The sequence below is a fragment of the Pimephales promelas genome, chromosome 2 (assembly GCF_988280905.1).
Source record: "Pimephales promelas chromosome 2, fPimPro1.hap1.1, whole genome shotgun sequence".
Lineage (NCBI taxonomy): Eukaryota > Metazoa > Chordata > Actinopteri > Cypriniformes > Leuciscidae > Pimephales > Pimephales promelas.
This window is the reverse complement of record NC_142770.1, coordinates 11,203,029-11,346,518: the sequence shown is the minus strand read 5'-3', so window position 1 is coordinate 11,346,518 and position 143,490 is coordinate 11,203,029. Positions and strand designations below refer to the sequence as shown.

The 143,490-nt window shown below is 37.6% G+C and overlaps 6 protein-coding genes, 2 long non-coding RNA genes and 1 other non-coding gene across 20 annotated transcripts; 5 read left to right on the top strand and 4 right to left on the bottom strand.

The window, feature by feature from the left end:
* Positions 1 to 3,239: 3,239 nt before the first annotated feature.
* On the bottom strand, positions 3,240 to 12,812 carry hapln4 (hyaluronan and proteoglycan link protein 4). The gene is made up of 5 exons (XM_039682942.2): positions 12,684 to 12,812; positions 12,099 to 12,207; positions 6,329 to 6,691; positions 5,941 to 6,243; positions 3,240 to 5,070 (listed from the first exon to the last, which is right to left on the bottom strand). Exons 1-5 carry the CDS (start codon positions 12,690 to 12,692, stop codon positions 4,715 to 4,717), a joined length of 1,140 nt encoding a protein of 379 aa, XP_039538876.2. The 5' UTR covers positions 12,693 to 12,812; the 3' UTR covers positions 3,240 to 4,714.
* Positions 8,816 to 9,964, bottom strand: LOC120477498 (uncharacterized). The gene is made up of 2 exons (XR_005622406.2): positions 9,502 to 9,964; positions 8,816 to 8,984 (listed from the first exon to the last, which is right to left on the bottom strand). It is a non-coding gene; the product is annotated as an uncharacterized LOC120477498 (long non-coding RNA).
* On the top strand, positions 12,744 to 24,493 carry LOC120486793 (uncharacterized). Of its 4 annotated transcripts, XR_016169737.1 has the most exons (4): positions 12,925 to 13,016; positions 21,328 to 21,464; positions 23,909 to 24,018; positions 24,375 to 24,493. It is a non-coding gene; the product is annotated as an uncharacterized LOC120486793 (long non-coding RNA). The 4 variants fall into 4 exon arrangements; XR_016169739.1 differs by lacking the exons at positions 12,925 to 13,016; positions 21,328 to 21,464 and adding an exon at positions 12,744 to 12,831; XR_005624287.2 differs by lacking the exons at positions 12,925 to 13,016; positions 21,328 to 21,464 and adding an exon at positions 12,774 to 12,862.
* trnaa-agc (transfer RNA alanine (anticodon AGC)) lies at positions 21,646 to 21,718 on the top strand. Its single transcript has one exon. It is a non-coding gene; the product is annotated as a tRNA-Ala (tRNA).
* Positions 24,015 to 37,227, bottom strand: tm6sf2b (transmembrane 6 superfamily member 2b). 2 transcript variants are annotated; one of them, XM_039682944.2, is made up of 11 exons: positions 36,732 to 37,222; positions 35,993 to 36,114; positions 33,713 to 33,816; positions 30,394 to 30,491; positions 30,204 to 30,307; positions 29,254 to 29,336; positions 29,050 to 29,174; positions 28,856 to 28,957; positions 28,685 to 28,777; positions 26,333 to 26,452; positions 24,015 to 24,558 (listed from the first exon to the last, which is right to left on the bottom strand). In XM_039682944.2, the coding sequence occupies exons 2-11, from the start codon at positions 36,076 to 36,078 to the stop codon at positions 24,349 to 24,351; spliced, it is 1,125 nt and encodes a 374-aa protein (XP_039538878.1). In that variant the 5' UTR covers positions 36,079 to 36,114; positions 36,732 to 37,222; the 3' UTR covers positions 24,015 to 24,348. The 2 variants fall into 2 exon arrangements, with proteins under 2 accessions (XP_039538878.1, XP_088991164.1); XM_089135038.1 differs by lacking the exon at positions 24,015 to 24,558 and adding an exon at positions 25,330 to 26,217 and having other exon boundaries at positions 36,732 to 37,227.
* Positions 37,228 to 41,188: 3,961 nt separating this feature from the next.
* sbno2b (strawberry notch homolog 2b) lies at positions 41,189 to 88,450 on the top strand. 2 transcript variants are annotated; one of them, XM_039682237.2, is made up of 32 exons: positions 41,189 to 41,358; positions 50,159 to 50,341; positions 51,323 to 51,393; positions 57,326 to 57,443; positions 73,328 to 73,474; positions 73,688 to 73,771; positions 73,871 to 73,970; positions 74,061 to 74,221; positions 75,079 to 75,212; positions 75,297 to 75,387; positions 75,486 to 75,629; positions 76,229 to 76,346; positions 76,428 to 76,533; positions 76,614 to 76,767; positions 77,615 to 77,791; positions 77,880 to 77,977; positions 78,228 to 78,310; positions 78,389 to 78,574; positions 78,660 to 78,781; positions 78,892 to 79,023; positions 79,109 to 79,244; positions 79,354 to 79,466; positions 80,426 to 80,497; positions 80,594 to 80,702; positions 80,792 to 80,863; positions 80,945 to 81,088; positions 81,174 to 81,268; positions 82,430 to 82,522; positions 82,719 to 82,850; positions 83,005 to 83,081; positions 83,168 to 83,358; positions 85,334 to 88,450. In XM_039682237.2, the coding sequence occupies exons 2-32, from the start codon at positions 50,240 to 50,242 to the stop codon at positions 86,125 to 86,127; spliced, it is 4,356 nt and encodes a 1,451-aa protein (XP_039538171.2). In that variant the 5' UTR covers positions 41,189 to 41,358; positions 50,159 to 50,239; the 3' UTR covers positions 86,128 to 88,450. The 2 variants fall into 2 exon arrangements, with proteins under 2 accessions (XP_039538171.2, XP_088991152.1); XM_089135026.1 differs by lacking the exons at positions 41,189 to 41,358; positions 50,159 to 50,341; positions 51,323 to 51,393; positions 57,326 to 57,443 and adding an exon at positions 66,095 to 66,376.
* Positions 88,451 to 89,248: 798 nt separating this feature from the next.
* tjp3 (tight junction protein 3) lies at positions 89,249 to 111,823 on the top strand. 4 transcript variants are annotated; one of them, XM_039682592.2, is made up of 31 exons: positions 89,249 to 89,405; positions 95,119 to 95,175; positions 96,004 to 96,128; positions 96,298 to 96,400; positions 96,496 to 96,763; positions 96,839 to 96,942; positions 97,021 to 97,210; positions 97,285 to 97,354; positions 97,436 to 97,524; positions 97,647 to 97,728; positions 98,644 to 98,735; positions 98,868 to 98,952; positions 99,464 to 99,567; positions 99,649 to 99,733; positions 100,467 to 100,543; positions 101,643 to 101,730; positions 101,845 to 101,924; positions 102,029 to 102,101; positions 102,273 to 102,337; positions 102,428 to 102,491; positions 106,521 to 106,677; positions 106,762 to 106,870; positions 106,995 to 107,214; positions 107,870 to 108,069; positions 108,185 to 108,280; positions 108,370 to 108,446; positions 108,537 to 108,747; positions 108,840 to 108,940; positions 109,180 to 109,710; positions 111,158 to 111,204; positions 111,301 to 111,823. In XM_039682592.2, the coding sequence occupies exons 2-31, from the start codon at positions 95,128 to 95,130 to the stop codon at positions 111,452 to 111,454; spliced, it is 3,795 nt and encodes a 1,264-aa protein (XP_039538526.2). In that variant the 5' UTR covers positions 89,249 to 89,405; positions 95,119 to 95,127; the 3' UTR covers positions 111,455 to 111,823. The 4 variants fall into 4 exon arrangements, with proteins under 4 accessions (XP_039538526.2, XP_039538523.2, XP_039538527.2 ...); XM_039682589.2 differs by lacking the exon at positions 89,249 to 89,405 and adding an exon at positions 92,171 to 92,542; XM_039682593.2 differs by lacking the exon at positions 89,249 to 89,405 and adding an exon at positions 93,658 to 95,015.
* An 835-nt stretch (positions 111,824 to 112,658) lies between these two features.
* On the top strand, positions 112,659 to 129,702 carry arhgap45b (Rho GTPase activating protein 45b). Of its 4 annotated transcripts, none has more exons than XM_039682416.2 (23): positions 112,659 to 113,082; positions 114,430 to 114,826; positions 118,641 to 118,784; positions 119,311 to 119,395; positions 120,670 to 120,742; positions 120,921 to 120,981; positions 122,324 to 122,458; positions 122,619 to 122,680; positions 122,763 to 122,873; positions 123,968 to 124,048; positions 124,158 to 124,325; positions 124,405 to 124,542; positions 125,565 to 125,755; positions 125,842 to 125,963; positions 126,159 to 126,257; positions 126,461 to 126,562; positions 126,645 to 126,808; positions 126,891 to 127,079; positions 127,160 to 127,297; positions 127,627 to 127,865; positions 127,983 to 128,220; positions 128,353 to 128,446; positions 129,130 to 129,702. In XM_039682416.2, the coding sequence occupies exons 1-23, from the start codon at positions 112,831 to 112,833 to the stop codon at positions 129,444 to 129,446; spliced, it is 3,600 nt and encodes a 1,199-aa protein (XP_039538350.2). In that variant the 5' UTR covers positions 112,659 to 112,830; the 3' UTR covers positions 129,447 to 129,702. The 4 variants fall into 4 exon arrangements, with proteins under 4 accessions (XP_039538350.2, XP_039538349.2, XP_088991146.1 ...); XM_039682415.2 differs by having other exon boundaries at positions 129,127 to 129,702; XM_089135020.1 differs by lacking the exon at positions 112,659 to 113,082 and adding an exon at positions 113,092 to 113,600.
* Positions 129,703 to 130,924: 1,222 nt separating this feature from the next.
* Positions 130,925 to 131,893, bottom strand: LOC120486407 (DNA-directed RNA polymerases I, II, and III subunit RPABC1). Its single transcript, XM_039682419.2, has 4 exons — positions 131,652 to 131,893; positions 131,500 to 131,558; positions 131,287 to 131,365; positions 130,925 to 131,201 (listed from the first exon to the last, which is right to left on the bottom strand). Exons 1-4 carry the CDS (start codon positions 131,718 to 131,720, stop codon positions 131,136 to 131,138), a joined length of 273 nt encoding a protein of 90 aa, XP_039538353.2. The 5' UTR covers positions 131,721 to 131,893; the 3' UTR covers positions 130,925 to 131,135.
* Between the last annotated feature and the right edge of the window lie 11,597 nt (positions 131,894 to 143,490).

The window sequence follows — 143,490 nt, the reverse complement described above, 5'->3', positions numbered from 1 at the left end:
TGCTCGAGTCCATATGGACGGCCGCTATAGGGCTAGATGCACATGCCCAGTGTACATTTGTTGTGGGTCTATGTTGGAGCTTAGCGCGTCTTCAGTATGACAGGATTTTCACACATTGGTGACTTAGGGGATAGTCTATCAAAGTCCTCTCACTCCAATTGGGAAGCTCCGTGTGCTCCAGGGAAAAGCTCAACCTTCATGGCTTGGAAGGGCCACCTCTTAGAGTTTTATAAAACAGGTTATTGGTTTTAATTGCTCTGGTTGTTAGGTCCAACTCCTGACTCATCCCAGATTGACACAGTCCAGTTGCGTTCCAATTTGCACTCTTATCAATGCTAAAAGACAAGATGGTGATTTATCACAATACAACATGTTCTTGGATCTTTTGTTCTGGACCCTAACTCTTAACCATTAACTTCCCCTTAAAACCAGATGCATTTTTAACAATGTTAAGGCTTTTTTTAGCTCTAAAACAAACAACCTACACTGTAAAAATGAATATGCTTTATCTAATAAATATAACTGTGGCAACAGATTACGAGCAACATTATTAATTAAACGGAATTATAATTAATCAAATTATTGCTTAAAAGTTAACCATTTAAAATGAGTAAAGTTTACACCAAGAAATGTAACAAAAATATCTCACTAACAAACAGACGTAAAAGATTAATGAAGAGCTCTTTATTTTATATTGCCAACATTGAAGACACCTGATGTTAACAAACATAATCACTGAAGGAGAAAACCATAATTTAAAAAATAAAATAAAATAAAACAAACACCGATCACCATAATGGTGACTTCAGTTTATTTTATTTATTTTTTACTCATTTTAAATGGTTAACTTTTAATTAATTTGATTAATTGTTACTCAATTCTAATTTGTTAAATTTAATTAATAACATTGCTTGTAATCTTTTGCCACATTTTTTTTTTTTGATTAGATAAAGCATATTCATTTTTACAGTGTAAACCTAAAATCTGTTGATATTAATGTTGTCTATGCACTGTGAACACAAATGTTGGCAAAAAAACCCAAAAAGATAATCAGTTACATCAAACATTTTGAGTTAAGAAATTCAAAGTGTAAGTAGGAAGAACTGGTAGATTTTTTATTTTGTACTTTTAATAATCTTGACTTATTTTGAGTAAGGTAATACATACATTTAGCTTGAAATGATCATGTAATCTCAACTTAATTTTTTTAGTAGTGGAAACTTGGCAAGCTTTAATTCAGTAAATGCTAACTTGCTAATCGGTAACTGCTCAAGCGCCGGAAGTGATCTCTTCGGAAGTGAAGCATACGTAATTTTTTTCTTTTACGACGGTTTAAATAGCCCAGATATGAGCAAATTAGTTCGATTTTAATTAGCCGTCTTACTTAAAATCTTTTTTGTTTAAACAATGAGTGACACACGCGAGAGATCACTTCCGGGGGTTCCCGGCGCCGCTTGCGCATACCAAAGCGCCCTCGCCCTCATATCACTTGGACTTGGATGTGGTTACATTTCTCACACAAACCGCTCGTTTCGTGTCTTATGCCATCAGTGTGTACTTACATTTACGAGTCATTAAATCATGTTTAATTTGGACTTCTCTGTGCATGCTCTTTGAGGTGGACCCCATAGACCTCCATTATATGACTGACAGACAAGAACGGTTTGACCTAAAAATATCAAAATTGAAACTACTGCGGAAACAAAGACACCTACATCTTGGATGCCTTTGAGGTAAGCTAAAACATATCAAAAATTAATTTCAATTAATTTCAAAGTGAACTATTCCTTTAAAGTCGCTAACTTGCTAATTGGTAAAAATGTGTTTCATTTACCTTCAATCCAATTAATTATTTTGAGCATTAGGGTTTACATTGTGTCCTAAGTGTCGTTCGCACGGTATGCATAATGGGAAACCTATAACCTAATAAATTGCATTTTGATATCACATCTATATTCAGTACTTGTAAATTATTCTGTTGTAACTTTTAAGTGGTAGCTGCATTTTTTTTTTTTTTTTGCTATTCTTTCCAGTTTGTAAAAATCGTGCCTCTTTGTTTCCTACTTGGGTCATGTTTAAGATCATATTCAAGAACACACTGTGAATAAATGCTCTAAACGGTTGCATTAACCTTCTGCCCCTTCTTTTCCACTTCAGTCTGAGTTCTCTCAACACAAAGCAGCGAGGGAAAGCAGCATGCTTGCTCTTGATCTGTACCTGCGGCCGCTTCCGATCACAACTGAATCATAATCTCATTTCTTACCCGCCGAAATGAGCTAATCAGTGTTACAACCATGTTTAATTTTCACTTTGTTTTATCCTTTCAGCAGGTAAGAAATGAGATTCTGATTCAGTTCTGTTTGCCCAAGAGGACGTGCTCAGTTGTTAATGGTCAATTAATTTTGACTTCTTCATGTTGAGGGAAGATTAAAAGGATCCAATGACAGTCATGCAACCATTTGAGCAGACACATTAAATTGTATTTTTCCTGGTAAGAGAGTAACAACGAACGGCTTTTTAGAAATACATTTACTAAAAAAATGTATTCATTATTTTGTGTGTGTTTCTAAGAAATAATACAGCTCCTTACATTTTGGTGCACTGTAAAAAAAAGATAGATTGATGGTTTAACTTAAAAAGTAAATACCCTGGTTGCCTTAAAAATACGAGTTAATCACCAGAAACTTAAGATATTATGTTATCTGAACCACATTAGTTAAGTTGATTTGACAAAAGACAAAAATGTTGTGATAACAAATCATAAGATATTTTTTTACAGTAAGAATTAACTTTCTGGATTGTTTAAAATGTTTAAATTCATATATTCAAACATGCTACAGGATGCCAAATGCAACCAGAAATACTAATGGATGCTATCAGAGTAAACAGCCTAATTTCAGCAAAAAATTACTGTAGCTTTTTTATTTAATTCATGAGGACTCATTATAGCGGTTACTATGGAAATGTAACGACCACTTATGTTATTCTGGCAAAGCAGCAAACATTTTTTCAAGTGTTTTTGCAGACTGTAGACACAAAGAGCGGCATCACCGGGTGCTTGTGTCCAAGACAAACCAAAATAGCAATGTGCAATTTGCTAGAGCCATATTCAGCCATCGTCATGGTTACCAGCGACATCAGGTTTTTCTTCCCTTTTTGTGTCAGAGGTCAAGCTTTTGTGTTCACAAGCAATTCTGTGCCCAGTATCCACAGTATTTAGAGAATTGAGAGGCAACGCAAACAGATAAATAACTTTAATCTCAAATGCTTCATCATTGACAATATTGTGCAATACTGAACAAACAGCGCAATTGTCAACCACTAAGAGGTAGTACAGCAGCTTATATAAGACTGTCGTTCACAATATTTTAGCTTTATTTGTGTAACAAACGTCTTAAAATGTCATGCTTAATTCTATTATTGCTTGCAAGGTCATTCAAATTGTATCAAAATTAGTGATATGTGCATAGTAATTGGCAAAGCTAATCAGTTGTGCTACTTGCTTAGGTGGTAACAACTGTGAAAGTTAATTTTAATAAGCAAGCTAAGCTCAGCCAAGCTAGCCAGGTCATGCTAGCATCTGATGCAAGTTTTGTCCACTTTCTCATCATCAGGTCAGTAAGAGCTATCGTATGAAAGCTTGTTTCCGCCACAGAACATTAAAAAAAATATATAGACAACATTTCATCTCATAATTCTGACTTTTTTCTCTCAGTTGCGAGATATAAACTCACATTTGCGAGAAAGTCAGAATTGCAAGATATAAACTCACAAATTGCGTGAAATAGTCAGAATTGTGAAACTCGCAATTGTAAGGAAGTCAGAATTGTGAGATATAAACTCGTAAATTGTGAGAAATAATCAGAATTGTGCGATATAAACTTGTGAATTGCGAGAAATAATCAGAATTGTGAGATATAAACTCGCAATAGCGAGGAAGTCAGAATTGTGCAATATAAAATCGTGAATTGCGAGAAATAGTCAGAATTTTTAGATATAAACTGAAACTCACAATTGCTTGGAAGTCAGAATTGTGAGATATAAACTCGTGAATTGCAAAGAAATAATCAGAATTGTGAGATATAAACTCACAATAGCGAGGAAGTCAGAATTGTGCGATACAAACTTGTGAATTGCGAGAAATAATCAGAATTGTGAGATATAAACTCGTGAATTGCGAGAAAAAATCAGAATTGTGAGATATAAATTTGTGAATTGCGAGAAATAATCAGAATTGTGAGATATAAACTCGCAATAGCGAGGAAGTCAGAATTGTGAGATATAAACTCATGAATTGCAAGAAATAAAGTCAGAATTGCGAGATATAAAGTCACAATTCAGCGGTAGAAACAAGCTTCCAGAGTATTGCTAATGTGCTACACTCATTATAAGGCTAAATTAGCACTCCTGCTTTCTTAGTGCTCATTGAAGTTGCTTTTGTCTTCCCTGGGAAACAGCAGAAAATAAAACAAATTGAAAACCTCAAGGCTAAGTTCTGTTTTCTCAGCATGCAGGGTATACTGTGAAACATTTAGGCTAATACACTGTGCCATAAATATCCCTAGTGATGTCTCTGATTTGATTGACACCTAATTTCAAATGAGTAAAATTATATAAGCTTGAATATGCCCCGAGTTCAGCGCTAGCCTAGTTGCCTAGTAGTAACCTAGCAGGTGTGCAAAAATGATGCTATTGTAACTAATGTTTTGCACTTTCAGATACTTCTGGTGCTGTTAGCTGGTTTGGATGTGGTTTCTTTCGGAGCCTGTGTTGACTGGACATCAGGGTTCCTGCGGAAGCAGTAGGCTCCGTAGAGGCGGAACTTCTTATCAGGGAAACCCAGGTTTCGGACACCGGGTTCTGGGCCACCGCAGCGGGCCCGAGGATTGACTATGGGGTAACGAATGCTGCCATCTTCCACCCATCCTGCCTCACAACGGTCCAAGAGCTGGATCTTCCAAGCGGCATATAGTTGTCCAACTTTGGCTATCACTGCGTCATCACGTTGACATGCCTTTACCGCCTCAAGGTAGTTCAGCTTCTTAAAACGTTTGAGAAAGTAAACACGTCCTGCAACAGAAACACAATTTTATGAAAGACATCAGAAGCTGTGAGGAGTTCACCATAAATGTCTGAAATGCTGAAGAAACATGAAATCCTATAATTACTAGAAGACATTTCACTTCAGATGAATTTACATCTACCTTTACCATGATGAAAAAATAATGCCTTTTTTGTTCAGGCCTGGCTGGGTAAGAAAATGAGGAAAGAGGACACAGAAAGAAAGAAAGATTTCAGAATGCCACCTGTTTTTTCAGGAGTCATTCATTGATTTCTTTTTGTTTATGTGACTGCTGACTGTTAGGGCAGCACATCGTCTTATATTTCCCAGTGGGTCATTCGGTAAATTCCAGCAGCTGGTCAGTGTAGGGGTATTATTGAAAATTGCCCTAGCTATAAATATTTCCAGACAAACTGTCCTCTCTAATAGCCCACTTGGGGATGAAAAGAAAAGCCTTTGGCTCTCAATGACTTGACTGCAATTGGGTTTGAAGAACTAAGCAAGTCTTGTGTACCCACTGGATCATACAGCACTTAGTAACAAATGGTCTGAACCTGGGCCAAAAAAAATCAGTTTTCTTCCTGAAGACAAAATCAATTCAACTTTCAACTGTGCAAACGCCTATTATTCCCACATGGCCACAAAGTGACTTTGCACCCATTTAATCATAGTTTCCCTGAAATTTGATTTGATTTGGCCAATTTTCCACAAACTGATCCATTGCTCAGTTAAGACTCCTTCATTTATATCTCTAGCACCATTTGTTGGACACGTATCAAACAGAAGGCAGTAAAAGGAGAAGCAGGAGGACCTTCTCAACAGAAACCTGGTCCAACAGCCTTAGGCTGGAAGAGATTGCTGAGAAGGCAAACACTCACCGTTGAGGTTCGAGGTAAAGCAAAAGGCATCAAAGAGTTCGTCATCTTTGTGCCTGTAGCCGTAGTTGCGGACACCGGGAGGGCTGTCCTTACGGCCACATTGGTCTCGAGGATGGGAGATGGGGTACTGGACCGAGCCATCTTCTAACCAGCCGGCATTACACCAGTCCAAGCCCTCAAGCCAAGCCTTGTGTAGTTGTGCATGAGAGGCCAAAATAGCATCTTGCTTTCGGCACACATCCTCAGCCTGGTGGTAGTTGAGCTTGTACCGTCCGGATGGAGGATAGTATGGGAACACCACACCTTATAAAAAAAAGAAGTTCACAGAAATATGACACTTTATTCAATCTTAGTTGCTACAATAAAAACACCTGGCCAACTCCCTGACCTTCAAGGTCTAGATTGACAAATCCTGTGTCGTCCTCCATGTCATTGGTGACCTCGCACTCATAGCGGCCATAGTCTTGCAAGGTGATGTTATGAATTATAACTGAAGCGTCTCCTGGTCCTGCCCTCTCCAGAGACGCACGGCCACGGTAAGACCCAAATGCCTTCTGTTGTCGCCCCAGTGCAACAAACACATCTTCAAACTGGAAAGAATCAGAAATCTTCGTCCATTTGATGCGAATGCGGTAAGGGTCGACGTTCTCTGGTTCATGGTGGAAACGGCAGGGAAGGGTGATAGTCCCACCGCGATGGGTGATCACCTTACCTGGAGCAGTTTGTACTATCACTGCCCCAGTATCATCCTCTAAAGAAAAAGAGAGAGAATTGAAGGAATCACTATTCTGTGTGTTTCTGGGTTTTAAACCCTTGACTTTATACAGGGTTCCCGCGGGTCCTTAAAAAGTCTTAAATTAGATATTTAAAATTTAAGGCCATTAAAAGTCTTATAAAGTCTTATTTTTAGGTATGAAATGTCTTAAATTTTAGATGACACTTCGACTTAGTCATATCTTAATGTTTTCCAAATTAAAACCATCTAATTTGCGTACGTATTCATTTTTATCTATCTTTGTGGATTTGCTTGTTCACGTGACAATTCGCGTCACATTCGCGGTAGAATAACGTCCGTCACCTGCACGCGAGAGAGGAGAGGAGGAGAGAAGAAAGTTGGCAAATGTCAGTTAAGTCCTAAGTTAATTCTTTATGTGCGTAGAGGTGTGCGATGTGTATTGTCTGTTATGATATTCTATTGTTTTAACGATGGACGAGGCACTGTGATTGTGAGCTGACATGTGACATCGCATTTGTCTCTCGTTTTTTCACTGCGTGATGTGTGCAGTTATAGGCATAGACATGTATTTATTATGTCTATGGTTATAGGTATGTCCCCAAATTAGTTTTTGCCTTATATTTGTATCATGTTATTATATTAGAATATCACATAAGAGTGTCGTTTTCCCGTGCACAAGTGTGATATTTATGTTATACAATAGTTCAATTAAAAATAAATTGACATTGTGAGTTCGTTTTTAGACATAACATTATCAAAGTTTGTTTTCCCTTTATTTCGCCGACTAGAATATCAAAATGAAACCGTAGCAGAGTCTCAATGCAACAGACAGCGATGATTTCTTAAAGGAAATCCGCGTTTTGAACGAGTCATTTTAACGATTCAATCACTTACTTCTTTCCCGTTTGAACAAATCGGTTTAATGAATCGCTGCGTTCCAAACCGCATACTCAATGAGTAGGTACTTAATTTCAATAAGTACTCACTCATCGAGCGCTAAAAGAGTAGGTACTTTATAGCCAAATCTCGTTGAGTATGAATGCGAACCGGACATCTGCCATGTTGACGTTATCATGTGACCTTCTACGCGTTATCAGAAGCGCAACACCTTCATGCAATAAAAAAAAATATGAACGATACGTTTAATTAATCTACCTATAAATATCTTGATATTGATGAAACTTGCTCATTTTGTTGTGGTATTGTTGAAGAAACAGCTGCCTATTTATTTTGTGAATACATTTAGGGTTGATTTCAGTTGTTATATTTTAAACCCTACTAATGTGAACAACAGTGTTATTCTAACGATATTTTTTTTTATTAAGAAACCCCAAAATCATCATCTCTTGATTATGTTGTTAATTTCTTTATTTTATACCCAAAAAGTTTCTCCTCTTTTTCTTCATGAATTTACCTCGTTTCATCCCTCAGATATAACAACAACTTTTTTTATGTATTATAAAGAACTATAATGAAGATATTTAGCCTTTTTTATTGTTCTTATTTCCTGTGTATAAATATAATTTTATGTCATATTATGATGTACACAAACCAATGATCTTTATATTTTCTGTTTTGTCACTATGATTGTTACATAAACTATATATCTTTCCATGATCTTGCATATAATAAGTTTAAATTATATGAGCGACAGGTGCTCTAAGACTTCATAACATCAGTAACTTCACAGCACAACCTAGAACAGCGTTTGTAATGTGTGCACAAAGGAGACGGGCAGCTGCTAGAAGATCTCTTTTGGAGAAAACTGTTGATTTTATACTCAAAAAATGTAAGTATCACTGCTTAAAAAATTAATATTACCTCAGAATGAATTTCATTGTTAGCCCACCCCAAAACTTAAACAAAATAATAATATTAAATGCTGACCAATACTTGTATAACTTTTTATATACTAAAAATATAATTTAATAAAACAAGCAAAATGTAATTTGTTTTGTAATATGACAGTAATGCATGAATTCATTTATATTGCTAAATGCAGTGAAACATCTCAATTGTCAGTCAATCGATGAATTAATGCATAAATTAATTACATTTTATATACTGACAACAATAAGAAACATGAATAAATGAGTAAAAGAACAAATAAAAGTAACCATCACAATAAACAAATGCATATACAAGTCAACACATGAAACAGCTTTATTCAAACTACAAGCATGTATTTACAGGCACTGAACCCCAAACCCTACTGCCGACTCAACACAGCGGTTCCCATTCATTGATGACAGCATTCAGCATCATGAGCCTCTCTCCACCGGATAAACAGACGCGTGTTCTCCTGTCCCTGTAACATACAGACAAGAGCTCAACACTGCATTTACATGCTGAGGTTGATGTGTTAACTCACTTTTAATCCAACTTAAATGTTCCTCAATATATCAACACCAATAAGGGACAAATTAAATATATATCATGTTTAGTTACTTTATAGATGTTTTTATTGACAGCACATAATTTGTCTAATGTAAGCAGTGTTGACAACAGAATTATCCTACATAATAGCACACACATGTATTTTTCATGTTGGGATGTGCTCACCTGCAATACTTATACAATATTTTCCTTCCTGATGTAAATAGACATTTTAAATAAGCGTATTTAAGATGTATGGTTATGTAAATACACGTTGGAAACGTAACTTTACGGTTACTGGAGCTCCCCTGTTAGCTATACATAATAAAACATGTGTTTACAGCAAAATCACAACTATACTATACTGTCTAACTCCTTTAGACGTTCAACAGTTAAAACGTTTACTCTATAGTAGTTTAACACATACGATTTAAACCGTATTTACTCACATTTGAAAACCCCCGCGTCGCTTATCTCCGCGATGTTGATATTGACGTATCCTCTCTTCTTCTTCTTCTTCTTCTTTTGTGATTTTTATTGGCAGTTTGCAAGCTATGTGCATTGACGTATCCTCTCGCGTGGCCTCCTGGGATAGATGAGTATCATGAGTAGCCGTGGAAAAGCACTCAAAAATCTGGGCGGAAGCAGTAAGCCATCCGGGAACTTCTCGCCTACTCTTTTTATGAAAACTGATGTTTGGAACGTACTGCTTCCTTCACGTACTGTTTTCGCCTACTATATAGTAGGAAAGTAGGCATATTGGAACGCACTTAAGTCCGAATCTCGCGACAATTACTACGTCACCCAGGTAATTCTCGCCTACTCTTTTGGATTCATTCATACTTTTTTGCTCGCCTACTCTTTTTCCCATACTAAATAGTAGGGAAGTATGCGGTTTGGAACGCAGCCAATGACTCCCTCATCTCGCTTATTAAGACAGCGATTTACCGCCGCCTACTGGCGGTTTTAGTTTCATATTAAAAGTAAAACGTTAAAATTAGAAATCATTTCACATTTAAATATTGAATATTGATTAAAAAAAACCTTATAGCTTGATTTATGCAATTGTAAATGGAGATATTAATGCCACTTGCTGCTTCTGCGTCACCTCTGCACTGCAAAGATGGATTTTTTGATTGAATGATTTAATTTGACTGCTAACAGTGGTACTGTATAATTATTGTGTAATTAAATATTATTGTATAAATAAGTGTATAATTACTGTATATACGTGATGCACGTGATGCATTACTCTAAATAAGTTTAGAAAAAAAATCTCCATAAATAGGTAAAAATGCCCCTGGAAATCAATTTAAGGTGGCAAATATTGCACATTAATTAATCATTTCTGTCACTGCTGTGAACTGACCACTGCATAGAATATGAAAAATATAAATATCTCCGTGAGTCTGCTCTCAACAACCGGCCATGGCACCAGCACAAAAACACAATCAGTAAAATATCAACTAATTATTGTTAATAATAATTAGTTGATATTTTACTGATTGTGTTTTTGTTTTGTGTTTATCAACAAAACGTTGAAAATATCGAGATATATTTTTGTCAGTATCGCACACCCCTAATGTATGGTATTAATTTTGATTTCTTCAGGTCTTAAAAAGCCTTAAATTTTACTTTAAAAAGTGTGCAGGAACCCTGTTATAGTTCCTAGATTCTGCAGTCATATTTGTGTATGTATATATTACAGGTGAATTCAGGTAAATTGGGCCACGTTTTGACAGTCATTGTGGCTCAATTTACCTGGTTTCTTCTGAATTTTTCTGAAAGGTTTCCATACTTTGTCACAGGTTTGGGTGAAAAGGCACCTGATTGTGAAACTTGGCATTGTAATGCAGTTTGTGTGCAAATAGGGTAATTTTCTTTTCAGATATAACCACATCTATCAGTATTTTTGTGGTGTGTCCCTTTCGATTCAGAGAACTCAACTGACGTGCCAAATAAGTCTAAAGTCTGCATTGTGCAGTTGCATATATAGCCCACCTGCTGAGCACCTTGCTTTTACCTAATAAGCAACAGGAACATCTGACCCAACGAAGACATTTGAATAACTCGAAAACGACACTGAAAATGCATTTCCCACAGAATCCATTGCTTTTGTCTGAAGGCCGTTCAAAGGTACTTGAAGCATTGTTGCACTTGAAGCATAGTTGGGTTTGAAAGTGACGAGTGCTCCTCCAAGCCACCAAATCTTAAAAGTGTGAACCATAGCTATCAAACACCTTTTCTGATAGCTATCCAAGATCTTGGACAGACCTCAAGGGCCGTAATAAGCCTTGACATCTGCTCATTTAAACTGTCAGCTGGATACCTGGCAATCTGAAATGTTTGTTACCAAAGCACCTTTTGAGAGCAGGGTTGCCAAACATGTCCAATCATTAATTCAGCCAGAGACAGATAAAGAACCAGTATTTCATTTGGAAAAAAAGGGTTCTAAACTCAAAGCAATGTCACTGTAACCACAGACTTTTTGAAAGTAATTTGCAGCTGCCAAGTAAATGACAAGGCCATGCTGTGAGAGGACAGCTAGTGCAACAGCTATTGGCAATTAAAGACTGTTTTCCCTTGCTTATATAAAAATGAATACCAAATGAAGAAAAGAGACCTAGAGGACCTGAACCTGATCATGCGGTATGTTTGCTTGCATTAGCAGCGTCATCCCTGTAATATAAATATGCAAAGAGTATCGGATGTTGCATTTGCTTGTATTTGCCCTACTTGAGCCTGGGTTTGTAAGAGATTTTCTTTTAATACATCTGGTGGTGATATATTATACACATAAGATGACTCTTGTGGGTGGAGTGGTCTCTAGGTCAAAATTTACATGAATTGCTCTACATATCAAAGCGCTTAAACAATAATGGTATTTATTTGTTGGTTGGTTGCATATTTACCATGGTGGCAGGCAGCAGAATGCAAGTAGGTGGTTGTCAGTAGGTACCATAACCTTGTTCTGACTGCATTCTCATGTTTGCATTACTTACATTGTGATCTGACACCAAAGTGGCACAGAAGACATTGTACTTACCCATTACATGAACCACTCTCCTCCGTCCTTTCTCTATGTCGGCTGGGTAGGTAGTCACAAAGGGTGAAAGGAACAACAGTGCGCAGGTAATGGTTTCCAGGCACAAGGTCTTTTTTTCAAAGAAGAAAAAACACAGAGTGGGAACAACCAGGCTTTATTTTTATTGTGCACAAATTAGTTTGGTTTTCAAACCTTTAAGGTTGTTTACACTGACATTTTGACGAAACAGAATCTGCATATTCAAACAGTGTAGTCAATTTCGGAAGGTTTGTAAATGTAGGCCTACCTACAAAAAATTAGATTTTTGTTCTGATCTTTACAAAGCCAAGAAGTATTTGTTAACACATGGGGGCCTTTATTACGTATTTATTTAAGTAACATGATCCAAACCACACATACACACACTACTACTACTACTGCAGCACTGACACCAGCCCAAACACATTATATACGACACAGCGGAATCGTAGCCTACATATCATCCTCAAGTCCCCTTACAGCATCTTTGAGCATCCCCTACCGCAATGCACTGCGCATTATCAAGGTGACAGAGGTAAAACCCACACACATGTGATCTGAACTCACCATCATCATGAGAAGACGCGTTTTATGTAGAGATGGGGTAAAGTTCTTCTTGCTCCAGTTGACTGAGGTGCGTTAGTGCAGCTGTCCCGATCCTGACTCGGTTTCACTGCAGATGTCGGTCGTGTCTCCTCATCACGCGCTGCTGACGGTATCAGCAGTGGAAGACTTTCTCATTTACAGTACGCAGAAAGAAAAGCTTAGCTTAGTGCTGATGTAATGGTTTAATGATAAAGAGTTTCCTCTTTTTTTCCTCAGGCTGTAGCGCTACTATAAAGTTCTATTTGTAAGTTATAGTTTTCTCTGTTGCGTATGTTGCGGACCTAGTTTATTTAAGTCAAGTCAAGTCAAGTCACATTTATTTATATAGCGCTTTTCACAATACAGATTGTATCAAAGCAGCTTCACAGTGATAACATGTAAGTAGCACAACACAGATCAACAACATTGCTAAACACTAAATAACCCCAACTGAGCAAGCTCAAAGCAAGCCAAAAGCAAGGCGACAGTGGCAAGGAACCAAACTCCATCAGATTGGATGGAGAAAAAACCTTGGGAGAACCCAGGCTCAGTCGGGGGCCAGTTCTCCTCTGGCTTACATTCATATTGTTTAAATATAAATATTAAATATAAATATTGTTTATGAATCAAACGGCGCCATAACATATCGCAGGCGTTGAGTCGTCTCATCACAGGCGTTGAGTCGTCTCATCACAGGCGTTGGGGCATCCGAAATCCCCGTGAGAGGCTGGACACAAAACTGGACCTGACGAACGCCATTTTTCTCGGGACAAGCGTCCCGAGATAACAGCAGAAAGGCAGATGGGAAATAATTAGCATAGCTGATGTTCATAATAATTTCCGTTATAACTCACAAACTCTCCGTAACCCGAACTCTCCGCAACCCAACCATACGCGCCGACCCGTTTGTCTAAGAGGCTGTCGAGCCCCACTGGTGCGTTAAGCAGTTTCAGTGGCAAACGGTTCCGTATGGCATAACAGAGGAGTAGAAGGTAAGCATTATGTGAATGCTTGACTAAAGAGATGCGTCTTTAATCTAGTTTTAAACTGTGTCAGCGAGTCAGAGGCTCGGACCGTATCGGGAAGGCCATTCCAGAGTTTTGGAGCTAAATGCGAGAACGCCCTCCCTCCTTTACTGGACTTCGATATCCTAGGAATGACCAGAAGCCTTGAATTTAGTGATCTTAAGGAACGCGGTGGATTGTAGGGCGAAAGAAGGTCCGTTAAGTACATAGGTGCTAAACCATTTAGGGCTTTATAGGTCAGTAGTAGTATTTTGTAGTTGATGCGGAACTTAATAGGTAACCAGTGTAGAGATGATAAAATCTGTGTTATATGATCATATTTTCTTGACCTAGTAAGAACTCTAGCAGCTGCATTTTGTACTAACTGTAGCTTGTTTATTGAGGATGCAGGACAACCGGCTAATAAAGCATTACAGTAATCTAGTCTCGAGGTCATGAATGCGTGAACTAATTTTTCTGCATCAGAAATAGATAGCATGTTACGTAGCTTAGCAATGTTTCTAAGGTGGAAAAAGGCTGTTCTTGTAACATATGAAATATGATTTTCGAACGACAAGTTGCGGTCTAGTATAACACCCAGGTCTTTTACTGTTGTGGATAAAGTAACAGGACATCCGTCTATATTAAAGTTGTATTGTGAGAGGTTTTGTGAGTAGTTTTTTGGACCAATAAGTAATACCTCCGTTTTATCTGAATTTAATAGCAGGAAATTACGCGTCATCCAGCATTTTATATCTTTGAGACACTCTGTCATTTTAGATGAGTTAGTGTTTTCATCTGGTCGTGATGAAATATATAATTGAGTGTCGTCAGCGTAACAGTGGAAATTAATTCCATGTTTTCTTATAATATTACCAAGTGGCAGCATATATATTGAGAATAGCAGAGGGCCTAAAACTGATCCTTGCGGTACTCCATAGTCTACTGACGTTATCTTTGATTTTTTTCCATTTAAACAATCAATCAATCAATCATTTATTTATAGAGCACATTTAAAACACAACCGAGGTTGACCAAAGTGCTTTACAAGGAATAAAAGAGACACAGATATAAAACTGCAATAGAAACTTAAAAACTAAATGAGACAAGAAGGCACTAAAAAAAAATAATAATAAAATAAATACATAAAAAAAAAAAAATAATAATAATAATAATAAAAAAAAAAAAAAACAGGAAGACAGATTACAGGGTGTTAAAAGCCAGGGTGAATAGATGAGTCTTGAGTTGAGATTTAAAAGTACAGATAGATGGAGCTTGCCTAATTGCAGGAGGAAGGCTATTCCACAGCTTCGGCCCAGCAGCAGCAAAAGCACGCTCACCACGTTTTTTGAGTTTAACTTTAGGGACTGTAAGATGGCCAAGGTCAGAGGATCTCAGATTTCTAGAAGGAGTGTACGGAGTCAGAAGATCAGTTAAATATTGAGGAGCCAAGTTATTCTGAGTTTTATAGACAAATAATAAAATTTTAAACTCAATCCTATACTTTACTGGGAGCCAGTGCAAAGACATTAAGATAGGTGTTATGTGGTCAAACTTTCGCTTCCCCTCAAGTAGTCTAGCGGCAGCATTTTGGACCAACTGTAGACGCGAGATGGAAGCCTGAGAAATACCATAATATAGAGAATTACAGTAATCAAGCCTCGATGTAATAAATGCATGAACAGCTGTTTCCAAATTTCTCCTGGATAAGACGGGTTTCACTTTACTGAGAAGGCGAAGTTGATAAAAACATGATTTGACAACCGAGGAGATCTGTTTATCAAAGTTTAAACTGGAGTCAAAAAGGAAGCCCAAATTTCTGGCACACTTTGTGTTATAAGGGGAGAGACAACCCTGGTCAAAATCGAAAACACAGTTTTCTTTGGGGCCGAAAATAATAAACTCCGATTTATTTTCATTTAAGTTTAAGAAATTACTTGAAAGCCATGACTTCAGTTCATTTAGACAATCTAGCAGCGGCTGAAGAGTATATTTGTTGTTACGTTGCAAGGGCAGGTAGAGCTGTGTATCATCGGCATATAGATGAAAAGAAACACCATGTTTTTTAAAAATAGCAGCCACAGGGAGCAGATACAAAGAAAACAACACAGGCCCAAGGATTGAACCCTGAGGAACACCACAACCAAGGTGCTTGTTAGTGGATGAGTAATGTCCCAAGTGAACAGTAAAACATCTATCTGACAGGTAAGAGTGAAACCACTGTAAAACAGAACCGCGAAGTCCTACACAAGACTCCAAGCGTGACAGAAGAATGTTGTGGTCGACTAAATCAAAAGCAGCACTTAGGTCTAGCAGGACCAAAGCCATTTGTTTTCCTGAATCAGTGGTGAGATAAATATCATTTAAGACTCTTAAAAGAGCAGATTCAGTGCTATGTAGTGCTTTAAAACCTGATTGATAAACTTCATTGATAGAATTCTTCAACATGAAAGACTGTAATTGAGCCAATACAACTTTCTCCATAATCTTTGAAATAAAAGGAAGATTTGAAATGGGTCGAAAACTGGAAAGAGATGAAGGTTCAAGATTAGTTTTTTTGATATATGGTGTTATCGCAGCATGTTTAAGGCGGACTGGAACAGTGCCCATATATAAGCATTTATTAATGACTGATAATAGACCTGGACCAATTGCATCCATTGTTTGTTTGATGAAATGTGAAGGAACAATATCATGTGGACATGAAGTGGGCTTAAGGCAGTCCACAATTTCCTTACAGGAGTGCAAGTTGAGTGGCTCAAACTCAGACCATGTGGAGGAGTATAACGGAATCTCTAACAGTGTGTATCCAGTCTGAGCCATTTGAGATCTAATATCCAAAACCTTGTTTGTGAAAAAGTTTCCAAAACTTTCACAAAGCGAGACAGAAGGCTCAGGGAAAAAAGTAACAGGTGGATTTAGAACAGAGTCAATAGTGGAGAAGAGGACACGAGAGTTATGCTTATTTTTCTTAATCAGATCAGAGAGATATTTACACTTAGCAGCTTTGGCTGCCCTCTGAAACGTAAAAAGTGAATCTCTCATAATTTCATAAGAGACCTGTAATTTGTCCTTTTTCCACTTGCGCTCGGCCTGTCGGCAGGCCTGTCTGAGAGAGCGCACTGATTCATTAAGCCAAGGAATTGGTACTGATTTACGAAATTTAAGCTTTAATGGAGCAATACTGTTCAAGATAGAAGCACAAGTAGAGTTAAAATAACTGAGATGTTCGTCCGCATCCAAGTTATGTAGAGTAGATTCTGTTTCCGAAGAGTTCCATACCTCGCCAAATGCTACCTTGAACTCCTCACTGGAACGTGTTGTAAAGTTACGAGACATACGCCCCATGGATTGATTGTTTAGAGTTTGACCAGAATATGGAACAGAGAAAAGTACAGGCATATGATCAGAAAAATTGGCATTGCTAATAGTGATATCTGAAACAGATAGTCCATGGGTTAAAATCAAGTCCAGAGTATGACCTTGTTGATGCGTAGGGCCAGTTACCCACTGAACAAGGTCAAAAGACTCAATAAGATTTAAAAACTCCCTGGACAAAGTTAAAGTTGTACAACAGACATGAATATTAAAATCACCAATCAGTAGTATTTTATCATGAGCAATAACAATATCCCCCAGAAATGCAGCAAATTCATTAATAAATTCTGAATTATGTTTAGGAGGACGATATAACAAAGCAACAGTGACAGGGTTAGCTAGTAGTATTTGAAAGAGTTGCACCTCAAAGCTGTTATATGAGTCTGTGGATAAGGATCGGCACGGAAAAGTGTTTTTGAAGACAGTCGCGAGCCCCCCGCCGCGGCCAGATGAGCGCGGGGTATTTAGAAAGTTACAATCCTGTGGTAAAAGTTCAGCAAGCGAGCTTGATTCGCCAGGTTTAATCCATGTCTCAGTGACACAAAGGAAGTCCAGAGCTTGTGCAGTAAAAAGGTCGTTTAAAATGAAAGTTTTGTTTATCAGCGACCGTGTGTTGATAAGGGCCATCTTCAGTGCAGATGAGTCACTTACCGCTTGCGTTGCTCGGCACAGTGGTCGAAGGTAGCGGAGATTAGATCCGTCACGGTGGAGACGATGTTTCGTCCTCTGAAGACGCGTGGAACTAATAACAGGGATAATCGCGCGAGGCTGCTGGAGCTGAGCCTCGGAAAAACGCCATCCTGCAACGTGTCCATGGACCTGGCCTCCCAACGAGTAGAATTGGCACCTTGCACTATTCTCCCGAGCCGATACAGCTCTTTGATGAACAGCGAAGCCTCCCCGTTTGCCGCGCCTCCTCCGGCGCTTTTTTCTAGGTAAGTCAGTAGGACACCTATACAGGTGTACTGGAAGGTTGGTCGGAAATGGCAATGGGAACGCTCTATATCCAGACAAACAGACAAAATGAGAACGGTCCGATAAGTACGATCTAAACCAGCTTAATGCCTGTCCCTGGACACCGGTGAAGTTTTGTAGTCGATCCAAGAGTATTATATGATCTATAGTGTCGAACGCAGCGCTAAGATCAAGTAGGACTAGTATTGAGATACAGCCTTGGTCAGAAGCTAAAAGTAAATCATTTGTAATTTTAACTAGCGCAGTTTCTGTACTATGATGCGGTCTGAATCCTGACTGGAATTTTTCATAGATATCATTTTCTTGCAAAAAAGAGCACAATTGAGCGGACACTACTTTTTCAAGTATTTTGGACATAAATGGAAGATTTGAAATGGGTCTGTAATTTGCCAAGTTATTTGGATCTAATTGCGGTTTCTTAATGAGCGGTTTTATTACAGCCAGCTTGTATATTTTTGGGACATGACCTAAAGATAAAGACGAGTTAATAATATTGAGGAGAGGCTCTTCCACTACAGGTAATAGTTCTTTCAGTAGTTTAGTGGGTATTGGATCTAATAAACAAGTTGTTGGTTTAGATGCAATGATAAGTTTATTTAGCTCCTCCTGTCCTATCGTTGTAAAGCGGTTTAGTTGTTCTAGAGGGGCCATAATTGAAGCTGAATCATAAGACACCATAGCGGATTGTACATTTATAATTTTGTTTCGGATGCTTTCTATTTTCGCATTGAAGTAATTCATAAAATCATTACTACTAAACTGTAAAGGTATATTTTGCTCTGGTGATGTCTGTTTATTTGTTAGCCTAGCCACGGTGTTAAATAAAAACCTTGGATTATTTTGGTTATTTTCGATTAGTTTGCGGAGATGCTCAGCCCTGGCTGTTTTTAGTGTCTTTTTATAACGTGACATACTGTCTTTCCACGCGATTCTAAAGACCTCTAAATTAGTTTGTTTCCATTTACGCTCTAAGTTGCGAGTTTCTCTCTTGATAGCATGCGTAGCACTGTTGTACCACGGTGCTTTAATTTTCTCTCGAACCTTTTTTAATTTAATTGGCGCAACAATATCTAATGTACTAGTAAGAATGGTGCTTAAACTGCTAGTCATTTCCTCTAATTCATCTGTTTGTTTGGGTTCACTTAGCAGCTTAGATAGATCAGGTAAGCTATTTGAAAATCCATCTATAGTGGTTGGAAGGATTGTTCTGCCTGGTCTATAACGTGGCGCAACATGACATATTTCAGCAGTACGTATTATGCAAGTCACCATGTAATGATCAGTGACATCATCGCTTTGCGGTATAATATCTATATCAGTTGGATCGGTTCCATATGATATAATTAAATCTAGTGTATGATTTAGACGATGAGTGGGACCACTGACGTTTTGTTTGACCCCAAAGGAGTTTAATAAATCTGTAAACGCAGCCCCTAAAGCATCATTTGTATTATCTACGTGTATGTTAAAATCTCCAGCAATTATTGCTTTATCGACATTTACCAATAGATCCGAGAGAAAGTCTGCGAACTCTTTTAGGAATTCAGCATATGGCCCTGGAGGTCTATATACAGTAGCCAGGGCTAGAGATAATATAGATTTCCTTTTTACATCTAAGAGCGTAACATTTAGCACAAGTACTTCAAATGAATTAAACCTGTGACCTGTTTTCTGAGTAATATTAAAAATATCTTTATAGATTGTTGCAACACCGCCGCCACGACCGATCAGACGAGGCTCATGTTTATAACAGTATCCTGGCGGAGTAGATTCGTTTAGACCGAAATACTCATTTGGTTTAAGCCAGGTTTCAGTAAGGCACAGAACATCGAAGTTATTGTCTGTGACCATTTCATTTACGATAACCGCCTTAGGTGTGAGCGATCTAATGTTTAGGAGACCTAGCTTTAGAAATTGTTTTTGTTGACTGATATTTAGATTTTCTGGTTTAATTACAATAAGATTTTTGCTAGATCCTACACTAGATTTATTGTTTGGCTTCACTAAACGAGGAATAGACACAGTTTCTATATAATGTTCCACACTATGCTTATTAGTTAAGTTTGGACCGCAAAGGCTGTAATTTGGACTTTTACTCATTAGTCATCTGGTGCGTAATGTCTTGGAAATGTTGTCCGACAGCACAGCCGCTCCGATTCGGCTGGGATGGAGACCATCTGTGCTGTACAGCCTCGGTCTTTCCCAAAACAGATCCCAGTTATTTACAAAGTGCAGCCCCTGTTCATTACACAATGACATTAACCATTCATTTAATGCAAAAAGTCTACTGAACCTTTCATGTCCTTGTCTGTACGTGGGAAGCGGTCCAGACACGATGATCGCTGCTTTAGGCGCTGTGCTGCGTACCGTCTCGATCAGGCTCCTGTAGTCCTTCTTCAGAACCTCCGTCTGCCGCAGCCTGATGTCGTTCGCTCCCGCGTGCAGCACAACAGCTCCGACGCGCTCGTCCCCGTTCAGGATCTCGGGAACCTGTGCAGCAACATCAAGAACACGAGCACCAGGAAAGCAGTGAGTGCGCACTTTACCTTTATCCGAATTAGCGCGGACATGGCGGACTATGGATGTGCCGATGATCACGGCGTCATCGCGTTCCGGCTCGCGAAGAGGGGAGAAGCGGTTCCGGGTGGAGATCTCGAAGACCGGGAGGGGCGGAGAGGCAGCTCTGGTCCTGGCTCGAGTCTTCCGCTGTGTGATCCATGGTCCATGTTGTTTCGGTGCCGGAGTGAATGAAGCCTTAGATGATCGCATCTTCCTCGGCAGAGTAACGTACGGCGTAGATGAACTCGGAGTCAAAGAGTGATTTGATTTGTTAGCGTCGGCGCGTGATGCTTCAAGCGTTGAGCGCCGATCCAGCAGCTCGGCTTGCTTCACCAGCAGACCGCGGATCTGTTTCTCGACGTATTCCAGCTCCTGCTTCACCGTGAAGAGCTCGAATGTGTCTTCATCTGCACTCAAAGGTAATGTTAGACACGCATCTGATATGTTCGCCATTATAACGGATGATCAGTAAATTAGTAGTGATACTACAACTATCACTACTAATTTAGGATTGAAATGTCGGAAATAACCAGGATTCAGTGAAACGGGTGTAAAATGAGACGATCAAATAGGCGAGAGGGCACGCGTGGAATGCTAGCGGGCTAAAGGCTAGTAGCCAGGATTTAGGGAGGTTGGATATAAGTAGCGATATCAAAGCAATCCAATTGTTTTTTATAAGGAATACTATCGAGGATTAGATTACAAATTAGTCGCAAACTCTGTGCTTTTTAGCTTTATTCGACAGGTTTATATAGTAATTTAGTCGTGGATATTTAACGTTAACCTCGAATCCCACGACAACCTAAACTTATTTTTTAAACATTCACGGACCTTTTCCATGCAATTTGTGAGTATGTTTTGAGTTTGGGTCTGGTAAATGGCCCATATTTTATTAAGAAGATTTGTTAAAATAACGTCGTATTTTATTCTCGACTATAATGAATAAATAAAGTTATGTTTTATACATGCGTTAGAGATCAAGAGAGGTTGATGGTAAATACTTCCAGAATTGAAGGGGTTAACCGGAAGGGGAATTAGCTCAGATGGTAGAGCGCTCGCTTAGCATGCGAGAGGTAGCGGGATCGATGCCCGCATTCTCCAATGTTTTCTTTTTTTCTAGTCGGAGAGTTAAAATGATAATGTTTATTTTAGTAGTCAGTATCTGTCAGCAATATCCATGTTGCAGAACTGAAGTAATGCACTATATATGTGTGTGTCTATTTAATTTTTTGAACAATTTGTTGGCCTAATGATTAATCGATTAACAATAGGCTATGTGTAGCATGCAGCTTGTAATGCTACATAGACATATGACTAGACCTCACCTTGGATACGACAGTTCATTGGAACGAATGCGTCAATAGAGCCGCCATCTTGAAACAGGGGAGCCCCTCCACTTTAATGCATCAGCGTCAATGTAGTAGACAGGTCTAACGCAAATAAAATCACCATAAATCATCATGAATGCGATTTTTCTTGTTTTTTTTTTTTTTGGTTTGTTCCAAAGGTCAGACATGTATTTATCATTGATTCCAGAAAGATGTTTTTATTATTATTATTTTTAAAAAACATTCTTCCTAGTTCAGATTTCATCCGTGAACATCATACGCTGCACAAAAGTCCGCCACCATCAATGAATTCGAAGTAAAGGCAGAGATAGCAGTGTTACCTAGCTACTTCCTATGACAAGACCCCTGTTCCAAGATGGCGGCGGTTTTAAAGCATGCTTAGAACCCCCAGGTGAGGTCTAGTGTATATAGGTGTGTTCCATTCGACAGGGTCCCTACGCAGTGTTCCAATATTATGAAGCTGCAGACTCGGAGCCTGCATCTACAGTCCCCCACCGAGAGTCCCGCATTCTCAGACCCCTCATTTTTCGAACACAGCGCCTCCTGCTGTTCAAAAGATCGAATAACACCCGCACACAGAGTACAGTGCACGCTTATCCAAATGCAATTAAAAACAATAGGATGCAATATTACGGTCTTCAAATAAATTATCCAATAAATATTTGCGTTCCCTGCTTAATGCAGGTGCCAAAAAACTCATTGTTACTGATGGAAGGGATACAATTACAGATTGAACTATCTTCTGAAAAATAGTCTATGTGATATTTTATTGCTACAATGTTTGGTTTTTTTATATATATATATTTTTTATTCAAAATTAAAGAAAAAGAAAGAAAAAAATCAAATTCATGTTGCACTGCTCTGACTGTAAGTGTCCCTTGAGATGTTTTTGAACTTTGGACAACATTGTGGGTTTGAGATATATGGGGGCACAAAATGGGCAGTAAAAATAACTGCAGCATTTATGACATATAAAAAAGTCCGAGGTTAAAGGCTAACGTTAGCTATCAAAATATTTTCGGGGTAAAGAGGGCGAAAAAACATAACGGCTCAAATCTTGTTACAAACTACCTTTACAAATATTAAATGGACTATTCTTATTGTATCGATTAGCTAAATTAGTTTTATTAAAAAATAAATCAAACGAGCTATTACGATTCTCTAAATAAAATTGAAGACAGCCTACTCACGTTTTGGCTTAAGTTCTGTTTATCTGATACAATTTGATAGGAGGCGCTGACTCGAAAAACGAGGGGTCTGAGAATGCGGGACTCTGGGTGCAGGGGGACTGTAGATGCAGGTCTCCGAGTCTGCAGCTTCATACTACTCCAGTGTTCACTGCTCCCTACTCCTTGAACACGGTATATCAGTTGAAGTGGACTTTACTGACTTCCTGTGAAGTGATGTATCGATGTTCCCTTATTCCCTATGCCGTTTGCAGTGCCCTTCGAACTGAACATCTTTGTTCCCTTCGAATTGAAATCTCACTTAAGATGGCGAAATACCCTGTGAAGTCCACTTCGCAGTCTACTTACGGTCCAATGGAACGCTCCTTATGTCTATGGTGATGCTATTGATAGCTTGACTTCTTTATTTAAATTTAATTTATTAATTACAATATTTTGATCGACCAAAACAACAGTTTGATATTTTTGTATGTTATATATTGACTGAATGATTTACTCTGGCAGGTTCCAGTGTGACAATATGACTTACAGTTTTATATGATCGATGAACTGTATCTTGTTTTCCTGTCCAACAGTAAAAGTGTTTATTCATTTTTATAGCCACTGGAGCCACTTTTATAGCCACTTTATTATTCATGGAGTCTCCCTATGTTATACACTACATTAAGACTTCCACTACTACGTCAACATTGAAATGATCGGCTAGGTTAGTTTCTCTTGTGTAGCTTGACAGACTTCTGTTCTAATTCCACTAGGACTGATTGGATCTCACTCACTCACAGTGCTGTTTGTGTGTGCAAGCAGAAATGTTGTGCACTGCTCCTTATCAGCATGAAAAAGCCGCTGAGCAAGGGTTACTTTTAAGGTTAGTAGTTGTAGAACTCAACCCTGCTGATGTAATCATGTACATACAACGTATCCAGAAGAAGGATGGTTTATAGGATAATTGTTTATTAGCTATGAGACCAGCCAATTACTCATGAAAGGAGTTATGATATTTGTGTGGAAGGGGAACAGAAAGCTAGAACTAGGAAAATGCACTGGAAAGGCATCAGATTTTTATAACAGAGAAGAGAATTATCTGTTTTGACATGTATGTTTTTTTTAAAGGAATAGTTCACCTGTGAGTAAATGATGACAGAACTTCCATATTTGTGTGAACTATCCCTTTAAAGTTGAGGTTTTCTCTGTGGGTTTAACTTGATTTCTTCTCACTGTTAGTTTGGCCCACAGGTGCAATGGAGAGGAAGTAGTCCGGCTCGCGTTTGCAGCGCAGGGCGAGCAGAAGAGGACCGACTGCATACAGCAGGTTGAGGAGGAGGACTGGCACCAGGGCCGTGGTGGGAATCCTGTACATTTCTGCAGTGCGTGAGTGCAGAGACGCTCCGATATGAGACCACTGGCACTGCGGTAAACAGAAGCACAAAGCAATCCGGTCGGATTCACAAAGCAATCTTATGAATGGAATGTTTCTTAACTGCTGTTTAATAGGCTCTATGCACGGCGGTATTTCCGTTGAAGGTTTAAGGATGCTCGATAACTTCTGCCAATCGTAGACTCCAATGCAATACTGAGAATTTATATTTAATTTTATACTCCATGGTTATACTAAAGAAACATTAGTCACAAAAACAGACACCCCTCGTTGTGTTTATGCTTCTTTTTAAAATTATATTAAATAAACATAACTATATATAAAATTACATCTAAACGTATGAAAGTTTCGTTTCAAAGACGGGAGGACGTATATTTTGAAGACTCTGCCATAATCCCGTTTTCCTCTGCTTTAATCTCCCCAACCGAAAACTGAAGAGCATCCGTGTGTCAAATGTGGAACTTATGCATGCATATAGCTCATTAAAAGTATTCCCAAAAGAATTTATTAAAAATATTTTTTTTCTCAAGATTGTTCTTAAGAAGAATTTGAGTTCCTGAAAAGGATTTTTTTTAAAACCATTCTAAAAAAAAACATTCTTTCAAACTTAGAATTTATTTTATAGGGACACTCCACCGTTTTTGAAATAGGGCATATTCACAGTGTCCCCTACATTAAATTAGTTTGGCAAAAGCATTTTTTTCAAAATGTATGTATTGTCTTAGTTTGGCAGCTCCGACGCTAGCTTAGCTTAGCATAATGAATGGAATCCTATGTTGCCAAGTAGCATGTCATGAGTAAAAGTGATAAAAATAACTAAAAAACAAAACCTAATTACTTCCTGTGGCCTGTGTATTCACAACGAGTACAAATATCATTTCAAATTTAGACTAGGCGATTAGATAGGCAGATATTGATCAGGGACTATTTAGGGTGAATCACAGGCGAAAGCACTGCTACTTGGGCGCAGTCATATCACGCAACACCTGAAATACCCCAACTTCTGTCAAATTAGCGGCGTGAATATTAACAGGCTATTTTTACGACAGTAGACGTAGTGAATGGTAATTGCCATGGGGGATTTTTTGCGGGACTAAGAGGGGGACTTGACCACAAGAAGTAATCAGGTTTTTTTTTTTTACTCGCGACATGCTACTTGGCAACATAGGATTCCATTCATTATGCTAAGCTAAGCTAGCATCGGCGCTGCCAAACTAAGACAATGCAAAAAATGCTTTTGCCAAACTATTTTAATATAGGGGACGTTGTTAATAAGCCCTATTTGGGCTTATTAACAATGTCCAGCACATCCTAGCATTGTTGGCTGCCAGATCCAGCACATTCTAGCATTGTTGGCTGCAATGTTCTGAACAGCCAAACACCACTTTTAAAATGCTAGAATCTAGTTTTATATTGCACTTTTGTAAAGTTTAATGATGTGAATTAAAGGACCTTGCCATGTATTTGTAGAAGTTTCTGCCTATGGGTAGATGAACAGACGGCAATGACATCCTCTCAGTTCATTAGTATGTAGAGCTGGAGATCTACAGTGAAACTCCTTGAGTCCCATTCTGGAGGTCTTTGATTAGGAATGCTGACTGCTCAGACCTCATACTGGGAGTTAAAGCAATGCTGGATGAGCTTGTTCAGACCAGGCCTTTGATCGTGGCTCTGTTTGATGGTCCCCTTCTATAACATCAGCATATAGTAGATGAAAATCTCTAGATTCACCCAGACACTATATGGAGGAAGTTTGCAGATGCTTTCTTGCTTTCTCCTTTTGGAGACGTTTCCCATGTCTTACCTGTAAAATGGCACCTGCTAAATACACCGTCCAATCGAGCATCCAAGTGCAGCCAGGTGTGCACAGCCCATATGCAAATGAAGCTAGCATCGGGAGCGCATGGAAGAGGAGCAGCAACATCTGGAGCAGAAAAGACATCATGCAACAAGTATTATTTGAGTCTGAGTGTCAACACTACATGCCTTGCCTTTACACGCCAGTGCTTTGATGGCAAATTAATGCGGTCCAGCTCAAGTCCCAAGGGCACCAGCGCTGCCGCAGCAATGCACTCCCGCTGAATACAGATCAGTCCGACTGCACTGAGTTCACGCCATCATTCCTACTTATTGAGGCTTAAAAACACAAACAAGGAAGCATACCCACGATTAGACCCTAAACAAAGCCTGTTTGTGTTGCATAGCACGTGGTGACTTTCGATGGAGTTATAACAAGCTGTGAAAGTCATGGAATCTAGACATAGCCTACCTTTAGAGAATTTATTGCTATTGCTTGACTTTAAATAGGGACTTGGACCACTAGAAAATGTTTATTAAAATAAAACAAATATTTAGAACAAAAAAATTTGCTAATTTTATATTTAAGTTTTATATTAAGTTATGAATAAAACTTTTTGATGCATTTAAGTTATATTAAAAAATGTATTTATAAACAAAATAAGCACTTTATTTTCTGTATATAAATAAACAACAAATTTCTTGATTAAACTAAGTTTTTATATTTATATTTTGAATATTAATTTATAATACATTATATTAAGAAAAGTATGTGCATTAGTTCTAGTTTTATTTGTAGTGCTTACTTTATATTTTTAATGTAAGCTAATAAAATAAAGATATGCAATTAAGATAAATTATTTTTTTAAATAAATTATTATATAATTTAAATAAAATTATAAATTATTATTTATTAATTATTTTTCAAATAAATTATATAATTATTTATCTATAACTTAAAATAAATACAGTATAAAGTAGAAGTTAAGGCAACATGAATAATAATTAATAAAATAGAAAGTAAATTTTAACCCTCTGTTGCTCTTCATAATTAAAAACTAATGTTTTTTGAATACTTCATCGGACCTTGGTAAAAATTTTGGGACAATGTCACACACACAAAAAAATCATGGACATGGTTTAAAATGGTCCTGAAAAGAATAGTCAGACGTGTGATCCTCATGGTCAAAAATGACCCCATTAGAAATGGTGGACATTTTTAATACCTGAACAAAATCTTATTGAAAGCTCATTGTTTGCGATATCAAGCTAATATCAAGATATTTGGAACATAACTTGTTTAGATTAATGGCTCTAATTTTCTTGCAGTTTTATAGTAAAACGTGTTTTTGAAAATATATTTTTCAAATAAAAATATTTTTATTTGCATTTTTCAAAACAATAAACAAAAAAAATTCAATTCAGCAATAATTTTCCAAATGTCATCTTTAAAAAAGAGATTATAAATACAGTATAAATATAATTTAGAACCATAAAATCCCCTAAAAATACAAAATATTAAATAAAAAAAAAACATTAACTAAAATAGTACATTGATTTCATAGGGGGAAAAAAATTGTCATTTTTGACCGCCATGTGAAGAAGTTAAAATAATAAAAAGGGAATATTTCTAGTAATTATATATATAACAATATTTTTTTACTTATTAATTATAATACTATATAAAAAAATACATATTTTTATCTTTATATAATTTTATATAACACGATTGTCTTCCTTTATGAGTTGGATCAATTTGAGTGAAGATAACAGTAAGAGGAGTTTACCATGCCCAATGTCTATAAATATTCTCAGCGACGCTCTTCCATCCCTGAGAGCAGAGGTATTATGCGATTGAAGCAGGTCTCTGTCCCCTGAACAAACATGCGTGTTGGAGTCCCTCCGTTCCTTATCAAACACATTACCACGCATGTCACACTCCCTCCGACACGTTTGAGTTGATGGAGGGGCTCAGCCAGGACTCATGGGTGGGATTAGCTTATCAAGTTCTCACAGCACATCTTCTGCCTGATCGATGGGTCACCATTGTGCCCCGGCTCCAGCTAGAACAAGGACTTTTGATAACCTATTGACCGAGCTAAAACCTAAATCTAAACAAAAACATATGCACAATACCGTGGTCGGTTGACACAGGAGGGATATTCTTGGACAACCTAAGGTGACAATAAGCCACCCACCTTATTGAGTGCTAATGATGAGTAATACCTTTCTAGAAGGTGCCGTACAGTCATTTGGAGGAGATTAATGCTATAAAGCTAAGTGTATCACGAAGCAAAGTATGCCTTAAGCAGATCTGCCTGAATGTGATTTCTTTCTGAATATGTGAATGTGTGCTCACCATAACTTTGGGGAAGCCCACGGGATCCTTCAGATAAGGTTCATATTCTGTGACATATCTGTTGAGGATTTCCAACGGGCAATCAAGAACTGCCTGTATAGATAAAGATAGGAGTTTCAGATTCTGACTGAATTTTTGAACATACCAAGCGTATGATTACCACAAACTTACCAGTCCTCTAAAGACAGTGAATCCCATGGCAGCCACTAGATAAACCACAAAGAGCAGGTCCAGGGGACGCCATATTAAGGCTTTTTTCTGCTCACGTTCAGCCTGAGAGATACAAGCACCATTGTTCAACTGTTATGGATTGTGGAAAATATTAACTATTGACCAAGGTTGGTTCAGCGGTGTCTGGTTTTCACCTTGGATGCACCCACAAGAGGCATATCCCTTGGCCTGGAGAACAGGGACACTGCTCCCCATATGGGCACCAACAGAAAAGGCATGTTGAGCCAGAAGGCAGGGCGGATCTCTGAGCCATATTTACCTGCAAATAAAATGTACTTGAGAAGCTTCTTATATAATGCTTACCAGGAATTTTTGATCTTTTATTTATTTTGACTCACCAACTACGATTCCAGGTACAAACACAATCATGTTGCCGCACAGTGATCCAGCCCAAAAAAGGCCCAAAGTGCGATATTGTTGCCTGTGACAATAGGACACATTCATTTAGGTTTATAAAACGGTTAGTCAATACGGTTGGTCAATAGCTGTTTTATTCACAATAAAACCCTACTGTTGTATCCAACACACAACACAGCCTCATGAAAATGCGTATCTATACCACGAATGTCATTTTTCATGGCATTTATATGGCAAAAATGGTTTTTGCGTGCATATACGCACTAAAAAACCCTGGGGTAGGTTTAGGGGGGAGGGGGTGGGGAGTTCGTGCGTATTATACAGCAAAAAGTGCGTATCTTATTCACGCGAAAAACGTGTACCATATACACACAAAAACTGTTTTTCACGTATAAATGGCACGAGAAATGACATTCGTGCTATAGATACGAACTTTCATGAGATCGGGCTCGTTGTATCACGCTACACAACACCGCTAGCAACCACTCTTAGCAACATAAACATATGTTTGTTCTCATTGATATGTTAATTGAAGCTTGTATTGTGAGAGATTGAGTAAGCGAGTGTACCTGCCTTTACAGTAGATATAGCATTTACCTTCAGGTCAGTCCGATATTCATAGTAAAAAATTCGTTTAAATGTTCGCTGCTATGCATCATTCTTTTAACAGTTAAAGGAATACATTTAAAAGAAAATAAATTTTTATTTATGTGGTAACCGTTTTATAAAAGCAATAAGGTACTCGATATTCTAGTGCTGTATTGTGAATAAGTCACGTGACTTATTTACGAAAAAGCACTAGCCCGCCCTCGCGTACCAATCTTGCTTGCATATCAACCTCCTTTTAAACACCACTGCATGTACTTTCATGACATGTTTGATCTTGCCAGATAGCGTCATCACCTTACTTCTAAAGAACTCAATTTCAAACCTGTTTGACATGCGGTGTACCAGTATCAGGTAGATGATGAAGTGCACTATACCATCCCAATAGCACATCATGATAGCATAGGGTGTACCAAGATACGGCTCCCCCTGGAGAATCAGCAAAACCATTGTCAGACAGGTAGGTTTAGACCGGGTAATCGAAATCAACTCGGCTTTCTCCTCACAATACTGACCGTTTTCTGGTAGAACTCCATGAATCCTGATGCGAAGCCATCGTATTCTAGAGCGCTCGTGAGGTCAATGACACACGTGAAGGAAAACTCTGCAAAAACTGAACAAAAAAAAAATTATTGGTTTTTGGTTAATTGCAACATTTTAGTCTACGTATAGAGCTTGAAGTAGAACTTGTCTACCGTCATCGACGAAATTTTGACTATGGCCACTGGAATACTCTTTTCTGATTGGTCATTCGCAGATGGCCCTCTGGAGTACTCTATTCTGACTGGCCAATTGCGGATGGCCCTCTGAAATACTCTATTCTGACTGGCCAATCGCGGATGGCCCTCTGAAATACTCTATTTTGACTGGCCAATCGCAGATGGCCCTCTGGAATACTCTATTCTGACTGGCCAATCGCGGATTGCCCTCTGGAATACTCTATTCTGACTGGTCAATCGCGGCTGGCCCTCTGGAATACTCTATTCTGATTGGTCAATCGCGGATGGCCCTCTGAAATACTCTATTTTGACTGGCCAATCGCGGATGGCCCTCTGGAATACTCTATTCTGATTGGTCAATCGCGGATGTCCCGCTGGAATACTCTATTCTGATTGGTCAATCACAGATGGCCCTCTGGAATACTCTATTCTGATTGGTCAATCACGGATGGCCCTCTGGAATACTCTATTCTGATTGGTCAATCAAAGATGGCCCTCTGGAATACTCTATTCTGATTGGTCAATCACAGATGGCCCTCTGGAAAACTATTCTGATTGGTCAATCACAGATGGCCCTCTGGAATACTCTATTCTGATTGGTCAATCACGGATGGCCCTCTGGAATACTCTATTCTGATTGGTCAATCATGACATCCAGTGTTCCCCACTTCTAGTAAGTAATAATAGAAGAACCTTTTCTTTCTCAGAAAGTAACAAACTGCTCTCAGCTATAACAAAGATCATTTTCAATCACTTTTGTTACATTTGAATGGCAGGCTTTACAAGAAAAAATGCATCTCCCCCAGTGGGATTATGAGCTGGGCTTCATTGGCACTTTCGAATCGCTGAATTGAAATGTTTTCGTCCTTAACTCTAAGCCTTCTGTGATGTGCATTGGGGGGAAAAACTCACCAATAAGATGTTGCAGCGCTCAACTGCCCTATCAAGAGTTAACTAGCCTACCTTTATTCTTGCACTCTTTATTAACAGGATTTCACTCTTACTGACTATTGATTTCAGGCAAGGTGGGGGAGGATAATGATATCTACCAGTCGAGGTGTGAACAAGAGTCTTTTTTTTTCAGGTTTAAAGTGCAGATGTGCCAAAAGGGCACTTTGCGGAGACAGAGAATACCCCATGCGGCATTTCCTAAGCATCTGGGTGACAAATAATGAGTGGCAAGGGACATGAAGAAAGAAAATCCAAAGCATGGAGGGAAAAATAATGACTGTAAATGTCACCACTGAAATCTCAGACACTGGATTTAAAGGAATATTTCATTTAGACATTAAAATTCTGTCATCATTTACTTTAACCTCACGTTGTTCCAAATCCGTATCCTAGGGAACAGAAATATATTCTAAAGCACAATCCACGTGACATGAGTGAACGCAGCTATTTAAAAAAAATTCTGACGAAAATATGTTCCATGAACGATGTATAAAGTTTTTGTTTTGAGAACATTATAAGAGATCACTTTGAACAAACATTTTTATTAATCTTACTGGTATACATTTGTTTGGAAGAACCTTGCCAGAAAATGTTCAACACGATAGAAGCTTAGTGGAATGTTCATATTGCTCTTTTTCATAAAATAAGAGAATGACAAAAAGCACAAAATGTGGTTAAATAACAGCTTTTTCATGTTTACGTTAACCATTCCTTGAATAATCTTCTTTTCCGAGCGAAGCTCTCAGAAATATGGAATTTGTTGCTTCATTGTGAAGGAAACTGAGGGTGTAAAAGTAAAGACAGGTGTGTTATTGTAACACAAATACTTTTCTTGTATCCAATTTCATGGTTGGATTGCCAGACTAGATATTGTCCACTGCCATTCTTCTAGCGTGCACGAGTATCTGAGTGACAGCTTCGTAGATATGACTGCTCAAAGAGAAGTGTTGCATTGCCGTCTGCCGAGCACAGATTCACAGTCTGATATTGAGTCCCTCTCCGTCTTTCTTGCTTTCCCTTTTCTCCCCAAGCCCTTTAAATCCATAGGGGTCTTGGTTTAGTTTACTTGCATTAGGTGTGATAATGGAAATATCTTCTCTTTCATCACGACAGGGGTGGAATGACATGTGCCAGAAGACATTGTCACCTTTCAGTCACTAATCCATGATAACACCACTATCTTTTTGTGCATTACATTGCAAAATCTGACAATTTTCTGAGGGGGAGATTGAGTTTGTGTTTATTTATTTGGGGGGTTTTCACATTTCATTTGCCCACAGGAAACTGCAGTGGACATATATATGAGAATTTAAACATTTGAGGGGAATCCTACTAAGTGTTTTATGTATTGTGTTTACAATTAAATTATATTTTCATTCTTAGTTTGACAAATAGTTTGAGTGGATGGGTATTTTTTTCTTTTTAAATGTGATATTTACCTCAGGTTTCTCCTTTGAAAAAAACTAGGGATGCACGATATATCGGCCACATTATCGGTATCGGCCGATATATGATCATTTTCAATGTTATTGTTATCGGCCCAACAAGAACATTCAGCCGATATATAAAAGCCGATAAATAATCAAATATTTCCTTCAGCTGAGGCACTTTAGATGCGCACTGTTCAACATGATGCTTTTAAATTGCTTGAAACACGATTGAAATCACTTAAAGAAAGGAAAATCCAGTTAAAGTGCAAAATGTGCAGCGCAAGTCTACACAACATTAAAAATAAGAACATCATAATTGTGTTTGTATCTTGACTTTTAATGAGGAGACTTTTTTATAATCAGACTCTCAAAAATTAGATTATTTAGATTTATCGGCCAATATATTGGTTATCGGCTTTCAAATATAAAGGATTATCGGTTATCGGTATCGGCCAAAATTGTCATATCGGTGCATCCCAAAAAAAAAAAAACGTTATTCGTGGCTAAATTTACTACGGAGTTTAAATTGCTTCCGCATTCAATATAGTAAAAACAAGTAATTGATCCAGATGTATGGGACATTGCTACCACAGGAACAGGAAGGTGACGTGATCATATTTTTTGATCATCATATAAATAAACATCATATGTTTATTATTTTGAGGGTCAGAATAAAATATGGAATGCGTATTTGGCATATTTCAAAAGTCAATAGATCAAATCAGAGCTCATACCATAGAACAACGGATCTTTAGGGGGATTGTAGCGAGTAGCAAGGTAGACCATGAAGAACACGGCCACAAGAACAGCCACCCCGATTTCCAGAATAACCACTGGCCTGCAAATACAAAACATTATGAACATGAGTTAACATAAAATCAATTAACTTTCTGTGATTGACAAAATAGTCAACTAAAATGTAAACGCGCTCATATATGGACAGAGGAAGCTGAGAGCGTGACAATTAACTTAAGTAGTTCTCAAAAGTTCTCTGGGGGCGAAATCTTAGTGATTTCTCTTCTGTAAAATTGCCGTACACCGACAAGTGTTTTAAAAGTAGGCTATACAGAGGAAAAGATAGCAAGACAGACAAAAAGCGACGGGATCAAAAAGAAGCAAGGCGAGAGAGAGAGAACACTACACTTACACTGTTTTATCATTGATTTTTGTTGTCGGTAGGCTATGTGCAGTAACTTGCCATTTTGTGACATTTCGAGCAATTTTTTTTGCTCAAAATGACACAAAACGACCCAGCGCGATTGTCTATAAGTATTGAGGTCTTTGCATTCACATGATGCTTAACATCTGACATGATGTAATATTAATTATTTAGATGATTTAAGTAAAGCACATGCCTACTAAAATTAGATATTGTTTGAAATGTAACACAAAGGCAAAGGAAATCGATATTAATCAACTTAAAGATTTCTAATTAAAGCTACTGATAAATATGTTTAGGTTTTTACTTGGTAAATTTAGGCTACTAGCATTTTCTAAGTGAAAAAAGTTAGCTATAGCTTTAGCTATCCTACTCCATTTTTTTTCAATGTATCAACACTAATTACGTGATTACACAATATATGATACATTTCAGTAAGTTGTACTGGTTCTTTCAACATAATATCTTATGTTAATTCATGTTTAGGCTATTTTGTACTGTAACTAGTATCGATTCACCCGCGCGCTTGCATTTACCTTGCGCTACACAGTGAACTGTCACGCTACATTAAGAGCGCCAAAAACGATATTATTGTTTGAATCAGGTAATAATACTTACAAAATGAGCAGGTTGAGACTTAATATCATTTAGAAAGTAGCCTGCTCTGTCTTGTCTGTCAGCGTATTGTCCATGTCCTCTTTGTTCAATGTTTTTTTCATTCATTTTTCCCTTTAATTCTATTATTAGAATTTGGACTATTTCTATTATTCTATACTATATATGATCATTGTAGTATTAATAAAAAAATATTAAATATTTCATCAAGAATTATATCTTGAAGAACACCACCATTCTTTAAAGACTACATGTCTTGTCCACAATTAGCCTAACATATTCGACCATTCTCTTTCCTGTCTTCAGTAAGTCAGCAGAGAATGGTTTGGCAGAATTGTAATTATTCCAACACCCAGAGCACCAAATGAGATGGGCATGTGATAGTCGCCCTATCCAGCCTTTACTGAGACACTTACTGAGCTATTCAGACATAGAAAACGCCTTGTATTGTCCACGTATCCATATGAGAGTCAATGCAGCCTCTAACGGAGACTGTCGTTGTTGTTAATCATTGTAAATGAACGGTATAGAAATGACATACAGTGAAATACCAGTGAATTTCCATGACCTTTTCATAATTTGATTAGCCTAAACCGTTCAACTGCGAATCGGAATCAGTTCAGCTGACTCAAAAAAATAATGATTCTGCTTATCGGAATCAGTAATTGGTGACCTTCAGTAGCCTTTAAGATAGCAGAAACTCCAAATGAAATTGTGGCGAATTATAATATCTTAGGCTTTAGTTTAAAATTTAAATAGGCTTCTTTTTGTGATGTGTTAAGACAGCTTGGAGAGAGATGTGCACACAAATGTCTTCGTTTGCCAAGCGGATAGTAATTTTCTTGGCCTGTGCTGTTCTGTCGGGATATAATTTATACAATAAAAACGATTATTATTATAATAAAGCTACTGTTTTTTATATAATTTAAGTCAGTAGCTTGAGTCTAGAACAAATCAGTTACCACATATCCTTTCACTGCCCTCAAGTGGAAGAAATAAAGAAAAAGACACATTCGAGTAATAATTTTTGATGAGCATGCTTAATAAATTCTATCACCAGTCTACAAATTCTCTAGTAAAAGATCTATGATGTACAGACTGCTATAAAATATGGCATTAGGTAAAATGCATTTAATGTGACCAAAGTTGTTATTATAATGATTTGCACTATGTGCTTTTCAAACAAAGCCTTTGTTAAGAATGTATTATTATATGATTCTGTTAACCTTGCAATACTCACTCTTGAAATGCTGGAACATTGTTCATAGTGTAAAGGACACCAAGAGCCGTCAGGGAAAAGAGAAAAACGCATATCTCCTGTGCCATAACGTCTGCTTTGAAATCAGTTATTCAGGTCCACAGCTGAGGATCAACAAGTTGTTAAAGTCAGACATGTTAAAAAAATATTAGCATTCAGTTCTGTCTGTTACATCAGAATCTACACTTGAAAGTCTTCGGGGACTTTGCAAGTCAATAGATATTCTGCAGGTCTCTTGTGTTAGTCTAAAATAAACATCTACTTACCAAGGACACCCTCTCCAGAAAATGTGCATAACCCAATTTACAATGGCCCTGTGTGGGAATTGTAGGAGAATAATCGAGCCAAACAAAGGCGCTTTTGGAAATGTAATTTGATTTTGTCATACATTTACATAATCGTGTTTACTTTTGGTCTAATTTGTCAAATGCTTGTGTGCCAAAAAAGGAAAGCTCTGCCAAAGCTGTGGCAGCCAAAGAGGCTTTTGTTGGTCTGTAAGCTAAAGAATGTGAACTAGACTAAGGAGATTTCTAAAATGATTTGATAGATAAAAGTATTTTTTGGAGATACTAAATTATTATGGGACCTATAATTATTTTTAAAAGAAGAATTTTTTGGAGTTGACATTAATTTATCTTTGTACCCACTAGCCACTGTTAAGCGCTTGTTAAAGGAGTATTTCACTTTTTTTTTTAAAAAAAATTGCTGATAATTTACTTACCCCCATGTCATCCAAGATGTCCATGTCATTCTTTCTTCAGTCGAAAAGAAATTAAGGTTTTTGATGAAAACACTCCAGGGTTTTCTCCATGTAATGGACTTCAATGGGAACCAAACGGTTCACGGTCCAAAAGACAGTTTCAGTGCAAACTGTTCAAAGGGCTTTAAACGATTCCAGACGATGAATAAGTGTCTTATCAAGCGAAACGATCGCTCATTTAAAAAAAAAAAAAAAAGTTTAAGTTTTATAAGCTCATATGACTCTCCTATTCAAACTCAACGATGAACGAATCTTTTCCAGAGTCAACTCTTTCATTTCGTTCGTTGAATAAACCAAATGACACACAAAAAAAGATTCGTTCATTTTGATGAACGAGTTTGAAACACAACCGGTCGAGTCTTGAAGCAGACGGGCTACAGCAGAAGACGACACACCAGTGTCTTGCCTGTTTGTCTGACGATGACTCAATTTCTGCTGCGACATTCAGATGGTAGAGTCAGAATTTGCCGTAAACAACATGAAAACATGAACCCATCCTGTCTTGTATCAGCCTGAACCAGGCTGCTGCTGGTGGTTTAATGATATTTTCTTGGCACACTTTGGGCCTCAAAAAAGGGTCCAACCCAGTGCTAGCAAGGTGTACCTAATATACTGGTTGGTGAGTGTATGCAATTCAGTACTGCAATATACTATACTGTAATCTACTGGAATTATCTTTATATTGCAAAACAAAACTGTGGAGATAAGTCATAACTGCTCCTTCGATACACCATATTTCCACCAGGTTGCACTGTAACTAAAGATATGCCAAACGCATTCAATTTACAGTATATGGTCTCTCTGCACATACATATAATACACTTTTTTGCAGAAAATGTAGATTAAGAGGCTAAACATTATTTAAAGGAGTAGTTCACTTTAAAAAAAAAAAAAAACGTTTCCTGATAATTTACTCACATCCATGTCATCTAAGATGTCCATGTCTTTCTTTCTTCAGTCAAAAATAAATTAAGGTTTTTGATGAAAACATTCCAGGATTTTCGCCATATAATGGACTTCAATGGGAACCAAACTGTTCAAGGTCCAAATGAGAGTTTCAGTGCAGCTTCAAAGGGCTTAAAAGACACCAGACGATGAATAAGGGTCTTATCTGACTCTTCGAGTCATGACTCGAAAAAAGATTTGTTCATTTTGATGAACGAGTTTGAACAGGAGAGTCACGAACGCTCATCACAGAACACAGCAAGGTGAGTATTTGTGCTAATAAAACTTAAAGTTTTTTATTTATTTTTTTAAATGACTGATCGTTTCGCTTGATAAGACTAGATTCATCTGGACTAAAGCCATACTTAATGAACAGGAAAGACAAAATAGATATGAGACGCTTAAAAAAACTGTTATTTATATAGCTATAGACACAAACAGTGGAATGGGAAAGTGATTTTTATTTTAACTAAATATTCAGCAACTTACACCACAAATTCTTTTCAAAGTTTTTCAGGGCTTTTCACATCCATGAAACTTAAAGTCAACTTTTGTCTTCAAGTTTCCTTCTAGACCAGTGACGAACGTTCATGAATGATTAGTGTGTCTGTCATGTGAAAATTAAAGAAAGACTCAACATTAGCCTAATGTTTCTTTAAATTTACTTTTGAATGCATTGTAATGATTTCCTAATTAAGAATAAGATCAAAGATTTTGTATGATTATGTCCTGAAATAAATGACATGTTCAATAGATTAGCTCACTACTTTGCTAAACAAGTCTGAAAGTTCATGTCAGTAAAATGATCCAATCTAAGCATCACAACTGAGACAAGTGAAGTTAAACTCATATAAAGAGAGTATTGCAACCATCCACGTTCTCATTTCAGAAAATACCTTTCTTGTTAATCTCTCTCTCTGGTTGTTATTTGACAATTGCCCTTCATGTCGGGTTGGTCTGTTAGATGGCCTGATCTCTTAGTAGTGCAGAATGTTTCTATTTGCTTTTTGACACATCATGAGAGATATACATTATAAAAATATTATTTGCAGCCAAACATTTTCTCTTGCACTACTAGAATATAAGCATGACTTTTTCTGAGAAGCCAACATTCCAAACAATACTTCCTTTTCAGTTAACTGATTGTGTAAATGAGGCCGGAGGCAATCACAGCAAGGTGCAACTGGCAACGCACAAAATACTTTCAGTTACACTTCAGCATTATGCAAAGTTCTCTCCTTGTCTGTGAAAAAGAGGTGTCATTGTATCACATTATGAGAAATTATTAGCCTAAGTAAAAAAAGGTTAACTCAGAACTATTGGGACATTTCTACCAGTCCTTTCAATGATAGTTTCCCAATTTACATGAATTTTCCTAGATATTTTTTAAACTCTGCATGGTGTTAGAAATGCATGTAAAATAATACCCGGTGGCCGAGAGAGCTTAACGCGCTGCAAGTGAAGAAAGCACACCCCAAATTAAAGGGATACTTCAGGATTTAGCATTAAGCTTTGTATTAGTAGAAAACCTGAAGTATTTTTGAATTACCATGCTTTCCACCCTCAAATCCCCCTGAGACAAGATCTTTTATTAGGAAGATAATAGATAATAGCTAATAGCTTGTTCTGTGGAGACAGCTGAGTAGTAGGGGTTACCATCCTCTTTTTCTCGGACATGTCCGGCCAACCGGTGCGGTCTCACAGCGTTCTCCCGCGGCCCTAGCCTCGTCCTGCTCGCCACAGCACGTTTATATCAAACGTTGGCACGTTTCTATCGATTTTATTTTATTTTTTATTTTTTTTATTCCTCTTACTTTTCTCTCATTTTTTATTGTATTTGTGTTAGTTTTGATTTGTTGTTTATTATGTTGTAAAGCACTTTGGTTCACCTATCGGTTGATGTAAGGTGCTATATAAATAAAGCACATTTACATTTACAGTAAACATAATGAATGGCGACTGTTGAACGCAAAAGCCGAATCCCGGACATTTTGGGCGATCTCTAAACACATTTTCGGGCAGACTCATCACGTAGTTTAACTACTGCGCTCTGTTACCGGTTGGCATGGTCTCCTTGGGCAGCATAGCAAGTGCGTTCTGGGAATTGTTGTCTTTCATTCACATTAGCCAAAAAGACATTTTCTGGCTTTTCGTGGTCTAGAAAGCTCCGAATTCAAAAATAATTTCACATTTCTTCTACATGTGACTTTGATTGTGAATTTATCATCGTGTTCTGGAACAGGATTCCTGAAGTTAAACTGTCTTATGGTTGGCTTTGACATTGGCTGTCATGAGGCCATTATAACTGTGTCATGAATACGTTTCTTGACCTCAACTACAGTGGTACTAATTGAATTTGTCATTAAAAAGTTGTAATGGCTTCATGACAGCCAATGTCAAAACCAACCACCTGACAGTTTAATGTACTGTTAACCAATAAAGCTATGGTGGTTTCGTAAGTTTGATAATTAATCTGCTATGTCATGTTTATGACATTGTGTTGTCTTAGTAATGTCAAGTTGTCATGACAAAGACACTAATGACAGGTAATGATGTATTGGTTTTATGTCAGGGTATCATAACAAAGCCATCTCAAACAATGTCATATTTGCATTAAAAATGTCATAACTGAGCGAATGACACTTAATGACAGTTGTCATAAACATGCATAAAACTTCCATCATATTCATAACATGTCATGTCATGATTATGAAGGTGTCATGTTAGTCTTATGCACACCCCTTCAAGTAAAGTGTTTTAAGAATAGAATAGAATAGAATAGAATAGAATAGAATAGAATAGAATAGAATAGAATAGAATAGAATAGAATAGAATAGAATAGAATCTTGACCATAATCCAAGTTTTGGAGACACTGTCATCCTGACATTCCATCCAACCCGTATCGTTATTCGTCATATCTTTGTAATATTCTTCGCCTGTCTACTTTTTTGTTGTTTTTGTTTTTTGGATGCTGTTCATTTTATGATTGTCTTGTTTTTTTTCTTTCTTCTATTTTGACCCTGAGTCTGTCATAAAGTGGATATGATTTGATATGATGATATGAAACCAAAAAAATATATATACGAGACAAAAAATATATAATTTAGCTATGTATCCACCAGGGCGCGCAACAGACGAAGAGATGAGACCATAGGCTACTGTAAAAGGATGAGACCTAACACAGTAAAACACACTCTCAAACATGTTTTAAACAACATGCAATTATATAGAATGTTTCTTCGAGACCATCTAACTACAAAACACGGATATTTTATTATTTTTACGTCATCTGTCTGAATAATACCTCTTCCAGAGAAAGACGCGACGCAAACGCTACAGTAGAACGCTCGCTTCATAATCCACCAATCATTTTTCGCGGCATCGAACACGTCGTCTTTGATTGGCCATCGGATTGGGCGTTGACGTTCGAGTCAGACGCGTCGCGTTCACCACACACTAGTTGTTGGGTTGACTTGGTTGACTTTGCGTGCGTCCAGTCAGACGTGTCAGAAAGATCAGCAGCCAGCCGCGGAAGTATCGGCTTTCAGTTCGACATGGCTTCAAGTGTGACGAGCTGAGGAAAAAATCATCACAAAAACTGGGCTATTCTCTTTTTCACCACTCCCAAGGCGTCAAACGAGGGTAAAGACCTAGAAAATATATTCAAGAGCTGTTTTTATTCAAGTAATCTAGTTCCTGACAGAGTTACAGAGTTGTTTGTTTGCCGGTGACCAATATGTCCTGCGCACGCGCAGTGTGTGGGGCTAACGCAGTCAGATTGTCAGTTACGAAAACTTCAAATTAATTCAAGTTTTGTGACTATTATTTTTCTATGTTGTGATATTTTGTGTATTTGTGTTTTTATAATGGTGTTAGATCGAATAGTTGGTTAGTTTTAATGTCGGAAGTGCTGTTATAAAGACCCATTGCGTCGAGAAAAGTTTTGTGAGTTTTAGCGTAACTTACAGTGTAAAAAAGGTAACATTAAATAACTTAACGTTACCTATTAGATAGGTTTTGAACGAGTCAAATAACTGTTTGTTTTTTTGTTGACTGCTAATTTCGACTCTTTACTGTCAAGTTTCTGAGGAGTTCAGAGGACTTCAGGAGAACTTTCTGTTTTCACGTCAGTAACGTGAACAGTTTCTTCTCTGTCTTTGCTTAACGTTAAAGGTGAATGTTGTCAGTAACCGTAACGTTATGTTGAATGGGTTACTGATGCACTACATAATAAATGTGACAGTTCTAAGTTAATGGTTGAAATAGGTTTATTAATAAGGGATGAGTGATATTGAAACCAAGAGTTGTAAACCCCTCAGGCTAGAGCTGGGCTTGTCTGAACTCATATTATAACCTGTAAATATATCATAACCTATTGTGTTTAGTTTAAAATCCAATTGATTTTTCCCAGGCCACTAATAAATCATTGGTATATTGTTTTGTTTCATAATTGTCCTATAGAATTGACTGTAACTCTTTCACTTCTCTGATTGTTAGCCATTCCTGGGAATTTATAATATTTCCACAGAATTGCTCTGATGCAAACTAACCCTTCCATGGAAAAGTTTTGGCTTTGGTGGACCTCCGTTCTCAGTAAAACCTTTTGGAGAAGTGAGTTATGATAGTTATGCCTTTCTTTATTCTCGTAATATTAGCCTTGTTGGTCAGATATGACAATGGTGTACACAGTGGATTGTGTAACTGAAGTCACGCAAACCTTCCTCTTCTTTCTTTGCCAGCAGAGTGTAGAGAAGCTCAATTAGAAGTCTCTTGTTCTTCAACAAATGACGCAAGCTGACATCACTTGGTCTAGACGGTAACAGGAAGGAAAAACAAAAGCATTTATTGCCATGTTTTGTTTTGGGAAGACAGAATATATTATATAAAAAGATAAGACATATATGGAAACTGAAACTGAAGCCTTTATGGATCATTTAGATTTTTTTTTATAATGACATTTTAATGTTGTTTAAACTCCTGGATCAGTGTCAAATAAGGAATTTAAGTATATATATATATATATATATATATATATGAAGAGTTCAGATGCAAAAGCCTCTAAATGCCATTTGAAATTTTCTTCTTTAATGAAGATTTTTATCAAACTTGTATATTTAAGTTCAGTAATTTCACTTAAATAACAATTAATAGGTAATTATCATTGCCATTTAAGTGAAATTACTGAACTTAAGTATACAAGTTTGATAAAAAATCATCATTAAAGAAGAACATTTCAAATGGCATTTAGAGGCTTTTGCATCTGAACTCTTCATATATATATATATATATATATATATATTGTAATTTAAGTGCATTATATGTGTTTAAACTTTTTGTAAACTCGTAAAAATTTAAGTAAAAGATGTGTTTGGTAAAATTAAAATATATTAAATTAAAAATATGTTGCCAACTAAACTCTAAAAAAAACTAAAAATAACATTAAATTTACTTATGTGGAACTATTTCACTTTAGTAATTTCTCTTTTTTATTGCTTGGGTAATTTTTTTTTACCTAAATTATTTCTGCAAGATTAGATGACTATTACATGAAACAGAAATTATTAATATTATTTTATTTATAAAAAGAAGAAGATACATGTCATCCAGCATAATGAATTATTACCCAATAAATCAAATTTTTCATTTTATTAAAAAAAGTTGCTCTCTTCCTGTGACAGTGGCATCTAAATGTAAACAATGAATGTAAATGTAAAAATGAAGGCAAAAACTACATTTTTATTCATTAAATAATTACAGTTTTTTCAACCATAAATAACATATTATTCATCAATATGTGACAGTTTAAAGCACTTTAGTTCAAGATAACGGCATTTATTGTCTGTTCCTTTGTTAGTTTTAGCTCAAAGTTGTCCATGTAATTCAAAGAGCCAGTTCGCACAAAGCTCTGTTGTGTAGTACAGGGAGGGTACAAAGCTCTCTAGCAGTGATTTAACTCAAGATAGTAGTCTGGAACACAGGCTATGAACCCTCCCTACTTCCGTTTTGTTATGTCTTGGACGAGTGGTTTCCCTTGGTCGGACACTATTGAATGGTTCATGTATTATTAGTGAAGAAGTACCATGCTGGGTCAAGTCCAACAGGTTACACAAACAGTGGTTGATGTTTATTTCACAAGCCTTTATTTGAGTATTAGCCTATAGCTAGACTGTTCGTGCATGTTCTCCCCGTGTCAGTGTGGGTTTCCTCCGGGTGCTCCGGTTTCCCCCCACACAGTCCAAAGACATGCAGGTTAGCTGGATTGGAAATGCCAAATTGGCTGTAGGAGTGTGTGTGAGTGCTGGGTTGCATCAGGAAGGGCATCCGGTGTAAAACTTGCCAAATCCAATGTGTGTGTGCGGATGATTCCAATGAAGCAGATCCTGGAAATGAGGGGAACCAATGCTGTAGTCAAGTCACTGTTATTGGCCTAGCGCTTTTTACAACTGTTTACAACTTTTTACAGACTGTTTTAAAGCAGCTTTACATAGATAACAGGAAAATAATTCAAAAGAAAAAACAACATTTTTTAAAGAAAATAGCATCATAGTCCAGTTTAAGCTTAAGTTGAGTTAAAAAGTTATTAATTTAGTTCATATATATATATATATATATATATATATATAAAGCTCTGGAGTTGCTAGGAAGATGATTTAGTTTAAGATTTTTCGTACATTCAGAATTTTTTGTAATAATTTTAGTCTTAAATAGCTTTACATAGATAACAGGAAAATAATGCAAAAAAACAACAACATTTTTTAAAGAAAATAGTGACATAGTCCAGCTTAAGTAAGTTGATTTTATTAATTTAGTTCATGTATATATATATATATATATATATATATATATGTATATATAAAAATAGGCTATTTTATTCCAGGTTTATTTCAATTTACAGGACTGTTTTTAATAATTTAGAGAGAGAGAGTATACTAATATATATATATATATATATAAATAACTAATACTAATATATATATTTATAATAGGATAAAAATATGCTATTTTATTCCAGGTTTATTTCAATTTAAAGGACTTTTTTTTTAATAATTTTAGTCTTAAATAACGATCATAACCCTGCTGCATCCTGGTTTGTTTCAAAACCCCTGCTGTAGAATGCAATTGAAGCGCGGGTGACCGTTCCTTTACCGCGCGCTGATTGTGCGTATGGAATGTGCATTCAAGGAATGTTTCACTCTGATAGTGAAAAGAGCACATGCACCACATCAGGACGTCTTCATGGTCTTCAATCGTAACATCTGCCGCCGATTACCGATCTCATTGTGGTCCTGCAAAGTCAGTCCTGGCGTAATATGCTGGACTTCAGAAGGAGTGCTGTGTCACGGCCACGGGAAACCTGTCCAAATGCTAATGTTTAAGACATTTCAATTTTCAAGAGTAAAAAAGAAGCAGCGTTTACACAGATCCACGGACCACCACGCCAATTGGATTTCATTCGGATCGTAAGGGTGGGGTGGTTTAAATCTTTTGTAATCCATTTAATTATGACATGTAAGATTCATCAATCAGAATTATTTAATTTTGATTGAAATAAAAAGTGCCCATGACATTTAAACATAGCTAATTTCGTTAATGCTGTTGTTTGTAAGTGGAAGGGATTTTTATTGAGAAAGGTTGTGAATTGTTCTGTGGTCAGAAAGACGAGCCTTAAAATCTTGTGGTGGTTTGTCCACCCCCAGATTTCCCATAACTAGCCGCTCAATCAGTTTCTCTGTGAAGAAACCCTTGCTTTCCTGTATAAGATCATTGCGTTTTCTTCTTAAACAAATAGCTTGAGAATGAAGTCAGTGGTGTTTTTAGCTATCCGTCCCTGAATTAAACATCTTTATTAGGTTTCCTTGGGTCTCTTTGTACAGTGTATGTAATATTATGTAATGCTTTTTTCCTTCGAATGCAAATTAGGGCTGTTCTTGGTTTTGACGGCACCCCAGGAACGTGCATGTGGCTTGTTTTGCTGGGCGCAGCCTACTCTCTGTCATTAAGTCAGATCAGCAGAAGAGTGCGGTTCAGTGTTGGTTTCGTGACCCCGGGCAGAAATGAAGGCCCTCGGTTGACCGGAGTTGCTCGGGTTTGGAGGGAATTGAAGAGGCGTCACCCTCTGCAACTGGGTCAGAGTTGTCCTGGAAGAGGGCGGCAACTGAAGTTCCAGTAAGACAGATCGGATAGATCTGATCAGTGTTTATAATTCAAATCGCTATAACAGTTTATGTCTCGAGTTTCCATGACCGTTTTTAATGGCGCATGATGCCATAAACATTTAACAGCCTGAGAACATCTAAACTAAACATTAGAGGGACCTTTTTTAGTTTTAGCTTCACTAATATTGGAAGATTTACTCCAATTTGCTCTCATTTTCAACCCCACTTTACTTCTTACTTTCAATCATATACATATGTATTATTTAGCTTAATGTTGCCTGTACTGAACAAAATGAATCATTGAGTCTTTTTGGAAAAAGGCTTTCTAAAGCCACCAGCTACGCATATCCCTTTTAACGTGGTTTAGCTTTGAATAGTCTCCATTGATCGTAGGTTCTGAATGACATCGGTAAACCTCTGAGATGGCTCTCTCCTTCAATGAAATGAAAGCCCGGTATGACTCACAATGACTTCATTAAGTTCATCCTGCTGATGCTTGATAATACTGAATGTCCCACCCAGCTAGACAATATTGCCTGTAATCGTGATTATACAAAGATATAGGCTTGGTAGACTTACGAAATACACCCTAAGTAGTGTAGTTTTCTTTTGAATGAGTCATTTTGAGTATTATGTCTGCATGGTTGCCATTTACCTCCAGCTGTTTAGAACTCAATCTTTAACATATAGCCACTGTGACTTTTGATCAAATTAATGCATCCTTCCTGAATAGCAATAGTAATTTAAAAGTTGACCCTGAACGGTGGTGTATATCAGTGCTATGTTTTGTGTGCGAGGGCACTAGCAAAGTAACTTTTTCCCCTCTTGAATATTTAATCTTTTAATCAATGTGTCTGGCGTTGTCATTGCAAACACGTTTGGACGCACTTAGCATGCTTAGTTTGTTTCTCTAATTGCATTAGCTTCGACCATCCGTTTCCAAACAAGTGTCAGCATGATTTTCCTCTATCTCCCGGGATCGTCTGCCCTCGCAAGCTCGGCTTTCCCAGCCTGTCATTCGAAACCCGTTGAAGTCTCTGTGGCCAGATAACACACTTGTTTGGCTCTTCCTAGCGTAGTCGCCTGACGAGACCTTTACCCAGAGATGAAGGACTGAGATAGACGGAGAGCAAACGAGGACACAGCGATACATTTCGGCTTTGGCAACGGACCACGTAAAGCAAACAGAAGATGAAAACTGTTTGCTGACCACCTCTAAATCGGTGTTAAATCACAATCTCTCCTTACTTGATAATATGCGTGCACTGTTACAGAATGAGACGAGTTCCTCCCTTAGAACATAAGAGGTTCATTGATCCAGAACATTGGGAACCCTGATAAAAGTGTGAAAGCTCACAAGGATGAGCGACAGATTACCTGGATAACTTCCACGTGCTCCCGCTCACCGTGACGCATCAGAATGTGAGCGGTGGCCTTAACTAACTCTTGAGGGAAACATGGGAAACCCCTGATGGTGATCCATGCCATGCCGCAAGCCTCATGACTTTTTTTTCCCGTTACAATATGCACGTTTCCTTTTCTTCCCATTCCCTGAAAGACAAGAGATCCCATTGCGAAAGATCAGAGAAGATTAGTGGACATCCATCAGGTTTCGTGCCGCAGGCATCCTGCTGTGGAAACAGTCTCTTGCGCTGAGGTCACGGAATAATCTCCTTAGCTTTCGCAATTCACACCATCTGCAAGCCTCCGATGTGATTATAAGACGGGCACTTTTTGTCCAGATCTGAAATCGGTTGGTTTTGAAAGCCAAACCGAAGGATTTGTCTTTCTTGTTTGAAGGAATTCCCCCTCCTTGTCACCACCAGTGCTGATTTTCATCCTATTTTTAGTGTTTCCTCCTAAGTAATGAATCCTTTTATTGAAATATATAAAACGTTTAGAATGCCACGTCAGTTGCAACGCAGCAATTCTTATTCAATTCATACTTTGCACGCGACGTCACAAGTACTGGCTGGCGGGCAAGAACGTCATTCTCTAGCAACGAAACCCAATAAACTAATCAAGGATCTTGCTTGCCAGGACGAATTTGGTGTGAGTGACAGAGTTTTAACAGTTGGTAGACACAATTTCTGATAAAGTGATGCTTTTTCTTGCTGTTTCATTCGGATATTGTTATCATGAATCTTCTATTGTGACAATACTCATTAAAATCGAAGAAAAAGATGGTTTTAAAGTGGAAAAAGTTGCCATTTTGAGGTGTAAACGACATGCCAGATTGGATGCACTGTGTTAATCGTGTAATGTTAACATAAATGTGCTTACACTTTCACCAGTAGGTGGCGAGAACGCGATCATCTGTACCAAGGATAGAAATTCAAATTAGCACCAGCTAGCAGCCAAATGCTGGTGATTTTGTGTTGTGACTGGTAAACTTGCTTCACCTACCAGCCACTGTGGCGGGTAAATAAAAGTAGCATGCTATTTCACTCGGACACTTTTAGAGAAGGCACGTCTTGAGACTTTACCCAATGGATTAAATGGCTTAAGTTGTAGATCTTGAAGTAGGCCTATTAATTTTCACATGCAGTTATGGATGTAGATGGATCTCTCGTTCCGAGTATGTTAATCTTTTTTTGATATCTAATTTTAACATTCGGTGACATATGGTCTAAATAGCAAGGCTGCAATTCCCCTGGTTGGCCACTGTTTGTCGCCATTTTGTCAGTATTTGTTGCCCGCCAGGTATCCATGGTAGTCACATGACTGCACATGACTACTAACTGTCACCCCCCCCCCATATATATATAACAACAAATACTAGATTATATATGTTTTATTGTGAACTTTAAGCTAACAAATCAAAGTTTGAATGATTAAAAGTGTGGTTGTTGCTTTTTGTTACTAAGGTGAAACATTTTTTTGATGCGTACTCTTGTCATATATTGCTCCATTACTCTTGCAAATCATCAACAAATATGTATTCTTGAGTCTTAGACCTTTCCAACAACGATATATAGTTTGCCATGATTAGATTAGGATTTAGTAGAAAAATATACTAGTAAACTTAAACTTCCCGTTAGCGGAACGGTGGCAGTTAAGGGGTTAAACCGGTCCTATTTTTAAAATGGTTCTTTAAGAGTACTTTTTCACTAATTTACTTTTTAATACTAACTTCTCGGTTTTTTACACTATTCATAATGCTTTATTTTATACATTTGAAACAAATTACAAATGATCTTTTTTTGAAAATGGTGAGCATGCATCAAGAAACATAATGTTAGGTTTCAATTGGAGTTTAGGCTTCCTTCTCTTTCAATACAACTTCCCAGTTTGTTTCCTTCAATAGACCTTTTATGGGTTTCTTTATTAGTTTTCTGGAATGTTACATCAAATAAAACCAGTGTACGTTTCGTTCCTATAAAAATATATTTTCTTGGTGCTTTCTCATCTTTCCCCTTGCCTTCCAGTAAAGATAATGGTGTTTTACTGGAAGAGGACATCAACTCAATAGTAATCAGTATTGATTGTCCTTTGTGGCAGGGGGTTAGATAGATGGACACCTCCTCTTACTGGGATGCATTGACTGCCCAGGCAAAATATGGATGCAACCTCTGAGATTGTGGAGTGTTTTTATAGACAACATGAAATCAAAATAATCTTGTTTACTTCCTTAATAGATGTCCCCGGTCTTATTGTGCATGATTTATCAGTGCACGTTGCTGTAGAGAAAAACAGTATCTTTAAAATACTTTAAAAACAGTAATGATTTTTATCATTTATCTCGGTTATCAGCCATACAGTAACATGCAAATAACTGTTCACTGGCATGCGATCTCCTTCCTAACGAGAAACACAAGTTGTTTTGTGCTTCAGGCTTCTGAGACTTTCCTTTGCATTTCAGTTGTTGTCCTTTCATACCAAGATGTTTGTTTTGTTCTCTTAATTTGAACTGCTCCATGTCTCAATTTTGTATCTTCACAATGAATTCTATTCAAAAATGATCCTTTTGTAAGAGCAGCCACACAAGTCTCAGGTCGCATACTCAATGAAAGCCTTCATCAATGAAAGCCTTCACAAAGGCTTTCGTGTGAACCTTTATGCTAATTTAGTTGACGATAATGGATCTATTCACACAGTGTTTAAAGAGCAGGAATGGATTATTTTAAAGGTGTATTTCACCTATTTGTGTCATTGGAGTCTTTCTTCCTGCTTGAGGGTATTTCTCACAGAGCTTTTACGCTGACAGCATAAATGATTCATTATGCTCTCCCACTTGATTTTCCACCATTATGGACGTGCCGTGTCTCCTTTGTTTGTGTGCTCAGGTCATGGTGTGAAGACATTGACCGGATCACTCAGGTTTATACAGTGTGGCCTTCGGCCTTCATGTACGAGACTGCAGTCTGATGCCATCGCTCTCAATTCCGCCTGCTATGGACGGGCACAGCTTCTCGCATTCGGATGGACCTCAGCTGGATGGCAGGGGGTTCGTCCTGCCACCCCCTATGGTAACTCAGATTAGCTCTCTTTCATTTAGCATCATGTCTAAGTGTGTGAAAGTGGTCGCACCAATCAAAAACGTGACCTAGGTTCGAACCTGCAACCTTTTGGTTAGCAGCCTAGATCGTTAACCACAACACCCTCTTGGTATAGGATCAGCACATTTTTTGTGGCAAGACAAAACGCTAAGCTACTGTACCTAGCAAATACTCATAATCATAATGTTCATCACTAGTTTCATTTTTCAAAAACTCAGGTTATTCATTCTGATATCTGGCAAAACCTCAAGAATTTGGTGTATGTGGGTGACACTCAAAATGACGTCTTTGTGGTCGCAGAGTTATTTTAACAGTTGGTAGACACAATTTCTGATAAAGTGATGCTTTTTCGTGCCGTTTCATTCAAATACTGTTATCTTGAATCTTGTATTGTGACAAGACTCATTAAAAGTCGAAGAAAAAGATGGTTTTAAAGTGGAAAAAGGAACTGTGAGGTAAATATTTGGTCAGTGTTGGAGTGCAGTGATGTCATCACGAGTGTAAATATTTTATTTGTATTTATTTTTTTGCAAACGAAGGGGATTTCCTGTGGACTCACATTTTCGAATTAAACAGAATTGGACTTTTGGTTCTCAATGGTTTAATGGTTATGATTTTCATATTAGTTTCTGTTTTATTTTCAGTGTTCCTCTTTAGTTTAGTTTTCACTTGTAGATTGTTAGTTTTAGTTGTATGTGTGGTTTTCCTGTAAATGTCCTTTAAAAATAGCTTACGTATTTACAGGTAAACAGGAATGTTTTATTAGAATTTTACTATAACATACATTAGTATAACATTTCTATATCAGCCATTTGTTTGTTATCAGCCATAACATCATAGTTTTACCTACTTTTTTTTAGCTTATCGTAAAGTCCAAAACTAATACTGGTACTGCACTCTTACCTAACAAGTAAACTTTCGTCTCTAAACTTTTCACTTCCTCTATTTCAGAGCCACGTGTTTGCTAACAACCATTGGAGCTTCTCCCCCCAGTTGCCCTGTCCTGTGCAATCTGAACACCAGTAAGTACCCAGACTTCTGTCTAAGGATGTTTGACTAGGAGTGTTTTCCAAACCTGGAGGAAACCTAAAAGTGAACATGAAACCAAAACTTGACTTTCTTAACACGTGCTCCTGGTGTTATTGTGCACATTATTCCAGAGAAAACATTTTTGTCTTCGTACTTTTGCCAAATTTATTTTACTATCCAATCAATCCCTCACATATCATCCCAACCTACATTTGTATTTTGTTTCACTCCGACATGCACACTTTACTTTATGAAAGTGAGTTGCCAATGATATTTGGTGTTGACTTTAAGGAAAGCGTGTTGCCATTGTATCATGTTTGCCATTTCCACAGGGGAAGACCTTTTGCAAGTTGACACTGTGGCTTTCTGACTTATTTGGCGTTAAAGAACTGTATTGTATTCGTAAGCTTGATACATATGTCAATTCACATCTACATGACCCGATAAGACGCAAGCGAAAACATCCCTGAACTTGACATGACATATGATAGGAACTTTATCACCTGGCTTGGTCTGTAACTTTAGTTGACGTGGTGAAGCCCTTGGCACTCCATTATGACTTCTCCTAGAAATCTGCTTTGTTGCCTCGGATTGCCTAGTTAAATGTCAACTTTAAAGGGATAGTTCACCCAAAATGAAAATCAAGTTGTCATTTAGTTTTCAAAACGGTTTGACTTTCTTTCATTGTTTCTGGGGAACACAAAAGAATATATTTTAAAAATGTTTCTTTATTTCATGTTTATTTAAACATTTTTGCTACTTGATTCTATCGAAATGTCTGACAAACAGCTCAAAGAATGTATGCAATTCGCCACATGGGAATTGTTGCTATGCCTGATCATTTCATGATCCAGTGCCATCAGAGGTCACGTGAACGGAGACTGGGAAGTCCTCTCTCTGTATTTATAGTACACAGTAGCGATTTGTTGACGAAATATGGCACAGGGAAAAGAGAGAGACAAGAATTATGTGTGCAAAGGTCAATGTGTTTGAAAACGTCGAAATAAGGGTCTCGGTTTTAGAAAGAATAAGTTTGTGGTTGATGCTAGCGTCAGTGCTACATCCTGTCCACCCACTCCTTGGTGGAAAAACAACTTGATGCATTCACAGAATTTCATCGCTAGCAATGTGAGAACCTTTAATGCTGCTTTGGCTTTTTTTCTTGCTTTTTTTATCATCAGCTTTTGTAAACAGAATAGGAAAATACCAAACTTCATGGTTATTAGTTTATGCTTCATATTACATTCTTCCAGAGCAAGACACCAGATACTAGTTTCCCCAATTTAATGAGTCATTGTCAATCAGATGACTCAAACCGCTTGGTGTTTTTGTTCAGACAACATTGTTATTATATTATATTTTTTAAATTGAAGCAAATATATGAAGAGTTCAGATGCAAAAGCCTCTAAATGCCATTTGAAATTTTCTTCTTTAATGATGATTTTTATCAAACTTGTATATTTTATTTCATTAATTTCACTTAAATAACAATTAATAGGTAATTATCATTGCCATTTAAGTGAAATTACTGAACTTAAATATACAATGTTGATAAAAATCATCATTAAAGAAGAAAATTTCAAATGGCATTTAGAGGCTTTTGCATCTGAACTCTTCATATTATTATTTTTATTGCTGTAATAATAATCTGATGCATTTTAACAATTTAATATATTTTAATGTTGTGTTGTATAATATTAATATTGTGTGTGTGTGTGTGTGTGTGTGTTTGAATGCATATATATATCAGGGGCGTAGCCAGAATTTTATTTTTGGGGGGTCTCGTCTTTAAATGAGGGGGCAACATTATTCATATATCAAGTTGATCTTTCCGTGCTTTTAAAAAAAAGTGTAATATTGTACTTTGAGTTTGAGCGCCTGCCATTGTCACGGCATATTAACTCTCACGCAAAGATGAAGATGACAGCGTACGTTACGCGCAACACGTTATATAAACAAATCAAGTTTAAAAATAATACGCATTTTACCGCGCAGCATTTTGATTGGTCAATCTATCAATCCTAATAAAACAACTTTTTTTTTTTTTTAAGCAATCAGAAATCTGAGGGGACCGGACATGTAAATGAGGGGGCCTAGGCCCACCCAGGCCCCCTCGTGGCTACGCCACTGATATATATATAGAGAGAGAGAGAGAGAGAGAGAAAGGGGTGTAACGAGACCGTTTGATATGAGGCTTTTGGTTCGGTATGCGTTACAAACCGAACGATTCATTGGACCATTTTTCCTGCCGATACAACCTTTGTTCAGTCGCGCTGGCGCGACCACCACGACGTTGCCTAACATGTCAGTGAAAGGCGAGCCAATCTTGATCAAGCGACACTGTTACTACACAGCGCTAAAGCCCCGTTCACACTACAAGCGACTAAGCGACACATTACCATTCATTTCAATGGGTTGCGGGCAACCTCCGGCGACAGTGAGCTGTGGGGCGTGTCCAGCGACGCAACAAAGTTGAGATCTGTTTAACTTTATGCAAATACAGAGTAGAGCCAGACCGATATATCGGCAGACGGATATTAGGCATTTTCCAAACTATCGGTGTCGGCAGTTATAATGGCCGATAAATTAATATTTCAAAAATAAAATAAAAACGGACGAAACACGCTTGAACCATGTCATGTTAAAATTCATAAATAACTACAAATAACTAATGTGAGGGAAATCTGTTAATGTTGTGTTGCGCGTTTCTGAAAAAAATAAAAATAAATATCGGCGGATATATCGTAATATCGGATTTTAAAACCCAAAAATATTTCTATCGGTATCGGCCTTCAAAATCCTTTATCGGTCGGGCTCTAATGCAGAGCGACTTTTGAGAGCGACAACCAATAGGAGTGAAGTCAGTGGAGCGCGTCACTCTTCAGTGCTGAGTCTGACCGAGGCAAGTTGAACGAGAAGATCATTTTAGCAGTCAGAAACTGTCCTATAATTTATGATATATCTCCGTGTACATACAGTGGTGTTCACCGTACTGACTTCGTGACTGAGTGGTTTCGGGAACTGGTATTTGCCCGTTTGCTGCAGTTAAATTGCCGCGATGGCAAAGAGCACTCACTGTTTCTCGTTCATCTTTAATATTATGCATTTTATGTACTGATTCCATTTATATTTAGACTTTTCCTTCCAAAATATTTGTTTGTAGCGTCAATAAAACTTATTTGTTGCCTAACATAGAGTATGTCACTCACAAACATTACTAGGCAAATAATAGTAATGGTAATAATAAATAATAATTAAAATTGGATCAGTGATAATCATCCAGACGAGTAGGAATCTCGCTGTTACAGTCTCAAATAATACTTCTGGTGCCATGTTTAATTTAACACAATGATGAAAAGCTTTGATGGATGGTTTTACAGTCTGTTCAACATTGTACGTGGTTGTTGAATAGTCAGTCTATGAAGGTGTATACACACTCTGTGTGAAAGCATTCAAATAATCAGACCAAAAAGACTATATACTTTATTAGCTTCTATTTACTAGCCTGAAAATGATTTTACAGTCCATTTTCCTCCAGCGTTTGCTGCAGATACAAGTGATTTTTCTCAGAGGGATATGATTACACAAGACAGAGACGGGGCATTATGGGATGGTTCAGTGTTCCAGAGGTTAGTGCCGAGTGAATTGTATTGTGTTGATGGAATGTGCCTGAATCGATGTGCCAAGCTTGCGGTGCAATATTATAAGAAGGGGATTTCCATATAACCTCTGAGTCTGAGGACCATTATATATTTGACCGTTTTATTTGAGGAACACAAATGCGCTAAACTGCAAATTCGCTGGTTTTGTAATTAAAATGAATTATAATATTTAATGGTGTTAAAGTGTCGCATAGTGAGTGACCAAGGTAGTTTTTAAGATTTCAAACTTGAAGACTTGTAGTTCGGTTCACTTGGTTCATTTGGTCTAAACCAAAAAATAAAAGCCTACAAAAGATGGTGTTTTGACGTGCTGAGAACTCGTGAAGAGCTTTTAAGATGTGTAAAGGAGTCGAAACAGCAGCTGGAACGAACCCCTCCGTCACACACATTAATGAAGATCTACTGTGAGGAGACGTGGTTCTGACGCCTATACCGAACTGTGATGGGCAGAATCGTGAATATGATGAGAATAGACAGGTATGCTTGAACATTGTGTCCTTTTCAGGGACGCATCTTCTGACATCATGTCCTGATTTTGGTTCATTTAGATGCCTTTGGTCCTTGTAGCATTCGTATTTCAGTCAAACCGCACCAGAGTTCGTTCGGAAGCGGGCCGAGACATCTTTTCAGCGGTTTGGATGGCAGTGTTCACACTTATTCAGATAAACCGCACTAACAAAGCAATTACACCAGGTTTCATTTTATTCGAACCAAACATGCCAAGTGTGAACACCCTAAGAATCTTTTATCAAAATGCAACAACTATTTTATATTGAAACTATTTCTTTGTATTTTTTAATGTAGCCAAGTCAGTATGAGCAATCAAATCCATAACAAATCAAATCAAATACATAACAAAACTACAATAATAGTATCAGAATTTTTCGTCCATTTCAGTTGGATACATTTTGCCAGATTTTCTTGGTTCAGTATGATGCATACACCATTCAAAATTTGGGGTCGGTAAGATGTTTTAAAATGTTTTTGAAAGTAGTCCCTTCTACTTTTAAAAGTAAAACAATATTTGATCAAAAATGCAGTAAAAATCGTAATATTGTTATTTAAAATAGCTGTTTTCTATTTGAATATATTTTAATGTAATTAATTCCTGAGATGATTCTCAGCATCATCACTGAAGTCCTTAGTGTCACATGATCCTTCAGAAATCATTCTTATATGCTTATTATTATCAATGTTGAAAACAGTTGGGCTGCTTCATATTTTAGTGAAAAACGTGATTCATTTATTTCTCTGATTTTTCTTTGATTTATAGAAAGTTCAAATGAAACAGCATTTCTTTTATATAGAAATCTTTTGTAACATTATAAAAGTATTTACTGACAAAAAACGGACCCTAAACTTTTGAATACTGTATATGTATATTATTCATAAAATGGGGGGTAATATTTATTTTTATAATTTAATATCATTCAAAAATCAAAATAATAATTTTATAATCAGCACAAAATTATATTAATAATAATAAATACATTTTTTCCTGTTAAATCATTATTTATTTATTTTGCATCATAATGCCTCTTTTACATTTTTCCAAAATCCCATACCATTCTGTGTATTTAGACATTTTGAATCCCAGATGTTGGAAGTTGTCTCGTGCCACTGCGTGTGTGTGTGTGTGTGTTTGTGTTTTGTCATAATTCATCTTACATCAACTCAATTAAGTGCAAAGGTTTCTGTTCCCTGATCGAGTCACATATACTCAATGGCAGCTCACATGTATAATCTTAATTAGCAACGCTACAAAATTATCCACCTCGGAATAAAGCTTCCTGAAATGTAATGTGGTGATTTCCGAAAAAGTGAGAGACAGAGAACTGAAAGTGAATGTCACATGACGTGCATGACTCATAAGGTATATAATGAATGAATGTCACATGATTGGAGGCTTTCAGTAAAGACTCTTTAATTACTCTGATATTTAAAGCCTATACACATATACACATTTGTGAACTTAACTTTAACTTTAAACACGTAGTTCACCCAAATTGAAAATGTAGTCATCATTTACTTATTTTTACTTATATAATGTGTAATTTAGATCGACTTGTTTATAAGGCGCACAAGTCATTACTCATTATGTGTATGTATTTTTTTGTCACGTTGCTGTCACTGGGATGTGACTGTTTGATTTCATGACACAAAAAACTGTGAATTTCCCCCTTCCTTTTTTTTGTTTACTCTGCTCGTGATCCATCACGAAACTGTCCTAATGCAGCTCTTCCATTTATTTTGTCTTTCTCAGGCAGCACCTTTTCAACGGTCCATCAGACATGCACACGGATTTGTTTCTCAACGGCTTCAGCGACTTCGACTTCGACTTCCCCACCCTGGATCTCTCTCGGAACGGAGACCTCTCTCAGGTAAGGCCCTGCTGTTCGGGACGTTGGCGTATCTCAAAGGCTTCGATCCTCTTTGTGTTGCATTCACAACTGATGAAATGGCGTCTAGACGGGGTGAAGACTCTGTTTGACACAAAGACTGAGCGGATTTTGTTACGTGCCTATTTGAGAATTAAATATCTGGAGTATCTTGTCTTTTTTGTGCCTGAGTGGATTAGACTGGCAAAAACGGGTTTTGTTTTGCTACTAAAAAAGTTTTTTAGCTTCTGTAAAACATTCATGATTATGATGATTGCCATAATCAAGCATATCTATTTTGGTTAAACTTTAGATCACAATTTTTTCACATAAAAAAGAAAACTAGTCTTTTTAACAGTTGATTTCCTTTAAAAGCAAAATGGATTACATGAAATGGATTTTTATTTATTTTAATATGTTCCTTGAGGTTAACTTATAATTTATATATTGAGGTTATATTATAATTGATATATATGACGCATGTCAGCCGTTGAGCTACTGAACCCCAGTGGGCGGGGCCTATGGTGCGATAATGTGATGTGTAACTATTCGTGCTAAACATTCTTGCTCTAAAGCAGGCATATTCAAATGTATTTACTAGCGGTGTGACGAGAAACTTATCTCACGAGATGAGACACGAGATTGGGTTCACGCGAACCAGGCGAGATTTTTGCACAATATTTTATAGAAATCCTCAATGACAAAATTTATGACTGGAAAAATAGTCTGCAGGTGCATTTTGAAATGTTTTAACTAATAATCTTGTAATGAATGTCATTTCAGTTTGAATTTGAGTCTGAATTATCAAATGCATTGAAAGACAACAATATACAAGTAAACAACTGTAAAAGGTTTTCTACAAACTCAACTGACTGGCTTTTCTCCTGTATGATTTCACATAAGTCTTTTCAAACCTTACTGTACATGAATTATGATCTTCTGATTGAGGCTTTATATGATTAAATCACATATATATTTAAATATTACTTATTTTTGAAACACTGTTCTTTGGATTATTAGACTCTTGACACTTAATTTTTTTCAAGAAATTGAACATGGAAATAAAAACAATATTAAAGGGATAGTTCACCCAAAAATGAAAATTCTGTCAGTTATTACTCACCCTCATGTTGTTCCAACCTCATAAGACTTTCGTTCATCTTCAGAACACAAATTAAGATATTTTTTGATGAAATCTGAGAGCTGGATCACTCCTCCATAGGCTTCTATGGGATTGAAACTTGCCAGCAACAAAAAGTTGTTAAAGACATTGTTTGTCCGAGTGAATACAGTGGCTCAACCTTAAGTTCATCAAGCGACGGGAATACTGTTTTGTCACACACATCACACACTTGACCAGCGTCGGCCAATAGTGAGCCTACGTGTGACGTCCAAAACAGAAGCGCTGCGCTGTTACACCACGTGAACTCACTCGAGGCCCACAGAAAAGGACATGAATAGTTGAATAAAGTCGTTATTTTGTTCGTTTTTTGAGCACAAAAAGTATTCTCGCAATTGTGATGATTCTCTGTCAACTAATCAACGTTCTGCAGTAAGTCTAGCTCCACCCTTTACTACTGTGCTAGGGCCCCAAAAAAGTTGTACAGTACAGTTTTGTATTTTGGTACCATTCACAACTTCCGGCAATCAAAACAGAAATAATTGCGTACCGTATTGTACCGCATCGTACCACTCTGTGGAAACAAGCCGTTATATGTCAAAAGATCAAGGCAAATTTGATTTCTCATGCCATGACCCCTTGAAACGTATAGTTTTTTGGACAGACGAAAAAAATATATGATAAATGCAATATAAAATGCAACTAACCATATTAACAAAATAAATAAACTTATACTGTAAGTGTGTCCCATTGCACTCTATGGTACTTTGTCACAAATTCATCCATCACTTGTGGTTGCATGACATCCCCGTGTTTTGTAATAATTGCAATATTTGTTTTGCTGGATCTCCTCTAAAGAACCATGTTTTAAAAGTACAAGAGTGTAGAATGAGAAACCTTAACCCCAAATAAGTTTCAGCAAAAAGGAGCTCTTCATGTAAATATTTTTCTAAGTATAAAACAGGTTTTTGAACAGGTTTTCCCCGTCTGCCATTGTTCCCCGTCTGCTATGCTTCATACTTCCACTTTCATTTCTATAAAAGGTGCCTCCCAAACAGCACCATAAGTCTGTTAAAATGCACATGATAAATTTCACTGGTGTCATACCTTATTGCCATGACATTTGGACCTTAGTCCTGTCACCCATAAGTGGAACATAATGGTAATCAAATCTGGGTCCACCCCTTGATAAGTTTTCTGGCAGCGCTGTAATCACTTCGCGCTTTGACACTGCAGCAGAATTGCTCAAGCAGTGGTTTCAGGTTCCCGCCTCGCCGTAGCTAAGTTTACTTGAGTGTTTGTAACAGGAACATTACCTCAGCGACTAAATAGATAGAACCTATTTCAGTCTCAATGGGTTTCAATGGGGGTGGAGACAAAATAAAGTTATATTAAGGCATATCGTCATCTGTTTAAGAAAAAACACTCAAATGAAGAATTCAGACTGAATGAAAAAAAAAATCAATAAAAAATATATACATTTTTACTAGTTTATTTTGACTATATTTTAATCATATATATCAAGTTGAAAGTCATTTAAAATCATTTGAATAATTTCTTTGAACAAATAATTAGGTCAATATAAATCATCCACCCACCCGCACCAATAGTTTTCTCTGATTTGGATATCCACACCTGATATCTTATGTGTTACACATGATAAGACCTTAAACAGTGGGTTCGGCGATGCTAGAGAGCTGATGTGCGCATCTCTAATGGAAAAATACATTGAGGAATGCTGCTTTTATTTATTTAAAACAAAATTTCATTTTCTTACAGTCACAAAAAGCCATTGCATATTACCCAGCACTCGATTCATCCCCATTAACCGTGATCCGTGCATCACTAAATGGAAACTTGCATCCGTGCATCTATAAAAAAATATTGTTGGTTTAACTTAAAAAAGTAAGTAACCTGGTTGCCTTCAAATTTTAAGTTCATTGAACTGGAAAAAGTGAGTTAATACAATGAAGGAGATTGATTTAATCATCAGAAACTCAAAATAATAAGTTATCTGGATTAAATAAGTTATTGAAGTTGATTTGACTAAAGAAAAAATGTTGTGATAACAAATCTTGAAAATATATATATCTATATATATGTAGTGTAAATTGCTTTAAATAAATAAAAAAGGTTAATTTTTATCTTACTGTCCCTCCTCCAAGCTTCTCAATGTCTTAATGATTAATTTGTAACAAACTGTTAAAAAAAAATCTTAAATAAATCCAAATACCCGAATTTAATGATTTTGTGTGTTTAATCAGTAATACTAATGTCATAAAAATAAAAAGCACATTTTTTTAGTGTCAAATGAAATCAACCGTCTGCCCTGGCTAACGTCAGGGTTTCGGTCTAGTTCAGTTCATTCGAACATGTCTGGGTGATTCAGACTCAAGAATGGTGGATGGTGAGTAAGACCTCCTCTGTTGTGGTTAGTGCCATGCTATCCTTCAACAGATCACAGTCATGTTGCCCAACTGCTGCTATGAGACTCTCCATCACACTGACATTAGGAAAATAGACCTCATGAGGTCATGATAATAGAGCGCGGAGCACAGTGAGCTTCTCCAGAGGAGTACAGCCTAATATCCCCACATTGTGTGTGCATATCTAGTTCGGCAGACTCCATCTGTAAATAAACTTTCAAAAGCTGTGAGCTTGTTCAGAATGTAGTTCCTCATCATGTGAAGCTCTCTCAGGATTTCCTCTTTTTGTTTAGACACGAGTTGTTGTTTACAGGATGTACGACAGTACAATCAAAATAAAGACAGAGCACAAATCTTCTAGCTTCCCACCCACAGCTTGGTGATTTAAGATGCACAGGTTTGGTTAGTGATGATGGGTTTTCCAATAACTGAGGTGTGAGGTTGACTAGTTTATCCATCTATTTATTTATTACTCTCTCTCTCTCTCTCTCTCTCTATATATATATATATATATATATATATATATAAATATTTATACACACATGTATATGTACTGTATATATAGTCACACATACATAAATATTATATATGCATACATACATGCAAATTATTTTCTCACTGGCAATAATATTTAATTATTTTTATTAGTATTAGTAATAGTTGTATTATTAATATTATTTATCAAATTTATATATAAATATATATATGATACATTATAGATATAACTGATTAATGATGATAAATACTAGAGCCCGACCGATAAAGGATTTTGAAAGCCGATACCGATACAAATATTTGTTGGTTTTAAAATCCGATATTCCGATATATCGGCCGATATATACATTTTTTTTTTCAGAAACGTGCAACAAAACATTAACAGATTTCAAGCAATGTATGTCTCGTGACCAATTCACCATGACTCTGGCTGGATCAGCAGATTGCAGGATGTGTGGCGTGTTTTACACGATTGTTGCCAACAGGGACGGTGTAGAGTGCCTTCTGGTGGACAAACTATACAACTGCAACACTCATGACATGGTTGAAGCATGTTTCGTCCGTTTTTATTTTATTTTTGAAATATTAATTTATTGGCCATTATAACTGCCGATACCGATAGTTTGGAAAATACCTAATATCGGCCGATAATATCGGCCTGCCGATAAATCGGTCTGGCTCTAATAAATACAGAAAAAATAAATTGATAATAATAGTATGATTTATTGTTAATTTATCAATGTATAAGTTCTATATTTTATATTTTAAGTTGGATGTATGCTGCATCATGTTTTGTAGTGTTTTTCTTCAGCGTTGTGATATTTGTACATATCGGATATTTATCGTCTAATAAGATTTAATTAGCCGGGACAAAGGATGTTTCTATGTATTTGAAGTTATGGGTTTGTTGGCATTAATTTACGCTGTTCCATGTTTCTTTTGAATTTGTTAATATTTAAAGCACATTGACATTAGGTACATTATGTGAATGATCACGCAGCAATTTCGCATGAACTCTTTCTTTTTTTCTCTTCTTTCTGTTGGTCGTCACCTGTCACGTGTACTATAGTCATGCACCTGCCCTGAGCTTGTTGATAAGTGTGCTACTGAACCCATCCTAATGCATGAAGAGACTGTGGCTAAATTACAAAGTGCACTGATTCTGTACATGCATGCACCTGCATTTATAAATAATAAGTAATTTAGTCATGAATGCAGGTGCTTATTACAGTGATTATTACTTCTGTTATTTGTTTTTTGCACAGCTCTGCATTTCGCTCCTAATTGGCTAAAAAGTTTCTTTTGAAGGAGAAAGGCGAGCTAACGTACCTCTGTTTCTCGAGGGGAAGCATTCCTCTTGTTTTTATCTTTGATGGACATGTAAGAAGTCACAGTGTTTTACAAACTGAAGGAAAAGAGATCTTACCTGAACACTACTACACAAGAGAATGTGAAACCACAGGCCGACCACAAAGCTCACAGACCTACATGCATTTGCGTACTCCTGTCACTGGCACGTTTTGTAGGGCATGCATCATCATCATTGTCGTCGTCTCTGGAAGTGTCTTTTGAAAGCCTTTTTTTCTCACGAACTACTTAAAGCATTTGAACACAGATTCATTTTTGTTTGAGGAGGTGGATTTCGGAGGAAACGTACAGTCGTTAATTTAGCCTACACCATTTAGACTTAAATGGAATTGTTTTCCCTATATACGTCTTCCAAGGAAGGATGATTTATCTGTTTGGTATCTTCTTCACTGTATCGCTTTCATTTAGTATCAAGCACAATTTAATGCATGTCCCCAGCCTTGCATTGGTTGCTGTGTAAAAAAGCATACATTTTACAAAATAAAAATAATATATTTTTCTAAACATAAATTATTATAATTTTTTTTTAAATATTACAGTTATATGTGTGTTTGTGTGTGTGTGTGGGGGGGGGGTTATATGTTCTATATTTTTTTAATTTTATCATTTAATTTAATAAAATTATTTGTTTATATATATATATATATATGTATGTATCAGAATATTGAAATGCGTTCTAATTAGTAACACTATAAATTTACTTGTTTTAGGTGTACCATAAAGCTTAAATGATAAAATGTAAGTAATACATGTAACTCTCAGTCACGTATTTATTTGCCAAACAATGGTCATTTTCTTCAAATTTGCCACTCACTTAGCCTCGAAATCCAGACCCAAATCTGAAAGACTAAAGGTCCGGCATTAAGTAATGAAAATCGTCCAACTTGTAGATTAGACTCTTGCCGCATCCGGTCTGCAAAACGGAAAAAAAAAAAAACTTTCTTGCAAAGGAACGGTTCAAACAACTGGTGTTCATCCATAGCCATCTTGTAATGTTTAATTATGACTTCGACGTCACAGTGCTGTCGTCATCTGTTTAGCTCGCCTCTGGCCGCCTATATCAGATACACTAATGTGATTGGTGCAGCTCGGCTACAAGGGCATAGGTAATGAGCATCATTACTCAATGGCAGTGTGACTCGCTGAGCAAATTCAAATTGTGCTCTCGCGAGAACTCTGCATTTCCATGGACCACCTTATAATGGGTACCACTCACTTATAGTTCCGGGTAAGGGGATCCAAAAAACAAATAAAATGTAAACAAAAATATCTTCTTGTGTGTTATATTTTTTACATAATATACTTTTTTATATTATATAAAAAAGTAAGTGTTAAAGAAACTGAAACTTAAATCAAATGTTATAAAATGTGTGCAATGTAAAAGTGTAAACTTGTTTACAATGTAAATTGTTCTAATCAAGGCAAAATTTGAGATAGATCAACATCTGTAATAAGTAGTGGTTTAATGGTTCACAAAGTTCACAGTTCAATTTGATACGACACAGTGGTGACACGGTTCGGTTGGTCATTTTTCAATCCTGTATAAAGCCCGCCTTCACAATTTGATTGGTCCGAACAGCTTTGGTTCTGGCATACTTGTCCCAGACCAAACTTCCCATCCTCAAATGTTGTGGGCAGGCCAGCTGTTCGGTCATTTTTGACAGAAAAAAGCTTAAATAAAAGATAAAAATAAATAATTTCGATTACCATTTCGATTTTTACTTAATCGAAATGGTACAAAACTTGGTAAAGGTTTTGACACAAAAAAAGCATGAACATGATTTAAAAAGGTTAAATGGTCCTGAAAAAAAAAAATATATATATATATATATTATATATACATATTATTTAAATGTTAAAGTTAATAATTTTATTTAATTAAATGATACAATTAAAAAATATAGAACATATACCACACACACACACACACACACACACATATATATATATATATATATATATATATATATATATATATATAACTACAGTCCTCGCAAAAATAATCTAGTGGAAACGTTTGGTGCCCAAAATCTTACTGAAAGCTCATTCTTTGAGATATCAAACTCGAATTTGGAACACAACTTGTTTAGATTTATTTTTCTTACAGTTTTAGAGTAAAACATGTTTTTGAAAATATATATCTCATTATATATCTCATAGACAAATTTTAAATAGTATTTGTGCATTTTTCATAACAATAAACTTATTAAAACGTTTGACTACCACACGAACAGCACCAAAGGGTTATTGTAATTATATTTTTCATTCATTTTGTTTCATAACAAAATATTTGTATTTGTTAAATATGTGAAGGTTTCTAGAGTTTTGTGTTCGGTTTTGCTTTTGGAGCATCGTTCTATCCACAGTAATTTGTTAGTTCATAATATCTAATACTCTAACATTATAATATTACGGTACACGATTTTTGTGAAGTTTAAAAACGCAAGTTCATACTGTCAAATAATGGCACATCTTTCTCATACCTCCCCCCAATGGAAGGATTTTAACTGTATTGAAAGTTAATTATCAGTGAGTCATGTTTACTGATATTTCCGTAGTACTGGTTCCGTGTCTATTCACAATAATGACACCACATCAAGGCGCCGTTCTGTCGTCAGGGTTACCAGTCACTGGCTGCTTTCCACAAGACATCGATTTCTGTTACGAGCCATAGCGGGACTCCAAACTGATTAGGCCCGCTCAGATGGCCTGATGTTTTTTTTTTTTTTGTGTGTGTGTGTTCCCGTAAGAAACCCAAGCAGGTGTTTATTTCAGTCTGATGCGTTTTGGGAAACCAGCCAATTGGATATGAGTTAATTTAGCATCTATGGTGCGTTTAAAACCAGTCCTAAAAATATGACTTTGTTAACCGGTCCGCCTTGACGCGAAACGTATCGGCCTGATTGTTTTCCATTCATAAGTGATGAACACAAAAGGGCACAGCCTGAAATAAATGCGCTCAGCTGGGAGCCACTAAACATAATAATCATTAAATAATGATCTGCCAGCGTTAAACAGATCCAGTGCAGCCGCCACAGCGCTCTGGAGAACCGTAGCGCTGCACTGTTTACACTACGAATGCGGTTGAGTTACACCATGTACTGTAAAGAGGGCCTGACTGCCAGTAACTCTAGTCACTTACCAACAAAAGCATCATTTCCTGAAAGCTCCTCCCCTCCCCTCCCCCTCGCTCAGCTCCCCTCCCCTCTCAACCACCTTTAGCATTGAGGAACTAAACCACAATCAATATGAGTAAACCTCCATGCACATACCTGTCACTCCTCTTTTACTAGGAAGGGCACAGGGGTCTCCAGAGCCTTAATATACCTGTTGTGCCGGCAAGAGAGTTGTTTTTCTTTCCGCCCATCTGACTTTGGGAATGTTGCAGCTGTGAGCGTGCCGGTTCTTTCTCCAGCACATGGAAAGGATCAGTTGTTTCCAGAAGGTGAATGATAGTGACTGGACTCATGTCACTCATGCAGTTTTGGACTAAGTTTTACGCACAGCTGGGACGTCCTCCACCCAAGGTAGAGCACGTAAATGTCTTCAGTGTGATCACTTTTATCAGAAATATATGATGTTGCAGGGTGAGAAAGTCAGGTTTTGGTGCCTGAGGAAAGACGTTAGCTAGCGCTCTACTTTCTTCCCTCAAATAATTTCTTTGAAAAGATTAGAAAATGATTTCCTCGTCACTTTTGTTTTGTGTGAACATCTGAAGATCTACGACCTGTCGCTGGGCTGTAAACTATAAACTGACATCGTTTATCAATAAACTGACAAGTATTAATCAATAACAATTTATGTTTTCCAGCCATGCCAATATATGTATCTATATAATGCATTTTTCTCAGTAACATACCTTTTTATTATTCACTTTTATTAGTATATTTTTACAGATTTATTTTGCGATTTTCTTTGTTTTAATTGTATAATTACATTTGTATAACCTAATCTTATATATATATAATTAGTTTATTATATTATATATAATTCATAATAATCATAATATCTAAAATTTATTTTAAACAAATATTTTTTCTTAAATAATTTCTTTCTATCCTTATAATATTATGTATTTTTATATAAATAATGTATAATTCATATTTTTACAGATAAATGTTAGATTTTCTAGATCTTTTGCATTCAATTTAGTATTTAGAGCATCATTCTGATTACAATGATAACACTACGCATGTCAAACATGGTTTCCAGTAAGAGGTGGACGCAGGTGATTTCTTGGATTTGGCTGTATTATTGCTCTTTCTTTTTTTTTTTTTGCATTAGTTTTTGCACTAGTTTTGAAATTTCAAAAGCATTAATGATTGCGTCAATCTCAGGAAGTAGACGAACCACAGCAAAAGATTTTGAAATCTGACATGATTTTTGCACTTTTTTTTTTTTTGTAGTGCACACAGATCTCTCAGTTGTCGAATCAATCTTAGATGAGAATCTCCTGTGTTGCATTAATTTTAACTGGAGGCCACTTCCCTTAATTCTGGTCATCATGAATTGTCTGATATCGAAGCGGTTTGGAGCTGTATTTTGGGCCTGTGGCAGGGCGACACTCATGTTTTACGGGAACAGTGTGATGTAAAATGCTGTTAAGGCACATTGAGCCTTTGCTTCCCAAACCGACGATCTGCAGGGCTGCATGACATAAACCACATCTTCCTTTTGTACACTCTTCCTTCTTTTTTTTGTTTTTGTTTGTTTCATTACGTTGTTCTTTATCTTGTCATTCGTCTATTTCGTTTGAACGTTCATTTTTCGTTTGTTCGTCCAATCTTTTGGTTGTTTGTCCGCTCTCTCATTTATTGGTTTGTCTTTCTTTCTCTCTCCCTCTATTTCCTTTCCTTCTTTCTCATTCGCCATTGTATTTGTTCGTTCTTTTCAATTCAATTCAAATTTATTTTTATACCGCTTTTCGCAATACATATTGTTTCAAATCAGCTTTACAGAAAGTGCATTACAGAAAAGTGCATGGAAAATACTATACTTTTAGTTAATCGTGTAATAATCTTTTTTTCTTTCTTTAGGCCATTTGCCCTTTCTTATTTCTGTTTACCTGGTATTTCTTTCCGTTTGCATGCTTTTTTTTTTTTTGCGGTCATTGATCTTCTTTCTTTCTTTAATTTTCTCCTTTCTATTTCCTTGATATTTATCTCCCTCCTAACTAAATGAAACAAATAGGACATAAAACGCATCAGGAAGCTAGATGTGAAAATCTGGCAGTGACGCTTTAGGCTCGTCTGCAGCTTTCCCGTCAGTGCTTGTTGGGAAGGTTCAGTAAGTGTCATGCTGTGGTGTAACCTGACACATTGTCGTAATAATGAGGCTTTATTACACTATGGGAGTGTCAGGAGATTTTTCTGTGTATTTTTCTTCCTCTTGTACACACAAGCTTTAATCATCTTACACAAGAGTGCGGCCACCAGCTTGTCTTGCAGGTGCATCTTTTTCCTTATATTTCATACAGGAAACATTTGCGCAGGCTTACTGTAAATGATGCATTTCTGGTGGTCCCCACAGTCGAGCGCTGCCAGCTCATCTCTACCGGGTTTGTCTATATTTCCCCCTTGGCAATGATTTTCAAAGCTCTTCTACTGTAAATCACTGTCTGACAGGTTATTTTTTGTCGCTTTTGTGTCATTTCCAGCTTTTGCTTGTTAAATGTTTATGCTGACGATGCATGATGGTGCCTGCCGAGTGGAAAAAAGGCTTTAGGAAACTACTATCTTTGCCCAGCTCGCCCCAACCCAAATAGACAATTCAGCATGCTTCAAAGAAGTCTTGGTTTTACAGAGCACTGCATCCAAAAACCAAACCGAACTGAAATTGTTCATTTTGAAGCGTTGCAGGATGTTTCTTCAGGTTAGGTTAGCCTACCCTGTGGACGAAAACCGTCGAAAAGGATTTTCCTCAATATAAGTTCCTCCTTTGCGACAACATTGTGTTCCTGTAAGTGCAGAAGTTGGTCATGAAGTACCATCAGAATATGACTGACGGAATATTAATTTCTAAATTAAATTAAACGTTTAATACACTGCAACCACGTCGGTCCTTAATACGCTTACATTCACACACAGTTTGGCTATTTACAGGAGTGACACTGGATTCTGTAACCAAACTCACACCTGTAAATTTCAGAAAACCTTTGCTGTGTGAACGGAACCGGACTGGACAACTAGTTGCCCATCACGTCACGCAGTGCAAGAGAATCTGTTGCGAGTTTCCATGTGTGGTTTCGGTAACGTATCTAAAGGTTTCTAGTCACTGTCCTCCACCGGAGCGGCTCCCGTCAGTTTTGTGTTGTACTTGTGGATTTGACGCATAAACTCGTCAAAAGTGTTAACATTTTTCATGTTACTTTGGTCACTGTAGCTGATGTGGTTCCTGGTAAGAGAATACAGGCTTGTCGGCTGTTGCGCATTCGTTACAGTGTGAACGGGACATTTCATACCTGTAAGTAAATGCGGTTCTGTGACCGTAACCTATAATTGATTGACTATGAAGTATTTAACAACAAAAGCCTCATTTAAGTGGTCACTGGCTGTTAGACCGCACTGCTTTGCATAATGCAAATGCCATCATAAGGATAAAACAGTAAATGTGTTTTCCTTCATGGAAATGTTTTACGACATGGCATTACTGATCAAGGTTTAATGTGCAAATACTCGACTTAAAGGAGTAGTTCACTTTTAAAAAAAAATTTGCTGATAATTTACTCACCCCCATGTCATCCAAGATGTCCACGTCTTTCTTTCTTCAGTCGAAAAGAAATTAAGGTTTTTGATGAAAACATTCCAGGATTTTTCTCCGTCCAAAAGACACTTTCAGTGCAGCTTCAAAGGGCTTTAAACGATTTCAGACGATGAATAAGTGTCTTATCAAGCAAAACGATCGCTCATTTAAAAAAAGGTTTAAGTTTTATAAGCTCAAATCCATGCCTTGCTCTGTTCTGTGATGCGCGTTTGTGACTCTCTTGTCCGAATTCGTTTATCAAAATGAACGAATCTTTTTCCGAGTCAATTCGTTCCTTTGTTCGTTGAATGATCCAAATGACGTTGAATGAACCAAAAGATTCGTTCGTTTTGTCACGAACATGCATCACAGAACAGAGCAAGGCGACCATTTGAGCTTATAAATCTTAAACTTTGTTTCTCTTTTTTTAAATGACCGATCGTTTCGGTTGATAAGACACTTATTTATCGTCTGAAATCGTTTAAAGCCCTTTGAAGCTGCACTGAAAGTGTCTTTTGGACCTTGAACCGTTTGTTCTGTGATGCATGTTCGTGACAAAACGAACGAATCTTTTGGTTCATTCAACGTCATTTGGATCATTCAACGAACAAAGGAACGAATTGACTCGGAAAAAGATTCGTTCATTTTGATAAACGAATTCGGACAAGAGAGTCACAAACGCGCATCACAGAACAGAGCAAGGCGTGGATTTGAGCTTATAAAACTTAAACCTTTTTTTAAATGAGCGATCGTTTTGCTTGATAAGACACTTATTCGTCGTCTGAAATCGTTTAAAGCCCTTTGAAGCTGCACTGAAGTGCATTATATGGAGAAAAATTCTGGAATGTTTTCATCAAAAACCTTAATTTCTTTTCGACTGAAGAAAGAAAGACCTGGACATCTTGGATGACATGGGGGTGAGTAAATTATCAGCAAAAGTTTTTTTTTAAAGTGAACTACTCCTTTAAGCATGCAAAAATTTGTTGTTGATTACTTGAACTACCGATTAGTTGTTACAGCTCTACATATAAGTATAATGAAATATCAAAGAAGCCACAGAACATGATGGATTTCACTGGGACAATGAAAGTGCCTCAAACCTTAAGGGTTGAACTCTTACTGTTTATGCTGTTTTACCTCGTGATCATGCGAAGGACTCGATTTAGTCTGGCAAACATCCATCCTCTCGCTCAGAAACAAAAGATGGTCTTATTCAGCTGATGCCTCAGAGTTCATGTAAGGCCACTCAGTGGTGGGTGGAATAAATGCCACCATCTACATATTCCGTGTGAACGTTACTTTTAAATCGGTCTTAACACAGTTATTTAATGAGTCGTTTAATGAGTTTTTCTCATTACTTGGTTTCCTTCTCATTTATTAGTTTCAGCGTTTTAGTTTTTGCTGTTCGTTTTAAGCAGATACATTCAATGCCACTCCGTCATCCTGAAGCGGGGAATCCCTGTTTGCTGGCTCAGCAGTGGAGAAAAGGAGTGGAGAGAGGAGGAGGTGGCCTGGCCTTCCAGGAAGTCTCGCCTTGTTCCTTGTGGTTGCCTGAGAATGTACAAAGTCAAATTCGGCTGTTGCCAGTTGCTATGTAATATCAAAAGTCATTTCCCTTAGAGAATTGCAGAACAGTTTCATGTTTTTTGTTTTTTTTTCACAAAGTTATGTTTTTTCAGAAAGTTATCTTCTGGCATCTCTTTGCTCCGTTTGGCAGTGCTCTGCAAACGTGTCCTCAAAAGATCAAAGGAAGCATAAAATACGTTACAACATGATTGTGATAGCAAATGACGACCCCAGCTGTTTGATCAGTTTAAGTGGGCAGGTTGTGACCTCAGGTTTCAGAATCCCCCCAGCTTTCTGAAGTGCCGTCACTACTGAATTGAGCATTTCCTGGGTTTTCAGTGGAGTAGAGATGATCTAGATCACGTCCCTGGTGGAATGTTGCCTTTCTATATATGGGCATAAACGTGTTTTTGTCCGTTGTCAAGTCATTCTGTCATCCAAGCATCCTTCCTATCACAATGAAATCAACGAGCAACATAATTTGAATGCGGAAAGATGACTTAGCCACTGCCTGGAGACTGAAACACTGTTGCTTAAACAGTCAACTTATTATGATGTGAACTTACTGAAAGCTGATTAACACTGTTACTGTAAATGCAACATTTTGTTGTTTGAATATATATATTTTTGTTAAATATTAATGAATGAGATCATAGGGAAAAAAAGAAACGACGCATGTTGGTTTAGTTTTCCACTCTCAGTTTCATTTCACTGCTTTTAATCTATGTTTATTATCTCCATAATCAAGTATAGAGGAAGTACAATGACTTTGAATTCATCGCTTCTGACAGAACTTCTGAAAGAGCGTGTAATCAAGCTCAGATGTTCTCACGAAACTGCCATGACCCAACTAACATCACAAACAACATGCGCACCTTCCATATTGCACCAAAGTCACGTTTCCCAGAATCTCGGTAATGCCCCATGAACACTAGCAGCGATTTTAATGCACTTGAGTGCACAGGTATCTAATGGTAGTGTGAATAAAAAGCATTGTGATAATCTGTAAGACTATTTCAGGTCAATCCTTTACTATTTTACTTGAATGTGTCTACTTCAGTCTGACTCACAACATTTAGAAATGGTTCCCATTAATGAAACGGATCGAATACCACGGCTCCTGGCCACCCTCCAGTTCTTAGTTGTTTACCATTTGCTGGTTTTCCTCGAACAGTGAAGGGTTCTTGGAAAGTCTTGGCTGTATGGAGAGGCCCCTTTAGATCCCTCACACATTCCACTAGCGTGTAACACCAATTTTACTACAAAAGCCTGTGATTATCTGAGTGCATTGTCCTTTAAACCAAATCCAGATTATAATGCTCATGCTGTAGTGTTGCCTGTGAAGTACCATCTCTGCACTTCATCTGCTTAATTTACTGTGTTAATTAGATTGTGGGTTCAGTGGTTTAGGTACTGTGACATTTCCCAGCCATCTTTAACCTTGATCTGAAGTATTTGGTTCTTTATAGATAATTTGTGCATTTTAAACTCCATAATTTGTTTTGAATGTCCTGCAGTCTCCACCACATTCAGACCTAGCATTAAAGGAGTAGTTCACTTTAAAAAAAAACTTTTGCTGATAATTTACTCACCCCCATGTCATCCAAGATGTCCATGTCTTTCTTTCTTTAGTCGAAAAGAAATTAAGGTTTTTGATGAAAACATTCTAGGATTTTTCTCCATATAATGGACTTCAATGGGAACCAAACGATTCAAGGTCCAAAAAGAGTTTCAATGCAGCTTCAAAGGGCTTTAAACGACACCAGACGATGAATAAGGGGCTTATCTAGCGAAACGATCGGTCATTTAAAAAATAAATGAAAAAATTGCACAAATGCTCGCCTTGCTCTGTTCTGTGATGAGCGTTCGTGACTCTCCTGTTTGAAATCGTTCATAAAAATGAACAAAACTTTTTTCAAGTCATGACTCGAAGGGTCCTAGATAAGACCCTTATTCTTCATCTGGTGTCGTTTAAAGCCCTTTGAAACTGCACTGAAACTCTCATTTGGTCCTTGAACCGTTTGGTTCCCAATGAAGTCCATTATATGGAGAAAGTCCTAATATGCTAATGCTAATATGACCGCACCCTTAGTTTCCATGAAATCTTTTGCATTACATGATGTTGGCAATTAAACTGATTGGTAAATTGTTCCTGTTTTCCTTTCTATCAGGACCTCTCTTGTCTAGATGATCTACCAATCTTCTCCCCTACGACCGACTCGTTATCCGTATACACCAATAACGATATCCTCAGGACCGATGTGACACCCAATGTACCCACAATATGGGACATCAAAACATCAGCATCAGTCCAAGAGGTAAGGCTAATTCCTGACCGCAAATGCTCATGTTAAACGTAACTGACTTTACCAGTGTTTTCTGGCATTTGTGTGGAATTACTATTATTAGCATAGTAGCAGAAACCACACCTATGAGGGACACACCAACAAACTGAACCTTTGTTCCCACTCTTATAGTAAAGCATGTGATCTTTTTGTTGACTTTAACTTGTTTCTCTTGTTCCTCATCAGGTGAATTCTAACAGGTTTCAAGGTTTAAACTCTTTGGACGACATCACTGCTATCATCAATACACCACCCATAGGAGGTTATCAGGTAACTCTCAATCAACAGTTCAGTCAAACAGCAAAGTATGTCTTTGTTTCTCTTTCTTTTTTTCCTTTTCTATTTTAATCTTATTACATGTTTACACAGAGACCCCAACCACAGCCAGAAGAGGAAGAGGAAGTCGAGGTGGAGGAGGCTGAAGAGCTGGGTCATGTTGACACCTATGCAGACTACAGGCCCTCAAAATGTAAGAGTTGTTTTTTTGCACATATTTCTTGGCTTTTAATTTCATACTAGAAGATTCATAACGTTTTTGCTCTCTGTTTCACTGCCTCAGCAAAGATAGGAAAATCCCACCCAGACCGAGTGGTCGAAACCAACACTTTATCTAGCGTACCTCCTCCAGATATCACCTACACCCTGTCCATCCCAGAGACCACCATAAATGACGGCCTGCTCTCTGCTTTGCAGCTGGAAGCCATTATCTATGCCTGCCAGGTACCCCTAAACTAACTTTGCCTTTCTTTTCCCATAAGATGCACAACAGTGCCTTTCTTTATAACAACAAATTGAAAGAATATAACGGATTGCAGGGTTTACCGCAGAAAATGTATTAGTTAAAGGGGAAATGAAACAGTCAATCAAGTTTTCATGATTTACAAGATTGATTTCCACTATAATCAACAATTATATAAGAATCATGACAAATGTAAACATTTATATATATATCTTTCGCCACCAGGGCGCCGCCATTGTGCAGTATTCTATCATGTGACGTCACAGGGTTGGTTGGCTTTAGTTTAACAGTCTCTGGGCAGTGAATATCCCGACATCAAACTGTTTACACTAGTGTTTTGACCGCGAACGACTAATGTTAGGTACAGTCATGAGAGAAAAAGTCGACGTCTAATGTTATATGTTGACAAACTGCACATAGAAACATTGTTCACGATGTCTGCCATCATATTCCCGTCTCGTCAACACCATGTGCATGTAAAAGCACATTGTGTTGACATGGTTTGAGACTGTTTACAAAACACTCTTTTTTAACTGGTCAAATCCCAATTTCCCAACCTTATCCATCATTCAAAAATGTTATGACCAAAATGATTTACTATGAACTACCCCCTTAGACTTTTAATTAATGCGAAATATAATGCGTTTAATATTCATCAAATATGAATAATTTGGAATTAAATTGATACACAATCAGGTGAATGTTCTTATTATTCTTTTAATTTTAAATTAGCCATCGTAAAATCAGCTTCAGACTCTTTGTCTGCAAATATTTTTTACTTTCTCATCATACTTGGAACAAACAGGCCACTAATATAATCTTCTTTATGACACTACAGCAACATGAAGTGATTCTGCAGAACAACCAGCGGGCCGGCTTCCTCATCGGGGACGGCGCCGGAGTGGGCAAAGGTCGCACAGTGGCTGGCATCATTTTAGAAAACTACTTAAAGGGAAGAAAGAAAGCACTATGGTAAGCCATCTCCACACCATCGACTCTCCCACATCGAACACAGACTCTGGATCAGTTGCCTCATCCTTCTCATCTCTCCTCCAGGTTCAGCGTCTCCAATGACCTGAAATATGACGCAGAGAGAGATCTCCAAGACATCAATGCACCCAATATACAAGTGCATGCCTTGAATAAGGTCATTATTACTGCTTGGCTCAATATGGCAGCCTTGTTAATGGAGATTTTCCTCATAGCTCTGCTCGATGTGCCTAACTGTAACTGTTTTCCGTACAGATAAAGTATGGAGACACAGCTACCTCAGAAGGGGTCCTGTTTGCGACCTACTCAGCACTGATTGGGGAGAGTCAGGCAGGCGGCCAACACCGAACGCGTCTAAAGCAGATCCTAGACTGGTGTGAGCCGGATTTTGATGGAGTTGTATCCTTTACCCGCTATGGAGTTATGAGCATAACATAGATTTTGTGTGCAAGGATTTATAACTTTCTGTTGCCCTTACCCCTTAAAAAAAAAGAATATTATACATTTTCACTCTAAAATATGATACTTATTAAAATATAAATATTAATTACAATTTTATCTAAAAATAAAATACTTATAATATTAAAATATACATATTAATATATTTTACAATATTTTTATATATTATTACATAATTTTCAAAATGTTTTAGAAAATCATTCTATCGATATCATTCAATTTAATTCAGTAATTCTTTCTTTGTACTTTAACTTTTTATAGTAATATTGTTTTAAATTAGCCGTAGTAGTGTATTTTATTTATTTAAAATAAATATACTAATAACAAATATATATTATTTTTATGTTTATTTATAGTATAATGTAATATTGCGTTAAACCATTTTTATTTCTTACTCTTAAAATACATTTTGTAGAATTGTTTTATTTTCTTATAACTTCAAAAGTTATCCATGTTTTTTATAAACAATCCTCTGTAAAAAAAAAAAAAATGAAGGTGAACATAAAGTTGGCTTTACCCTTGACAACAGCGACCCATAGATTATTTTTGATGAATGCCACAAAGCCAAAAATGCAACGTCCACAAAGATGGGGAAGGCCGTGCTGGATCTCCAGAACAATCTGCCGTTGGCCAGAGTGGTGTACGCCAGTGCCACAGGTGAGTCTCTGCACTGCAGAACACTTGCAGTACCACACATTATGCCAGAGGCTTAAAGTGAAGGACTCTTGTGTTTCTCAGGTGCCTCAGAGCCAAAGAACATGATCTACATGAGCCGTCTGGGAATCTGGGGAGAGGGAACCCCCTTCAGGACCTTTGATGACTTCCTCCACACCATAGAGAAGAGGTTTGTATTGGACAACAAACTTGTGATTATGAAAACTAATATATTTGTATACGAAATCTGAATGTACTCTTCATTTATAGGGGTGTGGGGGCCATGGAAATTGTTGCAATGGATATGAAGGTCAGCGGGATGTACATTGCACGCCAACTCAGCTTCTCGGGAGTTTCATTCCACATAGAAGAGATCAGCTTGGATGATGATTTCAAACTTGTGTACAACAAAGCTGCTAAACTTGTGAGTTCCATTTTTTTCTTTAGTGAATAGAAAGTTTAAATTAATAGCATTTATTTGAAATAGAAATATTTTGTAACATTGTCTTAACACTCACTTTTTATCAATATAATGCATCCTTGCTAAATAAAATTATTAATTTCTTTAAAAAAAACATACTGAACCCAAACTTGTGAATGGTAGTGTACATGTAAATAACTATTTGAATATGGGCATGGGTTGAATACATCTTTAATTCATTCGATAGAAAACACTGAAAAACAACAAAACAGTCTCTAATGAAAAAGTTATTAAGCAAAACCAAAACATTATCCTGGCTGCACTTTTCAGTACAATGAAAGTGAATAGGTACTAAAGCTGTTAAGCCCCCAAACAACAACATTTTACCACAAAGCTATCAAAAAGGTTAGAAGCTATATTCCAAAACTTCTGAAGCCATCCAAAACCATTATTAAACTGAAAATGTATCCATTACTGATAATCTTCCCATGAAATGACAAAGCTACAGCAGAGGGCAAGATTTTCAATAACATTGGCTACATTTCAGTCTGTTTATTCGACAAATCTATCGAATGGCTTCAGAAGTCATTGAATACAGTGGAATTGTAATATGAACCACTATTGCATACTTTAATAGTGCATTTTTTTTTTTAAATATTGGAGCTTGATACCTCCAGTCCCCATTCACTTGGCCAGGATATATCGATGAGTGAGAGTAAATGATGACTTAATTGTCATTTTTGCGTGAACCCTTACCTTTAAATGTAGTACAGCAAATCAAGTACCTGAACTAGTCTGTAAAATGGGACATTACGCTGTGTATGCATATCTGACACAATCTCCTCTGCAGTGGGCGGAAGCTTTGGCTGTGTTCATGCAGGCCGCCGACGAGCTCTGCATGAGCTCCACGAAGTCCCTGTGGGGTCAGTTTTGGTCATCCCATCAGCGTTTCTTTAAATACCTCTGCATTGCCGCCAAGGTGCGCTGCTTGGTGGAACTGGCCAAAAAGGAGTTAAAAGCAGGAAAGGTCAGTCACATTAGAGAGCCCGAACTCTTCCCAGTGACACATTACTTGTTGCAATATGCATTTTACACTCTTTCTTTCTTCTCTCTAGTGCGTTGTGATTGGTCTACAGTCAACAGGTGAGGCTCGAACCAGAGAAGTCCTTGATGAAAACGACGGACGCTTGGACAGATTTGTGTCTGCTGCCGAGTAAGTGAAACCTTTCATAAATATATAGCCACCTTATGACTACTTCTTTCCAGAGTAGTTTCTCTTGCAGTTTCATAATGATAGAAAGGGTTCTCAATATTTGCATTGCTGTGGTCATCTCACAGTCCATGTATCATTCTGAAACCTATGTGTAAGTGTTATTTGATAAGAACCACTTCCTTAAGCCAATGCCAATTCCACAAAAACTCTTTTTCTGCCTTAACACGATTATGTGTTTGTGGTTTCTCAGGGGGGTGTTTCAGTCTCTAGTCCTCAAACACTTTCCATCAGAGAAGCAGAGGAGAGAAAAAGGAGCGGTGAACAAGAGGAAACGTGAGTTGTGTCGCACACTAGTAAAGTCGTCCATACATTGCCCCGCCTTTCATGGTTTGATTGAACGTTCTCCCGCAGGTAAGCCACGGGGCCGACAGCCAAAGCAACCCCGTCACGGCACTGATGTAGTTGGAGTTATCAACATCAGCGATGACAGCAGCACCGAGTCTGACGCCTTGGACAGTGACTCCAACTCCTCACCTGACTCGGTCCAAGACAACAGTGATGATGTCATTTTTGTCGATCAAACTAGCTATCAAATGGGTATGTTTAATTGGTATTTTATTGTGCGACTTATAATATCTCCATTTATCCTGATGAGGTTTTTTTTGCTCTATTTCGTCTTTAGCACGCTTAGAGGAAATGAAAAAAGCACTTCTCAACAAGATCGCTGAGCTGGGTAAAGAACTACCACTCAACACACTGGATGAGCTCATCGATAAATTTGGAGGTCCAGAAAAAGTATCAGAGGTTATTATTTATGTATTTTATCTAGTGGTCCAAGGATTGTTATACCTCAAAAACAAACAAAAAAACAAGGTTGTGTTAAAGCGCTAAACATGCTTTGTGTATACGCCCAGATGACGGGACGTAAAGGCCGAGTTGTGCGTCGGTCTGACGGCACTGTCCAATACGAGTCCCGCGCTGAGCAGGGCCACACCATTGACCAAATCAACATCAAAGAGAAAGATCGCTTCATGAATGGAGAGAAGGTGAGAGCAAGTCTTGACAAGGAAATCTGCTAACTTTAGGCTCCTTTTGTGCATTCAGTAAAATGTTTCGCCTAATTCCCTTCAGGTGGTAGCCATAATATCAGAAGCGGCCAGTTCAGGGATCTCACTTCAGGCTGACAGAAGAGTGAAGAACCAGCGTCGAAGGGTTCACATGACCCTGGAGCTGCCTTGGAGTGCAGACAGAGCCATCCAGCAGTTTGGTGAGTAGCATTAAATCATGCCTACCAACCTCTGACCTTGTCATCAAAGCTGTCTTCCCATGAAGAGTGCAGCTGTACCACTAACTGACAAGCCTTTGTTGTTCTTCAGGTCGCACTCATCGTTCCAACCAGGTCACGGCTCCAGAGTATATCTTCCTTATCTCTGAACTGGCGGGCGAGCGACGATTTGCGTCCATTGTGGCAAAGAGGCTGGAAAGCCTGGTGCGTCCCTGACATGCAAACTCCTACTCTTTTCTGACTGCAAATGGTTCATACACACTGTTTAACATGTGGTGAATTATGGGCCATTTATGTCTTGTGGTTATAATGGAGTGATATTGGAATGAGAGATATTCCAACTAGGGATGTCCCCAAAGCCTAAATTGAGCATGGAAAATGAGTAACGCATTCTATGGCGCCCCAAAAGGGACATGGCTAGGCTTGCTGCAGTAGTTTGTTACATTACAGATATATCGGCCAGCATATCGGTATCGGCCGATATATGTTCATTTTTTAATTTTATCGTTATCGGCCTGGTAAGAAAATGTGGCCGATATGGTTCGGTACAACATGTGCAGCTCAAATCTGTCATATCGTCTAAACAACACTATAATGAGAACATCATTATAATCGTGCGCTTGGGACATGGATTTAATTGTGAGACTTTTGTTTTTGTAATCAGGCTCTCAAAATTAGATAAAAATTTATCGGCCGATATATCGGCTATCGGCTTTCAAATATAAAGAATTATCGGTTATCGTATCGGCCAAAATTACAGTACAGTACAGTACATCAGATTTCACTTATCATATGAAGATAGTAAGGAGGGATGACTGCTACTCCCTATATACAGAGTATGTGTGATTGAAAATTCGAGCGAGCGTGAATTTAATTTTCGTTAATTCCAGCTCCCTGATATCCGCAAATTATATACAAAAGTAATTACCCAACTATTCAATCGCGAGAGAAAACGAAAGCATTGAAATACATTTGTTCCACCATCTCGTATTTCTTCCCATCACTATGTCTATTGGGGCTCTGTAGAATGTGTCATTTATTTTCCAAACATAGTAATCGGCTTTGGGCACACACGAAAAAGGTTGAAACATTTTAACATGATAAAACATTCAAATTTCTCCTCTGGTGCTGACATTTCTAATCTTTGTGTTTGCTTTTCACAGGGAGCTCTGACTCATGGTGACAGAAGGGCCACAGAGTCTAGAGACCTGAGCAAATACAACTTTGAAAATAAAGTGAGTAACTGTTTGAAATAGAACAGTGACACTGTTTAGAAAATACTCAAATAAGTTATGAACAAACCCGTGGTCTGTTTTGGCTTTTCTTCACAGTATGGCACCAAAGCTCTAGATAAGATTACCAAAACCATCCTTGGTCAGATCGAAAGCAAGGTACCCCCTCCAAAGGACTATCCTGGTGGCGACGCCATGTTCTTCAGAGGTAAATGAGCTCTATTTTTGCATCTCTTAAGATGTGGATCAGCTAGAACATTGATCTCACCAAAATCCACCAATGCCTCCTCATCTTAGACATGAAGCACGGTATGGTGGACGTAGGCATGCTCTGCAGTCAATCACGTTTTGGCATCAACACTGAAAAAGGTGAGGTTTCCACATATAAGAGTCATATCGTACATTTCATCCACGTATTTGCCCTGACCATGTGACGATGCTTCATTTCAGACTGCAATATCACCAAGTTCCTCAACCGAATACTGGGCCTGGAGGTACACAAACAGAACTCCCTCTTCCAGTATTTCACTGACAATTTCGACTACTTGATCGAAAAGGACAAGAAAGAGGGCAAATATGATATGGGAATACTGGGTAAGCAGCACTTCTTCTGGTGGTCTGTTACTTTTAAGTTACATTGATCTGCTTAGGTGACAACCAAGTATCTGCTTTCTCTCAGATCTGGCTCCAGGTAATGATCAGATCTATGAGGAGACACAGGAGAAGTTTCTGACCGCGGGAAATCCTCAAGATGGTCAAGTTATCCTCTATAAGGTCCGTCTTTTTTAAGAAGTGTGCATGAAAGTTGAAGACACACCAAGTTGAACTGATTCTCTAATGTTAAAGTTATTGCAAACCAGCTTTTTAACGGCTGAGAGCTCAGAAAACATGCCTAAGGCACAGGAGTTTCATGCGTGACACACTATCACTTTCACCAAGAGCAATATTTATTTTTGACGGCTTGCGCAATGGGGACTAGTTTCCCAGCCGTTAAGTACTTCCTTAAAGGGTTAGTTCACCCAAAAATGAAAATTCTGTCAGTATTTACTCACCCTCATGTTGTTCCAACCCCGTAAGACCTTCGTTCATCTTCGGAACACAAATTAAAATATTTAAGATATTAAGATCGCTCCTGCATACAGTCCATAGGCTTCTTGAGGGACTGGCTCTTGCTGTCCCCGAAAAGTCATTAAAGACATCGTTAAAATAGTCCAAGTGACTACAGGGGCTCAATCTTAAGTTTATCAAACGACGAGAACACTTTCGTGCGCAAAAAAACAACAAAAATAACGACTTTATTTCAACTATTCGTTTATTTCTCCCTCTGCGCGAGTCAGGTTACTAGTTTAATAGCGTAAGCTTCTGTTATTGTACGTCACACGCATCACACACACATGACCAGCGTCGGCCAATAGTGAGCCTACGTGTGACGTAGCTCTACGCAATCACACTACGTTAACTGACTACTGGCGCATGGAGAAGGAAGTGAATAGTTGAAATAAAGTCGTTATTTTTGTTGTTGTTTTTTGCGCACAAAAGTGTTCTCGTCGTTTGATAAACTTAAGATTGAGCCCCTGTAGTCACTTGGACTATTTTAACGACGTCTTTAATGACTTTTCGGGGACAGCAAGAGCCAGTCCCTCAAGAAGCCTATGGACTGTATGCAGGAGCGATCTTAATATCTTAAATATCTTAGTTTGTGTTGCGAAGATGAACGAAGGTCTTACGGGGTTGGAACAACATGAGGGTGAGTAAATACTGACAGAATTTTCTTTTTTGGGTGAACTAACCCTTTAAGCGAGAATAAACCACACTGTGTGAACTTTCTGTTTGGCATAGATTTTGGATCCAAGCATAGCCAGAAGATGTTGGACACCTGTCCAACCATTGTGGACAAGTTTGACAAACATTATCTCTGTTTGTTTTGTTGCGCAGATAAGTGTAGATAGAGGAATGCCATGGATGGAGGCTCTCCAGAAGATCCAAAATCTCAGCAACCCGGATGAAGGTTTCTACTTATCCCATAAAGTGAGTATTTAGGTATAGAGGCAAAAAAAAAAACCCTCTTCTTTCCAAATTTGCATGTAGTTTCCTTTTAGTAACACAGGAAAGATGGTTTCTTGGAAGAACCTTCCTGTTCAAGGGTGACGGAGGGTTCATGTGTAATTAGCGTTCTTCCTTAGATGTCTGATGTTGAACATGTTGGTGCCTGTCTCTTTTGCAGTTAAGAGGTAACTACCCATGCGTGCTGCTAGCTGTGCAGGGCCGGGAGCACAACATGATCATCTACAAACCAAACATTGGCAAGCAGGCCCAAATGGAAAGCCTTGATAAACTAAAACAAAAATACAACAAGGTGTGTTCAACCTCTTCACTGTACATGTAAAAAATAATAGGAAAAAGAGAAAGTGACACCCGTAGAACTGCTGTGAAAAACCTCTCTGCTGCCATCTAGCGAGCATTATGGGTTTACGACACCGTCTGAGTGATGTTTTCTACCCTTGCTTCAGGTCACTCCAGAGGAGGCACAGGATAGCTGGGAAAACCAGTTCACTTTCTCCTTCAGGAAATGTAGCCATGCTAACTGGTGAGAAAAGAGACTGCCCCAGCTTCTGACTTGGTACAAGCCAAACTGAGCTCAGAGAATCTAATGTTTATGCATAATTTATGCAGGAACGGGAGATGCAAGAAGATAGACGAGGGTCAGGAGTGCTTAATGGGCACTAGGTTGCGTCAGTACCACATGTTGTGCGGTGCTCTTCTCCGTGTGTGGAAGCGTGTGTCTGATGTGGTCGCTGATGTCACCAGCACCAGCATTCTACAAATTGTTCGCCTCAAGACCAAAGACAGCAACAAACAAGTTGGTGAGTTAACCTGTTGACTCTTCTTGAGGATTTAGCAGAGCCCCTTTCACACAGCGCGTTGATCCCAGGAAATTGCCAGAACGCCTTCTGTGTGAACGCAAACACGAGCCGGGATTGATACCGGTGTCGGGTTGGGGACCTAGTAACATTGCCAGAATCAGTCCCGGAACGCGCTGTGTGAACAAAAGCCAGGACCAATGCCGTAAGGGGTGTGTCATAGTGATGACCATAGACATAATAAATACATAGACGCCCTATTGGCCGCTTTGGAACGTTGCTGCGATACGTCAACGGGTCCGCCATTTTACGGAGGTCAAGATTGCACTGTAATTAAATGCAAGTAAACGGGTGAGCTGCGTTTTTTCAGGATAAAAACATTCTTGGATAAGAATGGTGAGATCCCTGTACTGAGATATTTAAGTTTGCTCATTGTGGAAAAAGCATTTTAATGTGATTGACCAGATTTTAGCAATAACATTGATAACTGATGGATCCTTTATGATAATACATATGTTGTGGTACAACTGGGCATACAGTGCAATGCAAATAGTAATTATAACATGAAGTGAGAAGTAATAGTAAATAGTTTAGTCGATAAAATAAACAAATAGTATACAGCAAATAAAATGGTAATGAATACTAGTATAATTATATATAAATATTGATAGTAGTATAGTTTATTAATAATACTATAATAATAGCAATAGAATAAGACATTTCAACTACAGAATATACACACACAAAAAATAAGTTAAATAGTGACATATATTTAATATTTAGCTCTTTTTGTTAAATTTCCGTTTTATAGATCAGTAATAGGCTAGCCATTATAACAGAAGTAGCTTCAGTCAAACATACAGCAGGATACAATGTTAAAAAAGCCTAATTATAAAGTTATGAAACTTTACTTTGCCCTCAGCCAAAACTATTTACCAGGGAACCATTTATAGATTAATGAGTCCAAAGATAAACACAAATTATACGAATTATATCTCGTGTTTAACCTCTAGACTAGAGACATCCGAGCCAGCGGCAACCGTCAGAAGCACTGGCCGAGGGACGGCTGTTCCAGGCGGGGTAGACGAGCGCTGGGCGCAGCTTACAACTCCGAAAACTTCAGATCAAATTTTTTAAATAGGCGCTATCTTTCTAAACAAACCACATATTTGAGCTTTAAACAACTACATTGTTGACTGAAAAACTATTAAAACTACATTTCGTGACACTATAACAGTAGTATTTAACCTCTAAACGTTACTATTACTAATTAAATCATGACCAAATACAACCAAAAACAAACGTTCAGTCTTGCTTGTGAAAGGCACTTCCTCGAAAGCTGTTTTCAGTTGTGTGGCGATTTGTACAGCCCCAAGCAGCGCACAAAAAACAGTCATTTTTCTCAATTCCCGGTATGAGAGGTATGGGAAAGTTGCTCTCCCCAATATGGCGGCACCGTTGACGTGCGCTCCAGCGGCCAATAGGGCGTATATGTATTTATTATGTCTATGGTGATGACGCTCGTGCCATCGGGCGACTTTGTTGCTCTTAGAAGAAAGTTAGTGTTCGTCATCAACAAAGAAAGGACGAACAAATGTCTGAAAACTGGTACGAAGCAGAGACCAGGAGCTTGTTCGTTCACCAGCTTTGTGGAACGGTATGCGCGTGTACATGTTTTCGACGCATCCGTTACACGTCTCATCCTGACGTCATGTGTCTTTCCAGGATGTGTGTGAACGCACTCACAGATCCCGGCAAATCACTGGCAGTGTGAATGAACCGAAATCAAACAATCCCAGGACAAATGCTGGGTCACATTATCCGTGTATTTTCGCGAATCTCTGTGTGAAAGGGGCTTGACTAGCAGATTGTGATGCTCTGGACTGATAATCAAAAGGTTGTAGGTTCTGACCCTGCTAGGACACCATTCCAATCGTTCAAAGGAAGTCGGCAACTCATTGTACTCTCTTTCACCTAGGTATAAAAATCCCAGAGACCTGCGTGTCAAAGGTGCGTCAGGAGTTGCTGAGGATGGATGCCGAGGTGAAGCGGCGACGCCAAGAGAAGGAGCAGAAAGCGCAAGAGCAGCGTCAGGCTGAGGAACAGCAGAGACTGTTGGTGCAGCGTCAGCATCAAGAGTTCTTGTTAAACTTCTTCCCCCCGTCTTTGCAAGCTCCCACCCTTAACAACTCCTTCACGCCGTTTCCCTCCCTAAAAACCCCCTTGGACGAAATCCTGGACCTGTCAGTTCACAGTACCTCTCCCTCCTCCCAAGTTAGCTCTCAAACTGGACTGAGTGTAGACAACCTCACTGGGCCGCCCGACCCTTCAGTGGATGACTTTAACATTGAAGCATTTATTCAGGAGCAGCAGCGTCAACAACCACAGCAGGAGAGTCAGTCCACTCAGGAAAGAAGCACAACACGGGACACCGACCTGCTAGACATGATTCTGTCCTTGAACTCAATTGTGACCACCCCTAGCCAAAATGACCCTGCCTCTTCCACCTCAGATGCACCTTTATCGGTACCCATGGTCTTGCCAAGTTCCTTCTCTTCTTCAATGTCGCAATTCACTCCAACGCCGATCACACCGTCCTCATCTTCTCCTTCTTTGCCGCAAGTCTCGCTCCCCCCTACAGACATGCTCCCGTTACCGAACAGCCACCGCAGCTCTGAAGCCAATATAAACGCACGGGAGGTTTTGAACAGCATGCTGCAAAGTGGAACAGAACAACGCTACTCCGTCATTCAGTACCAACAACCAGAGTGAGACGCTTCTTCTGGGAGTCTCCTGTAAACGCACACACTCAGGGCTGTAGTCTGACCACTGGCGGCGCCATGCTCCACCACTGGCCCCGGATCCACAAGCATGAAATTCTGCTTCACAAGATGGGGGACGTCCGGTGTTTGCTCTGTTCTCTAGTGTACGATCCCTACACATTTTGTCTGGCCAGAACGAGCCGAAACCGCATGCCAGATCTTCAGGATAGTTTTCGAGGTGGTCATCCCATCCCAGAATTAATTTACCAAAAATTGTTCAAGTCAGAAAATTACTTGAGGTTTGTATCGTACCACAGGATATTTTGCTTAAGTTCCTTAAGATTTTGCCTATGCGGGAATAAAAAGATATTTAAGGCACCCGTTTGGTTCATCACAGGATGAACCCTCTGGAGAACCTCAATATATATTTGAAATGCCTCAAAGATGTTCTTTTACAAAGGGGTCAACTGTCGTTCCTCATGGAGCATTCTTGACTCTTCATGTAAGAGGGTTCTTCGAAGGGTTCTGTGGCCAAAGATTCCAGCTGAAGTACAAACCTCACATACGCAAGACGTACCACGAAGTTTGCTCTCGGCAAGGGGCTTAAGCTTTGTTTTGCTTTGGACAATCATCAGCTTTACGTTTCCGTGATGAACTTTTGTTTTGACGAAACACTTTTCCTGAGGAGCAAGAGAACAGGCTACTGTCGAAATGTGCCTTTGGAACACACAGTGGAATGTAGACATAAACGTGTACTCCTGTACTGTCATGTGCAGATGTTTGTGATGTATTTATTGCCTTTATTTATCAGGCCTTGAAACAGTGTGCTAGTAGGAGAGCGTTACTACCTACAGATCACTCACCTGTGCAGCTGTCTCTATTGTCCTCAAAAAGAACAGTCTGTCCTGCTGTCCCCTGTGTAACGCAAAATGGTAACAATCTATTCGCCGAGTGATTGGTTGATCCCAAAAGGGCTTTAGTCACACACAATCTTTTGTATGATCCAGTGTGGAAACAAAAAGATCAGACTTCAGAGTCAAGAGTACAGTCAAGAAAGGGCAATACAACTTTTATCTAGTTAAATTGAAGCCCTTTATTTAATAAGTTAATTAATTAAAAAAAGATTATGTTTTAAATCTTTGTAACGCCTATAAGAATTACTTGATTATTTGTGTTTAATTTTAAAGGGACATGTTTTATATTGTTTTTATTTTGTTTTAATGATACTATGATATTTGTAATTGTGCAGACAGAAGACAATCTGGCAAAATTTTGTTAAAGTTTGCTCTGCTGCACTGGATGGTTGTTTATCTTTATACAAATTATACATTCTTAAATATTTTCACTGCGAAATTGAACTGAAACCCAAATATTAACTTCATAGCTCTCTACGGTGTTAAAACCACTCCATATTTTCCCAATGAACTTCATGGACAATTAGTTAAAAGATATATGTCTTTAAATCAGAAAATTTTCCAAATGTCTGTCTGCGTAAAATTCTTGTTTGTAAAAATCCTGTCAGTGACACAGATCAAATATTATTTATTTATTCTTTACTGCTTATTCTCTGCACAAATTTATTATTTTATTCTTTTCATCAAGGGAAATTCTTTCAGCCACATTTGCACTTGAAACTTTTTGTGTGAAATTATTCATAGTTTCTCTCATCCAAATAGTTGTTACACACTCAGCGTTCAATTGACATTATATTGAATTAAATTAATTGTTTCATAATATTTCGTAATCCTTACAAGTGATCCACATAGTCTGTTTTCTCAGTGCCAATGAGAAAGATGAACACAGGACCTAGATTTCTGTTTTACGTTCTAATAAAGCGTCTTATGCAACAAAGCACTATATGATGAGGCCATGAAAGTGGGACAAAGTTAAATTTAACCCTTTGTTACTGATTCGAAATTTGACTCGTTCTGTGTATGATTTGCACTAAAACAGCATAAATGAGTGTGTGTGATCCAGTTCTGCCAAGTTTGTTTGCTCTTGGCCCTTCATGGGACTGTTCAATACTGTAAACATCTCACATTATTGGCTTCGCTTTTATATCAATATGACATTTACGTAATTTATTGCTATGGGAAAAAAACATGCTACTGACTGTATGTATCTTGAACCGTTTTATTCCTGTGTTCTTATTGGTTATGGTTTTGTCATTTTCTATAGGCCTATTTATAATTGATATCCAATTGTATATATTGTAAAAACAAAATGTGCCTTTTGACTGTTTCTTAAAGAAATTGTTTTCTACATGTACCTAAAGAGGAACATATACAGTTCAACTTTATTAACAAAGCAAAAAAATAAAATGTTCAGATTCCTTTTTGTGTTTTTGGTTATTTAAAATGGATATATTGTGTTATTTTTGTGAACTGAAATATTTGCCAATATTAACATTTTAGTTCTGCTAATTGTAAAAGAATTAAAAAAAAATACCTCTTTTTACAAATTTTAAATCTTTTTTTAACATTCGTGTTGCATTAGTCTTGACGTTTAGTGGTTTTACCTTTTTTAATTGTAATTTATTTTAATATAAACTTTCCCTTTGAAAGTTTACTGGGGCCCCCTAGTGGTCACTGGTTGAGAACAATATTGATCTAAGGTTATTCAAGGTTGCCTATTTCAAAGGATACCATTGTATTACCATTGCAGTATCATGGTTTTACCAAAGTACCAATGTAAAAAATAAATAACACTTTAAAACCATCCATTATACCATTTGTAAGTGTATATGGAATGTCATAATTATAATTTCAGTCAGCTGTGTGATTCTAATACCGCGCGTTACCCACTGGAGGCGCTATAACGAAGGAGAAAAAAAGCACAAAAAATTATAACAAATATTTTCTCAGAGAAAAAACAGGCTAAGCACATATAAGCAAGAAAAAATCTAAATTAAAAAATCCTAGCAAACGGGTATTATGGTAGGTATACGAACGAATAAGCTCTTATTTTAAAACGTCATCATGGAATTTGACTCAATATATTATATTGTGCCACTCTTGTATATATTCGACAACCAATGATTGGGAGGAAATGGGAAAAATAAGACCAATGCCACTGTAGTGTGTGGTTGTACTACTTGATGACGAAACTGCCCAACCCACATGTATTAAGCTCCTCCCCTTGTCTACAGGTATGATCAGGTGCTGTATAGATACAAGGGAATATAACGAAACCTTATTTAAAAACTGCAGGTACCAGGCCTTGTGAGGCCCCCAATACGGAATTAACTAAGAATTTTAGTGTTCGTTTTTAAAGGGGACGCATTATAAGGTAGGCTACGTGAGTAAAGTGTTTTCTTCCTGTTCTGCTTTGTTGTGTTTATCGATTGTTTGCATTGGTCTGAGACTGATTCATGTTTCACGTTTTGCTGAAATGTAAGCTGTTTAACTGGAAGTTACGTCGAAACGGTGAATAATTGGCGATTCTGAGTTTATTATAAATGTTATTTTTGGCTACATGTTTCTGTTCTGCTCCAATAGATAATAACTTATGCTATTTGGTTTTCGTAATATGTTGCCTGATTGTTTTTGCTAACAGACACTTTTGAACATGCTTCTACAATTTTGCTATTTTCTTTAGAAACTCAATTTTGTTTTTAGAAAACGACATCAAACTTGTTGACAGCTAAAGATGAATGCTCATTTATCTCGTATGTGTCTAATTCATATGGGAACCGTTGTTAGTTGTTATTAAGTTGATTCATAAACATAGTCCTCAATTCTGAACTTTATCCTGAAAATGTGTGATGTCCTATTCGTTCGAATCGTTCTTTTGAATCGGATCTTTTTATGAATTAACCCACTGAGTCACAAAACCTTTCGGAGCGACTCGTACGCGTAGCAAAACATTACTAAATCAATAAAGATTCTCGAGTCAACAGCTGACTGAACAGAACAAAGAACCGTCCGTCTTTATCCGACTCGTAATTAACCAAGAGCCAGTCAGGGACCTCACATGAGTAAGATTTTTTGTTAAATTGAACGAAGGATATGATTAATCGGCCGAAAACTAAAGACTAGCGATAAGTTTACATCATACCCGTGCGTTTGAAATGAAGTGGTTCTTCTGTTCGAAAGAACCGATTCGTGAGATCAATTGCAACAGTCAGCCTCATCTGGATTAACTGGTTCTGTCACTCATTTGAGTCAATACGTTCTTTGTAGTTTCGCTGTGGTTTCGAGAAACAGCGTTCCTATATATCCACATTTCTCTTCAGTGATGTTATGTGAGTCAAGGATTGGCTACTAGTTTTGAAAAGCCCCTTTGGGCTGTTTTTGTGTGTTTTGTAGAAGGCCCATAAATTCCCATAAACTGGATTCAATCCTTGCCAGTTATTAAGCTCCGAAACTAAGGTGTGTTGATGTCTTCAGTTTTTAGGCCCAGCTAACAAAAAATGTTTTGCTAATATTCCTTTCTATTAAGTCTGGACATTAAAAACGTTTTTACAATTATAGCTTTTTTGTTGTTGGTTATGCAAATATTAGAGAAAACGTTAAGTAGTACATTTGTCATTTTGCAAACACTATGTGAACGTATAGCTGGATGTGTAGAGAAACAAATTACTTGTTCTTTGTTTCATAATGTTCTCTGTTATGAAGCAGAACAACAAATGTAAACCGTTGTGAAGAACTGGGCTGGACCACCAGAAACCCATGGTCTCCTATTGTGAAGGCGTTACTGTTTGAGGCGACACACCTTTACACAACACCATCTGACATTTGTGCATTACTCCTACACTTCCTGTCAAGAGTGTTGGCCTGAGGGTGTGAAATGATTCCAGTAATTTTGTTACTTCCTAAATTTATATTTGGTGTGTAACCACAGAGATGAAGTCCACCTCTTTTATGTGGGAATTCCAACTGTATTCTTCTAAATTTTGTTTTATTGTTGCTAAGATGTGAGAGTGGTTTTAGCACGTTGCTATGTGGTTGCTATGATGATCTGGGATGTTTCTCTTGTGATATTGTAGCCTCTAGATATGGTTCGGATCTCACCTTCAATGCAAGTCTGGGATTTTGTCATATCGACAAAAATCTGGTGTGACTAAGGTTTAGAGAAATGTGTTTTTTTGTACCTCATGTTATGTACTTGGCGGTTTTCCGGAACCAACATGAATATAAAGAGTACATTTCAAAGAATTTGGATGTATAGTTTTTTCTTTATTGTGGACTGTGTTGTTGTTATTGTAAAACTAGTTTACAAAAAAATAGTTTTTTAATGTTGGAAAAAGTTAAACATTCTTTAGCAGGCACTTCCGCTTAGTTCACGAAAGCTTGGGACTGCTTTAAGCAATATGTTATGGAATATCATATCCAGTTTAGGCTACTTTATTTGACTATTTCTAAAATTTAAGTAGGGCTGTCAAACGATTAATCGCGATTAATCACATTCAAAAAAAAAAGTTTGTGTTTACATAGCCTAATATATGTGGGCGCACTGTATATAAATACACAAACAGATATTTTCATGTATATACTGTATATAGATTTATATATAATTTAAATTATATATAAATATTTTATATATAAATAATATTTTTTTCTTAAATATACATGCATGTGTATATGCAAAATAATTATACACAGTGCACCCACATATATTATGTAAACACAAACTTTTATTTTGGATGTGATTAATCATGATTAATCGTTTGACAGCCCTAATTAAACCTAATAAAATTACCGTACATGACAAAATTACTAAAATTAAAATGAAAACTGAAAATAAAAGCTAATTCAATAGTATAAATACTATAATAATAGTATATAAATAATAGTGAAATGGGCATTTCTATACTGCACGTTAATACTGTTTAATACTTGCCGTTTGTCTTCATGTTCAAGGCCAATATATGCAGAAACATTCTCTGGGCCAGTGTGCATATTAAACATTAACAGACTGAGGTAATGATTGCCAGTGTAACCAAAGTGCCGTTCAAAAACAGGAACTCGCTTCGCTTCAAGAAAAAAAAATACTGTTGTGTTTTCTCAGACTCAAAGATTAAGGGCATTTAAGGGAGAAAGACCTTTTTAAAACCTGGATAAAGAATTGTATATTTAAAGTGAAACACTTCTTCCATCCATCGTTAGTCTTTATAAGGTGGCATCGCCTCAGTGAATGGAGACCTTCTCAACTAAATATCCCAGTTCCACCTTAATACCTTGAGGAAAAAATGAATATCAGAAAGTACCAAAGGATTTGTATAGTGGGTGGAGCTTTCCATGGGCTCAGGTGGGGGTTTATAATGTACACAGGCTAATTCAGGTGTATAGGCTAATTCCTGTGGGGACAACTGCTCGTCATGTAGGCTACATCTATTATGTTGAAACAGATATTTTGGATGGTTTACGGTCCCATTCTAGGTGTTTAGTTCTGTCTTGAAAATGGAAGTGAGATTTAAAGGGATGGTAAGTCTATTAAGTATAGTTGTTTCTGCTAGTTGTTGAATGCTTAACATGAGCTGTCTTAAGTTTACTAAACAGTGTGATGTGTCATCTGAGCCGTCTAATGACAACAGAGACGGGACTGTAAATACTGACTTGCACCTGTTGGACTTGAGTGTGTTGCCTATAAAAATAGCCTATATTACATACTTTAAATTGGTAAATGGTGTACTTATTTGTATAATTGCAGCAGTCACATGCTTTGCTCCAGGGCATGGTTGTGATTTCAGTGATTTTAGTTGCTTACTAACTGCTATTTCAACCTGTGACCCCCTGAGGCTAAATCGCACAAAAATATCCCATAATTTACTCGCCCTCAAGCCATCCTACACTGTAAAAAATGATATGATCAATAAGTTATTATGTCCAGTATATGATTTTACATTGCTTTAACTCATCAAAATAACTTGCTCAATTTTCTACTTTTTTTTAACAAGGATGTTTAAGTCACTTAAATTACATTAAACTGAAAATTGTACTTAAATTTAAAGGTTTTGTTCAAAACTTTTGCTGATAATTTACTCACCCCCATGTCATCCAAGATGTCCACATCTTTCTTTTTTCAGTCGAAAAGAAATTAAGGTTTTTGATGAAAACATTCTGGAATTTTTCTCCATATAATGGACTTCAATGGGAACCAAACGGTTCAAGGTCCAAATGAGAGTTTCAGTGCAGCTTCAGAGGGCTTTAAACGACACCAGACAATGAATAAGGGTCTTATCAAGCGAAACGATCGGTCATTTAAAAAATAAATAAAAAAGTTTAAGTTTTATGAGCACAAATGCTCGCCTTGCTGTGTTCTGTGATGCGTTGGTGACTCTCCTGTTCGAACTCGTTCATCAAAATGAAAGAATCTTGGTTCATTCAACGAACGAAATGAACGGAATGACTCGAAAAAAGATTCATTCATTTTGATGAACGAGTTCGAACAGGAGAGTCACGAGCGTGCGTCACAGAACAGAGCATGGCGAGCATTTGTGCTCATAAAACTTAATTTTTTTAATTTATTTATTTTTAAAATGACCGATCAGAAGTGAATAGTACATACTTTTTTTTTAAGCCCCAAAAAAGCGCATCCATCCTTTATTAAAGTAATCCATACAGCTCCAAAGGGTTAATAAAGGCCTTCTGAAGGATTTTTGTAATAAATAAATAAATAAACTTTATAAACTCAACTGTAATGATCACTAGCTTCTGGGGACGTCAAGTTCTATATGTTACATAGTCTGACGTTCACTTCAATTATAAAGCTCGGAAGAGCCAGGAGGGTGAGTAAATTATGGGATACTTTTCATTTTTAGGAGAATTAACCCACACACAAATGACATTTCTGTGATCATTTACTCTCCTAATTTTTAAACTCTTATGATTTTTGTCTTTTACTTTTTTCGCGAAACACAAAAGGAGATATTTTGAGGAATGTCCTGGCTGCTCTTTTCAGTATAATAAAAGTGAAGGGGTCTGGGGGCTGTCGAGCTCCAAAATGATGAAAAAGCTTGATAAAAGTGGTCCATATGATTCGAGGATTGTGCTGGTTCGGTTTACATGAATTAAGGGAGTCTGGTGACCCATTCACTTTGTGTCTCTAGGCCTTTAGAGGTGGTGAGCAGTGATGTATTCATAAACATAAACTACAGCATAGTCAGCAGTATGTTAGAACAGGTGTAAGAACACCAGACTGTAAGAGTCTAACATGTTCCATGAAGGGAGTTCCCTAGAAAAGGGCAGTGCTGTTATTTGCATCCCTGGTTTCATCAGTATTGAGCAACTTCCTTTTTGACCATCATTGTTGTCATCAACAGTCATGGTTCCATGATGTTTCATATCTGACATCTGCAATTTCAAGTTATTTTGTGGAAGCCGTGATACATTTGTTCCATTCTGTTAAGGTGGATCAGCTTTGCGATTGCGAACACACACTCTCTCTGACCTTTGCAGCCAATAAAAACATGGGAAGCATTCCAGGAATTCTCTAGTCTAATAGAAACTGCTCTCAAAGTATGTCACGATGATGGTTGCAGTAGGTCGTTGTTAAGCGACACGTTTGGCTTTAAACCAATGTGAACAAGTTAAAATAATTCAATGTGAGTGATTCAGCCCTTATTTTGTATTTACAATAAAGATATTAACTGAATCAACCTTGCTAATTATGAACTTTGGAATCGGGTTTGCCCTTAAAACCCTCTCTTGTACTGATAATGGCTTGACTCGTCGTCAATGTTTGGTTTCACTCAACGAATGTCTGCTGCGAGACGCGTGTTGTCAGACTGTTTATTGGTGGTGAGCCGTTGACGAGGAAGTGTCGGGTATCAGTGTTGTCACGCGCTGGCTCCGCCCCCTTGTACCTGTATGGCAGGAATTCAGCAGGTGCGAGCATGTTCAACTAGAGCGAGAGCTGACAAACAACAGCCGAGGGAGGCCCTCAAAAACTGGCACTGTTCGTCTGAACCGGTTTCTTTTGGTGGTTTGTAAACGTTCTGATATCTTCTTATTGTTTGGTTCACGTTGCGCTAATAAACGTAACCACTTTATCGTTTCAGAAAACAGACATGGAGGAGATGACGATATGGGAGCAGCACACGGTCACGTTAACGAAAGTAAGTTGCGGATCGAGGGTTTAATTCGCCTAAGCCACACCTTATCTAGCTGTGTACAGGTGTGTCTGAGAATGTGACACCAGGTTTACAGTTTCCCAAACAATTGAAAGTCGAGGCGGATTAAAAGTTTTGTGAGCATGAGTTTTTTTTTCTTCTTTTCCACCTGTCACTGCTGGGACGCACCCGAACTTTTGGAATGTCAAGTTTGGGGTCATGTGGTGCATTTCATCATAGAAATAAAATTGCCTTTATTCTTTAATTTAAAGATTTTTTTTGTTTGTTTATCATTTATTTTATTTGTTCTTTCTTTTCTATTATATTTGCTTGCTCTTTTGTCTCATTTAATCAATTTGTTTTATTTTTTTTTCTTTTGTCTTTCATGTTTTTTTTCTTCATATTTTTGTTTTTCTTTTTGTTTGTTTTTTTATTGGTAAAATTTGTTCTTTTGCTCTTTTTGTTTGTTTTTATTGGTAAAATTTGTTCTTTTGCTGGTTTTATTTGTTTTTATTGGTAAAATTTGTTCTTTTGCTCTTTGTTTGTTTCTTTCTTTTGTTCTTTCGTTCGTTCTTTCTTTCCTTTGCTGTTTCTGTCTTTCTTTTTTCTTTTGCTCTCTTTCTTTTGCTTTCTTTCTTTTGCTCTCACGTTTTCTTTCTTTCTGCTGTTCCTTTCTTTCTATTTTCTTTTTTCTTTATTTGTTTTTATTCTTTATTGTTAATTTCCTTTTTTCTGCAATTCTAACCTTTTTCAAACATTTTTGTTTGTTCTTTCATTCTTTTTTTCGTTTGCTCGATCATTCAGTCTTTTGTTTGTTCATTCTTTCGTTCACAGGATTCCAAGGTCGGCTTCGGTTTTGCGGTCTCAGGTGGGCTAGACAAGCCCAACCCAGTAAACGGGGACACGGCAGTGGTGGTCTCTGATGTGCTTCCCAGCGGCCCCGCCATGGGCCGTCTTCAGTGAGTCCACTTCTCCTGCATTCAGACCCACTCTACTTCCTCCCACACATCCTGTGTAATCCTGTTAGACCTGTCAAGACTGTGTACAAGATGGAAAAACCAACATACTCAAAACATATTTGGCAGATGATTTTTTGTGATAGAGACTCACGTGATTTATTGTCCACAGTACACGAGATCAGATAGCTATGGTGAATGGTGTTTCCATGGACAATGTCACCTCACACTACACTATTCAAAATCTGAGGAAATGTGGGAAATTGGCAAACATTGTAAGTAAGAATATTCCAAAAACATTGCCAAAACAAATATCTACGTAACATTTTTGCAGTTTGAAAACAATTCTTGTTCTGTTTTTATTTTGTAGACCGTGAAGAGGCCACGCACAATTCAGATCCCTGCGAGCAACAGACCGACTCGTTCTGCCTCACAATCCAACATACTAGATGAAGAAGGACCTCGGAACAGAGGTCAGCGTGACGCTGACACCAGCCGTAACCGACGAACTCGAAGCGTGACACCTGACCGCAACGGCCATGACCTCCCCATCATGTCCGGCTTCAAGAGGCTACCCAGTCAGGATGTGCAAAACAAACCCATCAGAACAACCCTGATCAAGAAAAAACCCACAGATGGTCAGAATCTCATTGTTTTGAATTGTGGAATCTTTTGTGGTTCTTGCCAAGATTTCAACCTGTTTCTCTCTGCAGAGTACGGAATGAAGCTGGGGAGCCAGATTTTCATCAAGCACATGACTCCCACCGGTCTAGCTGCCAAAGAGGGCACCCTTCAGGAAGGAGATCTTGTTTTAAAGGTGAGGAGCAGGTTCTTTATTATCCGTTCCATCGCATTTAGATGTTGTTGTGTAACCCATTTAAAACTTCTTGTATAGATTAACGGCATGACGACAGAAAATCTGTCCCTGCTGGAGACCAAGCACCTAGTGGAGAAGTCTAGAGGTAAACTGACCATGTTGGTGTTGAGGGACGACAGAAAGTTCCTGGTCAGCATTCCTGAAGTGGAGGACAGTCCTCAAAACAGCGCGGACGAGAGGAGGGAAGACAGTAGCTCCGAGCTGGAGGGTGAGAGTCAACGTTTTTACAGCTGATCTCTAGTTTTTGGAGTGTTGATACTGACTTTCAATTTCTGCTTGAAGAAATCTCAGACCTGGATTCTGACGACCCCATAAATCGAAAATCCCGCCCAAGAGAACGACGTTCTCGAAGGTGAACGCCTCAACTCTGACCTGATTCTCTGGCTCTTTTAGTTCAATGATCTTTGCACTAACAGAACTCATTGATCCACAGAAGTCGTGCCAATCCTGTCTCTAAACCACGCGAATCTCCCCCTTTGCGCTCTACAAGACCGCCCGCCCAGTTGATCCCCCCTCGCAGAGGTGAGCCTTGGTTCAAAAACTCAATGGGTCTCATTTATGAAACGCAAGTAAAATTTAAGTCATGGCCAAGAGGTTTTGACCCATAGTTGTTTATGATATTTTGATGCTTTGGCCTTGTGCAGTTCCCTCTGAGTCTGAATCGGACCGCAGCAACTCGCCTCCACCGTCAAGACACGACACCCTCGACAACAGAGACCGATACAAGTAAACATGGCTTCATGTGTATATTGAGTTATATTAATGTCTTGTTTTTCTTTTTTTGGGGGGGGTTGCACTTTATTTTACAGTACGTGCACTTCTGTGTACTTTCCTAAGAAAGCACTGGGTAATAGAAGGTAACTACATGGGTTAAGATTAGGTGTAGGTTCAGGGTTAGTACATGGTTATTAATCAGTTATTGTAATAACTATAATAAGTATATAGTATGGACATGGGGAACAGGACTGTAAAATAAAGTGCTACTTTGTTTTTGTTTTTGTTTTTCAGAAATTGTGATGAAACTGAACTAATAAATGGCTTATAAAATTACTTTATCTTTTGGTTTGTTTGTTTTTCTTATTCTTTGGTTTTCTCTGTCTCTAGGCTTTTTTGTATTTAGTTTTTTCTGTTTTGATTGTTTTTAGATATGAAGAGTTCAGATGCAAAAGCCTCTAAATGCCATTTGAAATTTTCTTCTTTAATGATGATTTTTATCAAACTTGTATATTTAAGTTCAGTAATTTCACTTAAATAACAATTAATAGGTAATTATCATTGCCATTTAAGTGAAATTACTGAACTTAAATATACAAGTTTGATAAAAATCATCATTAAAGAAGAACATTTCAAATGGCATTTAGAGGCTTTTGCATCTGAACTCTTCATATATAGATGCATGGATAACATGTTACTTATTTTATTTTGTGTTGCTTTTCCCCCTTTTTTTCTTGTTTTATTTTGTTATTGTTTAGGGTTTTTTTCTGTTTGGGTCGCTTTTAGTTTCTTTGTGTGTGTTTTTTATTTTGTTTTGCGGGTGTGTTTCTTTTTTGTTTGTGGGTGTGTTTTCATTTTGCAATGGTGTTTTTTCATACTACTGTTTGTTTGGGTGAGATGCAAGGGTCACATGTTTGTCTGTTTCAGGGTTCTCTCCGGGATCTCCACATTGCCAAACCCTCGAGCCTCACCCGTCACCCAGAACTGGAACCCCTCCACTGCCTCACGACCACGCAGAGGTCTGCCTCAAAATGCCATTTTACCATAATATTTATAAACCAGCTCTGTAATCAAATACTTCACTGAATGATATGCACAAACCTTGTAGACAATTGAATATCTGTAGTTTAATGTTTGTTTTGTGTTACCAGCTGTTTCTGAGTCAGATTCAGACCGGAGTGCCTCTCCGCCCCCCAGACGTGAGAGTCCCAAACCTGAAAATAACTCCAGATACAAGTATGAGTCCACACCAAATGCAAATACATCCATCTTGTGCACATTTTCTGGATGGATGAGTCGTTGAATTGTCTGAAAGACCATCTTAGGGCCTGTTCACATATCGCGTCTTTTTCAAATGTTTCTGTCCCTCCATTGACGGTCTACACAATTACCACTTTGACGCTTTAAAAGTTCATAAAGAGACCATAAAATGAATCTATATGAATTGAGTAATTTAGTCCAAATTTTCTATAGAGACTCGATCACTTTATATATTGATTGGATTGAATTTAGGCTTGAGGATGATTGAGTAATGACAGAATGGTCATTTTTGGGTGAACTATCCCTTTAAGTAACAGAGAAAGCTGGTCTATTCCCCAACATGTCCCATTCTTGAAAAAGTGACCAGGTCTAAATGGGGATCTTAAAGTTTACAGTTCGAGAACATGCACCGTGACACACTTTTTCACTTAAAAGGTTTTCAATAATATATCTAGAAATATGTCTATTGCCTCATCTCTTCTCCCAGGGTGCTTCCCGATCTCCCTCCTCCAGGAACGAAGTCTTCCTCTCTTAGCATGTCTCAGGATTTCCCCCGACGCATGGCCTCCCCTTACAGGCCTCCACCCAGAGGTGATTTTTTTTTTCCACTTCATTTTCAGTTCTGTATGTCATTTTAACAGACTCATTCAACAGCATGTCTTTTCCATACAGCTGCATCAGAGTCCGAATCGGACGATAGTACCGGACCTCGCCGACAGGGGACTCCAGCCAGCCAGGAGTCCCGCAATAGATACAGGTACACATGAGGGACGCCTCACTGCCACTTTTAACGCAACTCGCACCGGACTCTTTCATTAGGGCCTGTCATCCGCCTGTACACGACGAGACAAAAGTTTATTCTGTTGTTTTTCATTTATTTGCTTTATTTTTTGTGTGTGTTGCATTATGTTGCTTGTATGCATTCTTGTATTTTTCTTTCATTGTGATATCTGAAAATGTGATGTGTGATCTTTTAAAATAAAAGACACCGAATCAACCTGAGTTTTCTCCTGTACTATGTTAATTTGTGGCTCTTGAAAAGGAAATATTGCTCCTAAGACCTTTGTATCCAACATCTGAATTCATAAGTATACAATCAAATTACCCACATAAGACAATAAACAGCATTTATACACACATTATGTAAGATTTTAAATGTTATTTAATTCTCAACAACCAGTGGTGTAATGAAGATAGAGGCATCATAGATATGGATCTAATAAACTTTTTGATCCGTTTAGTTTAGTACGTACTGCCAGTCTATATGAATCATTGAGTTTTGGGACTTATAATTGACCCTATAATCAGTTATGGCAGCGGATAGTCCACCCCTTTCAATATGAGAGAGAGACCCCCAGAAAACCTGAGGTGAATATCTCCCTCGATGATTTCACATTAGTTCCCACTCTCCTCATGGACAAGCATCATTTAGTATCCCCTCATCCTCCTTTTTTTCTCTCACTCTCCCATCTGCCCTCTTTCTCTTGCAGGGCGACCCCAGAGGTCACAGCAGTCCCTGTAATGGAACCCCCAAAATGGGCGAAACCCTCAACGCCTGTACAGAGAGGTACGAGCAAATCGTGAAGGGAATATTCAAGGTTAAATGTAAAAAAAAAAAAAAAAATGCCATGAAAATAGTTTTTCTTAATACTTAGAAAAATATTTTGTAATTTAAATAAATACTAAAGTTTACATTGCTGTAAGTTCTGTAATTACACATAATTATTTACACATTCATTTTCCATAATATATAAATAATAAATATCGATGGCATTAATATTGTAACTACAAAAAATAAAATAATGTTTTAAATATGTACACTATTACACATTATTTTCCAAATATGAATTTTTAAATTACTGTAAATTTTGTAATTGCATATTAATATTTACCAATTAATGTTTCGTAATATATAAATATTATATATTTATGACATGAAAAACAATTTTTGACCTTGTCCCTTAAAATATATATATTTTTTAGATATTAATATGTATAAATTAAACATGAAATATGAAAATATCCATGTGTACACGATTATTTAAAAATTTGTGTTCATAACTGTACATGCACATTTCACATGATATATGATAAATACCATAATAAATATTGATGGCGTGAAGATAATTTTTCTTCATACCTCAATCTTAACTGCTAAAAGTTTTTAATGTATTTAATAAATTATTTAAACATTATTTTCTAAATATTAATATGAAAATTACTGTAAATTCTGTAATTACATATCAATATTTCAGAAAAAAGTGCAAATATGAATATTTAATTTCTTTGTTCCTGAATGTTAAGTTTAAATATTGATGTGTAAATATTAAATATTTAAATATCCATGTGTAAATGATTGATATTTAAATATTAGTGTGTAAATTCAGTAATTGTTCATACACATTTCACATTAATATTTACAAAACATGTTATGAAAATAATTAGATTTTTTTTTTAATTAATGTATATATTTAAATACTGATGTGTATGAAATCTCATTTTTCATACACATTACAAACTATTTACACATTAATTTTTCATAGAAGTCGTATGAAATATTTTTGTGAAGTAATATGTCATTAGCTATTACACCCTTTGCATTTTAAATTCACACCATTCGAGTCATTAGCAACCCATAATGGTCTCTAATTTGCATATTTAATCAGCTCCTTCAGAATCCGAGTCAGATGCAAGTTACAACACTCCTCCGAGATTACAGTCTCCAGTCAGTAAAAACTCGAGAATCAGACAAGGGTAAGATATATATATATATATATATATATATATATATATATATAGTCTATATTGTTTTGGATTATTATTTTGCATATAAAGGTGACGGCTATTTTCATTATTGTTTCGTCTCAGGGCTGAAATGCAAGTGCCAATCATCAACAACCGACAAGATCCCCCACTCAGATCCGCTCCTGCCAGACCACCGCCCGAATGTATGTCTGAGTAGTCATTAGAGAAAAATGTCATTCATGTTGCCATATGAATGAATGCACATCTTTCTTTGGCCTTTGTAATGTTGTTTTGTTTGATTTGCCAGATTCCTCTGAATCAGAAAGGGCCCCGTCACCTCCCAGGAGATCTGACAGTCCCATCCACAACAGCGATCACAGGTTCAGAACGCCTCCTATGATCTATATTTATCTAATCCACACTTAAGATAGCAGATTATGTCATAGTGAAGGTCAGCAAACACTTTGGTTGCAACCAAACAATTCCTCAAGACATTGTATGCGGCCATAGTTGCTTATTGTGTGAATGTGAATATCGACTCTTTCTTTCAGTTTCCCACATGCTAATGGCACTCTCCGCTCCAACATATCCATTCCCAACCACACCACGTTGAAATGTGAGTACCATTAGTCCAAAAGCACACCCATAATGCATTGCAACTTATTGAGTGACTGTCTGGTATTACATTGTAACTGTTTTATCTCAGCGAAACCTGTAGAGGAGCCACTTTATTCACTTCCACCAGACGCAGTGCCAACACCAAACGTGGGGTGAGAAATTTTTTTTTTTTTTTTTTTTTTGTATGCAGATCAAAGACGAGACATTTGTCATATTTTACTCCAAAATTAAATTGAGAAAAGTCAAGTCAAGTCAAGTCACATTTATTTATATAGCGCTTTTCACAATACAGATTGTATCAAAGCAGCTTCACAGTGATAACATGTAAGTAGCACAACACAGATCAACAACATTGCTAAACACTAAATAAATAACCCCAACTGAGCAAGCTCAAAGCAAGCCAAAAGCAAGGCGACAGTGGCAAGGAACCAAACTCCATCAGATTGGATGGAGAAAAAACCTTGGGAGAACCCAGGCTCAGTCGGGGGCCAGTTCTCCTCTGGCTTACATTCATATTGTTTAAATATAAATATTAAATATAAATATTGTTTATGATTCAAACGGCGCCATAACATATCGCAGGCGTTGAGTCGTCTCATCACAGGCGTTGAGTCGTCTCATCACAGGCGTTGGGGCATCCGAAATCCCCGTGAGAGGCTGGACACAAAACTGGACCTGACGAACGCCATTTTTCTCGGGACAAGCGTCCCGAGATAACAGCAGAAAGGCAGATGGGAAATAATTAGCATAGCTGATGTTCATAATAATTTCCGTTATAACTCACAAACTCTCCGTAACCCGAACTCTCCGCAACCCAACCATACGCGCCGACCCGTTTGTCTAAGAGGCTGTCGAGCCCCACTGGTGCGTTAAGCAGTTTCAGTGGCAAACGGTTCCGTATGGCATAACAGAGGACTAGAAGGTAAGCATTATGTGAATGCTTGACTAAAGAGATGCGTCTTTAATCTAGTTTTAAACTGTGTCAGCGAGTCAGAGGCTCGGACCGTATCGGGAAGGCCATTCCAGAGTTTTGGAGCTAAATGCGAGAACGCCCTCCCTCCTTTACTGGACTTCGATATCCTAGGAATGACCAGAAGCCTTGAATTTAGTGATCTTAAGGAACGCGGTGGATTGTAGGGCGAAAGAAGGTCCGTTAAGTACATAGGTGCTAAACCATTTAGGGCTTTATAGGTCAGTAGTAGTATTTTGTAGTTGATGCGGAACTTAATAGGTAACCAGTGTAGAGATGATAAAATCGGTGTTATATGATCATATTTTCTTGACCTAGTAAGAACTCTAGCAGCTGCATTTTGTACTAACTGTAGCTTGTTTATTGAGGATGCAGGACAACCGGCTAATAAAGCATTACAGTAATCTAGTCTCGAGGTCATGAATGCGTGAACTAATTTTTCTGCATCAGAAATAGATAGCATGTTACGTAGCTTAGCAATGTTTCTAAGGTGGAAAAAGGCTGTTCTTGTAACATATGAAATATGATTTTCGAACGACAAGTTGCGGTCTAGTATAACACCCAGGTCTTTTACTGTTGTGGATAAAGTAACAGGACATCCGTCTATATTAAAGTTGTATTGTGAGAGGTTTTGTGAGTAGTTTTTTGGACCAATTAGTAATACCTCCGTTTTATCTGAATTTAATAGCAGGAAATTACGCGTCATCCAGCATTTTATATCTTTGAGACACTCTGTCATTTTAGATGAGTTAGTGTTTTCATCTGGTCGTGATGAAATATATAATTGAGTGTCGTCAGCGTAACAGTGGAAATTAATTCCATGTTTTCTTATAATATTACCAAGTGGCAGCATATATATTGAGAATAGCAGAGGGCCTAAAACTGATCCTTGCGGTACTCCATAGTCTACTGACGTTATCTTTGATTTTATCCCATTTAAACAGACAAAATGAGAACGGTCCGATAAGTACGATCTAAACCAGCTTAATGCCTGTCCCTGGACACCGGTGAAGTTTTGTAGTCGATCCAAGAGTATTATATGATCTATAGTGTCGAACGCAGCGCTAAGATCAAGTAGGACTAGTATTGAGATACAGCCTTGGTCAGAAGCTAAAAGTAAATCATTTGTAATTTTAACTAGCGCAGTTTCTGTACTATGATGCGGTCTGAATCCTGACTGGAATTTTTCATAGATATCATTTTCTTGCAAAAAAGAGCACAATTGAGCGGACACTACTTTTTCAAGTATTTTGGACATAAATGGAAGATTTGAAATGGGTCTGTAATTTGCCAAGTTATTTGGATCTAATTGCGGTTTCTTAATGAGCGGTTTTATTACAGCCAGCTTGTATATTTTTGGGACATGACCTAAAGATAAAGACGAGTTAATAATATTGAGGAGAGGCTCTTCCACTACAGGTAATAGTTCTTTCAGTAGTTTAGTGGGTATTGGATCTAATAAACAAGTTGTTGGTTTAGATGCAATGATAAGTTTATTTAGCTCCTCCTGTCCTATCGTTGTAAAGCGGTTTAGTTGTTCTAGAGGGTCCATAATTGAAGCTGAATCATAAGACACCATAGCGGATTGTACATTTATAATTTTGTTTCGGATGCTTTCTATTTTCGCATTGAAGTAATTCATAAAATCATTACTACTAAACTGTAAAGGTATATTTTGCTCTGGTGATGTCTGTTTATTTGTTAGCCTAGCCACGGTGTTAAATAAAAACCTTGGATTATTTTGGTTATTTTCGATTAGTTTGCGGAGATGCTCAGCCCTGGCTGTTTTTAGTGTCTTTTTATAACGTGACATACTGTCTTTCCACGCGATTCTAAAGACCTCTAAATTAGTTTGTTTCCATTTACGCTCTAAGTTGCGAGTTTCTCTCTTGATAGCATGCGTAGCACTGTTGTACCACGGTGCTTTAATTTTCTCTCGAACCTTTTTTAATTTAATTGGCGCAACAATATCTAATGTACTAGTAAGAATGGTGCTTAAACTGCTAGTCATTTCCTCTAATTCATCTGTTTGTTTGGGTTCACTTAGCAGCTTAGATAGATCAGGTAAGCTATTTGAAAATCCATCTATAGTGGTTGGAAGGATTGTTCTGCCTGGTCTATAACGTGGCGCAACATGACATATTTCAGCAGTACGTATTATGCAAGTCACCATGTAATGATCAGTGACATCATCGCTTTGCGGTATAATATCTATATCAGTTGGATCGGTTCCATATGATATAATTAAATCTAGTGTATGATTTAGACGATGAGTGGGACCACTGACGTTTTGTTTGACCCCAAAGGAGTTTAATAAATCTGTAAACGCAGCCCCTAAAGCATCATTTGTATTATCTACGTGTATGTTAAAATCTCCAGCAATTATTGCTTTATCGACATTTACCAATAGATCCGAGAGAAAGTCTGCGAACTCTTTTAGGAATTCAGCATATGGCCCTGGAGGTCTATATACAGTAGCCAGGGCTAGAGATAATATAGATTTCCTTTTTACATCTAAGAGCGTAACATTTAGCACAAGTACTTCAAATGAATTAAACCTGTGACCTGTTTTCTGAGTAATATTAAAAATATCTTTATATTTTTATAAAGAAAAGAATTAATATTTTACAAACTTATTTTGTGTTTTCTTCACAACAACATTTAGAGCATAAATAAGCAGAAAGACAAAACAACAATTTCTACAATGATGTATAAATGCGTTATTTATATTTAATTGATTATGTATTATATTAAATATTTTATATATAAATATTATTACATATTTTTTTATTTATAATTCATTTAAAATAAGCATAAATTAAAAACTCCATCAAATATTACTTTATATGGTGTAAAGAGACACTTAAATTTAAAATATTTTAATCGTTTATATTTAGGCATTAAGAAATTATAAACATGATGTAGTACTTTCAAATTTACATTCCTTTTATTATTTTAATAATATTCATATTTATAGTTAAATGCAATTTGAATACGCATTAATGATTTAAATTATAAAATATTTATTATATAAAATATTTACATTTAATTCATTATATTTTGTTTTTAATATGTATGATTAATTTAAATAAGCATTAATTAAAGATAGTTCAAGTCATATGTATTTACATTATGCTAATGTTTTATTTGTATTTACATTTAATTAAAATAATGGTTTTTTTTTTAATGTTGTTGTTTTTTTCCATATCAGGTACAGCTCGGACCGCAACCACATCAGCTTTGTGAAGGAGGGCAACGTTGGTTTGAGGCTAGTGGGAGGAAATGATGTCGGCATCTTTGTTGGTGGTGTCCAGCCCAACAGTCCAGCCCAGAGGCAAGGCATGACGGAGGGTGATCAGATACTAGAGGTAGGACCAAGGAACCATGTACATACATGATCATACCTTTCAGCTATATTCCCCATTCTTCAAGAGTCTCTGTTATTTTGGTAGGTAAACGGTGCAGACTTTAACCAATTCACTAGAGAGGAGGCAGCTATGTACCTCATGAACATCCACGCTGGGGAGCGAATCGATATTCGGACTCAGAACAAAATGGACAGTGAGTGCCTTCATCTCACTTGTGACCAATCCTTTGCAGTATTCCAAACAAAAAAGTCACATTAGGGAAGTAAAATGGATTACAATTGGCATTTCCAAGTTAATTTCTGCTCTTGCCCTCTTAGTCTACAAAAAGATTTTGAAGTCCAGCCTCGGTGACTCTTTCTACATCCGTACACACTTTGACCATGTGGCTGAGAGCAGTGTCGGCTTGAGCTTTACCAGAGGTGAGGTGTTCAGAGTGGTGGACACTATGTATCGCGGAAAGCTGGGAAACTGGCTAGCTGTGCGCATGGGCAATGATCTACACGAACTGGACAAAGGCGCCATTCCTAACCTGTCCAGGTTTGTTAAATTGGTACTTTTTAAGTCTTTCATCCATTAATATGGGAAGTTTTTTTGCCTGTCAAAGGAGTTTACTTTAAAAAAAACTTTTGCTGATAATTTACTCACCCCCATGTCATCCAAGATGTCCATGTCTTTCTTTCTTCAGTCGAAAAGAAATTAAGGTTTTTGATGAAAACATTCCAGGATTTTTCTCCATATAATGGACTTCAATGGGAACCAAACGGTTCAAGGTCCAAATGAGAGTTTCAGTGCAGCTTCAAAGGGCTTTAAACGACACCAGACGATGAATAAGGGTCTTATCTAGCGAAACCAATGGTCATTTAAAAAATCCTTTTTCGAGTAATGACTCGAAGGGTCCTAGATAAGACCCTTATTCATCGTCTGGTGTCGTTTAAAGCCCTTTGAAGCTGCACTGAAACTCTCATTTGGACCTTGAACCGTTTGGTTCCCATTGAAGTCCATTATATGGAGAAAATCCTGGAATGTTTCATCAAAAACCTTAATTTCTTTTCAACTGAAGAAAGAAAGACGTGGACATCTTGGATGACATGGGGGTGAGTAAATTATCAGCAAAAGTTTTTTTTTTTTAAAGTGAACTACTCTAAGTATGTTGCATTATACTTGCTAAGTGTACTGACTCTCTCTATTTTAGGGCTGAAACTCTGGCCACTTTGGAGCAGGCACAGAGAATAAGTGCGGCAGAGCGCCAAGCATCCGGCCCCAGAGCCGAATTCTGGAAGCTACGGGGCTTAAGAGGGGCCAAAAAGAATACCAGAAGAACCCGCGATGACCTCCTACAGTTAACGATTCAGGGCAAATTTCCAGCATATGAGAAGGTCCTGCTTAGAGAAGGTTTGTGTTTTTTTTTTTTTTTTATTTAGCTGTTAGATTTTTAATGTCATGTACCTTAACAGTGATAGTGGACTATTCCTAATGGAATAATATGCGTTTGTTTGGTCATATGCAGCCAATTTCAAACGGCCAATTGTCATTTTGGGTCCTCTGAATGACATTGCAAATGAGAAGCTGGCCCGAGAGTTGCCTGATGAATTTGAAGTTGCAGGTATGAAAAATTGGATTGGGTTTTGAGAGAATATTTCAGTAATTTCTTCACCGTCAAATATTGAATGTTTCCATTTTATTGGCTTGCAGAAATGGTTGCCAGGAGTGGAGGTGATAGTGCATCCAGTGTCATAAAACTAGACACAGTTAGGCGGATAGCAGAGCTGGTAACCTTTTCTTATTATATAGAATTAAGCCAATTAATTCCAACATCCAACTAGTTTTTAGCCAACAAAGTATCTTGTTTTCACTTGCAGGAAAAGCATCCCCTTCTGGATATTACACCAACTGCAGTAGAAAGATTGAATTACATCCAATACCATCCCATGGTGCTCTTCTTGGATCCTCATAGTCGGAAGGACGTGAAGGCCATGAGGCAAAAATACATGCCAGACTCCAACAAGAGCTCTCGTCGTCTCTACGCTCAGGCCTTAAAGCTAAGGAAACACTATAGCCATCTGTTTTCTGGTAAATGCCAGTCTTCAAAGTTCATATTCTCTGCTTAAATCATTTCTGAAACGCTTTCAGAAAGGTAACCTGTGTTTCTGTGTCCTCAACAGCACGCATTGATCTTGAGCCTAATACAAATATTTGGTATGACATTTTGAAAGACAAGATTCGTCAGCAGCAGTCTAAACCCGTCTGGGTTTCAGAAGTAGCGGTAAGAGCCCTAGAGTGTTATAATGAAACGCTCACGTCTTGTCGAATTAACGTAATTACGAGTTTACAACTTTAAAAACCTTATTTGTCTTGGGAAACTCCCAACTTGATCATTGGGACATCATGCAAAAACCCAACAGCTCTGAAACAAATCTCTTAATTGCAATAATTCTGACAAGGCGTGAATGCAGGGTTGATGTCATACTTGAATTGGTTAACGAGATCTTGGTCTGTGTCTAGTTGGAGGGAGGCACCGACGAGGAGCTTGATGCATTGAGCCGTGCAAACAACTCTGACTACCTTAGTGGTGCCAGTGACTACGAGGACACTGACGGTGAGGCCTTCACAGATGGCGAAGCCTACACTGACAATGAGGACCTGGAAGAGCAAACACAAGGCATCGCCAGACACCGCAGCAGTGCACTAGCCCGCTCCTCGGAGCCCGCCACTGGGCAGAATCCCAGTCCTGAACCTTCCTACGACCCAGAGCCATTCCTGGAGGAAGAGTCCGAGTACACTCTACCTCCTGATGAAATACCTCCTATCCTCCACGTTCCAGAGCCCCGTTCTCCACGCGTCGTCTCTGGCTTTCACCAACAAGAAGACGATGTCCCCTCGCAGCGCAGCTTCACGGATTCAGACTTCAGCACTGGCGACATGGCCGCACCATCGGCACCTTCCAGTGTGCCGCCCAACTTCACGGCACCAGATCCCAAAGATGTCCATTCAGAGACCCCTCCACTGTCAGCCATTGAAGAGAAACTACAACAGGTACCATATATATGCCACTGTCCAATTGACAACATGATTTATTCAATTAGGACATGTTCTTTAATCTTAGCCTAACCATACATTACCTCTAAATGCTGAGGGAAATTAGGTTTCTAATGTTCTTCATGCCACTGATTCTAGAGGTGACCCAAACCTTGAACATAAAATCTGATTGATTGATTGATTGATCCACTGAATAACAGTTTGAGTAGCACAACATAATTTCTGCATCCTTAGTAGTTAACTTACCCTAACCATAACCTACCTTTTAAAAACAGAGTGAAATAAGTTGATAATGTTCTTCACGCCACTGATCCCAGGGGTAACTGTGACCGTAAAACCTGATTAGTTGATGAATCCACCTTAAGTAAAGTTTGAGTAGCACATTATTAAGTCCTTGGCCCTAAAATCTGATCCACTAATCTCAGTTTGAGTAGCATGGCATGATTTAGTCAAGTATGGCATTTTATTGAATCTACGTTCTTCTTAGCAGGACCAATAATGGCCAAATTTACTCTAACCATAACCTAACTATAAAAGCCTATAAAAAAATTGCATTATTTTTTGATAATGTTCTTCATCCGACTAAATGTTCTACATCCGACCGTAAAATCTGATTAGTTGATGAATCCACCTTAAATAAAATTTGAAATTATAAGTATTTAGCCATACCCATAAACCCATCTCTACCCATTACATATCACTAAAATCAGATGGAAATAGAGTTCCCGAAGTTACGACGTCACTCTGTAGGCCAAAACACGGAAGTGAGTTAGCATTTTAGCACTTCCGGTTCCCCCGCCCTAAAGTCGATGGGTTTTTGCTAAATCGCCTGAAATAATGTGGTTAACCAAGCCTCTATATACAGTATGTTCACGTTTTGATCTATGACACAAAACACACAAGTTATAACCTGCTTGTGTTTTTTTTTTTTTACGATTTTGAATCTGCTTGTATTTTTTAAAAACTTTATATAGGCTTCGAAATGTATACATTTTGTATTAACTTGAAAAGATCATCTTGATTGACAAAACGTGTAAGGGTCACAACTCTTATTATAGATTTTTCTAACAATCCGATTTTCCAAAAGTCTATGGGGAAAATGCATAGCTTTTTGATCGAGGGAGCCCATGCACCGCTAACTTCCGAGTTGAAAATGTGGTTGATTGGTAAATCCACTGAATTCCGGTTTGAGTGGTACAGCATGATTGAATCAAGTTATTTGTTTATGGATCTACATCCTTAGTAGGACCAACAAAAGACAAATCCTTTACCCGGCCTTACCCTGACCATAGCCTCCCCTAAACCTTACAGTAAGACTTAAAAAGATGTTGATACAGGTACATGTCCTACATTAAGTCATGTTGAGGTATTTGATTACTTTTAATATTAGGTATGTAGAAACACTCAATGGAGCTATTCATTATTTTGTGTGTTGTTGTTTTAGGCCCGTATGGCAGAACCAGAAAGGAAACCCTCCCCATCATTTGTCGTGTAAGTATTTCTATACGATCTGTCAACTTGAGCTTGAGGAAGATAAAGTTCTGTATCAATTAATTTTTAAATGCATTAATAAATCTTTTCTTTTAGGTTGGCACATCACGAAGCCATGCAAATTCGGAGAACACAAATCCAAGGAAGTGACAGTGACAGCGACAGTGATGAAAACGCCAGAGATGATGACGATTTTGCTATTGATGATGAAGCTGATGACATTGAATGGGGACCTGCCACAGAGCTGTAATGTACACGGATTGTACCAACATCACAAACAGGCACATGGACCACTCTTGTCTTATTCTGGACCTGTACATTTACACAACCAAACTGGAAATAACTTTTGTGTGCGTTTTTTTATTAAGTGTTTCTATGGACTTGTTATAGAAAACTATAGATTTAAATAGAATAAATAGATTTATTTTGAAGATTTGTTACCAGAATTGCTTCCTTTTGTGGGTTTGTTGTAACAGATGTGCTGAGGTCTTCCTCAGGATTATTTCCAAAAGAAATATTACCAGTTGTAATAAAGACCACTTGGGTATATTTTACCCTTTTCAGTAACTCATTATATTATTTTATTAATGTATTTTAAAATAAATGGAACAAACTCTGATCTGTATAATGTCATTCGATCAGTGGGAACAAACCACTTAAGCCCAAAGGATAAACAGTGTTGGAGATTATATTGAAATTGATCTCACTTCTGCTAATTCTTCTCCACAATTTTCTGCCGTTAATCTTACTCAACCTGCTTCAAGGAGTAGTTCACTTTAAACTACATTAATATATCATTCCAATAAGTTCTTAGAGCTAAAACCTAAAGATGAAGTGACTTTGCTGTCACCTGGTGTCTTATTATGGCTTATTTTAGAATGCTCTAAATTAGTTTTTCCCATTCATTTCTATGGGTGCCCATTTTTGACCCAACTACAAGATTAAAGAGTTTTTTTTTTTTCACACACTTAACATTGTAGAATTGAGTAAAAAAAAAAAAGAGTCTATGTTCAGGAGGCAAACTTAGGAAAAGTAGCCAAGTCTTGTATCACTCAAAGGAAGTATTTTTAAAAAATAAATCAAAACTATTTTGCCCACATTTGTCCAGAATACGGTTTTAGGGTTAAAGATGTCTATCAGATGTTAGTAAACAGCAGATGCTTTCCAGATTAAGCTTGCAGACGTACATGTGCTAGCCTATCTGGGTACTATAACTGCTAACATATTAAAAGTAAAAAAAAAAAAAATCAATTTTAATTTCATGGCGACTTTAATACTATTATTTTAACACTGTATTTCATTGAATCACAGATACTTTGCCAAACAAAAAGGTCTCAAGAAGTGTTTGTCACGAAGGTGGGCGGTGTTTTATTACTTAATTAAACCACCGCAGGTGACAGGCATAACGACGAACTGTGAAGCGTTTGGCCAAATCTTATCTAGCGAGTTAAAGTTATGAAAATCGCTGCCTAAACGCTGTTTGTAGTCTCAATAAGCATACATGCTATCCAGCCCACATGTTTTACATAGCAACGCAGTTTCACTTGTCAAAGGGACTGAGAGTGAAAAAAACTCAAAAGCGGATGCGCTTCAGATTGTTCTGATGTGTGTCACTAGATTCAGTCAATGTGCGATAGTATTAGAGGAGCGAGACAGAAGCTCGAGCTCGGAGTGTGTAAACCTCGCATCAGTGCTTTGAAATGGGGAGCCGGGGGGTGGGCAGGGGGGTTATATCGTAAACTAAAAGACATACGCGGCGGATCTAAACATCTAAAGCTTAAAATGTTCTCTAAAAGGACAAGGGAACTGATAAAGACACACTCGATGTCAAAGAAGAGCCGAACAGGAAGCAACCAAGCGCCTCTCAACTCTCCATCAGTAAGTCGCACAGCATCTCTCGCCTTTTCCTCCTGCCAATCAACTTGATTGACATTTCACCCTCGCGCTCATGTTTTCGTGTCGTTCTCGACGTTATTGAAACGTGTGTCTTAGCAGTGTTTTCAAACACAAATATCTAGACTTTAAAGCGTATCATTAGACAGTTATGCTACAGAGAAAAGGACGGACTAAACTTCCTCAGTGTGATATGGCGCAGCAAGGTGCAAGAAGTTCAGGTTTTGCCTTATTTTAGACATTTTTTGTCATTTTCAGTCAGTTTGAGGATTATTTTTTAGACATAATTACTTTTCAAGGCATATGTTGCTATGAAATTTTGAGATGTGATGGATAACAGTGTGGAAAGTTGATTTTGTGACGGACGGTAGCTGGAAATGTTAAAGCGTGGATCGAGTAGCAAAAGCTACAGTCCTTATGCGACCAGTCAGAGAGTGAAAAAATCAAACAGCAAAAATAAATTGGACATCTTGCCAAATAGACCAAACGTCTGGCTCAAACAGGTGGGTTTTTTATTGAAAACTACTGTAAATGTTTGTACGTTACTGTTAAAAAATATCCATGTGTCGTGTAATAAGTTATGACAACGTTTTTACATTGCTTTACCTCATCTAGATTTGTCGAGCAATTTTTAAAAAGTTTTTTTTTATTATATACAAGATTATCTGATTAAGTCAGTTTGATGTTATTTAAGTTGAAATGACGTAAATATCCAAGTTGATTGTACTTAAAATTTTAAGGCAGCCATTTTATTCGACATTGTCAAACCAGATCAGTGTCACCAGATATTGTAGGCTAAATTATTATACTTTTTACCTTATAATAATTGGCTTAACATGTAATGTTTTACCTTTTGTTCTAAAAAAAAATTACCTTTCTGTTTTTGATGGGGAAAGAATATAAAAAAAAAATTCTATCGATCTGTGTCTTTTTTTGTTAATTGGATTTTGGGGTAACACTTTTTTTGATCTTTGACACTTTGGTTTGTGTAGTGCATCATTTTTTAGGTGTTAGTTCATTATAGATGTGGCCTTCGAGCTACTGAAAGGATATTTTTGGTTACTTGTCCTTCATGTCATGTTGACTCTTTTAGAAGTGTTCGTGGGCCTCGGCTAGGCCTGTTAGTGTGGCATCAGCTCTTCGGGGTGTGACAGGAAGTAGGCTGCGGTTGCATAAGCGCTCTTGTGAAAGAAGTTCTGTTTACTAACAGCCGTCTATTGTAGTCAGTCACAGATCTTGTTCTCCATCCGCAAACCTACTTTCTACATTAAAGTTTGCATGCCACGTTTATCAGTTTGCTCACACCGTTTCCCTTTTTTCGTCATAATCCAGCTCTCTGCGCTTCAAGAGCAGCCTCGGAAAGATGTGGTCGATGCCGCCACCTCTTCGTCCCACACGTCCTCTAATCTGTCTCCATCCGTCCTGGAAGTCCCATCTTCCTGTCCTGGTACCCCTTCGACCCAGCACACGAAGCTGGCTGGCTGCCCGTCTCCAATGGGCACCCTAAAGCGGCCAACTTCCCTGAGTCGCAATCCCAGCGCAGCGGGCTTCCCTATCCAGTCTTGGGTCTTCAGTAAGGGTGCAGGAAAATCTGTCATCTCCCAGAGTCCTTCACCAGAGACACCCGAGACCACAGTGGCCATTGAGGTGGAAGACATCCCGTCGCTGCTACGCATAGTGGAGCGGTTTGCCAAAGCAGTGGAGAAGCTGAAAGATGTTGTGCTTGAAGGTAAGATGGATGATGATTTTGTTGGAGAATAAAGAATCTATATGACATGGATTATTTGGGGTTTAAGGACGGAAAAGCTTTCCTAAACATTTATGAAACGTTTCCCGGTAACTAAGAATCTGCCACATGACGAATTGCACGTCGTACTGCACGCATCACCTCCTGCTGTGGATCATGTGATCGTGGAGGAGAGAAAGGGGCGGGGCGAGTTTGCTCAAAAGGCCCTGTTCTTTCTGTAGCAGCAGTGAGGTTAAGTTCCTGTGGTGCGCCACATTGGCACAGGAAATGGTACTCTCAGAAAACACCCCCTTCCGTACTCAGGACTCGTAAAGCAACGTCATTTAAGCACCAAACCTGTAGTCGTACCCATACCGAAATCTATTGTTTTTGAAGCTTTCTGACAACTCTGAGCTTATGAACCGCTTTCTGACAACTCGGTAGAGATAAATAAAAGGAACTTTTCAACAAGAGGCTCCTTATAAAAGCACTGTGTTTGTATCATGATAAAGAAATGGTAATAGCATGGTACTTTTAGAGATTCGGTTGCAGGGCTTTTTGGTAATGCTTCCTTTTACAGTCCAATTACCCATGTAAATACTATGTACTTATTTTAGTAACTACAATTACTGGCTAATAACTAGTACTAACCCTGAACCTACCCCTGTTCCATGTACTTACCTTATATTAGCCAGTACTTTCTAGGTAAGTACACTGTAAGTACACTAAGTACTGTACTGTAAAAGGAAGTGTAACCGTCTTTTTTAACCCTTTTTTTGTGGCGAATACTCCAATGAGAGTCAACCCTTTTAAATAAAACAAAGGCAGCTATAAATGTTCACATTTTGGGACCCATTTTAAAAATAGTTATTTATTGTTTATATGAATTGTTTGGTTTATTATACTATTATTATTATTAAGCTATTCTATAATGATGAAAAATTGTTCAGGAAATATTAAGTGCGTATTACTTGTATATTATTATACTCATATGAAGAGTTCAGATGCAAAAGCCTCTAAGTGCCATTTTAAATTTTCTTCTAGAATGATCATTTTTATCAAGCTTGAATATTTAAGTTCAGTGATTTAACTTAAATGGCAATGGAGCTTACCTATTAATTGTCATTTAAGTGAAATTTCTGAACTTAAATATACAAGCTTGATATATATATATATATATATATATATATATAGGTATGTATATATATTATATGTGTGTATATGTGTTCTATGCAGAGTAAAGTTAGATGTATAAATCTGAAGATAAATATTGATAAATTCAAGCTTTATTTGTATAGATCTTTTCACAAAAATGTTCCAAACCAAGAAGCACTCCCCTAAAAAGAAAACAAATTCTGTTCAACAATTCTTGAAAGTTGTGTTGCAAAGAAGAGAAGAAATTTGTGTGGATGTCTCTTAATTTTCTGACTTTCTCCTTTACAATGCCAATAAATTATAAAAAAAAATGTACAAACAAATTTTTAGATTAGTGTAGCTTAACTTTATTATCCATTCTGTTTGTCACAGTGGGAATTCATCTTTGACACTGGTACCATACAAAGATACATAAATACTGCGAGAGGTCCCGGGTTCAGATCCCGGACGAGCCCCCATTTGTCACGGCCCGGCTTGCAAGCCGCGACAAACAAGGAAATGACACGTTATAATTGTATGCAAAAAGGAATAAGATTTATTAAAGTAAAATTAAAAAAGTAAGAGAATAGACCAAAACGAGAACAAGACGACAACAAAATGGCACGAGGAGAGAGCGCCCTGTCACAACCACAGGTGAAAACCATCAGTCATCATGACGTCACTCACTCCAACTCCAACCTACAAAACAACTACCAAAACGACACTATGACCCAGAATGGGGTCGTAACAACCGACATACATGTTTACACATTGACACAGACATAAAATTACACTTCATAATTTCTTGACGCATGTCAAGCATCCCATAATAATATTAAAAAGGTTAAACAGAACAGCAAGTTAAAATACAGCTATAATGCCAGCCATTATCTTGGATCAGTTAGAAATACATCCTTATTTCAACCATTTTGTCATGTTTTGGAAATATCCTGCTTATGGCATGGATGGTTTGATTTAGTTGGTGTACCATGGCACATTTTCTACCAAAGATTTCTGTCTTCACCAGAGGCTTTTTTTTTTTTTTTTTTTTTTTTTTAGCACATTGCAAGTTGCCTACTTTCTTTGATTAAAAACAAAACAAATCCCAAACTGTAGTTCATGTTTCCCCTGCTGTAGAAGTCAGGTTGAAGAGAAACTCAATAACAGTTTTGGCCTTGGTTTTTGTACTTGGAGAGTTACAGTTAGGAGAAACGACTGGAGGAAGTGGCTTGTAGACGTGCAGACGAGAAAGCAGTGCAACACCGTGCTAACAAACACTCCGTCTTGCATCATTTTGACTGTTTTACGATCCGTGCAGATTTCTTATGCTTCCTGTCAGCATGACAGACATTGACGTGTCGGTTAAAGGGTTTTTGGGTTCACTAAGAAATGTCCTGGTCAGATTTCTCCCTATAAAAGTTGTTTAATTTAATTTCATTTAGTTGTTTTAATTTGTGTTTAATTGTTCGTTTCAGTTTTGTCCATTTTAAAAAAAAATAAATGAACAAATCAAAATATTATTTTTAATTAAAAAAACATTTAGTTTGAAAAAAAACTGTTTGACTACTCCTTTATTTAAATTGTTTGAACTTTTTGTTCAATTTGTTGTATTTTGTTTTGTTTGTTTGTATTGACATTTTGTTATCAGTGAGGAAAGCAGAGCTATTCGTCATATTGGCATAAATTAGACGTCTTGGACTGAAATGAAGTTTCTGAGCTTGTGTGTCTGTAAACCCATTTCCAGCTGATAAGAATGGATGTTGTGTAGAGCTGCACAATTAATCTTTAAAAGATCGCAATCTTGATTCAAACAGCCACGCAATCTCATTCCTAAATCACATGACAAAATCACAGAGGAACATTCAAATCGGTGTTTGTGCTGCCGATGATCCAGAGAGAGCAATTATAATGTATAGGTATGAAACAACTTTGCAAACAGTATTTTCAACCACACAGTTTCGTTATTTCTGTCACAAATATACTTATTATAGCAGAACTGGGGAAAGTTTATAGTTTGGATATAAACAGTGATCAAAATGGAGATCACTTTTTGAAAGTAACTTTTACATCGTTACGCCACTAGATGACAGGTGACTCTGAAATATATGGTCTTTAAAGTGATACTCCACCGTTTTTTCACATTAAACTATGTTATTCCCTTAACTAAGACTAGATCACACTTAACTAGCTCAGTTCATTCAATATGGACCAAGCAGAGAAGAGACCAAACACCTCCACGTTTTCCCTATTTAAATACAGTTACACGAGTAGTGTAATGAACTGAGCTAGTTAAGTGCGATCAAAGCGTCTCGTGCGCCAGAGCGATTGAGTGCACCCACTGAGATGACCGAGGCATCAACTCGTCTTAGTTAAGGGAATAACATGGTTTAATGTGAAAAAAACGGTGGAGTATCCCTTTAATCATTCAAGAGATTCATTCCAAAAAAACTCCAGTAATGAAACAAGTCAACTATAGAGTGAGCGAGTCATTGAATCATTCACTCAAATAATTAGACATTTTAAATAGACTCCAGCAATTCATATTTTTCAGAACATCTAGTAAATAACATGAATATTTAGTTTAATCTGATTAGAATCATGATCTCAGTGTTGAAACACAAATTGTGATTCTCAGTTTTGTCCAGAATCACGAAGCTCTAATCTTGTGGATGGTATTTTGCAGACAAACAGGAGAACCGGCGTCCGTTGGCCCATGAGTGTCTGGGGGAGGTTCTGCGCATCCTGCGGCAGGTCATCAGCATGTACCCCCTCCTCAACACGGTGGAGACGCTCACCGCTGCCGGAAAACTCATCTCGCAGGTCAAAGGTTAGAGCAATCACATATGCTAAAATACCAAAAAGAATGTGATATTTGATCTTAAAGGATGGATTTGTTTATTTCTCTGTCAGTAGTGCATCCTGTTTTTAGACTGAGGTCATGGCACGCGACAATGATGTACTAAAATAACAGAAATATTTTTCCTTTGCATACAGACGACAATTGTCAAAACGATCCCCATTCACTCAGATCCACGAAAACAACTAAAAACGCTGTATTCATGCCAGACCAGTAGTTGTTACTTTGTAAAGAAATATTACTATAGACTGAACACATAATGCGCATAATGTCACCATTTTCATAATTTACACTAAGACAATAACGATATAATCGTCAAAAACTTGCACTTTCAAACCCGTTTTCAAACGTTTGCTTTTTCAGGCCACCAAAACGTTATTGTCATGTAAATGAATGGCCAAAATGCATACGTTTTTAGTTGAAAACTGTCAACAGCCCAGAATACATTTGTTGTTATTTTTAAACCATTTACCAACATATGATGTTTTTCCTTCAGGATACCACTATGAAGTGTGCAATGAAGCGGACAAGAAAGATTTTGAGAAGGCCATTGAGACCATTGCTGTAGCTTTTAGCAGCAAGTGAGTATGGAGAGTTCAGTGTGAACTGATTACACACTATCAATGCGTTTCTGACTCTGATAATATTAAGAAGAGATGCATTAAGTAGATGTGAATTCATATCCATCTCATTGCAATTGCAAACTTGACCTCACAACTGCCTTTATTTTTGACATGTTTTGCAGTATGCATACTGAGCATTCATTTGCTGAATAATTAGAATACCTGGATGGCGTATTACATTCACCAAAATGTGCAGTACACAACCAGAGAACAGTGCTTGGGATACTGGATCCCACTATGCAATATTGCAATATGCGTGACTTAATTTTCTATTTTGGATGTGATTGGACTTGGAAGTAATTTCAGCCATGATTTTAAACTTGTCCTTTATATAACTTGAAGAAAAAATGTGTTTACAAAAAACATAAGTGAGGTCATGTGATAATCTTCCATACTTTAGCTTTCAATTTAAACATTTGTTTATTTTGTTTATACATTAAATATTTATTTAAAATGAATTTGGGTTGAAATTACATTGTTTCTTTGGTATTTATTAATTTAGTTTTTTCGATTTGTTCAGGTGAAATGGCACGTTGTTCCTTTCGGATTTTTTTATTTTTTATTCAGTCTTGTTTTATTACACATGTTTCTTTTGGTATTTATTTAATCTGATTCATTCTAGGGGAAATCGCATGTAGTTCTATTCGGAAAGTGTTTTTTTTTTATTCTATTTTTTTTCACCACAGTCGAAATGAATAAATGTACACAAGTGCCATGTGGCGTTCTTTGCATGAGTTGTGAAATCTCTCTCAAAATGCTCTGTTAGATCATTGACAATAATCGTAGCTCTACAGAAATAACAGGAAGTTGATTTGTGGCTTCTTCTCTCTTATACTGACAGCCTAAAACCCTCAAGGATCTGTTTTTGAGTTGGAGCTGATCATTATCAACACCTGTAATATTGCTGTTTTCACTTTTAGTGTTTAAACACTGGTTCCTGATGATGTTCCGCTGTAATATTCATTGTGAAACACCTGAAATGACAAGGTGTTTTACATTTGGGGGAAACATTAAATCATGCACCAGTGCAGCGTGATGCTGTTTTTGTGGCAAGTAAAGAGGAAGTTGTGAACCAAATCAGACACTGGCTGATCTGATTATTCTCCTTGGTTATTATGGGTATTTTTTTGTTTATAATTCAATTGCAGGTTGACTCAGTTTGCCCTCTAACGTTACATTCTGACCCAACATGTTACGTTCAGAGAAAGCTGAGATGTTCTTTGTTTCCTCAGTGTCTCTGAACTGCTGATGGGAGAGGTGGACAGTAGCACGCTGTTGTCCGTGATGCCCACTGAGAAAAGCAGGGTAAGTGTGTGTCGGTTTCACTGCCTGTAAAGAGCGGATGTTGGCAGCAGGTTTTGACTTCCTGAAAGCGCTGTTGCTCTGTGACGCAGTTGTCCCCTGAAATAGGAATCACATGGAACACAGTACGAAGGTGTTTTACATATCTCTTTGTGTGTGTTTGTGTGTCTTCTCTCTTCAGTCTATGGAGAACCTCTCGGGTCACGAGCTTTTACACACACGGAGTGATTCATCTGAAATGGGTACATTTTGGTCAATTCAGACATGCAGAAAAATAAGCAGGAATGCACTGATGTAGAAATGGAACAGAATTGATTTGGAAAAGAAATTATTCTAATCAAAGTCTCCTGCAGAACTTTTAGAATAATTTATTTAATTTAAGTTTGTAAGTAAGTTAGTTAGTTAGTAAGGAAGCAAGTAAGGTAGTAAGTTAGTTAGTTAGGTAGTAAGTTAGTAAGTTATTTAGTAAGTTAGTAAGTAGGTTGGTAAGTTAGTAATTTAGTAACTTAGTAAGTTAGTTAGTTAGTTAGTAAGGAAGCAAGTAAGTTAGTAAGTTAGTTAGTAAGGAAGCAAGTAAGTGAGTGAGTAAGTGAGTGAGTAAGTGAGTGAGTAAGTGAGTAAGTTAGTAAGGAAGCAAGTAAGGTAGTAAGTTAGTGAGTTAATTACTTAGTAAGTTAGTTAGAAAGGTAGTAAGTTAGTTAGTAAGTTAGTTAGTAAGGAAGCAAGTAAGTAAGTTAGTTAGTAAGTTAGTTAGTAAGTAAGATAGTGAGTAAGTTAGGAAGTTAGTAAGGTAGTAAGTTAGTAAGTTATTTAGTAAGTTGGTAAGTAAGTTAGTAATTTAGTTAGTTAGTAAGTTAGTTAGTAAGTTGGTTAGTAAGTTGGTAAGTTAGTAAGGAAGCAAGTAAGGTAGTAAGTTAGTGAGTAAATTAGTTAGTAAGTTAGTTAGAAAGGTAGTAAGTTAGTTAGTTAGTAAGTTAGTTAGTTAGTAAGGAAGCAAGTAAGTTATTTAGTAAGTTAGTAAGTAAGTTAGTAAGTGAGTAAGGTAGTAAGTTAGTTAGTAAGTTATTTAGTAAGTTAGTTAGTAAGTTGGTAAGTTAGTAATTTAGTTAGTTAGTGAGTTAGTTAGTAAGTTGGTAAGTTAGTGAGTAAGTTAGTAAGTAAGTAATTTAGTAAGTTAGTGATTAAGTTAGTTAGTAAGTTATTTAAGCAAGGTAAACTTTACAAATGTCCTTGCTAAACATTTATAATAATTATAGCATTCATTATTATTATCATTATATAATATTAACTAATTCAAGAATATTCTTACATTGTTAAATTGATATTTTTATAATATCCACTTGCAGAACTTATATTTAATAATATGCATTTGATTTAAGAACTCATAATTGTATAATATTTAGTTTATTTATTCAAAGATATTAGTAAAGCCTCCCGAAGAGCATTTAAAAAAAATATTTTTAAAATTGCAATAAGAGAACTTTAAAAAGTCTCCTGCAGAACATATAATCTTATATTAGATATTTGTAATAATTATTTCAAATATTACATATATTTACTCCCATAAATGTATGTGTGCTGCAGCGATGAGTGCTGAAGAGGTGGACATTATCCTGCAGCGCAGTGAAGGTGGCGTGGACTCTGCTCTGACGTACGCTAAATCCATCTCCAAGTACATGAAGGATCTGATTGGCTATGTGGAGAAGAAGCTTGCGCTGGGTAGGAGCATGCATGCTTTCAATGATAGGACTACTGTACGACAAATCAGTGTTGTTTCTTTATAAAACATGATTCTGATTGGTTGATCCACATTATGTAGTAATTTTCTGCCTTTTTACTTAATATTTTACGTATTAAATTGCAATTCATATTTATCTAGAGCTGGAGTTCTCCAAGGGCTTACAAAGGATCTATCAGTCATGTAAACAGACCATCACGCAGGTGAGATTTGATCATTGTCTGCAGTTCTCGGGGTGTCATTTGTCTGTCTGTCTCCTCATGCATCTCTTTTTGTGTCCATCAGCCACACATGCCCTTCTTCTCCATCTACTCTCTGGCTCTGGAGCAGGACCTGGAGCAGTACGCTGGGATGCATCATGCAGCCTCCACCCTGCAAAACCAGACCTTCATCATGGTAAAACAGCCGTGTCATCATTTCATCAATAATAACTTATTGTTTTAGCTTATTATTATGAATATATATGTATTTTTTTGTTATATCATATATTAATTTAGAATTAGAATATTATATATTTTTAAAAAAGTCTTGGTCTCCTGCAAATCTTATTTAGTAATGCAATTAATAATGTATTATTCATGCATTTACTTTAAAATATATATTTATTATAATAATAATAATAATAATAATAATGTGGTTACTCGTACATGTATTATGTAATTGTTGTTAAATATATGCTAATAATAAATTATTCAATAAAATATAATATTAGTACTATAATGATACAGTTAATTATTATATACTATATTTAACAATTGTTCTATAAAATATTTAACAATTATAAATATTATATGTTCTTAATAATAAGTTAATAATAATTACGTATTATTATTAATAATAATAATATTAATCTATATAAAATATATAACTGTTAAATATATTTAAAAATTATTCTATAAAATATTATATAATAAGTAAATAATAAGAATCAAAATAATAAATTATCATCATTATTATTATTATTATTATTATTATTAATATCAAAATATATAACTGTTAAATATTTTATAGAATAATTGTTAAATAAATTATATAATAAGTTAATAATAAATTAGTTATTATTATTATTATTATTAATATAAAATTATACAACTGTTAAATATTTGATATAATTGTTAAATTTATGACATAATAATAATTGGTATTAAATAGATGTTGGAAATAATAGGTGTTAAGTGTTAATAGTAATTTTTATTATTATTATCATTATTATCAGTCTTGTTGTGGTGGTGGTTTTTGTAATTAAAAATATAATGTTGTTGAATGTTCTGCATGGAGTTTATTGTTACTACTTTTTATTATTACTTATCGTAAAAGCCCGGACTATTATTTGAAGTTTTACGGTATTCCTCTTCCTCTTTAATATATGTAATATATTAGCCCTAATTAAAAAAAAATCGAATTGTTCACTGATGGTGTTAATATCTTGAATATCCTGAAGCATGAAGTATTCAGATTTTTGAAGCATTGTGTGCTTTGCTCATCCACAGCCTCTGCTGCTCCGCAAACAAGAGCACGAGAAGAAGCGCAAGGAGATCAAGGAACACTGGCTGAAGGCCAAGAGAAAACTGGTAACATTTACATTCATTCATCTTTTTAGCTATCAAAGCACATTAAAGCTTGAGCCAGGATGTGTCAGTACAGGTCTATGAACCTAATCTTGGGTGTGTTTGAACACAGATGGAGTGTGAAGCAAACTTGCGCAGGGCTAAGCAGGTCTACATGGCCCGCTGTGAAGAGTACGACAAGGCCAGGACGGCCGCTAACCGGGCCGAGGAGGAGGGCGGCAGCTCTACCACCAAAGCAGTCGACAAGAAGAAACGCCTGGAGGAAGAGGCCCGCAACAAGGTCAGCACTCCCTGCCATTTAACACACTGTAGGAAAAGTGTTTGAGCAGGTTGTGTTTTTGAAACTGTGTCTGTCTCAGGCTGAGGAGGCGGAGGCCACATACCGGACCTGCGTCGCGGATGTGACCACGCAACACCAGGAGCTGGAGCACATGAAGGTCACGGTTCTGCGGCAGATCCAAGAGGTCATCAAGCAGACTGACCAGACCATTCGCTCGGTATGTGCCTATACAGCTCAAAACAAGAAATCAAATGTTTAAAAATGGAAGAAAAAAGATACAAAGTCCTATAAGTAAAGATCTTCCTTTTGAATGAACATTTCACAAAACAAAGTATGATCAACAAAATCACAGTAGGTCTTGGTGTCTTTATAACAAGAGGTATTTTGTTATACGGATAACTTGCTCATCCTTTTTTGCTAAACAATTCATTGGTCAAAGCAATTTTCATTATATATAGTAAAATACATAGCAAGATATTTAAGTATTTAAAAAGTACAGCAAATATATGGAGGTGGCATTTTGAAATGTAGTGAATGTATTTTTAAAAATTGTAAAATACAGCTAACATATTATAAAACTATAGCAAATAAACAAATGTTTAAATTTACCATTTATATTAAGGAAATATTGTAAAATACAGCAAAAAAAATTTTTTTTTTTTAAATATTTCTTTTATAAAGTTGTCATATATATGTGTGTGTATGTGTGTGTGTGTATATATATATATATATATATGAAGAGTTCAGATGCAAAAGCCTCTAAATGCCATTTGAAATTTTCTTCTTTAATGATGATTTTTATTAAACTTGTATATTTAAGTCCAGTAATTTCACTTAAATAACAATTAATAGGTAATTATCATTGCCATTTAAGTGAAATCACTGAACTTAAATATACGAGCTTGATAAAAATGATCCTTCTAGAAGAAAATTTCAAATGGCACTTAGAGGCTTTTGCATCTGAACTCTTCATATATATATATATATATATACACACACACACACACACACACGTATATATACAACTGTATTAAGGAAATATTTTTTAAAAAAAATGTGTATATAAATATATATATATAACATAACTGTTTCTCACCAGTAATTATTTTATAATTCTGATCATGACATTTATAGAGCTTGTTTACTTGGCCAATGACCCAGTCATGCATTACTTTCTGAAAAACAGCCAAAAAAAATCTAATCCAGCTTGAGTGGTTTTAACTGTGAAACTCTTTCCAGGCCACCATCTCCTACTACCAGATCATGCACATGCAGACGGTAGTGCTGCCGGTGCACTACCAGACGCTGTGTGAGAGCAGTAAACTGTACGACCCGGGACAGCAGTACGCCACACACGTCAAAGACCTTCAGATGACAGAAGAGCCTGAGACGCATTATGAGTTTGAGGCCTATTCGGCGTCCTCCAGCCAGTGAGAGAAACATTTCTACAACATATCATGTTATATATCATGGAACTGGAGGTAAATCTTACGTTGACGCCTTCTCTTGAATTCAGGGCGTCGACCAGAGCGCGTACTGACAGCGCTAACGCTGATGCTCACAACAGTGCTGAAGTGCAGCAGTCCACAGGAGAGGCGGGAGAGACGAGCGCCTCTCAGAAAGATGACCAGAAAAGGGGTGTGTGCATATCTTTATACACCTATATATATATATATATATATATATATATATGTATATAAACACAAATATGAGATTTATTTATATATGTTGTGTGGGGTGGGGGGGGGTGTAAGTACGTAAAATAGGAATGCAAATGATTTTGATTTTTTTTTTTTTTTTTGATTTTTTTTTTTTTTTTTTTTTTTTTGTCAGCTCGAGGTCTCTTGTCCCACAAGTCCTGGGGCTCCACAGTAAGTGACACAGACAGTGTGGGAGGAGGAAGTGGCCTGGGATCCCCGACTACCAGCACAGGTACAACTTCTTGGCATGACTTCTTTATATTAAACTAAATGATTTACTGTGTTAAGAGAAGAAAAAAAAAATATATATATGCTTGTTTAAAATAAATGAAGCATATAATAAATGAATAGGCCTGTCTTATTTCAAAGTAAAATTAGTTTGTTTTTAGTAGTAAACTTGGCATTCCTTGGCATTCACTTCTTCTTTTTCGGTAGGTGACATAAGTAAAATGGCCCGGACGTCATCTACAGGAACTATGTCATCAAATGAAGATGTTGATGAGAGAGACTCAAATGTTTCTTCCTTTGAAACTCCAAGTGAGAGAAAAGTGTGCACACATTTTCCTTTCTAATCTGTGCCCGTCATCAGGTTTCTCACCGTCTGCTCAACTTTTTGCAGATATAAACGGCATCGAGCCTGAGATTGTGGTGCCCACCGGGCCATTTCGGAACGTGGGGTTGTCGAAAGCCGCTCAGACGCACAAACTGCGTAAACTGCGCTCGCCGTCTAAATGCAGAGAATGCGACAGCTACGTTTATTTCCAGGGAGCGGAGTGCGAGGAGGTAAGGTTCACTACATCTTATTATAATTGGCCTTTTGTTTAAAATAAACCAGGGCTATTAATGTCTGGTTTCCTCTTTGCAGTGTTTCCTGGCTTGTCACAAACGCTGCTTGGAGACTTTGGCCATTCAGTGTGGCCACAAGAAACTCCAGGGTCGCCTTCAGCTGTTCGGGCAGGATTTCTCGCAGGTGTCCGGGAACAGTCCCGGCGGGATCCCCTTCATCATCAAGAAGTGCATCGCTGAGATCGAGAGAAGGGCTTTGAGAATGAAGGTACGCAAGCGACAAGTCCGATTCAGCAGGTCTCGGCCAATAGAAATGCAGGATCTTGATGAGTACATCCCTTCTCTCAGGGCATTTATCGAGTGAATGGGGTGAAGACGCGGGTGGAGAAGCTGTGCCAGGCGTTTGAGAACGGCAAAGAGCTGGTGGAGCTGTCACAGTCCTCCCCACATGACATCAGTAATGTACTGAAGCTTTACCTGCGGCAGGTGAGACTCCACTATATGGAAACATTTTGAAAAATCGTTCAATGTAATATCCTGGAAATTGGGGAGTTTGTATATTATATTCCATCAAGTCTTTTAAGACATTTTTTTTTTTTTACAGAATTTGCATTTGTTCACCCAAATGTAGCTAATGTATTAATAATCTTTTCATTTTTATGTGTTGTATTTTAATATTTTAATTTATATTACTTATATAACTGGGGGCATTTTGGGGTTCTTAAATTAACTAATTTATAATATATTTCTTTTAAAATTCACTCACGTTACATTTTTAGTTTTTATTTTCTTTCTTTTTGTCCTCTGTTGCTCAGCTTCCGGAGCCCATCATGCCCTTTCGCCTGTACAACAGTCTGATGGGTCTGGCAAAGGAAAGCCTGGCTGTAGTGGGTCCAGAGGGAGCTGAGACCGGTAAAGGGCCCGACCTGGTGGACCTCGGCCCAGAAACGGACCCTGAACTCTTGGCTCTCATCGAAAGACTTAAAAATCTCCTTAAAGAGCTGCCCAAACCAAACATCAGCACTCTCCGCTACATAGCGCGGCATCTGAGAAGGTAAAAGACAAAGAAAGGACTTCCTCTTACTTTTAAGAGCTTATAAACATAGCTTTGCAGACTCCATTAGCAGCCATTTATTAACCTTTTAAATGTGAAATGTCGCTCTGTTTTCAGGATTGCAGAGCTGGAAGATGACAATAAGATGAGTCCGTGTAATCTCGGCATTGTGTTTGGGCCCTCACTGATGCGGCCCCGGCCCTCAGGGGCCACAGTGTCACTGTCCTCTCTGGTGGATTACCCATACCAGGCCCGCATAGTGGAAACCCTCATTGTGTTTTATTCCTCCATTTTCCACTCTGAATCCAGTCGGCCTACATGCAGCAGCACCACATGCGCTCAATCCCTACAGCAGGTTTGTGACTCATATGCAGTGTTGGTTTTTAACAAGTCATCTCATTTAATTGATTTTTTAAATGTTTTTTTTTTTTTTTTTTTTTTTAGAAAGTGTTAATGTAGAAAAAATGTAATGTTTTGGTCTGTGCAGCAATGCAGCATTGAAGAAGAACACTGTTTGAATGATGAACAAAGGATCACGGATGAACCTGGTGCTGAAGAATCAGACAAGTTAGAGGGCCAAGGTATTACATTTCAGTATTTTATACTAATTTATTAAAAATAAATGATATAATAAATAAATAAAATGTGTTAATATATATATATATATATATATATATATGTGTGTGTGTGTGTGATAATATATAAATTATATAATATATATATATATATATATATATATATATATATTTAGTTGTATTTAACTTAACTAGTATAGTTAAAGATTAATTGTATAATTAATTTATAGTTTATTAATTTTATATCAATTAATCTATCTTAAATTTTGTAATTAAATATGGTACTCTTTTAAATACTTACTAACTTAAGTTGTTTTTTAATTACATTTATTTAACTTAAATATATATATATATATATTGCTAATATGAATAAAACAAGTTTTACATTTTATTTGTTTTAGTTCAGTTGAAAATAATGGTGACATCTAAACTAAGTTTATTTAACCATTTAAGTTGTTTTTTAATTGTACTTATTTGACTGCTTTATTGATTTATTCATATTTTATTTTAATTTGCATATCCATCTATAAACCATTATTTTTATACTCAAGTTGGTATATATATATATATATATATATACTCAAGTATATACGTGTGTTTTAAATCCTTTTTTGTTTTATTTTGCCATTTACGGAGATACTTTGTGTGTATTTATTAAAAATGTGTAATGTTGTATCCTGTCTCAGCAGAGAGTTCAACAGGAACCCCTGGTTCTCTGGAACAAAGTCTGGACTCTGATTCAGATCCAGACGAGGAACAGGGCAGAAGTGAACTCCAGCCCCCCAGCCCTACGGATCAGGCACTCGACGGGACCACCGAAGACCAAATGAGGCCGCCTGTCCTTCTGGTGAAACTGCAGTGCCCGTCCAGCTCAAACAACGAGCCCCCTGCCCTCCCCGAGAGCGAGCCACCAGAGTTAGAAGAAACAGAGGAAGTACCAACAAGCCCGCTTGCAGCGTTAAATATCAATCAGAGTAACAATAGCGGCAAAACACTCGATCTCTGAGTTTCTCCCAACTGGGGTTTGTTTGTGACGTTCCTATGTATTTTTAAAGATGCGTTTTAATATTTAAAATACTTCACCTTAAAGGCCTTTTTTATTGGTTTTCAGCTTTATTTTACAAACAGCGGTACGCCTCCGGTGTCATCAGGCAACAATCTATCATGCATTCTATCCTATGAGATCACTTTATACTCATCGTTGAATATCTGTTAAATTTTGTTTGTGCTCCTCTTTTAATAAACAAAAAAAATGTAAATCATTTTCTGTTCACTTTGCACTGCTCGCAGTTATATGACAAGCTGTAAAAAGAAATGATACAAGGAGAGACTTACTACGACTTATTAGTTAAAAAAGGAAAAAAAAGGAAATTCAGACCACTTCCAGTTGTTGGAGGAAGCACTGAACCAGTAGGTGGCGATGTCACTTTGTAAAGAAACTATGCAACCTAAGGACTGAACACCTAATGATGACAATGATGGTATAGTTTTCAAAAACTTGCACTTTGAAACCAGTTTTCAAAAGTTCAGTCCCCCAAAACACTGTTGTGTAAATGAACAGCTAAAATGCATAGTATTTTCAGTGTTTAGTTAAACTGTGGCCCTAAACGGCCCATATTTATTCTGTTTTTGCAAAACATTGTTGCAGCTGAATACCATGAACAAAAAACAGCCTAAAGAACTAATATGCTAGACTAATATCAATTTAAAACATTAAAGGCAAGCATACAGTCAGTAATACAATAATAACAAATAAGTAAACTACATTTCAATTCAATTTCTGAACTTTGATCAGTTGTATTTATTTATGATATTGCTATTTTGCTTTACATACATAAAATATAGATTGATCCTTATTACAAAAGTTAATTATTTTGTTCTTTGATTAACAATAATGACACTGATGGCAGAGGTTTATTACGCTGTTGTCACTTTAAGATCTGAGTACACGTGTGACGGATTCTGCGCAGTTTAATATATATATATATATATATATATATATACTGTATATCAATGCAGGAGCCAATCGGAAGAAAGATGTGGAGGATCTTCAGATTAGGACGCTGGGCGATTAATCGAAAAATAATCGAAACCGAAATTCAAATACTGAGTCAATGTCAGCAACAGGAGCTGCTTGTACCAAAGAAACACGTGAAAAAAGAGAGAGACTGACATATGAAATGGATTCGTTTTTTTTTTTTTTTTACAAGTTATATTTTACTTTTAAGATGGCAATATTTACAATAATTTATTTTCGTTTACAAAAAGAACTCTTTTCTACATTTTTTTAAAAATATTTTTAAATATTTAATGAGCATTAAAAGCTATCTGTGTGTTTCCTTATTTTAGAATCTCAAAGAGAGGATTATGCACTCTTTCATTAGAAAATAAATGCATAACTATTTACAGTATAAGCCTTGCCAGTGACATGAGAAAGAAAAAATTTTAAAATAATCGTTCAATAATCGTAATCGAGGTGACTTGTTCGATTAATCGTGATTATGGTTTTGCCAAAATTGTCCAGCCCTACTTCAGATCCAATATACTGTTACACATGCGTTTTCGTTCTCAACTGTTTATGTTCACTTAAGACGTCGCCAAAAGCGTTTAGGAGGATTCCAGAATTGGAATTGATTTGATTCCCAACCTTACACTAATGAACTGAAATACAACAGAAATACTTACTTCACAAGCATTACTGGACCAATCTGTATGTGATGTACCGTCCAGCAGTTTCACTCGGTCTGATGATCTTAACAACCTGAAAAACACGACACAAGTTACTTACACCAAATATTTTCAGAGATGTGAAAATAAGAAAGCTGCACTTTAGATTAATTTCCCACCTGGCCTCTTTTTAAGCCAAAGTAACGGGCGACTGGATCTCCAGCTTGAGTTCTGGGAAGCTGGCTTTCCTTTAGTTTACTGGAGAGGAGCTGGTTAAGGCTAACCAGAAGTCTCCAACCTAAAGCTATAACTACAGATAAGTTCTACAGAAAACCATTCAATTGTGTGTGAGCAGATAAAGTGACTACATGCTTCCAGGTACAAAAGGATACTATCGTGCTAGCAACTCGGTTACTTCCTCTTTAGTCATCACTATGTGCTCTGGAACAAGCTGAAAAGAATTATCACATTTTCATTGCACAAAAACTGGCAAAAAATCTAAAACGTGCTGAAAGTCCATGTTAAAATGCAGGTTTCTTCTCACCTCGTGTTCAGTAATGTTGATTAGAAGCTCCTGCTGAAGAAACTGCTCAAGGATGTACTTTGGTGCCATGTCTACCAGAGACTGAAATATGAAAGACAAACCAAGTTGAATATCTTGCGCGATACAGCAGCTGCAGTCTGCAGGAATCACATTTTCGTCGGCCAAAACTCAAACGGTTTGAGAACATCTGGTTCCATCATTTGGAAGTCAATGGGTTAAATGCTTGAAATGATGTCTGTGGTTGACACAAGCTCCAAATATTTTTGTGTTTTATTCTATAACACAAAATACATCTGTAAAACCTGTGATTCGATTAAAGCTTTTAGTTGTCTCAAAAAAGTGTGGTTGCTAACAAGTGTCTAAAAGTGACTACATTATTTGCCGGGGGCATTAACCGTCATCAGCCGAACAGCTAAACCCAACTACTCTAGTCCAGTTTCACAGCTGGATTATCGGACAAGACTGCATACTTTAAATCTTTCATGAGAGAGAGAACTACAATCCCATGATGCATTGCAAATGATTATTAAGACAGTAGGTGTGTTTGACTTGAAATCCCACCAATCAGAGGCTGTGTCTGAAATCTCCACTCAAACCACTACTCCCTACCCCCTATGTACCCCCCATCATTGCTGTCGCCCGTCCGTCTTTTTTACGATCAGCGCAATGCATGATGGTATGTAGGGCTTGGGTTAGTGACCATCGGTTGTACACTACTTTTCAAAATGCATTCTGGGATACATTGATTGGACTATATAGGGTATAATAATCATCACTATACATTCGGACAGCACTACAAAATGGTGAGCTCACTATATAGCCCACTATATAGTGAGGAGTGGGAGATTTCGGACACAGCCAGAGTCACAGTGAGCAAATTGCAGCCACTCCCATAAATCACCACAAATTATGTGATAAGGTGAGTTTCAACCTGAATACATCAAAACTCTGACTCTCAATTTCATAATTTGCAGTCACATGACTACCATGGATGCCTGGCAGGCAACAAACGGGTATTTTCAACGTAGAGACATGTAGTTCCAGTACTTTCTAATAGCTATCAAGTCTGTTAGCGAGCTAGCTGCATAACTATGGACTAGGATTAACTGCAAGGTGAGGGTATTTAAATTGTGTAAAGCAGACAAGGTTTTTTTTTTTTAGACAATCAAGCGGTAATAATTCAGCCGTAAATAATCCAGCTCTACTGTTCTCATTGAAAACCATAGATATCACAAACCTCAAAACAACCCATCACACACTTTTGTTGTTGTTAGAAAAATACGACAGCTGCGTTTAAACCGCCAGAGCTGAGATATTGAGATCCCACGTAGCATTTATGCCATTATAAATAACTCAATATCCCAGCTCTGGAAGGGTCTAGAGCCTCCATTTTGGCACTCAGGTCGAAGTCCCATGGCCCTCTATCAGAATCCAGAGTTTCAAGAAGATCAGAGAAACTCAAAATTTCGACCCAAAGAAAAAACCATCAGTGGTACCCGTTTCGTTTTTTTTTTTTTTTTTTGGTGCGAAAAAAAAGTTTCTCCAATCTTCTTGAAACTTTGGATTCTGATAGAGGGCCATGTGACTTACACCTGAGTGGGTACATGGGACTTACACCTGTGTGCAAAAATGGAAACTCTAGACCCTTCCAGAGCTGAGATATTGAGTTATTTATAATGGCATAAATGCTACGTGGGATCTCAATATCTCAGCTCTGGAAGGGTCTAAAGCCTCCATTTTTGCACTCAGGTCTAAGCCCCATGGCCCTCTATCAGAATCCAGAGTTTCAAGAGGATCAGAGAAACTCAAAATTTCGACCCGCCCAAAAAAAAAAAACGACAGTGGTACGTACCCCTTTCGGGTTTTTTTTTGGTGCGAAAAAAAAAGTTTCTCCAATCTTCTTGAAACTTTGGATTCTGATAGAGGGCCATGGGACTTACACCTGAGTGCAAGAATGGAGAGTGTAGACCCTTCCAGAGCTGAGATATTGAGTTATTTATAATGGCATAAATGCTACGTGGATCTCAATATCTCAGCTCTGGAAGGGTCTAGAGCCTCCATTTTTGCACTCAGGTGTAAGTCCCATGGCCCTCTATCAGAATCCAGAGTTTCAAGAAGATTGGAGAAACTTTTTTTCCGCACCAAAAAAAAAAAAAAAAAACGACAGTGTTACCCCTTTTGTTTTGTTTTTTCTGTGCGAAAAAAAAAAGTTTTGCGGTAGGTGGTATGCCATACGGAACCATTGCCACTGAAACGCATTGCCACGACAGTGGCGCTCGCGGGTTGGCGCGTATGTTTGGGTTGCGGAGAGTTTGTGAGATTGTGGTTTTCTAACACCTACTCCTTGGAAATCATTATGAACATCAGCTATGCTAATTATTTCCCATCTGCCTTTTCTGCTGTTATCTCGGGATGCTTGTCCCGAGAAAAATGGCGTTCGTCAGGTCCAGTTTTGTATCCAGCCTCTCATGGAGACTTCAAATGCCCCAAAGCCTGTGGTGAGAAGACCAACGCCTGTGAAAAAACAACGCCGGCGATATATTATGCCCTTAATATTACATGACTAACCAAATGTATTTTTTTCCATGTACTTTTCTGATATGCATTTTCTGTAAAGCTGCTTTGAAAAAATATGTATGTTAGCCAGAAGAGAACTGGCCCTGACTGAGCCTGGTTTCTCCCAAGGTTTTTTCTCCATTCAATCGCCTGATGGAGTTTTGGTTCCTTGCCACTGTTGCCTTGCTTTTGGCTTGCTTAGTTGGTGACATTTAATATTCAATAATATTATTGATCTGTGTTGTATTGCTTTCATGTTGTCAGTGTGAAGCTGCTTTGATGCAATTTGTATAGTACAAATCTATATCTGTAATAGAATCTATAATATGGCGTTCGTCAGGTCCAGTTTTGTATCTAGCCTCTCATGGAGACTTCAGATGCCCCAACGCCTGTGATGAGAAGACCAACACTGGCAATATATTATGCCCTCAATATTACATGAGTAATTAAATGTATTCTTTCCATGTACTTTTCTGATATGCACTTTCTGTAAAGCTGCTTTGAAACAATATGTATGTTAGCCAGAGGAGAACTGGACCCCGACTGAGCCTGGGTCTGTGTTGTATTACTTTCATGTTATCAGTGTAAAGCTGCTTTGATACAATTTGTGTTGTACAAATCTGTATCTACAATAAAATCTATAATATCTACATCTATAATATCTATAATAAACTGTTAGTGAATAGTATCTATAGTATCTACATCTATAATAAATTCTATAATATCTACTTCTATAATAAAATCTACAGTATCTACAACGATAATAAATCTATAATATCTACATCTATATTAACATCTATGTATCTACAGCTATAATATCTACATCTATAATGACATCTATAATATCTACATCTATATTAAAATCTATAATAAACTCTACAATATCTACATCTATAATAGAGTGTCAGTGTCTATAATATCTATAATACAATCTATAATATATACATCTATACTCTAGTGTTGGTCTATAATATCTACATCTATAATCTAGTGTCAAAAACAGAAAATACAAAAACAAACGGAAAAAACAAACAAAAAAAAATGACAGGGGTTATTTTGAGTTTCGATATCTCAGCTCTGGAAGGGTCTAAAGCCTCCATTTTTGCACACAGGTCTAAGTCTCATGGCCCTCTATCAGAATCCAGAGTTTCAAAAAGATCAGAGAACCTCAAAATTTCGATCCCCCCCAAAAAAGACAGTGTTACCCCTGTCGGGTTTTTTTTTTTGGGTGCAAAAAAAAAGTTTCTCCAATCTTCTTGAAACTCTGGATTCTGATAGAGGGCCATGGGACTTACACCTGAGTGCCAAAATGGAGGCTCTTGACCCTTCTAGAGCTGAGATATTGAGATATTTATAAGGGCATAAATGGTAAGTGGGATCTCAATATCTCAGCTCAGGAAGGGGCTAGAGCCTCCATTTTTGCACTCAGGTTTAAGTCTCATGGCCCTCTATCAGAATCCAGAGTTTTGAGAAGATTGGGGATACTTAATTTCCCCCCCCCCAAAAAAAAAACGTAAGGGGTAACACTGTTTTTTTTTTCTGGTTGAATTTTTGAGTTTCGATATCTCAGCTCTGGAAGGGTCTAGAGCCTCAATTTTTGCACTCAGGTCTAAGTCTCATGGCCCTCTATCAGAATCCAGAGTTTTGAGAAGATTGGGGATACTTAATTTTTCGCCCAAAAAAAAAATGTAAGGGGTACCACTGTCGTTTTTTTTTTCGGGTCGAAATTTTGAGTTTCGATATCTCAGCTCTGGAAGGGGCTAGAGCCTCCATTTTTGCACTCAAGTCTAAGTCTCATGGCCCTCTATCAGAATCCAGAGTTTTGGGAAGATTGGAGAAACTTAATTTTTTTCGCCCCCCAAAAAAAACGTAAGGGGTACCACTGTCGTTTTTTTTTTCGGGCCGAATTTTTGAGTTTCGATATCTCAGCTCTGGAAGAGGCTAGAGCCTCCATTTTTGCACTCAGGTCTAAGTCTCATTGCCCTCTATCAGAATCCAGAGTTTTGGGAAGATTGGAGAAACTTAATTTTTCGCCCAAAAAAAAAAAACGTAAGGGGTACCACTGTCGTTTTTTTTTCGGGCCGAATTTTTGAGTTTCGATATCTCAGCTCTGGAAGGGGCTAGAGCCTCCATTTTTGCACTCAGGTCTAAGTCTCATGGCCCTCTATCAGAATCCAGAGTTTTGGGAAGATTGGAGAAATTTAATTTTTCGCCCCCCAAAAAAAACGTAAGGGGTACCACTGTCGTTTTTTTTTCGGGCCGAATTTTTGAGTTTCGATATCTCAGCTCTGGAAGGGGCTAGAGCCTCCATTTTTGCACTCAGGTCTAAGTCTTATGGCCCTCTATCAGAATTTGGGAAGATTGGAGAAACTTAATTTTTCGCCCAAAAAAAAAAAACGTAAGGAGTACCACTGTCGTTTTTTTTTTCGGGCCGAATTTTTGAGTTTCCATATCTCAGCTCTGGAAGGGGCTAGAGCCTCCATTTTTGCACTCAGGTCTAAGTCTCATGGCCCTCTATCAGAATCCAGAGTTTTGGGAAGATTGGAGAAACTTAATTTTTCGCCCAAAAAAAAAAACGTAAGGGGTACCACTGTCGTTTTTTTTTTCGGGCCGAATTTTTGAGTTTCGATATCTCAGCTCTGGAAGGGGCTAGAGCCTCCATTTTTGCACTCAGGTCTAAGTCTCATGGCCCTCTACCAGAATCCAGAGTTTTGGGAAGATTGGAGAAACTTAATTTTTTTCGCCTCCCCAAAAAAACCTAAGGGGTACCACTGTCGTTTTTTTTTTTCGGGACGAATTTTTGAGTTTCGATATCTCAGCTCTGGAAGGGGCTAGAGCCTCCATTTTTGCACTCAGGTCTAAGTCTCATTGCCCTCTATCAGAATCCATAGTTTTGGGAAGATTGGAGAAACTTAATTTTTCGCCCAAAAAAAAAAAACGTAAGGGGTACCACTGTCGTTTTTTTTTCGGGCCGAATTTTTGAGTTTCGATATCTCAGCTCTGGAAGGGGCTAGAGCCTCCATTTTTGCACTCAGGTCTAAGTCTCATGGCCCTCTATCAGAATCCAGAGTTTTGGGAAGATTGGAGAAACTTAATTTTTTTCGCCTCCCCAAAAAAAACGTAAGGGGTACCACTGTCGTTTTTTTTTTTCGGGACGAATTTTTGAGTTTCGATATCTCAGCTCTGGAAGGGGCTAGAGCCTCCATTTTTGTTCTCAGGTCTAAGTCTCATTGCCCTCTATCAGAATCCAGAGTTTTGGGAAGATTGGAGAAACTTAATTTTTTGCCCCCCAAAAAAAACGTAAGGGGTACCACTGTCGTTTTTTTTTCGGGCCGAATTTTTGAGTTTCGATATCTCAGCTCTGGAAGGGGCTAGAGCCTCCATTTTTGCACTCAGGTCTAAGTCTCATTGCCCTCTATCAGAATCCATAGTTTTGGGAAGATTGCAGAAACTTAATTTTTCGCCCAAAAAAAAAAAACGTAAGGGATACCACTGTCGTTTTTTTTTCGGGCCAAATTTTTGAGTTTCGATATCTCAGCTCTGGAAGGGGCTAGAGCCTCCATTTTTGCACTCAGGTCTAAGTCTCACGGCCCTCTATCAGAATCCAGAGTTTTGGGAAGATTGGAGAAACTTAATTTTTTGCCCCCCCAAAAAAACGTAAGGGGTACCACTGTCGTTTTTTTTTCGGGCCGAATTTTTGAGTTTCGATATCTCAGCTCTGGAAGGGGCTAGAGCCTCCATTTTTGCACTCAGGTCTAAGTCTCATTGCCCTCTATCAGAATCCATAGTTTTGGGAAGATTGCAGAAACTTAATTTTTCGCCCAAAAAAAAAAAACGTAAGGGGTACCACTGTCGTTTTTTTTTCGGGCCGAATTTTTGAGTTTCGATATCTCAGCTCTGGAAGGGGCTAGAGCCTCCATTTTTGCACTCAGGTCTAAGTCTCATGGCCCTCTATCAGAATCCAGAGTTTTGGGAAGATTGGAGAAACTTATTTTTTCGCCCAAAAAAAAAAAACGTAAGGGGTACCACTGTCGTTTTTTTTTCGGGCCGAATTTTTGAGTTTCGCTATCTCAGCTCTGGAAGGGGCTAGAGCCTCCATTTTTGCACTCAGGTCTAAGTCTCATGGCCCTCTATCAGAATCCAGAGTTTTGGGAAGATTGGAGAAACTTAATTTTTCGCCCAAAAAAAAAACGTAAGGGGTACCACTGTCGTTTTTTTTTCGGGCCAAATTTTTGAGTTTCGATATCTCAGCTCTGGAAGGGGCTAGAGCCTCCATTTTTGCACTCAGGTCTAAGTATCATGGCCCTCTATCAGAATCCAGAGTTTTGGGAAGATTGGAGAAACTTAATTTTTCGCCCCAAAAAAAAAACGTAAGGGGTACCACTGTCGTTTTTTTTTCAGGCCGAATTTTTGAGTTTTGATATCTCAGCTCTGGAAGGGGCTAGAGCCTCCATTTTTGCACTCAGGTCTAAGTATCATGGCCCTCTATCAGAATCCAGAGTTTTGGGAAGATTGGAGAAACTTAATTTTTCGCCCCAAAAAAAAAACGTAAGGGGTACCACTGTCGTTTTTTTTTCAGGCCGAATTTTTGAGTTTCGATATCTCAGCTCTGGAAGGGGCTAGAGCCTCCATTTTTGCACTCAGGTCTAAGTCTAATGGCCGTCTATCAGAATCCAGAGTTTTGGGAAGATTGGAGAAACTTAATTTTTCGCCCAAAAAAAAACCGTAAGGGGTACCACTGTCGTTTTTTTTTTTGGGCGAAAAATTAAGTTTCTCCAATCTTCCCAAAACTCTGGATTCTGATAGAGGGCCATGAGACTTAGACATGAGTGCAAAAATGGAGGCTCTAGCCCCTTCCAGAGCTGAGATATCGAAACTCAAAAATTCGGCCCGAAAAAAAAACGACAGTGGTACCCCTTACGTTTTTTTTTTGAGTTTCGATTTCTCAGCTCTGGAAGGGGCTAGAGCCTCCATTTTTGCACTCAGGTCTAAGTCTCATGGCCCTCCATCAGAATTTGGGAAAATTGGAGAAACTTAATTTTTCGCCCCAAAAAAAAAAAACGTAAGGGGTACCACTGTCGTTTTTTTTTCGGGCCGAATTTTTGAGTTTCGATATCTCAGCTCTGGAAGGGGCTAGAGCCTCCATTTTTGCACTCAGGTCTAAGTCTCATGGCCCTCTATCAGAATTTGTGAAGATTGGAGAAACTTAATTTTTCGCCCAAAAAAAAAACGTAAGGGGTACCACTGTCGTTTTTTTTTCGGGCCGAATTTTTCAGTTTCGATATCTCAGCTCTGGAAGGGGCTAGAGCCTCCATTTTTGCACTCAGGTCCAAGTCTCATGACCCTCTATCAGAATTTGGGAAGATTGGAGAAACTTAATTTTTCGCCCAAAAAAAAAACGTAAGGGGTACCACTGTCGTTTCTTTTTCGGGCCGAATTTTTGAGTTTCGATATCTCAGCTCTGGAAGGGGCTAGAGCCTCCATTTTTGCACTCAGGTCTAAGTATCATGGCCCTCTATCAGAATCCAGAGTTTTGGGAAGATTGGAGAAACTTAATTTTTCGCCCCAAAAAAAAAAAACGTAAGGGGTACCACTGTCGTTTTTTTTTCAGGCCGAATTTTTGAGTTTCGATATCTCAGCTCTGGAAGGGGCTAGAGCCTCCATTTTTGCACTCAGGTCTAAGTCTCATGGCCCTCTATCAGAATCCAGAGTTTTGGGAAGATTGGAGAAACTTATTTTTTCGCCCAAAAAAAAAAAGGTAAGGGGTACCACTGTCGTTTTTTTTTTCGGGCCGAATTTTTGAGTTTCGATATCTCAGCTCTGGAAGGGGCTAGAGCCTCCATTTTTGCACTCAGGTCTAAGTATCATGGCCCTCTATCAGAATCCAGAGTTTTGGGAAGATTGGAGAAACTTAATTTTTCGCCCCAAAAAAAAAACCGTAAGGGGTACCACTGTCGTTTTTTTTTTCAGGCCGAATTTTTGAGTTTCGATATCTCAGCTCTGGAAGGGGCTAGAGCCTCCATTTTTGCACTCAGGTCTAAGTATCATGGCCCTCTATCAGAATCCAGAGTTTTGGGAAGATTGGAGAAACTTAATTTTTCGCCCCAAAAAAAAAAACGTAAGGGGTACCACTGTCGTTTTTTTTTCAGGCCGAATTTTTGAGTTTCGATATCTCAGCTCTGGAAGGGGCTAGAGCCTCCATTTTTGCACTCAGGTCTAAGTCTCATGGCCCTCTATCAGAATCCAGAGTTTTGGGAAGATTGGAGAAACTTATTTTTTCGCCCAAAAAAAAAAAGGTAAGGGGTACCACTGTCGTTTTTTTTTCGGGCCGAATTTTTGAGTTTCGATATCTCAGCTCTGGAAGGGGCTAGAGCCTCCATTTTTGCACTCAGGTCTAAGTCTCATGGCCCTCTATCAGAATCCAGAGTTTTGGGAAGATTGGAGAAACTTAATTTTTCGCCCAAAAAAAAAAAGGTAAGGGGTACCACTGTCGTTTTTTTTTCGGGCCGAATTTTTGAGTTTCGATATCTCAGCTCTGGAAGGGGCTAGAGCCTCCATTTTTGCACTCAGGTCTAAGTATCATGGCCCTCTATCAGAATCCAGAGTTTTGGGAAGATTGGAGAAACTTAATTTTTCGCCCCAAAAAAAAAAACGTAAGGGGTACCACTGTCGTTTTTTTTTCAGGCCGAATTTTTGAGTTTCGATATCTCAGCTCTGGAAGGGGCTAGAGCCTCCATTTTTGCACTCAGGTCTAAGTCTCATGGCCCTCTATCAGAATCCAGAGTTTTGGGAAGATTGGAGAAACTTATTTTTTCGCCCAAAAAAAAAAAGGTAAGGGGTACCACTGTCGTTTTTTTTTTCGGGCCGAATTTTTGAGTTTCGATATCTCAGCTCTGGAAGGGGCTAGAGCCTCCATTTTTGCACTCAGGTCTAAGTATCATGGCCCTCTATCAGAATCCAGAGTTTTGGGAAGATTGGAGAAACTTAATTTTTCGCCCCAAAAAAAAAACCGTAAGGGGTACCACTGTCGTTTTTTTTTTCAGGCCGAATTTTTGAGTTTCGATATCTCAGCTCTGGAAGGGGCTAGAGCCTCCATTTTTGCACTCAGGTCTAAGTATCATGGCCCTCTATCAGAATCCAGAGTTTTGGGAAGATTGGAGAAACTTAATTTTTCGCCCCAAAAAAAAAAACGTAAGGGGTACCACTGTCGTTTTTTTTTCAGGCCGAATTTTTGAGTTTCGATATCTCAGCTCTGGAAGGGGCTAGAGCCTCCATTTTTGCACTCAGGTCTAAGTCTCATGGCCCTCTATCAGAATCCAGAGTTTTGGGAAGATTGGAGAAACTTATTTTTTCGCCCAAAAAAAAAAAGGTAAGGGGTACCACTGTCGTTTTTTTTTCGGGCCGAATTTTTGAGTTTCGATATCTCAGCTCTGGAAGGGGCTAGAGCCTCCATTTTTGCACTCAGGTCTAAGTCTCATGGCCCTCTATCAGAATCCAGAGTTTTGGGAAGATTGGAGAAACTTAATTTTTCGCCCAAAAAAAAAACGTAAGGGGTACCACTGTCGTTTTTTTTTCAGGCCGAATTTTTGAGTTTCGATATCTCAGCTCTGGAAGGGGCTAGAGCCTCCATTTTTGCACTCAGGTCTAAGTCTCATGGCCCTCTATCAGAATTTGTGAAGATTGGAGAAACTTAATTTTTCGCCCAAAAAAAAAACGTAAGGGGTACCACTGTCGTTTTTTTTTCGGGCCGAATTTTTGAGTTTCGATATCTCAACTCAAAAATTCGGCCCGAAAAAAAAACGACAGTGGTACCCCTTACGTTTTTTTTTTGAGTTTCGATTTCTCAGCTCTGGAAGGGGCTAGAGCCTCCATTTTTGCACTCAGGTCTAAGTCTCATGGCCCTCCATCAGAATTTGGGAAAATTGGAGAAACTTAATTTTTCGCCCCAAAAAAAAAAACGTAAGGGGTACCACTGTCGTTTTTTTTTCGGGCCGAATTTTTGAGTTTCGATATCTCAGCTCTGGAAGGGGCTAGAGCCTCCATTTTTGCACTCAGGTCTAAGTCTCATGGCCCTCTATCAGAATTTGTGAAGATTGGAGAAACTTAATTTTTCGCCCAAAAAAAAAACGTAAGGGGTACCACTGTCGTTTTTTTTTCGGGCCGAATTTTTGAGTTTCGATATCTCAGCTCTGGAAGGGGCTAGAGCCTCCATTTTTGCACTCAGGTCCAAGTCTCATGACCCTCTATCAGAATTTGGGAAGATTGGAGAAACTTAATTTTTCGCCCAAAAAAAAAACGTAAGGGGTACCACTGTCGTTTTTTTTTCGGGCCGAATTTTTGAGTTTCGATATCTCAGCTCTGGAAGGGGCTAGAGCCTCCATTTTTGCACTCAGGTCTAAGTCTCATGGCCCTCTATCAGAATTTGTGAAGATTGGAGAAACTTAATTTTTCGCCCAAAAAAAAAACGTAAGGGGTACCACTGTCGTTTTTTTTTCGGGCCGAATTTTTGAGTTTCGATATCTCAGCTCTGGAAGGGGCTAGAGCCTCCATTTTTGCACTCAGGTCTAAGTCTCATGGCCCTCTATCAGAATCCAGAGTTTTGGGAAGATTGGAGAAACTTAATTTTTCGCCCAAAAAAAAAAAGGTAAGGGGTACCACTGTCGTTTTTTTTTTCGGGCCGAATTTTTGAGTTTCGATATCTCAGCTCTGGAAGGGGCTAGAGCCTCCATTTTTGCACTCAGGTCTAAGTATCATGGCCCTCTATCAGAATCCAGAGTTTTGGGAAGATTGGAGAAACTTAATTTTTCGCCCCAAAAAAAAAAAACGTAAGGGGTACCACTGTCGTTTTTTTTTCAGGCCGAATTTTTGAGTTTCGATATCTCAGCTCTGGAAGGGGCTAGAGCCTCCATTTTTGCACTCAGGTCTAAGTCTCATGGCCCTCTATCAGAATCCAGAGTTTTGGGAAGATTGGAGAAACTTATTTTTTCGCCCAAAAAAAAAAACGTAAGGGGTACCACTGTCGTTTTTTTTTTCGGGCCGAATTTTTGAGTTTCGATATCTCAGCTCTGGAAGGGGCTAGAGCCTCCATTTTTGCACTCAGGTCTAAGTCTCATGGCCCTCTACCAGAATCCAGAGTTTTGGGAAGATTGGAGAAACTTAATTTTTTTCGCCTCCCCAAAAAAACCTAAGGGGTACCACTGTCGTTTTTTTTTTTCGGGACGAATTTTTGAGTTTCGATATCTCAGCTCTGGAAGGGGCTAGAGCCTCCATTTTTGCACTCAGG

Excerpts from the sequence above, each read along its gene's own strand:
- hapln4 (XM_039682942.2), bottom strand. Across the intron at positions 6,244-6,328 it reads TGTCAATCTAGACCTTGAAG|GTGTGGTGTTCCCATACTAT; the intron begins GTCAGGGAGTTG and ends TTTTTTTATAAG. Across the intron at positions 5,071-5,940 it reads CTTTACCTCGAACCTCAACG|GACGTGTTTACTTTCTCAAA; the intron begins GTGAGTGTTTGC and ends TTTCTGTTGCAG.
- tm6sf2b (XM_039682944.2), bottom strand. The coding sequence starts at position 36,078 with ATGGCACAGGAGATATGCGTTTTTCTCTTTTCCCTGACGGCTCTTGGT. Across the intron at positions 33,817-35,992 it reads AATGTTCCAGCATTTCAAGA|GCCAGTGGTTATTCTGGAAA; the intron begins GTGAGTATTGCA and ends TTGTATTTGCAG. Across the intron at positions 26,453-28,684 it reads TGGGCTTCCCCAAAGTTATG|ATGTTGCTGCTCCTCTTCCA; the intron begins GTGAGCACACAT and ends TTTCTGCTCCAG.
- sbno2b (XM_039682237.2), top strand. The coding sequence starts at position 50,240 with ATGCCATCGCTCTCAATTCCGCCTGCTATGGACGGGCACAGCTTCTCG. Across the intron at positions 51,394-57,325 it reads CCTGTGCAATCTGAACACCA|GCAGCACCTTTTCAACGGTC; the intron begins GTAAGTACCCAG and ends TGTCTTTCTCAG. Across the intron at positions 82,851-83,004 it reads TAAAACAAAAATACAACAAG|GTCACTCCAGAGGAGGCACA; the intron begins GTGTGTTCAACC and ends CCCTTGCTTCAG.
- tjp3 (XM_039682589.2), top strand. The coding sequence starts at position 92,519 with ATGGAAGTGAGATTTAAAGGGATG. Across the intron at positions 95,176-96,003 it reads ACACGGTCACGTTAACGAAA|GATTCCAAGGTCGGCTTCGG; the intron begins GTAAGTTGCGGA and ends TTTCGTTCACAG. Across the intron at positions 98,736-98,867 it reads TGCCTCACGACCACGCAGAG|CTGTTTCTGAGTCAGATTCA; the intron begins GTCTGCCTCAAA and ends TTGTGTTACCAG.
- arhgap45b (XM_039682415.2), top strand. The coding sequence starts at position 112,831 with ATGTGCGATAGTATTAGAGGAGCGAGACAGAAGCTCGAGCTCGGAGTG. Across the intron at positions 127,866-127,982 it reads ATAGCGCGGCATCTGAGAAG|GATTGCAGAGCTGGAAGATG; the intron begins GTAAAAGACAAA and ends CTCTGTTTTCAG. Across the intron at positions 128,447-129,126 it reads AGACAAGTTAGAGGGCCAAG|CAGAGAGTTCAACAGGAACC; the intron begins GTATTACATTTC and ends ATCCTGTCTCAG.
- LOC120486407 (XM_039682419.2), bottom strand. The coding sequence starts at position 131,720 with ATGGCACCAAAGTACATCCTTGAGCAGTTTCTTCAGCAGGAGCTTCTA. Across the intron at positions 131,559-131,651 it reads TCAACATTACTGAACACGAG|CTTGTTCCAGAGCACATAGT; the intron begins GTGAGAAGAAAC and ends AATTCTTTTCAG. Across the intron at positions 131,366-131,499 it reads ACCGAGTTGCTAGCACGATA|TAAACTAAAGGAAAGCCAGC; the intron begins GTATCCTTTTGT and ends GCTCCTCTCCAG.